This window comes from Odontesthes bonariensis, chromosome 12, assembly GCF_027942865.1.
Source record: "Odontesthes bonariensis isolate fOdoBon6 chromosome 12, fOdoBon6.hap1, whole genome shotgun sequence".
Taxonomy (NCBI): domain Eukaryota; kingdom Metazoa; phylum Chordata; class Actinopteri; order Atheriniformes; family Atherinopsidae; genus Odontesthes; species Odontesthes bonariensis.
In genome coordinates, this window is record NC_134517.1 from 20,332,502 (window position 1) to 20,461,865 (window position 129,364).

The 129,364-nt window shown below is 38.7% G+C and overlaps 2 protein-coding genes across 3 annotated transcripts; one reads left to right on the forward strand and one right to left on the reverse strand.

Moving 5' to 3' along the window:
* The first annotated feature begins 27,522 nt into the window (after window positions 1-27,522).
* On the forward strand, window positions 27,523-108,793 carry LOC142396630 (glypican-6-like). 2 transcript variants are annotated; one of them, XM_075479571.1, is made up of 10 exons: window positions 27,523-28,061; window positions 48,793-48,951; window positions 60,086-60,477; window positions 65,602-65,767; window positions 82,716-82,846; window positions 83,499-83,642; window positions 84,479-84,508; window positions 103,726-103,862; window positions 104,858-105,033; window positions 106,336-108,793. In XM_075479571.1, the coding sequence occupies exons 1-10, from the start codon at window positions 27,911-27,913 to the stop codon at window positions 106,539-106,541; spliced, it is 1,692 nt and encodes a 563-aa protein (XP_075335686.1). In that variant the 5' UTR covers window positions 27,523-27,910; the 3' UTR covers window positions 106,542-108,793. The 2 variants fall into 2 exon arrangements, with proteins under 2 accessions (XP_075335686.1, XP_075335687.1); XM_075479572.1 differs by lacking the exon at window positions 84,479-84,508.
* A 270-nt stretch (window positions 108,794-109,063) lies between these two features.
* On the reverse strand, window positions 109,064-113,420 carry dct (dopachrome tautomerase). The gene is made up of 8 exons (XM_075479573.1): window positions 113,132-113,420; window positions 112,705-113,004; window positions 112,150-112,250; window positions 110,659-110,825; window positions 110,346-110,525; window positions 109,782-109,917; window positions 109,479-109,680; window positions 109,064-109,239 (listed from the first exon to the last, which is right to left on the reverse strand). The coding sequence occupies exons 1-8, from the start codon at window positions 113,418-113,420 to the stop codon at window positions 109,064-109,066; spliced, it is 1,551 nt and encodes a 516-aa protein (XP_075335688.1).
* Between the last annotated feature and the right edge of the window lie 15,944 nt (window positions 113,421-129,364).

Here is a 129,364-nt window from a genome sequence, read left to right on the forward strand (position 1 = left end):
TAGATTTTTTTGTTTGTTTGTTTCAGTTTTGATGCTAATATTCACAGAAATGTAATGATTTCTTCCAAAGTAACTTTACGATCGAACCAGCAGAATGCCTTCCTTTGTCCTCACACAATCAGGTGACCTTTCTTTGCTTATTCTGCCACTCGCAGTTCGGACAGGAGTAGTTGCATCTATTTGGTCGAATTAGCCGTCCCTAAATTTTGGAGGGAAACTACTGATCCCTGAGGTAAAGCACCAATACATGGTGTTAATGCTCTGTTCCTGTTGTGGAGTTGAGACACACAGCCCTACAAGTAGGTGGGACTATTTTGGATGGCAAAAATTGATGTAAACAGAGAGGCAATTTTGTTTGGTGTCTATTAACGAGCAGTAACATGAAAAAGAAGTAACATCCTCTTTCAGTTCTAATTTCTACATATCAGGAGATAAGGAAAAGTTATCTGGGCCTTATGTTTGCTGCATTTGTCATTGCCCAAGGATATTGTGGCATTAGCACAGCACCGAAACCATTATTCTGTCTCTTTAGGTGCACTGGGATCATTACAGTCTTTAGTTAAACGGTGGATGTTATTACTGAGAAAGCAACACCGCTGCATGTAGGAATAATATTGTATGAAGTCTATCAAGAGTACACCTTTACTTACAAAAACATGAGAAAGGGCTTTTAACATAACATCATACAGATGACGTCAAAGAGGAACCTCCTCACATACTCTTCCCTGCTTCCTGTTTTTGGAAATGTGCCACTTATAAGATGATATCCAGCCAGGCACACCAGACATCATAATGTCAGCTTTTGTGCATCCATGCCATTCACACGGTGAAGAATGACAGATTTAAGCTTTGCATTACATGGTCTAACTATTGGGGTAGGTGGAACCTGAGAATGACATATTTCACGGTGTCACAATTCTTTCACAAAAACTTACCCAAAATGTTGAGGCCTTTGTGTGGTCATCCAAGTACATCCTTTAACTTCTTCACAGCAATTTAGAGGGTGAGTAGCAGCCCGGCGCTGCTACCCAATAGCTCTTGATTGTTATCAGCAAGTGTGAGCACCTCTGCTGTCTGCTGGTCGGAAACTGTCAGGTGTGTGTTGACAAAATGGCGAGGAGGATAGACATTGATCTTAGAATAGCAGCTGCTGCTGCCCGTCAACCTGGAAAGGGTTATAAGGCCATTTCCAAACTATGGAGTCCATCAATCTATAGTGAGAAAGAATAATTACAAGTTCTTTTTACATCTTCATTACATCTTCTCAGGAGTGATCCCTGCAGGTTCACCTTAAAGGCAGCCTATGCGTGTCTAAAGAAACTGCAAAAACAAGCACGGCAACATGGCTGAGGTTTGCAAAACAGCATCTGAATAGACAAAGAAAACTTCTGAAATGTTGTCTTTTGGACAGACAAAAGTGGACATATTTATCCATTATTCACAGAGCAACATTTGCTGAAAACAAATTGCATATTGGTAGAAACGCCTCATTCAATGTGTCAAGCACAGAGGTGGAGGGCTTATGACGTGGGGTGGTTTCGCAGCCACACGACACAGCCACCTTCCAGTCATTCGGTCGATCGTGGACTCCTTTCTGTACGGGAATCATGTTTAAGTTAAATATGAGGCCATCTGTCCGAAAGCTAGAGCTTACTTGAGATTAGGTCATTTGATGGGACGGTGATCCCGAACACAGCAGTAAATCTATAACGGGGGGGGGGGGGGTGTAAAGATTTTACAAGTGTCTTGTCAAAGTCAATATTCAACCTAATAGAAATGGGACCTTTGAGAGAGCTGTACATAAATAGATGCCCTCTAACCAAAAAAAAAAAACAGCATTGTAAATGGAGAGGGTCGGCCAGAATTCCTCCACATTTGGCAGAAATCATACAGAAAACGATTTCTTCAAGTTATTGCTGCCAAAGAAGGTTCTACAACCTAAAATCTTCAATTGTAGTTTTTATATACACTTCCTGCTGCGCGTGCATCATGGTTTAATATGTCGTGCTAATGTGAAGCCTTCGCACTGAAACATTAATAACATGGTAGGACGCCAAATAGTTCTAGGCTTATTAAAAATGTACCATGCACGTTTTCTCCTGTTGCGTTCGCCCCTCAGGTGGCAAGGCCCAAGTGGTTGAGTGAAAATCACGTCCTAAGCTCGGTTAACCCAGGTCTTTACTGTCGAATCATCCTTCCGTGTTTTTAGTATTTTCCGGGTCAACATTAAGAGCTGTTTATCAGGACACTGCTTTGTTCTTTAGTGAAGGCAAGTTCTGTTGTTGCATTCGTACATCCATCCAATCACCACTTCGATTATCTAGGCCGATCGTGGGAAAACTCTAAATAATAAAATCTAAATATGTTAAAATGGTTCACTCTGGTGCAATATTGGCTATAAAAAGTATAAGTTTCCTGGAGTCCAAAACTATACCCACTTCGCACTCGCTGATAACTTTTTGATGTCCAGATTGTGCCACCTCTAGATGCGCTGCACGTTGTTTTGCATTGCGCGTAATAAATGATGATTTGTAATGTTAAGGAAACGATTTCGCCTCTGAATTTAAGGTGCTGACAAAGTTTTTTTTCTTTTTTTTTTTTCTTTTGCAGAGCCCCTGCATGCACCTCTGTCTCCTAGATGGCCCCCGTTGTGGATTTAAGGACAGCATTCAGTCTGTGAAAGAGAATGCCACATGAACAGTTTCAAGTCACTGTAGTGCCAAAGTGCTTACAGTGCAGGTAGTTTTCTGAAATCTACTGCAGTGAAGGCACTTTCAGCACTGTTCTGATAATGTAAGCTAAAGCAGCCGGCTTATTCTGAGGCAGGTGCTTCATGTCGGTCATGAATGGACTGAATGCAAGTGCATTTGTAAATGCACATCTGGCAGGACCTAGTCATCTTGCTGTGAGGCTTAGCCCCCTTCCTGTTCTGTTGCCAAGAATCTATGTATGAAGTAATCATGTTATTTTTGCGATATCTTATCCTTATGAACAACATTTTAGCTGTGTTTTAAAAGATGTATGTCTGTACAGTAAGTTTTATCTAATTTCTGCCACGAAACAGACTTCCGTTTAATGCGTATGGACTTTGCTGACCAGTTGTTAGGCACATGGTAAAACTTTTGCTTATGTGTTCTCCTCTAGTGCTTATGCTAAGGTGCATCTAGTGCAGATAGTGAAGTAGACTAGCACCTACTGCCCTAAGTGCTCCTTCTGGCATAAGGGGCTGGGACTCTCATCTGCCTTATAACTCTTTATTTTTGAATTTGCGCTCGTGTAATTGTCAGCTCTCTGTTAGTTTTGCATAGTTGCGCTGCAAGAAGAAGTAAGTTGTGCAAATCTATGCAAAACTGACGGTGGCCTGTGTTTTCATCTGAATCCCACCTGCAGGAATCTTCTCTTCCCACAAGATGGTCAGTTAGCTTTCCACTGCAGCTCTGTCAACAAGGTAAAAGCAGGTTTCAGTAGTATTAAAGTGCTTATAGTGCAGGTAGTTTTATGGATTTCTACTGCAGTATGAGCACTTCAAGTACTTCTAGACTTCATCTTCTTTGAAGACCGCAGGGATAACTTGTTCAAATGGGTCTCTGGTTAGTTTTGCTGATTTGCTTTCAGCTTTTCACTGTACTGCTGTGCAAATCCATGCAAAACTGATCATAGAACTGAAATGAGTCTATTGGAAGCGATCCCTTTCTGTGCAGGTTGGGAAAGGTGGCAATGCTCCGTGCTGGTATGGTATTGCACTTGTCCCGGCCTGTTGAGGACATGGGAGTTGTGCTGCATCTGTAAAGGATGCTTCCGTTGCGAAATGCATCATCCTGGTGGTACCGCTCCGACGTTGTGATCTGTGTTTCGGTGCTCTTCCCTTTTTTTCTTTTTTTCCTAGTGAATATGCTGTCGCAAGAATTTAAATTTGAAAATAAAATTATTTGAAGATTCACTTGGTTGCGTTTTCTCTGAAATGTCATTTATTATCTGGTTGGCATTATAGAAGAATATGCAGAAATATCTTAATACTTTCTATGGCACAGTTTTTTATTTTTTTTACATATATATATATATATATTTAAAATATATTGGCGGGGGCTAGGTGTAAAATTAGCTGTCCCTTGTAGTTTTCCCAACATTTGTGCGACTTGCGATACTCTTCAATATGTTGGTCGCCCAAATGGATATAATTGTATGCTGTATTCTCCAATCCGTTACATGAGAAATGAGTTCAAATGCATTCAAAGTTTCCGAGACTGAACTAAATGTGATCCATTAGAAACTACAGGCATTACAATAAACTACTAATAACCATTGAATGTCCTAATGTTTTATCTATTGAAGATTTAAAAAAAAAAAAAAAAAAACTGTTTAAACAGATTAACATGCTTTTACATTGCATTGAGTATTATGAAGGTTACATAAAGCCACTTGAAAATGCATGTATGTGTTTATAGAGGGGACAGTTTTTGTTTATAAATGTTATGCAGGTATTTGTATTTAAATTGCACTTACACCTTTGTCCAGAAGAGGGAGGTAGCTGCCAAGTATTACTTAGTCCATGTGGGCATTGCATGTGTAAAAGACTGTAAAAAGCATTTAAACTTAAGAGTGCACCAACCTGAGAACTGCTTTGATTAGAACCTGATATTCATCAAACAAGAAATTGGTCCAACTTATTCATAACATTTAATGCTACTTCTAGTTGTGACACTTAATAAAATCAAATCTATTCTATTTCTACTGTTTGGGAGTTATGTCCCAGTATATAACAGGAAGGAGACCTGATGGTTTTTTTAGCACCCTATTGTTTTAAATGATGTGTCACAGATATCATGTGGTTGAATGCTCCACCTCTCTGATACACAGACACTCGCATACACATCTAATATCCAGAAAAACCTGTGGTCAATGAGCAGAGTTTCCATTATTTGGTATTGTATGGTAGGCTGACGGAGGGAGCCATTCACTGGAGTGTTCACCTTTCATTACACGTCCTCTTTACTTGACAGACAAGATAAATGGGAAACATCCAGAGAGGACTTGAACTCAGAGATGCATTTCTGCTTGTCAGTCCATGCCTTAGTGCTCTAACAACCTCTATTTACGACGATGTCGTGGAAATCTCATGCCTTTATGAGACAAAGATTGCTGTAAGATTGCGGGCTGTCAGGCAGATGGCACCTGGTGACTTCAAGTTGTTGCGCTAATATGACCCGACTTTCTTGCAACATACACTGTTTCTCTTTTCAGTTGCAGACTATTTCAATGAAACGCATAAAGGAATTTTTAGGATTATTACATACTTAAAACCCCTTTTTTATGCCAATTTTAGTATTTTAGCCAACATCTGACCTGTTCCTTAGGTTAGAGCTGAAATATCTTCCCCTTCCTACCCTAGCAACGACTTGATGGATTGCCACATAATTTCAGGATTCGCATGGCCCAGAGGATGAATCCTAATGACTTTGTTGATCTACTGACTTTTCCTTTGGCGCTGTCGTGAGGTTAACATTTGTTAGATTGAGTGAAATATCTGAAATGAAATCCAAGATGTATTTCTATCACTTTGCTGATCCTCACTCCCTGACATCAAACACCATCGGACCAATTACTTACAAAACCATGTCATTGCCATGGCTGTCTGCTGTATTATCTCAAGTGCTTATCAGCAAATGTAAGTGTGATGGCAAATATGATGAACTTTATACACCGTGAACAACAGCAATGTTACTGTGATGACATGTTCACATTGTAGCTCAAAGCATCCACTAGATGAAGGAGTTCAAGCTTTAACATTATTTCTGGTGTAATCAAGAGCATCATTTTCAGACCAACTGAAAGCAGCCCTCCCATCATTAGTTTCCATGAGAACAGTCAGTCTAAATTTAATTGAGAAAAGTCTGACTTGATTGTCTTCTTTTTGGCAATATTACAATAGAGCATAAGTGATTACTCCATGAAGGGTGTCCCAGGACACAAAAAGATTAAGGCTCAAAGTTTTATGAACTTCTGTGAGACTGTGTTGTGAGCTTTGACCAGGGATGCTCAAACATTTGCCCGACACAGTATCTGTTCATGGGTTATCTCTTCACAGCCATGGGAAATGTGTCTGTGCTGCTCTAATTAAGATACAGTCCCCCCGATACAAAAGGGCTTCTAGTTGGGTGTGTTGGGTTTTCAGCCTTTCTTTGTGGCTCAGCTTCATCTTATGGACCTCCCTTATTCTGAGTTCAGACACTCGCTCTGTCTGTATCCCTCTATGAAAAAAGCAATGTTTAGCCTTAACCCTCAATTGGTAGCTGTTTTTTATTAGACCGAGGCTTGTGCAAAACTCACCTTTGACTGTGAACAGTCATTGCCCTCACTGTTCTATGGATTAGTGGAGATGATAGAGAACACAACAGCCAAATCAAAAAGACACTCCCTCATGCTTTATCTGGATGCAGTGTGCTTTCCTTTACAAAATGAAATCAGACACACACACAAAAATCAATATGCCATAATTCCCTGAGGATCAAACTGATGGAAGTCTGTTTGTTCTCACTTCAATCATTTGGGCTCCCTGGTGCCATTATTGTCGGGAATTTGTAAAGGATTACACGGAAAGGATGTATGAGCCTGATCATGAATCATCGTGGTGGTTTTGTTGTTTCATCAACATTTAATATCCCCGCGCTCACTAAAAACAATTTCAAACGTTTAATCAACAAACATCCTGAAAACAGAGTCTTACACTAAAAGTAGTCGCCAGCCACAACTGTATCTGCTGTGACACTCATGACAGTCACAGCTTAGCAGCTATTCATTTCTTTTCTTGCCCAAAATTGTGATCCAATAAGTCATCACTTGGAATGGGTATAGGTACGTACCTGGCTAAATTTAGAGAAACCTTGTTTTCCTTGTAGTGCTTGTACAGCTGATTGAATATTCAGAAGAGACCTTGTGTATGTTGATGTTATGTCTCTGGGGATTGTTTAATTCTGCTAACAAAAAAGCCTGTGTCAGCCACGCTGCTGAGGCTGCAGTTCACTGCTGGCATTCACTCTGATGGGGGTCGGTTCCTTCAGCTGACCTCTGTGAGTTAACAATGGCTCTGTCTCTCAGATCATGCCCGACCGCAGAATGAACTCCTGCTTAAAGTATGCACATGGCACAGCGCAGCTGTCAATTTATGCTAATGCATTTTGAATTAGCCATGAAAAACAATTAATTTTCTGAGCAGGTTGATGAGCAGTTTTTACAAGGAGCTTGACCAACTTTTTTTTGTGTTCGAACACTTGCTGACTGTGTGTCTTGTGAAGTGAGACATAGAGCGGATTGAAATAAAGTACATTCAGGATTTGGAGATGGTCCCTTGCCTGCTTGATATACAGCACACATTCTTGATCTTTTGCAATGCCAGTAATGGGCTTTTGTGAAATATTTGAGTTAGTATTGATTATACGATTAATTCTAACTTGTCAATTCTTGACAGTGACGCACATTTTCATCACTTGCGGAGTGACGGATCTTTTGGTATTTCCAGCAATTGGACCATAGATTACACAAACTGTACTGAAAAATCCAGACTTCAAATTGTCATCATCATGTTGAGGACATGTTATTTTATATGAACATAAGACAAAAATGAGAGAACCTCACATTTTCATATCATCTATGTTATTACAACACGATTACTCCTGCATGATCAGACATGAACATACACTTTGAGCAAAAAATAAATAAAAAGATCAATGAAATAGATGCATGATACTGTTCATTTGGATCTTAATTGCAGTGTGAATAAATTAACATAAAAATACTGACCAATTTGAGGACAGTGGAAAGCTCTACTATCAAGTTGAAGGCCCCAGAGGCACTGCTGCGGTTAAATACGGAGCTGCTAAATCACACATAATGTCTTTAACCACACCATTTCACCGCCACCAATCTGTGTCCTATTTTCACTCACCCTTGCTGTCACCTGTCTCTCATTTTTCTGTCCCTGGGGAGTCAAAGTTCCCTTTGGCTCCAAAACCTGTCCGATCTTTTTTCATGTGCCCAACTAATTTTCAGTAGGTCAGCCAGTTAGATGAACTGGCAGCGTTTTCAGCACTGCAGATGTTAAAGCACCAACTGCTCTGCAGTTTTCTGCTCCTGCAGTCCGAGAGACAAATTCAGGGTTGTTAGTGAAGGGATCGGAAGTATCTTGTTTTACATTTGTGATTGAGTGCTTTATAACGAGGAAACAATCACAAGTATATCAGATTATACTGTATATTGATGTGTTTATGATGATCACTTTGTTGCACCCATCAAATGATGCTGTTCTGGACAAACCTGTAATATAGAAGCTGTCTCCCGAGAGCGGTTTCCGTCCAAATTGTATTATGAAAGCACATCATGTCTTCTTCTCCCTTTTTTTTTTTTTTTATGGATTGTGAAAATCTGTAGAGCAATTAAACAGACTACATTTTTTTTTGGCTTTGAGTAAAAAAGGCATGACCGAACAAATGGTGGTGAAACATCTGTGTGTATTCCATCAGTATCATACGGGTGTGAATGATCCAAAATGTACCATCTGCACCACCTTTCTGATGTGCCCTGATCCTCATTCACACAAAACATCAATTTTATTTTTACATTATCCTGTCAGGCCTTCCCTTTTTTCTTCTTTTGCAAAAGTTATTTAATAGCAGTTTGCTAATTCATGGGCAGCCGGGAACTGTAGGGTGCAGTAGGTTTATAGCACTGATAGCAGCTGCTTGCCTCTGCTGGAAACAGGCTGATGAGAGCAGTGGGACTAAAGCAAAAGAGTCAAGTTGTGGACTGTAAAATCCAAACAATGAGCTAAAGAAACATTCTTTAAGGTTTAGTTGTGCCATCTCTTTCACCCACAACTTTAACTGTTTACTGGCTAAATGTAGTCGAACCTGGTAGATTTGGCATTCAAATGACAACATTCTAAAAGATAGAAGAAGTTTTTTCTGTTATGTTAGTTCACCTTAATAGTGAGTATGAGCAACAAATAAATGCTTCTTATTTTAGGGGTGCAGCCCTTACACATTACAGCCAAACCAGTGAAAATCTGCTACTCCTCTTACACAATGTAGTTTTGCGCATCAGTCTCTAAAATGAACAGTATTCTTTCAATCAGATTGGGTTTAGGGTCCAGTTGTTTCTGCTGGCTTACAATTTGTGCTAATTTACACCTATGCTATTGGTCAAAAACAGCATTGTGTGTTAATTAATGTCAGAACACACAGTGCTACTCGGACAGCTTTGTGCATTCTTTTTTTAGAAATGGGTTTTTGTTTTCAAATGAGATAGAAGATCGCAGCATACTGTTTTTAGCCCATTCTTATACTTGATTATGGATTTATTTGGTCTTATTTTAGGAACTTGAAATGGCACCATATCTCACCAGGCATACCCCATCTGTAATATCAATCTGAGCAAGAATGAATTTTTTGGGGCTTTTTATGCCTTTAATTTTAGGACAGTTCGAGAGAGACAGGAAGCAGGGGGCAGAGAGAGGGGAAAGATATGCAGCACAGGGCCGCTTGGTGTGGGAGTCGAACTGGGGCCAGTTGCAGTGAGGACTGTAGCCTCTGTACATGGGGCGGCTGCTTAACCCACTACACCACCGACCGCCCCTTTTGAGAATTTTTACAGTGCCTGTATGAGATGATTTATACAGTGGTTTGCTGGAAATAAAACCTTGTTATTCAAGAGTTTTATTGACAGATACAATTTTATTGGCAGCTCAAATGACACAATGATTTTTTTTTTCCTGAGAAATCCAGCTGACAGGAGGAAGACAAGAGCCTTTTCACAGAGTCTCAATAATCGATACTTTTTCTCAGAGTGGAACACAGTTTATTTGAGGCACTGAATTAGGCCTGAAAAATGTTTGAACACAATTTGTGTCATTTTCAGCTGTGGACTGCTTGTATGTGCTCGTATGGGTGTGTGAGAAGACCTGAATGCTCAACTTACTTTTAAAATAACTCTTTTTGTCAGCTACAACTAAGCAATGGTTTAAAAATTTGACAGGACAATGTTAATACTATCTTTGGCCTCCAGAGAAGTGATTGCATGAGTGAAATTACTTAGTAAATCTCCACATCCTACACTGCAAGTTCTATCTCCAAGTATATTCTTGCTTCTTGCACGAGATATTCAACAACTTTTCATTTGACTGTAACCAGCAAGCATCACTGATGTTTTAAGCTCCACATGTAAACGCATATTGCTGAAGACAGGTTTCAGCACATGTAATAATCCTCCCACTTGCACAGAAAAGATGCCTTTACAGTCCCACTGTGGCCAATGAATCATATATTTTGTCATCACAGAGTGAATCCCCTCTGAGCTACGATTAGATTACGATGTCTCCTAATTACTCATTTTGAATTTGCATAATATTTCCACCCCATCCTTTGAAAGTTTACAGGGTAAAGCTGCTAGCAATTATCTGTCACCGTCTTCATTCAGGAGAATTGCCTGTTTGACCCTGCTTGTCTGAAAATCACTCTTGACACCCATACTCCTGCTGGCAATGTCAAATGAGACAGCTGGAGCTAACTCTGGGTGACACACATCACTGACTCCTGCTAAAGATGTTCCATTTGTCAAAAATAAACTAATATTTCCTTTCAGCAATTGCGCTCTGTTCCACTACATTTAATTTTTGCTGCAAGGCAGCTCCGAGTGTATGCACGGTATGAAGTATCTCTTATGGCACACACACAATAAGGCACTAGCGAGCCCTTCGTCCCTGATGTAAGATCCAGTCTATCTGCATTGTGTTGGAGGGTGGTTCAGATATACTGGTTGCAGACTCTTTTGACAAGAAATTGGCAATGTTGCCAGACTGGGTTCAGAAAGACCTTAAGTGGTTTCCCCACCAGAGAGATAGCCATCACAGTGCATTGGGCCAGACCTTGTTAAGACTTCAGAAAAGTTTCATTGCCTGCCTCATTGGCACACTGCTGTGCTCCTTTCGCAAACAACAAAATGTGGTATATTGCAATCTTCTTCTACAGTGGACTTCACCCTTCACTGTGGAAATTTGATTTGCTTTTTTTTGTGTGCATGTCATTATAAAAGAACAGAGGACTTCAAAGGAGAAATGTGTGGGATTACATAAAGAAGGCTTGCAGAGCTTATTGATGGAATAGTGGGTGGATTGTAGGCATATCTAAACGTGCGAGTATAATGTGTTTTTCATAACAAAACAAATAGATTTTCATTACGTTTAAAGAGATTTTTACCACTTATAATTGTTTCCAATAATAACATTTTAGTGTACAATTACTCCTTAGAATTGTGCATGACAAAAGAATGTGCCATAGGGGTTTAGTATCTCAAAGAAAAAGACTGCAATCGATGGCTCTCCAAATGAAGAGCCGCTGTCTAAACCTCCACCATCCCCGCACAAGTTGTACAGTCTTTGAATTAATGAGCTGTAACCTCTATGGCAGTGTCATCTCAGCAATGGGATGCAGGTTCACATTTTCTCGCAGTAGCCAAGAAAAAAAAGAACTCAGGTGAGTTTCTATAGAAATACAGATATGTGGATTTTATCTAAAGATTTTTTGGCACATTGAGCAACACAGTGCTTCAATTCCCAATGTTAAAGTAATCAAAGTGGATACATGTAATACTGAAAACTATAGTGTTTACGTGTTACTGCTGTCAAAAAAGATTTCAATTAGTGGTGTTTGAGGTTCCCATTTGACCTGTGATTGAATCAATAGACATGACAGAATAGGCAATAGAAAAAGTAAAAAACAAAGAAAATCACCACATATCCTTTTATCTGCCAGTTAACTTGTTATTTACTGACATTTATAATATCTATATAATATGTCTCCTTTGATATTTTACTTACCCTGGGACACATTTATCTTACAAATAAAGTAGTTTGTAAAAAACAAAGAAAAATGGTCAATGAGTGAATAATGAGGAATTGATCTGTATTAGATTCTACTCATAATTTCTTGTAAACGATTTCTTGCAAACTATTTGTGAATGGTAGAAAAAAGACAAAAAAAGACAAATGTGTTTTTGATCATAAAATGAAGTACCATCTATCCATCCATCTACTTTGGAAAATCACGAGTTATCAAGAGTTCAATTCAATTCAGTACTGGCACTATCGAATGTTCTGAAAAGTGGGGAGAAGGTAACACAATTTACACAATTCAATGTAAATTTAATGCTTGAAAAGGTCATATGCATATTTTTGGTTCTCTCTGAAACTTGCAGCCTTAAATAACACTGATCAGCCAAGGGCACAAACAGAATGTCATTTAAGAACACAACAGCACATGATGGCAGCATTAATTCTGAGCTCAGTCTCAGCCTGATACTTTTATAAGCTACTGCTTTTTCTTAAAAGCATAAAAAAGTTGGTGTCCATCAAACAAACCATCATTTGATTTAGATTTTAGGTCAAGATCACAATGTTGAGGCTGATAGTGCTTCAGACTTGTCAAGTGTATCATAGATTCCTTTAGGTGCTCCCACACACTTCCAACTTTCAGTCACTGAGAGACTTTTTCATTTTTGTTGCAAGCAGTGGGTTGTTTAAAATTGAAAGTATTCTCGATGAGGGAAGCTGGGAATTGGCTGCTTGTCAGATCTTCACTATTATCTGCCTTTTAGGTTTGAGGCAAATTAGACTTGGGGTCCCCAAGGTGCTTGGACCCTTGCATTCTGGCAGTGTAGGATTCTCAGAGTGTGTCACTTCCTTGATGGAAATTCACTTTAATCAGAAGAAGATTTGCAGCCCCTCTGGACCTGTTCGCAGCTTTTTGATTTGTTCTCTGGGTGTGTCAAATAGCACATTTTCACCTGAAAACTGAAAAACTTAACACTCGTTATTAATCTGGTGCAGGCGCATAAGCCGTTTTTATTCAACTAGCAACATGTGTCAGACACAAGGGTGAAGCAGAACTACTTTGATGTAGAAACATGCATGGACGTTACCTTAGAAATTGGTTCTTGTTAAAAATAAATGTGGGATATATAATTTAGTGAAAAACTGAAGGAACATGTCCAATAAAAATGTGTTTGATGACAATAAAGGTGGTTCAAAAAGTGTAGAGGCTGGGCATTGAAAATGTTTTGTGTAAATTGTGTTCATCTTGAGAGAAAAGGCCAAACCAGTTTCGGATGATGCCTGAGGAGGAGCAAAATTCTCTCGCTGGTGCTTCTGTGAAATATACAATCAAGTTTTGCTGGCCTTTGTCGAGACACAGAGAGGCAGACAATGTTTTTCTTTGCTGTCCTTTTTTTTTTTCCTGACATGTCTGGCAAAGGAAAAGAAGACACTGTCATCTCAAACAATGCAGACAGAATATTCCTGGTGAGAAGGGCCTGACAATGTAAATGTATTTTAGGAACTGAATTTCATTCTGATACCAAAGTATAAAATAAAATGAAAAAATGAAAATAGAATAAGAAATAAAATGTCTACAATGCTGAACTTGGCATAGCTGCAGTCTTGAGCTAAATGCAGTGAACTCAGCATACTACCTATATCCATGTTTACACTGACAATAATAAAATGACAATGTTAAGCTGATGTTATTTTTTACCACGGCTAAATCCATTAGTTGTTGAAATATTTCTCTCATAACCAGTGCCAGTCAAAGCCCATGTGGCTCCACGGGCAAACAGCAACACTGCTGAGCCCCTAAAATCCCAAATTAATATCAATATATAGTAATAAAGAGCACAATATAGGAAGAGCAAACTGATGCCATACACTATATGATATATTAAGTGATCTTTAAAAAGGGGTTGAAGGTGAAGAATATGAGTATGCAGAGAGAAGAATGTTTGTTTCGTGTTTCATGCTTATACAACCTGCTGATCATAGTTGTAGCATCAAAAATAACAAATGTAAACATTCACAGGGTGTTTACTTGTGGTCACGATGGTGGCTGCCTGAGACAGGGGAGGTGGCGGGGTTAATCATCTCATTTCTAATTTATATAGAAATGTATTGTCTTATTTTCTTCTGCTTTGTTTTCGCTTGTTTATTTGGCACTCTTACTTATCCCGCCACCACGTTTCTTTTTCCTTGGCTGACACACACACACACGCACACACACACACACACACACACAAACACTCAGTCATATAAACATTTACAGAGACCACAAATAAATATATAACAAAGGAAGGTCTTTTCCTGTATTTTCTTGTCAACAATCAACAACGTACAACAGAGTCGCATTTAATTACGTACAGAAGTTAAACTAACATCAAATGATTTACAGTAAGGTTTTAAATTAGTATATTAATTACAGTATATCACATTTCTCTTGAGCAGTACTTACAGAAATAAATCCCTACAGATTAACTGGATTTATGTTATTAACACTGGTGTACAGACTACAATGAAATAACAGAATGAATATGATGGTCATTAAAATCATCACGCAGAAAATTTATGAACTTGTTTTTAAAAATGTATCTCTTTCTGTAGACTGCAAAGTATCTCGCGTGGGATGTGGACAGCTTTACAAACTCTATACAAAAATTGAAAGAAAATTCACATAATCAAAAAAGCAAACAGGCTAACGGCTTATATCAATATCTTATTTAGGTCCTGTATGTGCCTCCACTGACAGTACATAACAGAACGGGTGAGTACTTTGACTTGATTTTTTTCTCTCTTCTCCATCTGTTAGCTGCCTTCAATAACAGCTAACTGCTTTTACCTCTTCATTTCAATGCCGATAATGTTACCTCAGAGACATGAGCATGTTGCCACGGGGGTTCAACCAATGCATGCTGCCAGACACCACCGCTTACATCACCAATAGGTAAGACCGAAACCGCTCACCACAAACAATAATCTCAAAGTGATGATCAGAGAATCCCACACAGTATGCACCAATGCATGTGAGTTCCGCTTGTGCAGTCCATCGTGTACAAACCTCAAGACCTTCTTTGGCAAATCAAAATAAAAAAATTTCTACAATGACATAGATAAAACTGGGGTCAACCTTGCTCCGGTACTCCAGGGAAAAAAAGAGATCTATGAAATGAATGAAATGCTTTGAGTTTTGTTGTCGTAACACGGTTTGTTTAAGATTTTGTTTAAGGTTTTCCAAGCTTCCATATTTCATTCTTGTAACATTGCCATAGGAGCCATCCTGTTTCCATGCTGTTAGGTGTATTTGCACCGAAGCAGTAAGGACACTGATCATAAATTCATTTTGTACAACATCTCCATTAAGAAACATCCTGAAAGCTTAATGTTGGTAGGTCAGAGACAGTTTATCTCCATATTAATGAAATTTTCCATGAAACATTAAATGTGCTGAATTTACATCTTCTTACATCATATAAGCCATGTTTCTTCTGCCGGTGCAATGTCTCTTTGGAGAAATAAGTACTAAATAAGTAATAAGTTAATTTCATTTTCCAGTTTTTGTTTAAAAATGGAGTTTTGTGCCATGTTAATGATGCTGGTGAACAGTGTTCGAGTTATTGAAAAGAGGGGGAAAAATGCCGTTAAATTTTATGACAATAAATCACCTCATTTTCAGCCAGCAACGAATGCTGAAATCCTGCAGTCACTGGGTTGAGATTATCTTAACCGTGTCTTTCTAAAAATGTGAAAAACTCCCACGGGACATTTTGCTTGAAAGTTTAAAATGTATGACTTTCAAGTGCAGTGAAGTGAGTCCGTTCTCTAAGTTGTTCTCTTGGAACCTGGTGACAAAACTAAACACCAGCCTCAGAAATAAGGACTCTCATGTTGCAAGACGCGCACAAGCTGCTTTCCACTTTTTTTGTCACAGCAACAGAAAGAAAAAAAAGACAGCACCTGCTTTCAAATCTGCCAACTTGGACATTTTAATAACAGCCGTTTGTAGTCCTCGGCCCTTCTTCTTTGCTTTCATCCGTGTTGTCTTATCTGTGTTTATAAGCCATCAGGTGTGTTGTGGCATACTGATTCCCACTGGTAATTTGACTCTTGATGCATTTTCAGAGCGTCTTCCAACTGCCCAGAGTAATCCAAATCATTATGGTTTATGGCAGATACAGAGTTAGCAACGGATTAAAGCTGAGTGAGGCCAAATAGTGTCAGGATTTGGTTTGTTTTACCCAGCAACATCGTTTACAACCACCTGTGCTATAGTCTACTCAGACAACGCAGCAAACCACAGACAGCAGAGAGGTATTGGACTCCAGGAGGGGTTTTTTTTGCTTTTTTTTAAGTCTATCTCTTCTCAAACTAATTTGCAGGCTCTGCGTCTCTGCCTTTGGAGAGTGATTGACCACTATCCTTAGATGGGAATTGATTGCATGAGGACTTTAACAATAACAGGACATTGGTATTCAAGTAGTGCTGGTGGATGAGTGTCAAGGCACGGAATGATGCTGTCACTAGAACAACAGGGTTCTATATGAATGCATTGTCTAGTAGTCAGATTTCCCAAGATCATAGTAAGCCTTTGATCTGAGAGATACTGAGTTTCTAATTGGGTTGTATTGATCTGTCCAGCTCCTGTTCATGATGGCACAGTCATGATGAATGTCAGTCTCCTGTGCAGAATGAAAAAATGGAGCAACCAGCCAAACCAGCCTCAAGACATCATTATCGGCCCGCATAATTTTGAATCACACTTGTTGCAAGATTCATGGTACAGTTAAGTAATAGTACCTTGATATCAATAAACAATACGATCTTTGTAATCCTTTTTTTTTTTATCTCGATGATTTTATTTAAAGCCATCCATATACTTCTTTTAAGGAAACTATTTGGCAAATGTAGATACATTTTTGCACATCTTTTTTCTTGATCAGCCATGTAATAATGTTTCAAAAATAACTTTCAAACATTAGGCAGGCGTGTTGAGGATTTTGGGGTTTGTATTTTTGGAGTTTTAGTAATTGGAAAAACCTTAAAAATGCTTTATTAGAGTTCTAAACGGTTCTGTCTGTAAACCATTAAAAAAAAAAAAAATTGAAGTCTGTTTCTCTTAAAAGAGACACAATGCATTTTTTTTTTTTACCTGCTATTAACAATGTAAAGAACAAACTGTACTACGTGGGTGCAGTTTGATCACATCAAAACTGGCTTGATTGAGAGAAACGGAGCTTGGTCATTTTATGATCTGCTTGTTATTCTGACACGTCTGCAGAGATAGAGATGCACATTTATTCAACTTGCTCTGCAATTAACATTGAATAATAAGTCAGCTCAAACACATGTCTTTGAAATTCCTCTGGCATTTAAAGCCAAACAACCCCTTCACACATGCATGACAGGTTTTGTATTATTTATGAAATTTTTTGAAGGATCCATACCATTGACGTTGACTCAGGCTTCATCTAATAGTGTCTGCCACTGATTCATTATGCTGCATTAGGTGCCCCAGGAGGAGGGAAGGGGCAAAGCTTGAAGTATTGCGCAGCATATTAAATCTGTCTTGCTGAACATCAGTAGAATGAAGAAATCCCACAAAGTTCCAAATACATATATGAAATAACAAATCTCTGGTGGAAGAATAAATGACTTTTAACCCAAATGCAAACCTGGGGGATGCAGGGAAGAATAAACTGCAGGCAGCAATACAAAAGCTAAACAAACAGATTGGTTTAATGTCACTTGTAATGTGAATGTGTAATTTTAGTGATGGATGTTTGTTACTTAGTCGTCAGCAAACCCCTTCCTTTGTCCTTCTGCTTTCTGCAGACGAAATGAGTCATTGTCTTGTAAAGATAATCAAGACATTGACACATCATTACATGTGCTTATGAACAAACATTTGATAATGTCTTGATATTTGTTTAATCTAAAGCAAAATAATGAAAAGTTTCCCTGTATGGATAGCTATCCTAATTTTTTTTGCCTAATTAATATAAATGAAAACCTCGCTTTTATACACTGCTTTTGTACAAGAGCTCAAAGTTGGGCAGGGCAGTGAAGCCAGTCAGGATGATGATGAGTCATTAAAACAAAAAGACATATTGCTTATTTCTACAGTTGTGCTGTAGCACTCAGTTGTATTGCTATTTGAAATGCAGTAAATGTTTGTTTTTTCTTTAAAGATTGTTGAATTAAATATTCTTTATTTTCAATTTAGAAGCTTTGCTTTGAATGGTTGTGCTCCAGTCAGCAAGTGGCAGCACACACAAGACTTACCATGAATAATTTGTTGTGTAGTCTGCAGTATTTTCATTCTTTAAGTGTTGATTGATTTCTCATAGTCAGCCCAAGACATGGCCCAGAGACATGTTTGTTTCCAATGCATAGAACATTTGCTGAGGCGATGAAGAATGAGTAATGAAACAGTGTTTGGAGACTTTCATTGCCTCAGGCTTGTTGGGATTGTGTGAGACCTTATGGCCATATATTAGAGAGCCTTCACCGCATCAGGAGAGGATTCTTAAAGTTTGGCTTGTCTCTATAAGGTTTTGTAGGTTAAAGAATGACATTTATTAAGAGTCAAACGGTGTCTAAGATTGACTCAGTGGGAATAAATCGATGCCCTTACAGTGAATCATTCTTGTACCAGGTAGAGCACGTCTTTTTATAATGAATAGCTAAACGCACTTGAGGGCTATCATATTCTGGGTAGAAAATAAAGAAAGTAAACCTCCATTCCACCTATAAATACAAGAAATGTAAAGAGAGATGGATAAATTATAGACTTGATTGAAATATGTGCTTTGTTTATTTGTCGGAGCTGTCTCTGAAGATCCTTTTATTCGGCTCTTCTGAGCCGTGAATGAGGGAGGTATAACCCCTGACATCTTTCTCCCATGATGGCATCATATGACTGCTTTTTATTTCTTAAAGCACAATGTGTACTCAGTGCGGAACTAAAAGCCGCCGAGCACAAGATCATCCTCTTCTACAGCAGTTGCTGTATGTGTTGGGCTGTTAGGTTTAGTGCAATCTCTAGTCTTGACAAGACTAGAGATTGCTGTTTCTACAGACCACATCTAACAAGAAATACGCACGGACCGTTCCCCTGTCAGTGGATTTGTTGATAATTTCCCGTTTCTTATTTTGTGCCTTAAAGGATGATTTTCATGCCCGCTCCTCCTTCTGTCAGGAAGGAACAGTCTAAAATTAGCAGCAGTGCTCCACTTTAGATTTACAACATTTGATTGAGATTTTCGTTTATTTCTTTCCTTTAATCAGCAGCTGTAAAAAATTTAGGAATTTCTCTATCTCATCTTTTTGCAAATTACATTATAAGCACGAGGCTGGTACACAACTAAAGCACAAGATCATTCTCACTTGAATCTGCACCGTATCCAATATGGATACCCCTCAGTTAATTTGTGTAATGATGATTTAATTAGAATCACTTGAATGATTTTCAAGTGAAGGAAATTGTCTTTGCTTCTGGGTTAAAGTGTCATTAGGTGTACAGTTTTTTCTTAATCGCATCATCTTCACAGAAATATAAACTGGTGTTGCTGGAGGACAATGTTCAGTGGAAATCAATGTTTTTACTAAATGTTGTGTGACACATGAAAAGATTCACCTGCTTTGGTGATTAAAGTTCAAATTGAAATGCATATACTTATCTGACATTTTCACTGTTTTCTCATCTGACCTGTCATCAGGGTTTTATTCTCCTTTTATCACTAACATGAAATTTTAAATTTCAACGGCTTTCATCTCTTAGCCTTCAAACGACAACATAAATACTTCATGAGGTGCTTACAGCGATTAGCATTTCATCTTCATTCTGTGCTTACACAGAAACCTTTTTTTTCACACATCCTTTTTAACCGCTGTTATGACTGGACCCGTAGAAATGCATCACTTTTAGATTACCTTAACTGCTTAGCAGCCAGTGAAAGTAAATCATTCACAGAAATCATAGCCCACCAGGGTTCTGCTAAGTTTGTTATCGGTCATCCTCTAAAAGAAAGATAATTTTCCTTTATCTGTTTAATCATGAGCAAACAGGATCCTATATGACTTGATAGGAATAAGAATAAAGGAGTGGATTGAGCTGACTTTATTTATGTGGAATATTGGACCTGAATGTGTATGTGCCTCAGTGATATCTTAGTAATCATGAGCCTCATGCTCTTATACAAATCTCAAGAATGAAGTGGTCTCAGATGGAGGTCCAAGCAAAAGCAATTTAGCAAGAGCTCTACTAGTGAATTGATAAACTGACTTGACCTCAGCTTTGGGGGGGGGGGGGGGGTGCCCACATCCAATTCAGAATTGGCAATGTTGCACTCGGGGGTCTGGCGACTACAGAAGAACTGTCTAATTACCTTAATTGCTAATTTTGCATTGGAGAAGCCGGTGTTTGTTTATTCTTCTCTCAGCGGGTTTCCTGCCTCCCTGCTCTGCTGATACACAGCCGCTTGTTTCACCGGGAGCGGATTAAAAGCCTCCATCCTCTGAGCATCTGTTTGGTGCAGCAGGAGATGTCCTGGCTCCCCACAGCTCCTGACAACTCGTGCAAAAGCCTGTATTCACATCTCAGGGAGATCTGAATGGGGACACAGTTGCTGAAAACTTACAGTGGTACAGAATGTTCATCCAAGGAAAAATTTCAAAATGAACTGCAAAAAAAAAAATACATCTCAAAAGCAGAACGGAGAATTTTTGGGGGCAGACAGGCAGACTAAAAGTGCACAAACACTGGTTGCTTTTTTTTTTTAATTTTTTTTTTTACCAGTTTATGAAGGTGAAGTGTGGAGTTTGTTTAGCAGGTTGAGAAGTTCATTTGATAAAATAGATTCTCAAGAGGTTGAAGTGTTGGTTTGTGGGGAGTTTCTTTCATTTGAGTTGCTTTTAAGTGCAAGTGAAAAGAAAGGAAAAAAACTTTTAAATTGGCTGTTGCACACATCCCAGAGGAAGGGTTTAGAAGTTCATGGTAATATATATTGAGTTGTTTATTTCTATGCATATTGAGTGTTTTCTGCATTTTTTTTTATGTCACACAAGAACGTCATCCTAGATTTTCCCTTAATCTCAATATGAAAGAGACAAAAGTTTCTGCTTTCTTTCTTTTTTTTTTTTTTTAGCTTTTTTTAAAAGATACCATTGCATTGCATTGTTTGCAACACTTCATTTTTCTGAACAAGTCCCAGTATGCCGCTGGCCTTGCATGGAGACTGAAGCTGAAAGTCAAGACTGCTCAGTCATAAAAAAGGGCTCAAACCTGAACTGCAAGCAATGAGTTTAAACATCATGGTTACGTTGGGTGAAAAGGCAGCAAAGGAGGCTAAAACAAGACATTTTAAAGTGTCCATTTTTTGCTTCTAAAATCACTCGGAAACACAGTTATTTACACAGGCAGCTACTGAGCAAATTGACCAAACAGAGGCGTCATGCTGTAGTCTTCGTTGTGGTTCTTCGTCCCGTTCAGTTTGACGTCAGGGATCTGATTCTGGCTTGAACATGTACGGCAGGTTCTCATGTGTTTTCATGCATGAACACATGTTTCATGAGAAGTTTTCTTGTTTATGTATATTTGTAGCTTCCTAGTCAGCAGCTGAAGTAGTATCCTTTCACAGGTCACCATCGTTCCTTTACCCACCCCCCTGGCAAACCTCCAGGAATTAAACCAGAAGACTCTTTAGCCAGGTCCTCTTATTCTCAGGAGATATCTCCATGAGAAGGCTCTACTTTGTTCTGAACTATCTATAAACTATTTGGAGTAATGACGTGTGAAAAGCTTATCTAGAGGAGCCCACGATGAAGAATTAAAGGACTGAAAATGATCACGTCATGTCCACTTTGATCTCAAAAACCCATTCCGGATTTTAAGATATCCACCTGAAAGACATTGTTAAATGAATCAAATAGCACCTCCGCAACTGTAAGTCCAAGAGTAAGTCAAGAATTTCTATTTACAGAAAATCTATTCATTCTTATCATAAAGCCAGACAAAAATCTGAAAAATGTCCGCTGAGATAGGCATTTTCCCTCTATACCTGGCTGTAAAACGTTTCTTGTCAGTGATGGAGAGTGGACGGGAACCGTTGCCAAGAGGTTTGAATATAACTGTAACTTACAATCATATTGAGATGCAACAGGATAGTGTTGTCATTTTACCAACAATTTACTGCAATTTCTTTTGGAATAGAGAAAAAGAAATAAATGATAGTAAATCGTTCCCCTGCATTCAAAATGTGATGTTTTGCGAGTTATACTGTGTTCAGAACAGCTCTGCGGGCGATGCTGCTATTGTGGTATAATATCCGGCAGAAACAGGTGAAGTATATAAGAAGATTGCTAAGACAGTTTTCAAAGATTATAGTATGAATGAATCATTCTCCCTGAGAGGTCAGTCAGGCCAATATGTTTGAATCAGAGCAATGAGTATATGATCACACCTATAAGATTTGGTTTTTGTCCTTTAAACAAAAGAAAATGCTAAATGGAATAGAATACATCAAAAAGTAGACATTACACTGAAATCATCCATGAGTTTTGCACTTGATTGCAGTATTCTTATCTTTCTCCCAGCAGAGCCACTTTATCCAATCAGGTCCTCAATAATTTTGTCTCACAGACATTCTGTCACAAGATGATTCTGCCATGGGAGGCTACGATTACACTTTACCGAACCCCGAGCAAAATGCAACCCACATAAAAGTGATTTTGACTTTGTTCTCACAAGTGTCCACAATTTTATTTGATATACCTAAATCACAAGTGGAACTGAGTATAATTTCCCAAACTGGGTCTTTGCCACCAGGGCTTGTTTCCTTTCAATGAACCTATGACAAAGTTACACAGATATCGAGATCTCAAATAAGTGATCAAAATTTCTTGCAATAAAGATTTATCATTTAATGAAACGGAAACAAGAAATACTACACCGAGTGTTTGAGCTGACTACACTGCCTCAGTGTTTGCACATTTCTGCCATTATTTGAATTTATTTATTTATTTGAATACAGATAATCCAGTAAATCCTCCAACTGGAACAATCATAATCTGTTCAACCGTTAATTATGACCCATATTAGCGCGCTGTAAAGTATCACCCATAGAAGTGACAGGAGGGAAATACGGCACAGAGTTTCCAAATCGAGGCAGACATATTGGTTATTTTGGCATGCAAGAGCATATGACCCATGGGCTCATATATTTGGGAGGAAGGCAATCTTGATAATCCCTGTGCATCCATACATAGACCAACCTCACCATCCCATTGGACAATGGACAATCATCACAAGAATAGTAATCACAGTGAAGGCAGCTGATACAGCTGGGGGGGATGGGAATGCAAAGATGTGTTTGGTCTTTTGTCTAATTCGAGAAAACACCATGTTAAAACTGTCCAAACTGAACATGTTACGATGCCACCGCAGGCTTTTTGTCAGTTGGATACAAGCTGATAAGCTGAAAACATGCGGAAGAGGAGGCTGTAAAAAGAGGTCTAAAATTTTTGAAGGTCCAATGATGAGGGCCCTCACAAGAAAATCAGGAGCTCTGATTCGGTTTTAGCTTTAACCACATTTTGTTTATGTTTCCTCAGCAAGAAGAACTATGTCTTTACAATGCAAATAAATCCCCCCCAACTGGATAACACTATGCACCGTGTCTAAGTTTTCATGAGTTTCTCCAAAAAGATACATTTTACTTTGAAGTGATACCAGATTGGAGCACAACTCATTTTCATCTGAGTTCATCTATCAAGGATAATACAGAGATTGGAGGGATATGGCTGCCTTTTGTCATGGATTGAGGATTTAATCATGACATTTATAATGCTTATATGTGGTGGCTGCCAGTTCCATACATTGAGAGGTCTGCTTTTTACTGATGACATCATCAGTCCAGTTTCATCAGGTCATCAAATCAGCTCTATGAACCCCAAAACCTCTAATTGTGATACTGGGATTTCTGCCTGGAGTATACAATGATTTTGTTATTGGTGTGAGGAGCAAGAACAGAGGAGAAAAAACTCATTAAAAATTCCATTAAGATGCAGGTCAGGTAGAACAATTTGACTCATGTGCAAATACTCAATAATTTTCTCCTTTCTGTTGCTGTGACTCCAAGATAGGATCGGAAGGATTTTAATCAGGATTTACAGAATTGATCAATTTCAGTTTTTCATCCAAAAGCACAAATCCACCCGAGTGCCATATGAGGAAGAGTTACTTTTTTCACTTCTAGATTTTTATTATACAGTCAATACCTTTGTGCTCCGCCCTTATCTTAGCTGACCACCTTTCTTAACTTAATCATGATTTGTTTAGCTCCTGTTGGCTCAGCCAAGAAGCTCTACCCATAAACTACCCATCACTAACAGCAATGTATGACTCATTGATGAAGTTACACCAATGGCTGGCTGAGGTTTTCCAGCAGTTTTTGCTCTTTCAAAATGTTTTGGAGCCGCTCTCTCTGTCTCTGATCCTGCATTCAGACAGAGTGCAGACAAATGCAGACAAATGTTGTCCCCAGGACTTTTTTTTTTTTTTTTTTTTTTGTGGTTGTCTGTGATTCCACCACTGTCTGAAGTCCCACAAGGATTTGGCAAATTCTTCTGCTGATGTGTGAAAAAGAGAATATGAGTTACTGAGTTGTCTCTCCTCTCGACTGCATTCACACAAAGTCTGGCCATGAGGCACCTTCCTGCGGGGGTTTGCGGGGATTTGTTTGTGCTTCACAGTATTACTGCTGTAAATTTATGATTCACTTCATGGTTAGTACAATCATACCTGGCCTTCCCATTCACTCTCAAGCTTTTTTTCCGTCCACTGCTGCTCTCCCTGTTTCTCTCCTGTTCAGCAATAGATTGTATTGCTGTAGTTTCAGTCTAACACAACCTGAACATTGGTAATGGCCAGTACTGCCTATTCCTCAACATCGAGGGCAATTGACATTTATTTTCTCACCCTCAAGCTAAATGCTAATTCATTTTTGCAGCAAAGAACACAAAAGAAAAAAGAAGCCAAAACTTTGCGGCACAAACAGAAAATATGCAGAAATGATGCTTAAAATATCCACTATGTATGATATTGTTATTTATTTCCCTGCTGCAGAAAGTGCAGCCCCAGCTGGAGAGTAAATTTAGAAAGAGGAGGCAGCAACTAAGACGACGGATGAATGGGTGAAATAAAACGTTTGTTTGTTTTCTGATTGTTTAGCAGCATTTACATACTTATGCACAAATAGAAGCAGCCACAACTGAGCAAAGCCCTGCAGGAAGGTACTACAGGTTTAGTGCTATGCCTCTGTGTGATTTTAGATTGCATACAGGCATACATGCAATAAATAAGACATGGATTCGACATGACAGATACTGATTATCCACAACACAAATTGTCTTGTGCACAATAACCATAGATGATCCAGCCATACATGCTTTCATCATATCTTGTTATGTAAACCGCTGCATATCTGCAGTTATGTAAACAAAAGTGATTATAAAACTATATCATAATGAACATACACTATTATACATCTGGTGAACTACAGTTTATGCTGTCTCTTATTTGTCCTCTAAAAGGAGGAACTTCAGTATTTGTGTTGTTGTTAGATGATGAGTAGAGGAACAATAATCCAAAACACAATACTGCAAATGAAATAACAGTAATATGTGACTCTTATCTTATCACTACTTAAAATCTCAGGATATGCCTGATGAGCAAAACTGTTGGGAGTCATGGGGATTCTGTGGTGAGTTCAGTAATAATGCTTTTCACCAGATGACATGGTTTAGTTGTATAAAGCTGCAGCACTCTCCAAGACGCTGCTCAGGTAGTCGTGAGCTGCAAAGGAACACACGTTTGTGCCAGGTGAAACAGTTGCTCGCCAGACAATGTTTAGCCCGCACACTTCACTCATTTACAACGTTTTTTGTCATTTTACCTGATAGATGAAATGGGCAGTAGTTAGTGCGCATACACCTGATGATTTTGTAATTGTAAGCAAAGTCCATTTCACATGCTTTTTAATTTTTGAAGATTTCATTAAGTAAAGCTTCTTGCTTTCCGCACAGTCACTGTGACGTTATATTTGACTAACTTTGATGGTACTGTTTTGGCAAGTTGTCTGTGACTTTATCAAGATAAAAAACTTAAAATGTGAGTGCATCGTCAGTCTGCATTTAATCTGCCGTGTTACACCTTTGTTTTAGGAGGGGCAATTGGTTTAATCAGCTGAAAGTAAACTGCAAGATATACTCAAAACACAAAGAAGGAAAAAACAGAATGGCTGGTCTGGAAATGCCAGGAAATTAAAAGGAAAAAAAAAAAAGAAAGCTTGGGGTAAATTGCTGGAAAAGGCATGTTCTGGGGTTGTGTTTTACTCCATAATAAGGAGACTTGAAAGCTATCACCTATAATAGCAGGACATTTCACAGTAAATTCATTTTTCATTGTATTAAAAAATCCTTCGGATGAACTATCCCGTGGGTTTCAAAGTCGGATACATTAATTAAATGTGACATGTTAAGGTCAGAAAGTCAAACTGTAAGTCTTGAGTGGAAAATTCATGAGGGAAGTTGTAGAACGGTTAAAAGACGAACAGCTGCCATTATATAAAACTACTTTTCCCATCACAGATTATGGTAACAATAGTGGTTGTACAAACAGTACAACTAAACTAGTCAAACATGTCAAAGAAAATCAGAGTTTCTCTCTATAAAGACCTGCCGGTGAGGGAGACTCAAATGCCTTCCTGACCTCTCACGGGATGTGACTGACAAGTACAAATAATGATTTTCACTTATGAAGACAGTACAATGAGAGCACTTAAACAGGGAGAACAGGCACTTTTATCACACAAAGAAAATCAAATCTCTATTGCCCCTAAACCTGCACCTGCGGATTTGACTATTTGATCCAAAACCTCCCTGGTGTTCCCCTCTGAGACAAGCCAATGTCACTTGAGAATGCTTTCAAAATGTGGCACCCCATACCAATTGGAATCCTTTGCACATTGATGGAAGCCATGTTAATCCACTGTTGATCTGCCCAGGGATCAAGCTGTTCCAGAATCAATAAAGCCATGAAAGCTTGCCTTTTGGTCTTCATCATATCCTTTTACATCTGTGAGCTATCCGGTTTGAGAGGTTTCTGCCATGCTTTTTTGTCAGGTAAATGTAGTTAAAATGAAAAAAAAAAAAAAACATTTTACTTAGTTCAGCAAAATCACCCTCTGCAGAACAGAAACACAGTATGATCACACAGTGGATGAATAGATTAGACCATTTCACAATATCTAAATCATTATGTGAAACCATCATAGACAAACTGTAAGGATTTCCTAACACTACCTCCATCAATAATCTATCTTCTCGGATATTCCCAGAAGAGATAAGATTTATTGTAGCAATTTGGGTGCTTGTGTAAGCAATATCTTACTATGTTCTGTAAGAATTCTCTGTAAGCAGATACATTTTCACAAAAAGCCCCATCCAAACAGACACTTGTATTTCAAAAGTCGATCTCGTAGCAGCCTCTTTTTTCAGATATGCAGTAGCTATTTCCATTTTTCACTGAGCTACATTACGCTGTGCCAACAGCCTGCGCTTAACAGGATGAGCCTGGATTCCACTCCACATTTTGTGTCCGGCTGTACCAAGCCGGTGCATCTGATCTGAACACAGAGCGCTCCCCTTCACAGAGCATTCCCACTTCAGCACAGCGTCCAGGGGGCTTCGTGTGCTGAGCGAAGTTGAGTCAACACGCCGGGGAAGCGCACCGCCCGGATTCATGTGGCACCTCCACACTCGCAGTTCTCTTCTCTGCAGCGCCGGGGGACTTTCATCCATTCTCGGTTGCGATACAAAGATCTTTTGCTTTGGGATATATGTTGGTAGATATTAATAGTTAAGTTCTAGCCCTTTCACGACCCGTCATTAAGTAGCCTACCTGCGGATCTGCTGCAGGGGAGTTTTGCATGCCAGCACGCGGCTGCAGAGAACCTTGAACAATAAGGATCTTTACAGAAGTGAACAATGTTCAGACTAGAGACCATCATTTGCACTTTTTCTGTGCTGTCAGTTGCGGCAAGAGCAGATCTTAAAGCACGGAACTGCAGCGAGGTGAGGGAGGCTTGCATCGAGAATGGCTTCAGCTTCTCACATGTTCCTCACCAGGAGATCCCAGGTAAGGTTGGACTGAGTCACACCAATGATAATACACAGGAATATACAAGGATTAATTTATAATAAGGGAATACAAACGTTTTTTTTTTAAAGAAAAGAAAAGAAAGAAAAAATACACGTCTGGGTTTGTTGTTTATTTGTGTGGATAAGTTAAAAAATCCCAAGCCCTCTTATTGCAATTTATTTCTGATGCTAAATCATCCATATTACTGTGGCCAGTTTGAAAGCGAGTTCAATGTTGCAGACTGCAGGTGAATGTCACCAATGGTCTGTACCCCAACCACCTGTCACTCACGAAGTTGCTGCTGTGAGTCGACCGAGGTATACACCCCACACAAGGGAGCTCCTCCACAGCCAAACCAGTCTTAACTGAACTGAACAGTGATCGATAACTGCATCCCTCAGCTTCCACCAATAAGATGTCAGGCCTGCCGTTATCTTGAATTAACTCATCTAACTCAACTGAACACTGATAGTTTAAGTGTGATGGCTTGCTGCTTTCATATCCATACTGTGATAACCATATCTAACCAGATATCATAGCCTGCTCAAAAAAGAATGCGAAAAGATCTCTCCCCATGCGTCCAGTAGAGGTCTCTAATTGTGTTAACCAAGCAGGGATAATTGGGGGTCAATTCTGTAGTCAACTCCTGTCCTGTGAAAATGAGGTGAGAAGATAAAGTGCAGCCGGTGAGTCTCTCATTTAACACGGTTTCAGCTCATCTACTGAGCAGTTATCTCACCTTGTAGGTTATAATAAGGAAGGGCCATTTGCACCCTGACAAGCATGCAAATTACAGATTTAATGATGTTCACTTCAGCCTTTAATTGGATGTCCAGACTTGAAACTTAATTGCTTTTTAATTTCAAGGTGCTTTTTTTTAAAATACACATCACATGTATGTGTATTTAAAAAAAAAAAACATCTTGAAATTGGGCCCAGGGAAATATGGAACGTTTAACATTCAGATTAAGCAGTTCAAGTGATGATAAAAAGCCTCAAAGTTGAATTGTTTTACTGCAACAACATGAATAAATACATATAAATAGTTTCTGTTGCATCTGTAAAGGTGGGTGTTTTTTTTTTAATGTCATCCCAGCTGAGTTGTCATCATTTTTATGCTTCGGGGCCAATGATTCTTTCTATAAAGCAGGAAATCTGGCATGTGTACAAGGCTGCATATTTGATAACAGGCACACCTGTTCAGAGTTGGGCTGAATAACTATCTCATAACTATCCTTCAGATCCGTGTCTCTGACATCACAGGTAATCTCCCAAATGAGTGAAAAAGTCCATCTCTCATCTCTCAGTGAAATCATCCTGAATAAGTGCCTTTTGATCTGGTCTTTGAATGAGTCATAACCTGAGATATCTTCAGGAAAGACAACAAGACAACTCAGCAAATTTCATCCAGCAACGGAGATGCCCTCCAGGCTTGTACCTCATTGCCTCTCACTCAGTATAACAGTGTACAAGCTAAGCTAAATGAGAACATGGGGTGGAAATAACCTCTGAATTAAAGTTATTCTCACACCTTGACTCAAAGATATATCCTCTATATCTGCTGGAAATCAAAACAAGCTCATTATATCCTTTTTAATGTTCACCTTAAAAGAAAGTTGGTTTTTTTTAGATTATTTTTCTCACTAAATGTCTTGAAGGCACAGCAGTTGCTGATGTTTAGTAATCTTTTTTTTTTTTTTTAATTAAATAAGACTTTTTCTCACTGAGTTATTGAGTTTGACAGTGTAATGGATATATTTTAAGTAGAATTACTATGTAGTTTAGGGGTAAACATGGCATGTTAATGGGTTTTCTGAACGTTTGCCAAAACATCAACACTGCAAACACAGGTTTTGAATTTTTTATTAACTTATTTTATATAAGTATTGGCAGCAGTCCATCAAGTCTTTGGTCATTGTTGTACAAAACAATCACTGTTGATTTTCATTTTATGCCACAGTTATAGAAGCCAAAGAAATGTTGAACAATACACTTACATTTTAAGAAGGAGAAGTGGGTGTTGTGGTGGATACTTAGAAGTTTATTTATATATATCTATATATATAGATATATATATAGATAAAAGTGGTATTTGCACCTTAAATTGCAAACTCTCTTCTCCAAATCCATAAAATCACACCTTCCTAGTTATAGGTCGGCCCTTTTTTTGTTTGGCTTCCAAACCACGTTTTCCAACAACAATTCTGTGTTGGTTGGCTTTGCAGCCAAATCCCTAATGACCACAGTAGAAAGGCGCGGGTACACTGAGGTGACATAAGTGAAAAAAACAGAAGTCAAACATCAAACAGCTGGAAAACGACATGGAAATACTGAAGGAAGTACAAAATGTCAGCACAATTAAATCAATCATGCAAAATGATTGCTGCTGACTTAGACAATTGCAATTAGTTGATTATGCAATAATTGTGGCAGACAGAGTAGGAGGCCGGTAATATGTTTAGGAGCTGTTTAGGAGGTGGCGCAGAAGCATTCGTGTGGCAGGCAGGGATCAGCTTAAGTGACAACATTAAAATGGAGTTCATATTGCAGCACTTGTAGATTAGTTGGCCCTCAGGGGACTCAATGAAGACTGGCTCTGAGAGCTTCCTGTATAGCTTAGTGTTTCTGTCAGCCTTACAGCTGACATCACACTCTATTAACTCGCCGATGATGCGGAAGAAATGTCAACGCTCATATTACTGGTCCACCTCTACAAATATGGCTTTCGCTGTTTCTACATACTGTGCGTGCTTGTAAAATGATGATTTTTTTGTGGTGCAAATCCTAGAAAATCTATTGTCATTACCTGACAGGAAGAGCTTTGAACATCAACTTACAGAGACGGGCAGAAATGCGTGGGATCTTCAGGCAATTAGAGACTTTGTACAAAATGAGATTTTTCAGGAAATATGTCTTTACATACATTAGGTTATTTGTAGCTTTTATATATCAACTTGTTGCCTTTCAAATGGGCAAATATTTGGCCAACAGAAGTAACTCACGGGAATCATTCCAAATTTATTTGAGGAAAATAAATAACATGGAAATAGTGGGGTGTTATTGTGAGAGTACTGTGCTCAGCACTGCTTGAAATGCACAAACTCAGCTACAAAATCTTTTTTTCATGGAGCTAAACATGGAAAAAAGCTTAGAATCCTAGATCTTTTTACTGTGGTGCTTGGTTAGAGGAAACAGGTCAGGTGGAATGACAGCACTGGAGACTGAGTTATTGACAGACATGTTGTTATGATCCAAAGCCTAAGGGCTCAGCAGGTAGTTCCACAAGGCTGAGGCGATACCTTTTTCCTGCTGACCAGGCTGTCAGCAGCTAGTTGGTGATGAACTTCTGCATTGCTCTGAGAGTCTTGAGCATTCGCACATCTAGAAATGCAAACCACCCATACGACATAATTTACTTTTACTTCACTTTTTAATTTGTCTCCTGACAATTATAGAGTAGAGTTATTCTGCTTCTTAAATCCACTCCTTCATTGCTCTTGTTAAAGATCAGACATGCGCTCAGTCTTGCCCTTGCTGTCTCAGTTTCCACTCAGCGGATTACCCAACGTCTGAGACAAGATATGGAAAGTGACTCACACACCAGACCGCTGGATTCAATGAAACTTCTCTGCATGTCATATTCTGCGCTATCATTTGACGTCCATCTCTGTTTACTGCCAGTCAGGAGATGGAAGTGGGACAGAAATAACGGTGCTGATATTTTATGTGATCTTCTGCATGCATAACGAGGCAAATGATCTCTGCCGAAGTGTGATGAGCACAGGTCTGCTCATGTCATGTAATGGGATGGAGAGGATTAAAATGGGCTAAATGGAGAAGACCTGCAGAGGAAATAGCCAAGCAATTTTTTTTTTTTTTTTTTTTTAGCCTCTCCAGCATGCTTCACTATTGCTGTGATGTATTGTGAAATTATTGTGACCTTCCTGTCAGTCACGCATGTGGAAATAGATCTGGGGGTCCTGAGAGGGATCGCAGCTTTTAGTGGGTTTATGGTGGGTTAATGTTTTCCTATTTCACTTAGCAATTATCACATTGTTTGGGATGAATTTGCAGATGATAGGACCTTTGGGAGTGGCGGGAATTTTTTTGTGTGGTATGCGGTAGCACTAATATTTGAGCCTACATTCTGCTCCATAATGTAATGTGAATCTGTCTGAGCGTCGGGGGTACTATCAGGGGCGGGGGGGGATCCAAGCAGTCATCAATTTTCTCGTGGCAGAGGGGATTTCTCAAGCACTGTCTCGATCCTTGTGTCATCAATCATGCTTATGAATGCCAAAATGGCCTCATGATGGGCTGCCTCTGCATGTGCTCCCTCTGAGAGCTGCAGGAAACATTGTGTCCCGCAGGTGTTTTACTGCACTGGAAGCAGAACATCACACTCAAAGCATGTTTAAGCACCAACGCCTCTGTTTCATTTGTTATTTTCTTTTTTAATTTCATTTTGTTCGTTGCTTATTTACATTGGGTATCATCACCTACATGCCGACCACTTGAATGATCACATTCAAAAAGCCAACACGTCATGACTGTATCTCTTTCTAACATTTCAAAACCGTTTTTTCTTATTTTCCCCCCATCCTGTCAGCCTGAAGTCTAGAGTTTAAAACGCACAGCTTTCAGATATATATATTTTTTTCCGGACAGAGTAAAACTCGCGTCCTCGGGGTTACTCTTTTTCAACACCTGAAAGTATTTCCTGGATAATATTTCTAATGCCTGATCCTTTTTGTGACTTAAGTTTTCAGTGTAGTTTGTGATAAGGCACTGCTCCCTCCCACACTTCTTTGTGGCCTTCAGCAGAGTTTAAGTTCAGCTCTCTTTTGCTGATAATGCTTATAGCTAAACTTTGAATGTCACTGACATGTGGTACAGCCAGAGGAAATTTCAGCCAACTGTGTGTTGCTCTTTTGCATTGCATATTCTGTTGCTGAGCATATGCGCATTCCTTCAGATTTTCACTAAAATTTCCTTTGTTTTATTACCTCACGGCATAAAAAAAAATCTTGCTTTTTCAATAGCGGGGATGTGTTTTTTCTGAGTGCATACACGAGAACAAATCAAAATAAAAAAAGATGGAAAAAAACAGTGAAGCGTAGACAAACTTGTGTGTTTTGTTCATTTTATCGTCAGACAGTTGTTAATGCTGCTGCCATGTCGAATTACCGGTAATGTTTGGCAGGTTCATTTTAGATGAATCATGTGCGAAAAATAAGGATTTGATTGAAGCGGTTCTTCTGATATTGGCATTGCAACAGTTTAACGGTTTAACTCCGGGCTCCTGTTGTCAATAGAAAATTGAATACATGTTTTTTTGCGCCATTACTTCCTGTCAGTAACTGCCCAATTAAATTCTAACCGGAGCCAATAAGAAAGGTCTTGTTCACTCCTTCTTTAAGAAGTCGGCATAAATACATTTCCAGTTGTCACTAATCCTGTTTTTATTACCACAATCGCCCACTCATACTGTGTTCTTCATGCCTGATGTGATTGAAATAGGAGCTTTTCAGTTCATTTCACTATTGCTCTCAGCCCAATTAAGCCAAATACATGTATACAGTTGCCTTAATCTCACGAAATTTAAGAGGAATATAGTTAGGATGACTTAGCTTGTCAACATGTTTTCATTGCCATCAAAGGAGGCAGAGTGTTGCTCTGTATATGTGTGAGCTCATTGCATGAGTAGTTATTGCTCAGACATTTTTGGCCTGCCTCACCCCTGATATGCGATTACCTTCAGTTTTCTTTCCGAGAAGCGTTTACTCAGTTTTGTGCAGTTTCCCTCTGTTCAAACAATCAACAAATCATCACTTTTCAAAAACAGCCCTTCGGTATATCAGTGCTTGGTTTTCATTGACAACAGGATCAGATTTTGGCTTTTGGCTATGACATATAGTTGGTGCCCCCCCCCCCGCATCTAGTCTGCTTGTCAAAATTTAGCCATCATAAAACAAAGCCCCCTCAAATGCCTCCTTGGATCTATCTTTAGCCACTCGTCTGCCAGTTCTGTCTCGTTGACAATGTCTGACGAGGCTTGATGTGCAACTGGAGAGGATGTTTGCCTTTACACTGCTCCCGAGGAAGGTTCTGGGTTGTGTTTTGTTTTTTCAGCAAGCTGTTGTCGGGATCTATGTATTGTTCTGCTGAGTTGTGTCCTCTCCCTCGCAGCTCGCAGCCTGCTGTCCAGAGGACATTTGCACTGTAATAAGATGTAATAGCCAGTGTTCATCTATACTAAACCATAAATTCTGAGTGAAAGGTAATGATCAGTGCAAGTCTCAGGGCTGTCCAGGCTTCTGAACTGCCACCAGCTGCTACCTGTAGTGCAATCGTTTGCCATGCTCCACTTAGCAAACTGATGCAGGCGAGAGTGGCCTGCCTGCTCACTTCTCATTTTCAGGAGGGAGGGAGGGGTGGTCTTCTAGGCGTGCTTCCTAGATCGAATAACCGCACTGGACTTAACATGCATTCACTTGGCTTTTTATGACATACTCCTCATCAAAGCCAGACATAGAGCTACGTATGCTGATTATGTTGCACTTGTCATTCCAAAATGTGCTGCACATGGTGTTAGGGAAATCCATACATTAATCTTAACTGTAATGATACTGCTGCACCTTCCACAAGGGTATATGGCACATAAATATTTTATAGCTATTACCCTCAAGGTCAAACATACTGTACATTTTGGTTGTTTATTAATCTTCTTGGCAATGATAAATTGAGTACTTTGCATGTTTTATGTGTACGGGATTCCATGTGTTTTATTAGTCTTTTCAACATTAGTCAAATGATCAGAAAACCAAACAAAAAAAATCATAAAACAATTTCCTATGGCCAAATGTCAAATTTAGGCTTTCTAGTATCATTTATATGCAAGAAAGGGAGTAAATCCACATGTCTGACGAGCTGCAAATGCAAGTCCAACAGTTTGCTTTTCGAGTAAATAACTTGGTAATAGCTAAATTCTTAATCTTAAAAAAAATGATCTGCTCAAAAGAGGGATATTCCCTGTTCCCTACCCTGAGATTTCATAGTCTTTACTCTCTACTAGATTTTCATCTTTGATTCCTAAGGAATAGACATCAGGTACAGCCTCAAAGAAATGCTAAAATATCCACATTATAGCCAGGGTTTGGGAACAATCAGCAAGCAAGCTAAATATATTGTCTAGATTTCTCAGCTGCGTTTTCAAAGTCTAAAAATGCTTCTTTAACACTGACACCGGGATGTGTTTTGGATTTATATTTCCTCCTTCACGCTGAATTATTGTAGAGCACATTTAAAAATATTTCACTATGAAACACCATATCGTTGAGTCAACTCTTGGCTGTTTTCATCCACACAGCCTTACATATGGCATGGAATATTGTGACATATTCAGGCAAAAAAAATGACACATTTGCCAGGCGCACGAACAACTTTATTCCTGTCCTTTTTCCCTTCACACCGATTCTCCTGAGGATGAAGAATACCATCATACCATTGTGCTGTGCTGCTTTTAAAGTAGAATGTTTTATGTCAGTAAAATTTCATTCCTTCTTCAACCTGTTCTCATTCACCCAAGGACATATAACCTCCTATTTATTCATCCTTGCTGCCCCCCCACTTATTTAAATGAAGAGTATGCCTTTCACTGTGGCTTCTGCCATGACCCAAAGTATGACAGAAATAAGTTCAATCAATCTTGATTAATGCAAGTTCCAGCTTGAGCAAAAACCTAGTCATTCTGTACTCAAAAACCCTCGTGAGATGTTATTAAAAATGACTGTGTTGAAATACATAGATTTAAAAGTCAATGCTGATGGTTGTATACTTTGACAACCCTGCCTCATGGCAATTTTGGGAAATGCTTGTGTAATTCAAATTTTTTTATGTGTGTACATGTGTGGATCTGAACAAGCATTATGCACCAAAAACAAACAAAAAAAAAGTTGCACCAGCTTGAAATGTCAAATTTTATATTTTTTCATTAGATTTTCTTGGCCCTTAGTGAACTTAAAAAACATTACTTTCAAATGATAAGCCAGCACCTTTGAGCATTTTGTATTTCGTGTCATTGTAAGGTGACCACACAATAAGCACGTACCCCTTAATAATGCATTATGTTGTATTACATGTGTTGTAATTACACCATGGTATCGCAGAGACAAACAACAGAAAGATTTCTCTTGTTCCCTGCCTCCATTGAGGACATATGAAGCTGGATTTTCATGAGATTTTCGAAATTACGATCACAAGATAATCCATTTTGCCAGACTTCAAGCTATCTATTCTTGGCCAAAACAAAAATATTTGGACCAATCTCCATTCTACACTGGTAGGTTATGGATGGGTTTTAAAGGGAACTGACAGTCAACAGTGTCGGCTCCTTGTCACTGACTTTAATTGTGTTTTTTTGCTTGGTTCATCTGAGTGGGTAAGTTTCCTTGTGACTATAATGGACATATACTTAATCAAATTACTCTTTGATCTAATAACCCCCACATAGTGTTTTGTCCTCATGAAATCATCATGATGTTAGAAAATTAGATATTTCTTATTCATTTATTCATACACAATCCACCACTTGCAATCAAATAATTCACAAAATGTTCTTTTTTGGGATATTTTCTACAAACCTCGCAGTTCGCCTGTTGATCCAAAACTCTTGAGACACCACAGGGTAGCATTCATTTGCTTGTAACAGCATTTTTCCCCCTTTCTTTTCTTTTTTAAATGCATTTATTTATGTATTTGTTTGTTTATGTTAATACTGCAGGTTTAAGTGTCCTCGTCTCTGATTTTGTACACAGAAATTTTATCAGGAAAATATTTCACATTGAAGTGTTTAACCCCTCATGCCGATGCTATAAAGAAGTTTAGCAGGAGGCAACAATTCTGTATTTTATGTACAGCTCTGATTTAGTGAAGTTAGGTCCAACTGGCCATCTTTCATGCAGTCAGCATTAGACCCATTTCATTAGACCCCTTGTAGGTTAACCTATTTTAAGATTCTTTTTATTTTCTTTAGCTTTAGCCATGATTGACAAATATGAAGATAAAATGCCTTGAGTCATATAAATGGTTTTCCTATGTGAAGAAGGCAGTGAAGTAATAAAATGTAAAACAGAAAACCAAATTTTTAAATGGTTAGTTCTTTTATAACCTGGCTCACCAGCGAATCTATCTATCTATCTATCTATCTATCTCTTAACCCTTCCTAGGGTTGATATTGGGTTGGTGCTGATCACAAGCGCACAAAAAAGGCTTTTCTATTGGTATGTCTAGGCAATCCCCAAAATTCTTTATGACTTTTAAAGCCTGAGGACACAACACGGGAGCTCCTACTGGCTCATGTGAGGTGTCAATGAAAAGTTAATGTCACTGGCTCTATTCTGAAATCACTTTATCAAGAATTTTCACATGCATGCCTTATAAGAGAGAATAGATAAAAGATGAAGAAGTACAGCCTCTGGCTATATGATGATCCATCAGCAATCTCTGGTTACATACTGAAGAAACTATTTTTTGGGACTAAAAATTATACTGAATTGCCAGGACCATAGTCAATGAAAAAACATGGAAAGTGTTGATCAGTGGTTTACCAGGAGATGTTTTGAAAGAGGCACCTCCATTTTGTGATCTCTGTTTTCCTTGATTCTGGTACCGATTGCCCTCACAGAGGTCTCATTATTGTAAGATGCTTTGATTCAGTTGAACTGCAATAATCTCAGTTACCCAATGGCATGTCACTTGTATTTCTACACAGCATGCAAAATCATATGATGCAAAAATTGTGTAGCAAACAGCTGAAGGCCTGACGGTGAGCCTTTGGTGCTTTAAAGGATTAAACAACGTATTGAATGAATTGGTCATGGTCAAAGAAAATACCACGAGCAAATGTTATCCTACAAAACTTTACTGTAAGTGAAAGAGTCCTTTTCTTCTAACCTCAGTAGAATAAATGTCATTACATTGTACACATTGGACCTTAAATCTAATAGGGAAAAAAAAAATCTGTATATTTGTATAACATCTGAATTTATGGGTGAGGGATAAGATTTCCTGTATCAGGGGCTTTCTAGTGTCTAGCGTTCTAGTTCACTTTAGTCTACGCAGCATTGAGAAATCACCATGCACACACATGAACAGTAATGTGAAGAGCAAAAGACCCAGAAAACATTTGCAGATCTCTACAATCTTGAATCTATTGGCTGTTATCTGATTGAAATTTAGCTTCTTATGCACCATTTGAAATTCCTTTGCCCTAAAAAAAGCGAAGTTCACAGTAATCTTAATGGCTTAAATGTCGGCTGGATTTCCTTTTGTGGTTCTTGAACCGAGAATTAAGATTGTGGTTTGGATAAAAATTGACACCGTCCCATTTTAAATATCTGGAGAGAATATCAGCCGATATTCAGGATTCATGGACTGAAAACATTGGAGAAAGGTGCTTATACCCACAGTTCTGTCAGAACCACTCTCGTCAAAACGAGACAAGAACAGAGATGAATTTCAGAAGCTTACTCTGAATGTATACAATTATGTTTGGCGGTATGGCTCTGTTCGGAGCAAGTTCCAGACTTTCCCATGAGCTCCATGGAAGCCAAGACAGGGAACAGCAGCATCCTCAGGTGGAGTGCCTTCCATTTGCTGTAAAGGCAACAAACCCCCTAGAACAGAGCAAGCAACAATGAACAACAGTATGACATTGTTTGGCAATGAGAAGTCGGAGGAGCAGGGGAGGTGGTGGGTGCAAGCAGAGAGCAAAAAAAAGCAGTGACAGCAAACCTAGTTTAAATGAAGTGCCCCAAATGCCAGCATCCAATTGCGAGCAGCAGCTGATTACCCATTGAGCGCAGCTGGCCATAAGGGTTGGGTCGGCGTCAGCCAATAGGCAAAGGGCGCGTTGACTACGTGGTCTGCCAGAACTAACGCGATGCTCCATTTATGTGAAAAAGAAAGAACATTTTTCAGCTGTCAGGTTTTGCATATCAGGACAAAACTAAAAACTAAATCATCTGGTCACTTCAAGGCCATAAAATTAGGTAAATGTAACCGCAGCTGAATGACATCATGACATATTACTTTGGGCCATTTTTTATTTAACAAAAGCCAAGACTTTTGGAATAATCTGCTTTGACCATACAAGTGAGGGAAAGGGTTTACTTTCTTCTTCACAAGACTAAATATGAAATTAGCTTTATGTTGGGCTTTTTTGGTAAATTGATCCGACAGAGGGATGAAACTGGACTGACACCAGTAATGTTGATCTCATTAGGACCCAAGTGTGGCTGCGACTGTGAATCCATAAAAGATTTGTCAGGGGGAACAGTGGGGCACAGCAGATGGCAGAGCACATGCTGTGAGTCTCTTTGGACAGGTACACTGAGGAATACTTCTGAGAGGTGGCCTACCTTTGTTGGGGAAGGCACACTTCGAAACAACCCGTCACTAGTTTGTGCAAAACACACTTGCCATGATGTGTCTGAATAAACCCTTTTTGCAGCACAAACATTTGCCAAATCAAATGTTTAGTCTGACCAAAATCATACTTGCATGCATGCATGTAAACATATTAGTTTGACCTCAATTGTAAGAAATTGGGCTTCTCAAACTGAGATTATACAGTTGGAGTTCAAATCTTAGGTGCTCTGCACTTGCTTCAAAGTTCAAATTTTTTGCATCTTTTTGTAACAACAGTAAATTGTGACTATGTACAGCCGAATTACCAAAAAAAGCTGCTGTCATTCACATATTTTTCTCTCTTTTGTCAGATGGCTAAACACGGCATAAATGATTTAAAAAAAATAAAATAAAAATCAGCCCATTGAGGCTATGTGTCAACTTGCTGTTGCTGAAAGCATTCCCAGACTGTCGCTCTACTCTCGTAAAGATTTTATAACCACAGTGTCATCTGACAAAATCCCCATTAAAGTAACTTAAATACATCCTTGCTTTGAATTTGGCTATACTTACATGTATGACAATCTCTCACATAAAAAGTCAAAAGCGGTGAAACGTTTCAGACTTTTTATCACGTAGTCTTCAGCGTCATGTCAGACATGCTTGAGTCAATAACTCCATTCTGCTTCTGTGCATGTAAAGAGTTCAAAGGATCGTCCAGTTAAATTTCCCTTTCAAATTCTAACCGTAGCTCGACTCAACTATGTTATTGTGGAAATGAAACAACATTGATGTTTAAGGCATGTGCAATTTTTATATTATGTCACAGAATCATAAAAGAGGACGTGGTTCCGTTTGACATCAGGGATGCTAAACTTTAGACACTTCGAATCTTTGGGTCACAATTTGGTTTCAAAGTTGATTCTCGATTCAAAAGGATTTTCAAATCAAAAAGGATTTTAAAGCACACAGCACGAGGGTTCAAGGGAGAAAATGTTCAATTCATTGATGTACACTGTGTGCAAAGAGAGCAGAAGGGAAAAATGAAAGCAGGAATATTGTTTGGGGGCTTTCAAGTCTCAGAAAACAGAAAATTCACATGTTTTTGTGCACTCTCATGCCATATGTCCATTTTCTTATGCAAGATTTTGCTGCTTTTTAAACCGTCTCATTGACTTTTTTTAAAAGCAGCGACTTGTGGCATAACAAGCAACTTTTAGGGAATCCTTACCAAGCACAGCCTTAAAAGAGTGAGGTCTCTAGTGCTGCAGGAACACGCTGCCCTGCCTCTGTGCCTGTGAGGTGCTTGCATATGAGCTTTATATCCAGAATCACTGCACAGATGTCTTTGGAATTATTTGGATACGGGTTGTATCAGATGCTGTTATAAAATCAGGATTTTATTAGTCTATAGAAGCAATGCTTTAATAGTTATTGTGGGTTGACACATAGTCTTGGTGGCTTGCTTTTCAGTGACAATTTCTGACTTAGTTTGTTGTCTTACAAAGCAAATAGAAAAAAAAATCATGTGAAAGGAAATTAGGCTGCATCAATATAATGTAGACAAGCACACACATTTTCAGGGAAAAAAGCAGCGCCAACTGAAAACAAAACTGGTTTTATTTCCAGCCTAATTTTTTTCTGCTTTGTATTAGAACTACTGGCTCCGATAGCTAACTTTAACTGCAATTGACTCACATGGTGCAACTTCAATGTTGATTCCTAATTTAGTACAGAAGCACAGAGGTAAACAAAACGTTCTTGCTTAGCCTCAAACAAAAGAATATCGTGAAGTCCTACCTAATAAAACTGCTTTACACTGGTGAAGAATAGAAGAGCTACCTTAAACATTTGCATTTCAATGAGTTAATGACAAAATCCAGCTGTTAAATGGCATTTAAGCATTATTAAATGTGAGCCCATCGCAGCAGTGAGAAGGTAAAATTCAAATATCTTTGTAGAGTTTCATTAGCGCTGATTATATGCCAGCTGATTTGACTGACACTCCATTTGATCACAAACATGGCAGTGACATGAGGTAATTGAAGCTCTTCATGACAGGTTGGGTAGGTTTTAATAAATGTCTGAGTGCATGAATAAGCCCTCTCATTAAAACTAAGCATTACATTTTCCACAGAGTTGGTGCATTGTGTTGGTGAACTGATTTAACATTAGTATGTACTGAATCTGCTGCTGTTTTGTTATTAATATGTTAATGTGAGCAGGATCTGCTTCTCTGCGTGCATGTTAAGCATAGTGTGGTCCCATGGCTCGATGCAAAGTGAAGTATTGCATCCTCCTGTAAGCCCTGGACAAATAGATGATGAAGGTTAGCGCACTGAAGTTAGACAGGAACTAGACCTTTTCTTTCACCCTTACTGTCCTCTTAATACTGAAAGACTTTCCAGAGGCCAGCTTTCAGATGGGGCTATTAGTGGAAAATAATCCCTCCCCCCAGCTGCTGAAGTATGGCTTGCTCAGGATCACAGACAGCTTTATTTTAAAGTCATACTTGCTACCATACCAGGCAAAAGTAAACAAAAAGTGCATCTACATAAGATGTGGCTTGTGAGGATCCGATGAGTTAAAAACCAAGGGAGACTATCCTGTAGCTGTGCCAACACATTTGCTGGAGGAACATTTTTGTTTTGACAACTGCTTCCCAAAAACCCCTTGCAACTCCCGGGAGTCGCAGTAACATTGTTGTGTTTTTCTCTTTGAAAGAAAGAACATGAGGTGATAGAAGAGCTGATAACAGCTTAAAATTAGGAAAAGTTCATCATAGGAATCATGATAACGTCTTACACAGCCGTGTTAAAAAATATCTAAAGTTCCATCCATACATTTTCTATACCCGCTTAATCAGTCAGTCGGGTCACGGTGGGGCTGGAGCCTATCCCAGCGGTCATCGGGCGAGAGGCGGGGTACACCCTGGACAGGTCGCCAGTCCATCACAGGGCCCCACAGAGACAAACAACCACACACACACACACTCACACTCACTCCTAAGGACAATATTTAGAGACACCAATTCACCTAACATGCATGTTTTTGGACAGTGACAGGAAGCCGGAGTACCCGGAGAGAACCCATGCATACACGGGGAGAACATACAAACTCCACACAAAGGCCCCGGCCTGGAGTTGAACCTGGAACCTTCTTGCTATGAGGCAAAGGTGCTAACCACCATATCACCGTGCAGCCCATATCTAAAGTTATTTATTACTTTATGTTGCTATTTAAAACATGTTTCTGGCAACCTGTGACATGTTTCAAAAACTTGGGATACGGAAATTGTTACCTCAGTGAATGTGACATGTTTTCTTATTTTTTGTTCATATAACATTTCAGCTGCTCAACTGTTTGGCAGGTCTGGACTGCTGGCAGGTTAGTTAAGCTGCAGTATAAAGCCACGTTGATGTAATACGTGCCGGAAGTAGTTTAGCATGGTCTTGCTAAAATAAGCAAAGATCCTTCCAAGAAAACAACTTAAACCTGTTCACATTGTACCACAGAAAGAATTTCTACTTCGCCTCAGTCCATTTAAATTAGCTCAGGACCCAGAGAGGGCGGCTGCTTTTCTGTCTTTTTTTTTTTTTTTTTTGTTATTTATTTATTTATTCATTTATTTATTTATTTATTTTCATTATTTATACACAAGTGTATTGTGGAGTTGTAAATTGCCTTTTTGGATGCAGTGACAAAATGTGACAAGATCAGTGCCTCCAAATAACTATAGTTCAGCTGTTAATGTTTGTCTTGAAGACAGTGCAGATCCATGGTGAAAAATCAGGCTTTTGCTATTGTGGGTCGAATTAATTAATGGCCAAAGTGTGTTTCATGTTACATTTAATATTTTGTCAAAATAACCTTATGAAATATGATATAGGACAGTATATTATAGTAATGTAATAATATAAGTGAAGTTAAATTAAAGGTTAAGCTGTATATGACCTTAGTGACCAAGTGTTTTCATGATGTAAAAGAGCTGTCTGGGCCACTCTGTTCTGTCTGTTGCTAATGTGTGGTCTGTGCTCCAGTAGACAGATTATTTTTGAGACTACAGTGCTGTTTTAACCTTGGCTAGGAAGGTCATGGCACTTTCTGAGTGGTGAAGTCCCTTGAAAGCTCCTTCCCATATGTTGATGTATGACAGGCTTATTTTTAAGGGATGTTTTTCTCCATTGAGACTGTAAGAGCACACTGTAGTGTTGCTGTCTGAAGAAGGATTTTTCCCCCTTCTTTTGACATAACTGATGAAAGGCTCCACTCAAACGTTGGTACTTGCTGCTGGTGTTTTTTTGGACTTTTTGTGTTGGCAGTGACTTCAGAAACCCAAATATATGCTCTCAAGTGATTTTTTTTTTTTAGTCAGATGAGGAATAGGGACAGATCATTATTCTATCATCTGTCTTTGAGGTCTTTGTTGATCATCCAAGCAATGGAGTGCTTGGCTCATGCGATGAGGCAGTGTGCTGCATAAAAATCACAGCCTTCGTGAATGCTTTAGACTTTATCCTGTACCACTGCTTCAGGAAAGTAACTTCCAGAAAGCAGCAGCAATTGTTGGAAGTGATTTTCAGTAAACCTTCAAGCGGAAAAAGCTCATCCTTACGAACAGTAGTCCACACCAGGACTCCTCTTTCACCTCGCTGACTTGAAAGTGCTCTGTATTCATTACAGGTCCATCCAGAGTCACTCTCATTTCATCTGTCTGCAGGTATTTCTTGGCCCATCTCGACGCTTCAACCTATGAGTCGTATTCAGTTGTGGTTTATTTATTTATTTTCCATTGCCTATGTCTCTGAGCACTTGACGCCTTTTACTTTTGGACACTCCAGACAGGTTGCAGTTCTGACACATGTTTGCAGTTCTTCCATCTTTAGAATTGATGCCTTTTGGCCTATTTTATCCGAAGTGAAGGAGCTGTGTAGCAATAACACAGAGAACATGTAGGAGAATTTTATAGTTATGTGTTTGCTGGAAATGATGAAATCCTGTTTGCATGATCATTTGGTTATTTAACGGTATGATACATAAGGCATGCATCATTTGGGTAAAGATGTGTTTTTACTATCCATTATTATTTGGAAGGCTTTGTGCCAATACTTACATTGAAGTGCTGTTGCATGCAGTAAACTTGTATATTGTAATGTAAAAACTACGATTTATGTTTAGATTGCTTTACATAGTTTTTGTTTTTCAAAAATCCACGTTTCCAGCAATCAAAGCTCTTTTTCTTGTCTTGGCCGAGTGTGCAACACACTTGGGCACACACACAAATATCCCTTAAACATCGCATTACTCGCTAAACAGCATGTAAATGAAACCATTTGCGTTGTTCACTTGTTCTATTATATTTTGTCCGCTAATATTAAGCTCAATAAAGGACAGACTTCAGTGTGTTTTAAATACACGAGGCAATGTTTTGCTAAAGAATGAAACAAAAGTTGGGACTTTTTTAGACAACATTCGCCGCATCTGTACTTGTACAATGTGGCAAGAAGAGAATAGATTGATACGTACAATGTTGTTGTCTTAAGCATGGAGGTGCATTCTTGACCTTGAGATCAGTATGTGTCATAAAGTGTAGAGCTTTCAACAACATCCTAAACTTCATCTTTTAACCGACTCTTACAATAACTCATGTAACAGCAAGCCGTCTTTTGTGTAATTGCATTAGTTCTACCACTGTGATGATGGCTGTGAGAGGAAGTTGAAATCTCCCAAAAGTGATCTTTCAGTTGATCTTATTGTGCCTTTGTCACCAGGCTACATGTGTCTCAACCTCTTTGATCTGTAAGCACCAGGCAGCACATGCCGTTTGTATCGAGCCAAGAGTTCAGCAGACTGTAGTTGTGAAAGGAATTCTGTGACAGACTGAGTCTGCCTGAACCATGTCTGTTTTAAAATATCTGGTTGGAAAATTGAATGATACGGGTCATAAACTTTTCATTAACCTGAGGCTTTCCTTAGCGTCATCAATTATGTAATGTAAGAGAATCTTTTAATAGAATGTATCATCTGTTTCCCCATTGATTCGCATATGGTAATGCCCAGTCCCCTTGTTGTCAGACCAATCGAGAAACGCTACTACAAACACAATTTTTAAATCTTCCAAACATTATTTTTACTGTCCGTTTCTGTCCAAAAAAAGCTCATTATCTGTTCAGAGGAAATTAGAGTGAAAAAGGACACTTTAAATACCATTATGTCAGTGAGAGAGCCAGGTAACAATGCATTTTGGGTAGTGCTCTCCTACTTTAACCCCCTTTGTTTTGTACACTTTTGTGTCGAACCGCTTAAAATGTCTCTAACAAACCAGAATATTTTTTTTCTTACTTCATGGCTAAGTCTTTTTGTGTCATGTCTCTGAATTTGCAAATGGTTTTGACGTTACAGTTTTTAAAAAAATGAATATGGGGCGTAACAAAACCAAACAAAACATCCATTTGTTCAAAGATGAGCAGTAACTTTTGGTGTGTTGTGCTACGTAGCTGGCAGCAGAAATATAAAGTATGGTATTCCAAGGTCAAGGGCTTACATAATGATAATAATAATGGTGATAATAATAATGATTTGGTTACCTTGTAACCTTCTAAACTTACCCCTCCCCTCCCCACCCCCTCCATGTACCGGATAAACAGAGTGGTTTTGAGGCCCCTTCAAGTTTTCCACATTTTAAGTGTTGGGCGCAGTTTAAAATAGATTCAGTTATTTTCATTTTTCTGCCCTCAATCTAAAAACAAATCTCCATTATGGCAGAATTTAGATTGACATTTTTAAAATGGAAAGACCCAAATATATCCTTTATAGGTTTCAGAAGTGTACAAGTCCGGACATGGCCGTGTTCACCACTGTGCAGCATCCCCTTTTCTTTTACCAATAGTCTGTAAATGTCTGTGAACTGAGGAGACCACTTGCTGGACATTTGGGAGAGGGATGTTGTCCCATTGTTGTCTGATATGGGATTCCAGCTGCCATCTCTAACCATACTTCTGAGAGACTCTGACTCCCTAAGGTGCTAATATTTGACTTAAACATGTTACTGGCCTATCGCTAATGAACTTCATTAATTATTTTTAGTTCCACTTACTTTTTCACAATTTTTTTCAAGACTTAGCGCTGCCATTAAAGGGGAACTCAAAACATTACAACAATATTACTGGGCATGTATTGTTGTAATGTTTTAAATACTTGAACACAGTTTTTCTAGAGAAGATAATTGCTTTGTATATGGGAGTATCGTCCATTGACTCTTTTGGGCTTTCACATGCGCGAGCATACCAACAACCGGTAAGTGACATGCTGTTTATAAAGTTGTTTTGTAACGTCCCCATGCCAGTAATGTGAGAACCATGCATATGGTTTTGATGGTAAGGCTTGTGACTTTATTGTCGGATGGTTTATAAAGTGGTGTGACGTTTCTGCAGTGTGCAAGTTGTTGTTTTACGTGGAAGGGTTAGCACTTGCCCCTTAGCCACCACGTATTAGCCTCGCATGACAGGCTGTGCGAACAGCGCGATCTCCACACAGGGATCGCAGATTTGCACCAGTCTGTGTCCTACTGTCAGTATTTGACAACCTCTAGCAATGGGATTGCGCTTCAAATGCCCCGGAGTTCCCCTTTAAATTCAAGATGGGTTCAGATCAGTCATATTTAAAAAAAAAAAAATAGTAGAATATCTGGATGAATGGATGGATGGATGGCAGAGCTTCACACATCTATCAGAGATTACAGAGATTCCCTTTAGGAATGGATGGATTTCTGTCTCTTATTCACATACAAATATGTATGTGGAGACAAGGCCTTAGGGTCCAGATTCTGACTGGTTTACTCAAGGACTTTCACAGTTTTCTGAAGTTTTTGTGCTTTTTTTAATTAATTTTGGCAGCATGTTTAGTTTGTTGTCAGGATTGTTCTATGTTTTTTTTGCGCCCAACTTTCTCTGTGTCCTGACCCGTTTCCTGACTTGTGTCAGAGAAATTTTTTCCCACAGAGTGATGCTTCTATCACCATGTTTTCATAGTAGGGGTGGTGTTGCTGAGGTGGTGCACAGTCTGGTTTCCTCAGTGCACACTCGTGGAAACTGAGGCCATATAGTTCAGTCTTCATTTAATCAGATAATGGATTCTGCCTCTCATCTGATAGGCTTTCAGGTGCCTTTGGCAAATTGCTTTAGCAAAGAAGGCAAGTGTGAGCTAATTAGTAATGCTTGTGTCTGAACACTGTACCATAAAAGCTTGATAATTGGAGTGCTACACCTGTACTTGTCCTTCTGTAAGTTTGTCCCATCTCCACAAAGAAGCTCTGGATTTCATTCAGAGTGACAATTGTCTTGTTGGTTACCTGGTCGACCATCCATCTTTCATCACTGACTACTCAGATTTGCTTTGCAGCCAGATCTCGGAGGTCTGTTGGTGAATGAAGGAGCCTATTGTTCTTTTGTGCATTTTAGGTGCTGCAGAATGTTTTTAGTGCCCTTGTTGAGATCGGTGCCTTGACACAGTCCCGTCACAGGTCTATGAAAAATTCTCTCAACTTAATGACATGAACGTTCACTGCGGAAAACTGTAAAAAAAAAAAAAAAAGAGGTTTTGAGTGAGAAATAAGTACGTATGATCTTCAGAAAGGAACAAAATAAAAATATCAACTGTGGGACTTTATTTAGATAGTGTTCCTTCTGTATAATGTCCAGTGAACTAAATAAGATGTAATTAACTTGACTCGAGTAGAAGCATCTCAAAGACCATTATTAGACAAATGATGCAGATAAGCTGATAAAAGGGTCTGAATACTGATGCATATTAGTAAATGAAATATGTTGTCTTTTCATTTTATTCAACACCTGTTTTTTCTTTGTTATATTTCTAAGTTATAGTTTCTTAGTAATATTGAATTTATACTGATACATTTTTTTATTTTAAGGTTGCTTTAGAAAAAGTAAAACCATACATGACTGTGAATATATTGTAAGCTCTTGAAAAGAACAATATGTTGGTGTTGGAAATATTTCAAGGCATTGACCACTGTGATTTACAAATAATGATCTGAATGCTTCACCTATATTGACTGGATTGGCTATACATTTATTACTATACTACAATGATTACAACATCTCTTTAACTTACTACGAAATAATTGAACCGCATCTTAAATGTTATTTTGACACCCTGTTTTACTCAGTCCAAACATAAACTCATCTACACCAAATTCTGATGTTATGTCTGATTTGAGGAATATATTAATGTTGCATTTAGTAAGTCTGTCAGCTTTTGTGACCCAGCGTTTTTTTGTTTTGATTTTTCTACTTGGCAGGGGAACATCTGCGCGTATGTCCTCAGGGAAATACTTGCTGCACCCAGGAAATGGAGGACAGATTTGGCCAACAGAGTAAACAGGACTTTGAGAATCTGCTTGATGAAACAAGTCATGAATTGAGGAGCACCTTAGTCTCCAGACATAAAAGATTTGATGGTATGTATTTATTTCTTAATGCTTCGTACTTATATTTTTTATTTGCTGTCTTTTTTTAATTAGTCTCAACGGTCTTAAAGCAATAAGCTGCTAAAAGGAAAATGCAAGAACTGCGACTTTATGTCTTGATTTAAAAGGGTTTTTTTTGCAGTCCTCCCTCAAGAGGAGACAAGATGTGAAAATCTCATTAATATGCCTTGGTGCAGAGAAGCCTCTTGTTGGATTAGACAAACATGGCTTCTTGCACAGGGAATTGACCGGTTGAACAGCAACACTGAGTAAAACTCCACATTATTAGGGCTGTTTAGGGTCTTGTGCTGTGAGTGATCTTGTCTTAACCCCATTGGGACTGTCTTGACTCTAATCACAGAACATAACGTCACTGTAGCTCTCCAACTGTCCCTCTTGGTATCCCTCTCTGTGGAGTTGGCTTTTTAAAGCTACAGTATAATGAGATATAATAATCCCCCTTGCACCCATTAGAGTGTATGGGAAGCAGCATCTTATCACCGTGGACAATGGTGAGGGGTGGTGGAGGTGAAACGTATCAGCCCCGAGCAACTTGTAGTTGTTGTAATTTCTTATTATTTGCAGCGTAATACCTTTTGTCACACTCAAAAAACCTTTCAAAAACTTACTGATTCGTATCTCATCTCCAAGGGAAAGAGTTTGATCAAATTGAATTACAATTGTCTGTATATCTTTTTGATTTCATTACTTTAAACCAAAAAGAAAAAAAAAAACTGACCTTGTCGTTGTTGACTTTAACACAACGAGCATGCAAGCTGACAAAAGCAGCATTAGGGGTTATTAACAACAGCTACCTGCTCCTACTGATGAGGTTTTCTGCATTGGTGATCATTTCTGTCTGACAAGACATAGGATAAACTCAAGATAGGCAGATGTGTGAAAGTTATGTAAAACAGCTATACACACAAGAAATTATTCAATGATATGGTGAAAATATTATATAAAAAATAAAACAGTTGAAAAACACATATAAATATGTGTTTTGGCAAGAAGATCCGACTTTTGCTAAAATAAAAAGTGTGAACAGCAGTTATAAAGCACAGAACCCCGCCTGTGGACGGCACTGACTTTGTGAATGCTCATGTGTCGACGTGTGGAAAACCACAGGTTGTCAGTCAGCTGTAGGTGCAGACTGATCCTTTTCCTGTGTTGGAAATGATTAGGCTACACATGAAATATTGATGAGGTTAATTTGCTATGAGACATGTGTAAAAATGCGCATCCATCTTACTTTGGGCTCTCTTTGCTGTATATAATTTGAACATGATTTTTAATACCTTACCCTCTTTTCAGATGAAAATATCTCACGTCAAATATAAATGTAGGAAACTTAGAGATCCCTAACCATGTAGCTTCGTCTATTCAGATTTATTCTTACATGAATTCATGGTGCATTAACTATTGATCAATTATTTGATCTATTAACGTTATCCAGCTTGTCTACATAATGCATGCTTTCATGTACTTTTACATTATACAGCAGTTTTGCCTCTTTCTTTCATTGCCATATGTTGGTCCAAATTAATGTTAATTTCTGTGCCATCTCTGTGCATTTCCATACGGAAAAAAAGAAAATGAGCAATTTATAGAAAACAAAATAAAGAAGATTTTTGTTGTGTGTGTCCCCCCCGTTTTTTTTTTTCAATGAGTAGAAAAATGGAAAAGCCAACTCAGTTTTATCTGTCTTTTTGTCTTTTCATATTCACAAAGTGATCAAAGTTCCAGTGAACATCAAACTTTGGCAAGCTTTGAACTAATCGGTAATTCGTCAAATCAAGGGCTAGTGTAATGAAGAGCTACTCGCTGCCATGCTTAGGGTCACACTTAGGTGATGGCAGTATTAATGCAGAAAAGTAAATTGAGATCTAACCGCAACATTTGCTGCTTACACTGCAAAGATTTTCTGTCCATCGTTAACCTCCAAATACAAGGGGAAAGCAGAGTCTTGACAGTAAAATCCCAGAAATTTCAGCCAATTATATTATACACTGAAGTTGCTTTGCCTTATGTGCCAGTGCTGTTATTATATGCCCCCCAAAATACAAAACAGTAATCATTAAGAGCTTGTTACCTAATCTGTGAGTATCCATTGAATATACTTATATTGAATATGATACACACAGGACCTCCACAACATGAAAACCACTGACAGACAAAGTGAACAATATCGATCATCTTGTTAATTTGCAATGTTATCCTTGGAAGAGGTGATGCTGCAACAGTAGCAGCGGCCTCCCACAGCAGGATAACCCTTACTAACCGCACAACAAAACAAATCTTCCACGTATTTCAATCTTATCATACCAAAGGATCCCCCCAGGGGTCCCGCGTCCATGCCTCAGCAAGTTAGTGAGCGGTAGGAGGTGTTCTTAGAGAATGTTTAGGTATTAATGTGCGAAGTCAAATTTTTCTGAAAAAAATTGTCAGCACAAACATATTCTTGATTTTCAAGCGTCAGATGTGAAAGCATAGACCTACATATATCCACTGTCGACCACTGAAAATGGTTTAGTGATTTGCAGTGCAATTTAATATTCAGAAGTCGATGTCTCCTCTTTCTATCCTCATTCTTTTCAGATCAACATATTAAATGCAACAGATGCTATTGGATTACAGACTGCAGCTCTCAGATGATTTCATATTGCCAAGAAACTCAATGTCACAATGCCTGGGTGATGTCTGTTTGTTGTTTTTTTTTCCTGGAATATACACTTCTCCAACCCACATGTGATTCCTGGAACTATGCATAAATAAATTAGTGTTATTTTGATCATCCCCTGTCAAGGTAGTAAATATGGGAGGCCTCCAGTAAGGAGGGAAATGGAGTTTGTCCAGCAGCACTTAGATGCATGACTCCAGGCATCCTTTTTTCTCTTGGGGTTTGCTGCCACTCTCCATAATTTCATCAGAGTGAAAGAAAATGCCATCTGCAGGTTTTATGCAAGAGACTGTGTGTTACACATTGTCGGTTTAGGATATCTGACGTGTTGTTTGCTAGATTCAAATATATTCCTTTTATTTATGTTAATGATTTAGAACGTGTCTATGACATTTTATGGTTATATTTTTTGAGAGGAAGAATGTCAGCAAAGATAACTATGTTTCAGAGATAAGTTTTTATGCACTCCTGTATTTCTCTTTGACTGTATTGATTTCCATGATAAAGCAGTGTTACCAAAATAATTACACCGATCTATTGCACCTAAAGATCTAAACAATACAAAGCTCTTAGCCGACTTTGATGCCCTTTACCATGTATTTAGCACCTGGCGCTGGAGTCCCACCTACACACAGTCTATATACTGCATGTGTATATTTTTCTCTCCTTAAGCAGACTTTGATGAGTGTTACAGTCGCTTATAGTGGTTGGGCAGCCCACACATATTCCTGACACCACAATCTCTGTGCCAAAGTGAGAGAGCATTGGTTTTGGCTTTGCCAAAGCCATCCACACAGGAATATCCACATCATCTCGGAGGCATCAAAAGATGTGTTTAAACACTTCACTTGTCCACTCGTTCATCCAGGGCTAGAGTCTACTTCAATGTAATGAAGCTAAATTACTATGCATCCGCTGTTCATGATTGCCTTTGACATTTAAACAAATGGCAGAAATTTGACATCGTGTTTGAGGCCACCAACATTTCAATTTGTATACATATGGTGACAAACAGATCTCTCCATAACACTGAGGTGGACGTTTAGAAAACAAATTTGGGCTCATGTGACGTTACTTTCAGCATTACAAGTGTTGCATCCACTTATACAGGCAGGATAGAAACTCCAGCTGGATGTATTCTTTTATATAGAACCATATTTTCTATCTTCCCTGCCCATCCATCTACATTTTACAGCATCTTTATCTTGTTTATGGTTGCAAGGGGCTTGTACTTATCCTAGCTGCCAGTGGCCAAGAGGCAGGCTACACCCTTAACAAGTCGGCAATTCATCACAGATGTAATACACAAAGACAGACTATCATGCCCACTGTTACTGTTACCTGCAGATACTTTAGAATAAGCTCAAATGCATGCACCTTGGCACTTGATGGATCACAGCTAATTAGCTAATAGACACCAGGTCCTAAAGATGATGGGATGGGGGGAAAAAAAGCATGACAAAAAGGAGATTTCTTAGTTTCTCACAAAAAAAAACCTACAAAAAAAATCAAACCCAGCATTCTTTTTTTAAGATTTTGGCTCTACTGGCCAAAAACACCGTGATGCTGGGTTTCCAGGCAGAATACCAATGCAGTCCGTTCTCCACAATTCTATTTAATTAAGTTATTGTTATTGCCGACAGCCACTGTTGCCAACAATACCGATGTTGTTGTGTTGTTAGAAGGTTGTTAAAGGTTGTTAAATTTTTATACTTTTCACCATGCGTTGTGCTGGAAGGGATTGCTCAGCAAAATCTTTCTTTAGTGTATAAATCCAACTGGGCCATCCAGTCAGAGACCTGGATAGTGCATTGAATTTAAATTAAAAGTGCCACAGTATTGCGGCACACAAGGTTTCTACATGTCTAAAAAGTCAAATATAAAGTTACAGTATATATTTCTTGACTCACTAGTAAATGGTTGTTTTTCTAGGCCACTATCCGGGATTGTATATTGAATGCCTGTGCTTGTGAGTGCCACTTTGTGATTCACCATAGGCTGGCCACAGGAATTAACACAAGGAAATGGAGACATGAAAGGTCAGCCTGTCATGTTCTCCACGGTAGCACAGCTCTCAGAGCAGCTCTCTGTAGACGGGCACTGCTTGACAGACCAATCAATGACTGAGCTTATGATTGACACGTGGAATTCGAAGTGCTGCAGAATAGCTGGTTTCATGTATAGCCACGAAACCTTAAGAAGGCTGGATACCAAGCTGTGTGTGTTATCTTATGCTCTTTTAGTTGTCACATAGGAGGAGAAGGGTTTCTTCTTTTGCTAGCTGAAGTCCTGCAGAGAACACTGTGTGCTCTGCAGGTGATAACAGCTGTTTACTTTACCCAGGGTGGCATTGCAGATAACTTTTCTGACAATGTGATGCTCGCATGAATGAAGGAGACATCTGATCAGACATAAACAGTGTACTTAATGCGTTTGGCGTATTTAGTGCCATGTTACTGGCCTTGAAATTTGATGTAATTCCATACCCGCTACTCTTTTTTTTTTTTTTTTTTTTTGGATCAAGGATGAATGCATTTATAAAATCACTACCAGTTGTATGTCATTTTGAGCAATCTCTGCTTTTCTCTGGAAAAGTGTAGTTTTTCCAATTGGTTGTTGATTTACTTTAAGAAAATGATCAAACTCTGATCCCATCATGTACGTGTAAAGCCAGTCCAAAGAAAAATCCATCCCTGACATCAACAAGCCTACCATCCTTTTAAAGTTGTTTTCCGAGCCGCAACCTTCTCCCGGGGTGTGTTTTACCTCTAAATGATTACCATTCTCAGCACCACAGCAGCTTCATAAAGATTATAGCACAAAGAAATTTCTGTTGGAGTTAATTGGTGAAACTTTCACAAACAGATGTTCCCTGCCTGGCCACAAATAAAGTCGCTCACTGCGATAACATTGTGATTACAGGGCGAGGGAGAGATAATGCCGTGGTGTGTTTTGTCGGAAATTCATTGTTTTCATTACTAACCAGTTAGTGCAGCTAAGGGAGTCAGAACACTGAGCAAAGTCTTCTGCGGCACATTCCAAAGATCAATGGGGTTAATGTCTGGACTCTGCGGTGGCCAATCAATGTATGAAAATTATGTCTCATGCTCCCTGAGCCACTTTATAACAATTTGAGTCTTGTAATATGCACTTGCCATCAGGTAAAAATAAAATCTATTGATGGAAAAACCTGGTCACCCAGTGTACTCTGGTTGTCAGCTAACCTAATTTCTTAGCCACATAACATTGTTGAACGTAGACATGACCAAGTGAAGAAACCACAGTTCATATCACTGCCCCCTCAGGCTTGCACAGCAGACATTAGTCATGATAGGTGCAGTACCTCCCCAGTTGCTCTTCTTATCCTGGGGTGCCCATCACTCTGGAACAGGGTAAATATGGCTTCATCAGACCACTTGACCTTTTTTTTCATTGCTCCAGAGTCCAATCTTTATGCTCCTCGGCAAGTTGAAGCCTTTTTTTATTAGCCTCAGAGAGAAGTGTTTTTTTTTTTTGCGTCTACACAGCTTGAGTTTTCTCCACATTGTGCTTGTGGAAATGGTTTTATTTGATTTCACCAAACGTTTAATGGATGTCTGACCATGACCGTTCAAGATTTCCTACTCGAAGATGATGGCTCACCACAATCCTTTCAGGGTTTTATTAGTCTCCTCGACCATTTTGTTTGCTTGATGAAGACCAATAATTTGACCCTTTTGCCACACAAAACACAATTCTTTGCCACAGTTACAGGATGTATCTTCTAACATTGTTGTTGAAGAAATGAGGGGCAGCTCACTGCATCATCTAGGGTTAAATAGCTTTGCCTGCTGAAACATGTTAGTCACATAGATGTGATAAGCCAGGAGCTGACATCTTTTTAATCGTTTATTTTGTTGGTGTTGTTTTTTGGCCAGGCAGACTATTATTGATATACTAAAGTAGTGACCTGGAATTCTATCAGATTTTAAATTCCACTTTAACTGCAAGTCATATTGAATGATCTTTTTTTCCTCAATATAATTTAAAGTGAAACTTGGAAAAATTTACCACAGATGTTGCAATCAGTTTTTCCAATATACATTAGTTATTAGTACAAAGTCTTTGACATGGTGTAAGACTGCAAAGGTAAGTCAAACCTTCCAGGCTTAAAAATGTCCACGGTGGTCCAAAGAATGCACACCAAAAAGAGAAAAAACAAACATGATCCAAAAGTTTGCAGAGCTCTGATTCTTTTATATATTTCTCTTCATAGGGAACAAAACAGGTCTTACTTTACATAGCCACAGGATGCCATTTTCTTATTCCTCAACCCCCAAGAGACAGCAAAAACAAAAAAAAATCCCCAACATTCTGAATTACACCCCTTTTAAATTATCAGCCTATACCACCTCTAATTCCAAAGGGGTGAAAAACCCTCAACACTAAACACACAATCTAAAATCTAAACAACATTCCTAAATATCTCCCCTCCCTCTCAACCAGTGTGGATTCCCCCAATGAGGCTGATTGAGAACACCAGGTCCTAATCAGCACTGCTCATGGGCGCGCTTCCATGGCAACACAGGACCAGGTGACCTCAAAAAGAAGGAGAAAAGAATCAACACAAATCTTAAACATTAAGTTAACACATCACCAAGTTTAAACCGTGTGGAAACAGAAAAACCCACATTAAATCAGAATATAAAAAAATACAAACATACACATGTTAGTGAGGGGAAAATACATCCCTCACACATGGCAATACATTTTTAGGTATTGTTTGATACTGTTAGATTTTGTGCACAAAAATGTAAGGATTTGATTTATTTTCCATCATTATACTTTGCAATTAGTTAAAGGACAACAGCCGAACTGAGGTGGAAAACTACCCTTATTAACCTTTTTAGTTGGCTGGTCACAGTTCAAGAGCCTTTGTAGTAATTAATTCTGCGGGCCACTTCCCATGAGAGTCCTCAGAGTAGAAGTCCTCCCTTCCACAGCTCCATTCGTTGGTTGTGTTAAGTGGGTTGACTTCGTAGGTTCTGTTGTTTCCAAAAGCCGTGGCGTGCGTACGAATTAAATTCATGAAACTTGCCCTCCCCGTCATCTAGCTCAAAGCAGGAATCCTATGTCTCAAGATTGTTGAAATAGACAGCTGACATCCTAAAAGCTGATCACAGAAGACCTGGATCAGTAGATTTCTGTAGAAGCACAGAAACTTAGATTTTCTTTTTATCACAGAGAGAATAACTCAATGATACTTCTGCAGAGCTCTGTTTACACAGAGTCTTAGCCAAACTGAGCTTCATCTGTGAAATGTTAAGTGTTTAAACCACTGCTGTCCAGTGTTTCAGTATCATCTGTTTGCAGTTATTGCAACACTTATGTGCACAAACAACTTAATTACTAAAGTGCTCTAATGTTGGTTTATAATATTTCTTGTCTTCGACATTTTGCACGATATTTATTGTGAAATATGAAACTCCTCCTGAATGTTCTCCGGTTATGATGTCTCCTTCACTCATTCCTTCGGTTTCAGTCAGCCAATTTATAATGCGCAGTAATCATGCATCCTAATCACCCCAAAACAGCTTAGAATTAGATCAAAATATGCTATCCGTGTTAAAGATAAATTATACTTAAAAAACATTACATATATGCAGACATTATTAAATCTTAAACACTCAGAATCCGTCATTAAGCAGCGTACATATCATTCAGCACCACTGACTCTTCTTGTTACAATAAACAAGCCTTTTGGGTACAAATCATGTTTAAAGTTTTGCATATTTACTAGTAACTGCTCGTTTGAGTCATTTACTATTTATTCTCAAAAATACTGAAAAATACTTTGGCCTACATTGTCCTGTATTTAGAAGGAACAAATCAGATCTTCTTATGATGAGCACAGAAGTGTGTGTGAAGGTAAGCTAATTTTATCAGCTCCCCAGAGGAACCATTCCAGCTATAACACTCGCTGGTGCTTGGCAAGATGTGTAAACGAACGGTAATTAATTGTGATTAAAAAAGCATGTCGCTTTTGAAACATGTGTGACAAATCAGGCAGTTTTTTTCTGAAGAGGTTTATGCCGTATTGGAATCTATACCTTCCAAGCTAATAGAAAGTGAGTTATACCTGCTGCGTCCAGCTAAAAATACACCTGTCTCAATCATGAAAACACATTAATATATATGTGTATATATATTTAAAAAAATGCAGTGTAAGTGTTGTGCAACCTTGACAATAAGGCATTTTTCTTACCTCCTGCTGATGTGGGCAGCTCTTGATAGAACTACTCAGATGTGACTTTGTGTGGTATCACAGAGAATGTCCATCCATTTCTTTTTTCTAACCGCTGTTGTAATCTGTAATTTCACCTGCACTGCTCGGCACTAATGACCACTTCAAATCCATTACACTTTTGTGTGGGCCATTATGATAATTGGCTGTAATGTGGTGTTGAGATGTAACCAAGCTGCGATGAACTGTGTGAGAAAATGTTCCCCCCTCCGAAAAAGGCGGCAGCTGCTGCAGATTCAGTAGTCTATTGTGCATTGTCTCGGGAGTCCACAACTGTGACTGAGATAAAACCTTGGCCGTGACAAATTTCATAGAATCAATGGGTCACGTATTGTACAGGGACAGCATATGCAGCCATTCTGTCTATGTATTTAATGTTTGTTTGTTTGCTAATGTATTTATTTAAACTATTCCCATAATAGTGTTTTGATACTGGCTCTGTCCACACTGTCTTTTATCCTTTCACGCTTCTATGAAACTAGAGACTTTAAAAGAACACTAATCAATATATTTATATAAACAGTGACTTAAATGTGTAATGATAGAGGGGTCGCTTGAAGAATAATCTAATTTTGTAGTTCAGAACAAGTTAAAATATATAATATATGATATAAGATATTTTTATTTTCTGTTTATATTTCATCTTGTTTTGATTCCCTCGTTACCAGATGCAGCAGGCAGGCTATTTTGATAGATTAATCCACCCATAAAGTTTGTGGTCAAAATATAGTGCGACACATTACTATAATAAAAAAAGAAAGAAATTAGAACTATTTTATTTCCATCAGTAGATAGCAGAGACAAAAGCAGAACTACATGGAGAGTTAATGTCGGACATAGATATGAACAATGATCAGCCACAACAACAAAACCACTGACATGTACCACCTACTTAAACACTGTTGCAGACCAAGCACACCTCCACATGGCAACAGCGTCCCTCGACAGCAACAGCCTCCCCCAGTAATACAGCACTTCAAAAGCCGCTCAGGTACAGCTTCAGGTACAGCTTCAGGAACATGACGTGACAAAGCCTCCAAACCCCTCTGACTTGTATTAATTGCGTATCCAAGGTTTGCTACCCTGATACACGGAGCCGCACAGGACTAAGAGGATGGATTATCAGTATCCCTGTTACAGACAAACTCAGTGTGCTCCAACATGTCACAGATTGCGCAACAACAGAAGAGGGGCTTGAGGATTTGGCTTTGAGCATAATTTTGCAAGAAAATTGTGAGGTGATTTGCATTCGCCAGATGCATTGTTACCTTAAAGTAAGCATTACACAGAAAAAAATCTGCTAATTTATCTAGAATTTAATGAGTTTGGAAGCTTGATTAAATCAAATAACGGTGTTTGAATGCTAGTATCATCATCATGGGTAGCAGATGGTCAGAAATTTTATTCTTATTTCTGATGCGTCGAAGAGGTCAGAGTGGAAACAAGTGCAAGAGGAGAATGCAAAAGGGCTGTAAACCCCACAGACTGGGTTTTGTAATCATAATAATTTTTTTAGACTTACTCAGTAGGACATGTAGGACATCATTGAGCAATACATGTTCTTTGTATTGAGGTGTAGAGAGGTATTTGGGTAGGTAGCTATATAAGTGAAGTATAGACAACTGAAACACAGAACATATTTGCTTCTAAAATACACATGTAATTGTAGAAGAGAACACTGTTTAAACATGATGAAACATTGATTGATAAGAAAATACAATACTAGTGACTCTATAAGGGCGTTGTTTTTATTGGGAAGAAACTTCACATATCCCATAGCCAACAACAATAAATCTGTGAAGTTTCTTCCCAATGAAAGCAATGCCCTTATAGAGTCACTAGTATTGTATTTTCTTATCAATCAATGTTTCATCATGTTTAAAGAGTGTTCTCTTCTACAATTACATGTGTATTTTAGAAGCAAATATGTTCTGTATTTTCTTATCAATCAATGTGACTGACTTCATGTTTAAACAGTGTTCTATTCTGCACTTACACAGATTCTCTTTTTTTGTTTCTAATTGAACCATAAATGTAGGAAATCATGTCGTCATATCAAAGCATATCTATATATGAATACAATAAACTCTGTCAGGGTAACCCTCTGTGTGAGATGACTGGACAAAAACTAATGCTTTTTTTTCTTTCATTTCTTAACCCAGAATTCTTTCTGGAGCTGCTGGAGAACACAGAGAGGTCTCTGAATGAGATGTTTGTGAGGACTTACGGCAAGCCTTACATGCAGAACTCAGAGGTCTTTGAGAACCTGTTTGCTGAGCTGAAGCGCTATTACACAGGAGGGAATGTTAACCTGGAAGAAATGCTCAATGACTTCTGGTCACGGCTGCTGGAGCGTATGTTCACGTTGCTCAACTCCCAGTATGTCATTACTGAGGACTATCTGGAGTGTATCAGCAAGTACACCGACCAGCTCAAGCCTTTTGGAGACGTGCCCAGGAAGCTCAAGGCTCAGATTACCCGTGCATTCATCGCTGCACGGACATTTGTCCAAGGGCTCTCCGTTGGCCGGGAAGTGGCCCAGAGAGTCTCTAAGGTAAAAATCCTAACCATTTTAATAGCATTTTGAAATAATAATAATAATAATAAATGGTCAATGAGCAACAACCCACCCAAGCCCCACAGGCACAGATTCTATACTGAAGCTGATTTTATTTGCTGATTCTTAATGGAAATTTTTTTAACATTTGACTTCAGGTAAATACAACCCGAAACTAATTATAACAAGCCAGAAGACGTATTTGGTTTGTGTTTCAGTTGTAAACTTTCTATCTTTCTATTTTCCCCAAGACACTGTTTCTGACAAATAAAGGCACTCTTGATACATGTATGTATCAGGGCTCTCTTGATACATACATCAGGAAATGTGGGGCTCAGAGCAGCTCGATCAGTCACTGTCAAGAAAACAGTGTCGAGAGGTGTGCGGATTGAACAGGAGAGATGTCCAGACACTGAAAGAGGAGAGAAAAGACATTTCTGCTAACAGTGTTTATTGCTCTCTCGCCTAATATTTGTTCACGGAGTGCACACTAGCCATTAATCATGCTGCCGCTGTCGTTTTCCGTTTGAAGCAATGTAAAGTTAATGCAGCTTCTGCAGTATAGCACATAGCCTGGGGAGTGCGTGTTGCTCTGATCATGTACAAAGTTAGATTAAAGGAGAAGCAAAAGGCTAAGGCTTGGATTTAGTCACACTCAACAACAACAAAGCTGCTTCTGCATGCTGTCATAGGGCTTGAGAGAAGCACCGATTCAGTCCACTGCAAGCCACAGTGGTTTTTTTTCCTTTCCTGTAATCAGTTTGATTCAATTATCAACCCTATGATAAATATTTATAGATCCCCTGTACAGTATAACCAGAAGCCAGTGAAAATATAGTAACCCTCAATCATCAGAGAACCAGAGAAAAGGGAGAAGCAAAAGACGCTGCAATTCTCAACTAAATCCAGCATTAATTTTTCTGCCTGTCCTCTCCACAGTGCACTCAATGAACTTTAAACTTGTTTCCATCTCTTCGGCCCCGCCCCTTCCCAGTAATAGTGGTTAGGCTCATTTAGAAGTCACAGAGGATGTCTTATTAGTACGTGTTTATTGGGTTACACCGCGTGTTTCTCACAAGCCAACATGTCCCGGCTTCACCTCTTGACATTTCAGTGGGACCTGCGATGAGGTCATGTGTCTGAGACTGCAGCCCTTTGATCCCCAGGGTATAAACTCATCATGACAGATTGAGTGTAAGCATAATGAAATGAGACACCCAGCTAGAGGTGTCTGTTTCAGAGCGCCTCTAAGATGTAGCATCCTTGCAATATATTTCATTGAAGTAGTTGATGTAGAACTTTGTTTCCTTTTTTGCAGGGGAAGAGATTAAACACACACCCCAGCGGAGCTTGGAAGAAACTCTAGGACAGTTCAAACATATTCCAAACGAATAGTTTTGTTCGTTTGAAGTAGATTAAGTTTAATCGTATATAAATACGAATTATATAAATAGATAGAATCATATAAGGTCACAGTCGAAAAGAATATTTCTGTTTTCTGAATATGTTAACTGCAGTCAGACGTAGACAATATGAAAACAACATCCTTTGTTTGTCCTCTTGTTTCTTTGAGAGCCCTAGTAACCACTAATTGGACACATCCATTTTGTTAAATGAGAAGATTGCAATACTTTACTGTAAGAAGTCAAAGCGTTTAATTAGATTAGCCATGTAACTGCATTTCTATTCTTAAATAATTGGAAAGTGCTTGCAAAAAAAAAAAAAAAAAGATAAAAATTTTATACATCATAATATCTTTGAGCAAGTGCACTGGATCGTAATGATAAAAATAAGAACCCTGGAAGAGTGAATGGAGAGGGGCTTAAACCTGAGAGCAGGGCATAGTTTTGAGATAAAGCAGAGCATATTTACATGCACGCAGGAACTTTTGGAGTGTTAGGGCAGAGTTTTTAGGGTAATCAGTGCAGTATTTGAGCTTTTGAACAAGGAATACTAATCTCAAATTGAAAAAAAAGTGCTCCTGGTAAAAGATAGTAATATGCCTCCATAGATATCCATCAAGTATTAGTTCTCTTGCTCAGTGGCAAGTTGTGAGGATCTGTGAAGCTTCAAGCCCACAGGTTTCATCTGGAAAGAATGAATTCTAATATATATTCAAGTAGTTAGTTAACTTTCACCTTAAAATAGATCCTTTTTATGTAAGTAAAAAATTTGGAAATATGGAAGGCAAAAATATAAATTTTGAGGTAAACACCTCAGCTGAATAGAAGAAAATGCTTGACTATCAAAATTAAACTTCCCCAGTTTGTTCTAATAATTGTGATACAGTTATTAGTTGTATGGCACCCCTAATTTCACCTCTTAATAGATGTAAAATCTTAAAAATGTAGCAAAAGGGTGCCATAGTGTACGTGTTGCCCTCAAGCAGGCAAAGTCACGTAATCTTTTTCTCAAAAAGCACAGAGTAAGGCAATAAAAGGCTCTTTATCACAATCAGCACATTCATTTAGCACTGGCTTTTGTCCAAAGCAAATTGCAATAAGTGCATTCACGCTGAACACAACAAGAGCCAAATGTCGTCCAAACTTATTTGTCCATCTCTTCCAAAGAAACAACAAAAAATCATAATAAATGTTGTTTTTTTGTTTTTTTTAAATCAAACTAACAAGACTATAGCAAGTATCAAAGCGGGATCATCTTAAAAGACAAGTTTTCAAAGAGAAAGCTGCTGAATAAAGCTCCTATTGTTGCTTCATGAAAAAAAGCCCATTAGCTATAACCCCAGAGCTTTCATGTCGAACATCTCAACAAGACCTCTGAGTGCACGCATTTGGGTGTTGAGAGCAATAAAAGTGAGACTGTTGAGTGCTGTCCTCTTCTCAGATCTGGTATAACAAAATCCATTTTTGTATTTTAGTATATTGTTGCTTGACAAGTTTACAGACTGCAAAGTGGAGGTGAGATTTTGCGTTGCATACCTCCACATCCTTCTAGTTTGGCTTGGCTTTAACCATCTGATTATGTAGAACTTTTTTAGAACTGCCTCCACCCAAATAAAGTCCCAAGACTCAGTTGCTCACGCAAGCCAAAATGACCTTTAATTGCATTTGAAGATTTTGACACCTCTTGTCGTCATGAGAGCAGTTGTGTGTAAAAATGGCATCCATTAAGGTGACCGTAATGTTACAAAAACAATGTATTATAGCCATTACCGTGATTATTTCTAATTCAAAACAAGTGATTCTAATGCCTTAAACCCAACTATGAAGTAACTAATGTGTTTCAGTAAGTGATACTTTAAACCGAATGTTTTTAAAGTGGAAAAAAAAAAGCATCCCTATGTTGGTCTTGAAGACGCAAATAATTGGAATATCTGCTCGTAACCTACCTATCCAACTACATCCAATTTCGGCTCGTAACCTCTCTGTCCAAGTACCCCTCCTACCTCCGTACAAAGATTTTGTGGCTGGTTAAAGTAAAAACTTGAGAATGATGCTTGCTCTGATGGTGAAGGACTCATATGACTCATATGACTCATTCCCTTCCCTCCTGCTGCTTGTAGGGGTGTCATTTCACAGGATGCCATTCATATTTGTGATTTTTCTCATGATTAGTCTGTTCCCTAAAAAGACTAAATATATTCAAATCTAGATATTGTTGTTGTTACGATTATAATTTCGTATTAGAAATTTGACAAGCATCATAATCTGCAAATTGTGTTATGGGGAGCTTTGCATTTGAATTTTTCTGTTTCCGATTCAAACAGTTTCAAAATAGAATATGACTCACCACGAAAGTTTCGACAGTTCTTAGTAAAACATTTCTTCGAAAATAATGTTTTTTCCCAACTGAGATTCTTTCAGTTCTTGTTTAGGGGATTTTCATCAATTCCATCTGCAAATGAATAAATGAAGGAGTGAATAAATGAATAAATAAAAGATACTTCACTGAGCCCTGAGGGGAAATTATATTGTTGCAATAATATCATATAAACAAACGATAGTCAATCAGTTGTTCTTATAAGCAGTCATTGTGTAGGGATGTTGCTGTGGGCAGGAACGACCACCTGTGCTCTTCTTTGCTTAAAGACGCTGAAGAAGCCTCTGACTGAACACACTCAGTTGTTTGCGGCTACTAAATACTAAATACGGCAACGATCGATGCTTGCTGTCAGAACAGCGCTCGTGCACCTTCGTGCTCGTGGCGCGTTCATGTACTCTAGAGGCGTGGCTTCGGGGGGAAAGTGAAGAAAAGGGTTGGGACTTTTGACCTGTGTATTTTCAAAATGCAGCTTCGCTGGACTCAAAATCCAGGATCTCCTACCCTACCTTTAAACATCTCAATAATACTTAATCACCAAATGGAAATCAAATAGTTGCAGCAGAAATCTTTAAATAGATAATAATAAGGAGAAAAGAATAAGTGTCATTCTAAGTCATTATGTAAAGCTGTTATTATTAACAGGAATTACCTCCTGTACTGGCTCTTTTTGCATTCAACCTGAAGAAGCCTCTGATTACCAAAAAAGCCCTGCTTTTTGCTTTCTTCTTTCAGCTCTCCTGCTTTGTGGTCACCAGTTTTTATTTTTCAAAGTTTAGAGTGCTAAGCAAGTGCTTAGCAGCCCCCTGGCTGCGGATCATTATGATTTAAAGGGTCAGACTTTTATTGAGCTGGGATTATGCATCTACAGGCATATAGGCAGCAATGAGGGATCATCATTTTATCCTCCTCTTACATTTACATTAAGTATACATTAAACATTTACACACAGGATTTTTTATAGCACCTTTGTTCTAATAAAACTGGTTTGACATGAACAATTTAGCGATGTCTGAGCTCATCTCATTGTTTCTAAGTTTGGGTGTGTATTTTGCAATGTCTGTTTGAAACCCGATGAGACTTTTCCCTCTTTATGTGATAAGTCGTTTCAATGCGCATCTTGTCTGAATGCTCATAGCAGAAATGAAAGGATTTCTTAAGGTCACGTGTGAAGTTACAGTGAATGTAGTCGAGAAAGTACAAAATTGTCAAATGACACTCTTACAAGTCAAAAATGGATAAATAAAATTAGTAAAAGACAGACCACGATTACAATTGCCACAGACCTTTGTGGGGCTCTCCAGACACTGATGACTGTTGTAACACTCTGTGTCCTTGCAGGTAAGCAGCACTCCAGCTTGTATACGAGCGCTGACAAAGATGCTGTACTGCCCTTTTTGTCAGGGCATGCCAGCAGTAAAACCATGTAAGAATTACTGCCTTAATGTGATGAAGGGGTGCCTGGCCAATCAAGCTGATCTGGATCCAGAATGGAACCAATACATAGGTAAGTCTCCTCAAGCAGAATTTAAGCAATTTTCTTTTAACTTGGCTCTGCTGTTATGTCATTCTCCTTTGTACCAATTAGATGCGTTACAGTATTAATGCCTGGGTGAATGGCTCTGTAGTGTGATCAAACTGAATTAATGGATGTGGTGGATATGGAAATAAAATCGCAGAGAGCACGTTACATAATCAGAGCACTCACAAAAGTGAGACTTGTAGATTCAATTTTCATTTCGACACTACCTGTGTATACTGCCTCACGCAGTGTCACCATTAATTCCAAAACAGAAAATGACATATTTTGCTTTGAAACCGTACCAATAATAGTACGAGTTGAATAATCTTTTAAGCTGTCTGGTCTGTACCAGCAAACTACGACAGTGAGCTGGAAGGCGCACACTTTGGTGTTGATTGGGTGACTTTACCGAAATCTGCAAAGCTTTAAGTAACACAGATATAGCTTGACATTGTTGACACTTTTATGTGCTGCTCATGAATAAGTGAGCACCTAAGTGTTGAAATCCAGGGGCTTTGGGATTAATGCTTTATGGAGGCAAAGAATGAACATGGCAGTAACTGAATATTTAAATACCACTTGATTGAACAAATTAAATATTTAAACATGCAAATTCCTTTATGTGTTTAACACTATAGTAAAATCAATTTCACATGAATCTTTTACTAATCTTGTTTTCATCAATGAAATTAGAAAAAATGTCTCAAAATGGCAAAAGATTTTATTTTAAACTATTCTTAGAGATGTTACATCTTGTGTTGTGTTGTTAACATAATTTGACAACATCTCCGTCATTGACTTACATTTGGCCCTTGGATAGGAAGATGCTGTATTTGTCATTCTTCTATCAACATTTCCTGCTTGAAAAGATTTTATTCATAGGATTCTGCTCTCCTGCTGGGCTAAATGGTGACTGGTAATAGGAGAGAACTGCATTGCAGGGAGTGTCAAGTTTTCTGAGAAGTTCACCGCAAAACTTACCTTACACACAAACAATACAAATATAAATGCAATATTTACTGAATATCTGATAGAATGCCACATGACTCCTGCTGTCAGTTAGATAGGCTCATTATGTTGGACTGAACTAAAGGTGCAATACTGAAAACACGACTTGGCTGTTGTGATCAGAAAGAAGGTTGTTCGATATGGCAAAAAATAGAAAAGCAAGATTTATATTGCCCTCTCCTGCTCAGACATTACTACCACAAAGTCAAGAACAGTCATCTTCTTAACAGGGAAGACCCAGGACTAAATGGACTGATTTCAGCCTAATGGAATAACATTTAAAAGGTAAATGATTTCCCAAACATGTGACCCAAAAAAATGATTCTGCAAAATATGTTTAAAAAATGAAGAATGAAGGTGACATTCAGATTTCAAAGAGGAAAAGTAAAATGATTGTAGCTCCCAATGGAAATGTGTTAATTATATTACCTGGTGGGAAATTGGATGGATGTGTCATATTATATTTTCACAACACCAAAATACAAAAACACGCTTTCCAGGAAGGTAAACAAAGGAAATCCGAATCTCTTATTTATTGAGGCTGCCTGGTGATGATTGTGGAAAGAAATATGTTAAACACTGCAGGATATAATAAGCACAAAGATACAGTTTCACTTTTGTACCAAAACATACATATTCAGTATCCTGATTACAAGTAAAATATAATTACCTGACACTATATTCTCCCCAAATCACCTATAAGAGGGAAGTGGATTGACTTGGTTAATATGGTGTATGTAACCTTCTCACATTGATTACTGATGTATAGAATTATAGCGTTACGGCCTAATTGGGTCTCTTTAATAAAGAGCCCCTGCTTTAAGGAATTGAATTGTAGGGGACAGCAAGTCCTTCTTTACAAGGCATTGTAATTGTATAGTAAATGCAGTGCATGATAAGAAGTGACTCACTCTCTTGCAGAGTCATCCAAAAATGATGTAATCAACTCCTTCATAAAATGCAACAAAAAAAAAAACAGCATTTTGAACAAGGACAGTGGGGAGGTTCATGTCTCGGTGAAAGACCCTCTTTTTTTCTTTTTTTCTTGCGAAAATAAACATTAAAAGGCTCTCATTTTTTTTCATGCGTGCCAGAGACTGAATAAAACATTTTTTATGCATTTACATATTTGAATGACTTATTCAGCACAGATTCAGCACTAACCCGTATCCAAACAAATGTGAAACGGGCAGACTCTCGCATCATGTGAAATCATCACTTGTTGGTTTACAGTGGCAGCGATCCGAATGATAACACGGATCAGAAGTGTGTGTTTACAGTAAATGTTGCTGGTAACTTCAAATTCGTCTTTTCACTTGTGTGTTGACTAAATCTCTCACTCATACTCTGTGTCCTGATCTAGCACCACTGCTGAGGATTCTCCAGAGACTGCTGCTTAGAGCGTCAGCACAGTTTTGAGATTGAGAGATTTGGTCAACTAAAGCCTTGAGCTTGTTTCAATCGGAAATACACAACGTTATCAAGATTTAATCTCCGAAAAGAAAGATGGAAATGTGTTACAAAAAATTTCGATGAATAGTTTATGTTTGTCTGTAACACCTTAAGACCTGCGCTCAGAAAAACCTTGGTACATTTTTGCACCCTTTTACTGAGAAGGTCGAATGTTACAAGCAGCTCTGAGAACTTTTCAGCTTTCTGTGGGTTTAATCAGTCTTGCTTGCTTCTCTCTCTTCCTGTAATCTCTCACTGACTCGACAATGTAGACATCAGACCTCTGTGGGGATGGACCATCTGTTGCAGAACTCATTGTTCCTCTTGTGACTGAAAATAGTTAATGGCTCTGGCTGTATGTTTGAGGCTATTGCCTTGTTATAGAATAGATTTGGGACAAAACAGATTCTGCTACTGCTTCATGGAGAGTTAAAGAGCATCCCAGTCGGTTTTTTTAGCTCTCACACAGTTTTGCGCATCACACACAAAAAAAAAAACTCGACGAGAGCTCTCATATTTCAGCTTTTTGTTTAGCTCATTAATTGCGAGGTAGCAAATTAACACACTAAACAGAGTCAGCTCAGTTTTGGCGACATAGTGCAATTGTATATAGGTCCAATTGATGAAGGTTTTGGTGCTCTTCCTCTTGAGAAATGTTTGGTTTTTTTTTGGCCTGCCTGTGTCCTGTCCCGATAAATCTGGCACTCAGTAATTTAACACTGTAAATGTTGTGCAAATTAACTTGTGTAAGTTCAGGTTCTGTGTGAGTCTTTGCATCCTGTCAGTGGTAGCGAAGGTAATGCTTACAATTTATACTTAAATGGAACTTACGACATCATTGTAATTACACAGGCACTGCTTTTTCCAAATCTTTGACACCTTTTGATTGATTTTTTTCTAAACTATTTTTTTTTTCCTATAAAAGGCAACTTCAAATTAATCACGCAGAGACATAGAATTTGAGAACTGCTGTTATTACACAAAGTCCTCAGTAGAGATGTAGAGTTGGTTCCTAATGAAAAATATATATATTTTCTGTTTTAAAATGTCATCGAGGTTATGGGGAATTTATCAAAGTTTTTGTCTTCGGCTTAATGATTTGAAGATCATTTTAAAGTAGATCGGGGACAATTGTACTTGGTTTCCCAACCGACGGAAAACAACTCATTGCGACTTTTTCTGACTATGCATCGAAGTGGCCTCATGCATTCATTCGAATGAATTTGGAACCGATCTGTTTCGTACTTGATCCAGAGACACAAGCGTCTCTGCGTTTAACAAGCGCATGGTGAGCAGCTGCAGTGTAGCAGCAGACAGGATGAGACTGACAGATGTCAGCTTGAGTTAGCCTTCCTTAAAAATAAGGGTGTAGTGGGATACACACACATTGATGATATTTGCCAAATTGTCCTTTTAGATGCAGCTTACAATATGCTCACTTTGTGTGTCAAAATCTGGAAACATCGCCCTGAGCTGAATAGAAAAAGCCTTATTTGGGGTGATTTGATGCAAAACATCTGAGCTAGTTTTCTTAAACCGTGATTTTTCCAAAGGGCACGTTTGACATTTATGTTGTGTTTGTAGGAACCCTACAACAGGAAAAGATGAAAATGATAAATGATTGTGATCCAGTTGCTTATGTGAATGCCTTGTACCATGCCCAGCCCTTGTGAGCTTAACAAGACATTAAATACCAAGAAGTTGCATTTAGCTGCTTTTAACAATGGAAAAAAAAAAAAGGAAGATGAAAAATCTAACTCAGGGGTGTCAAACTCATATACACAGTGGGCCAAGATTAAAAACATGGACAAAGTCACGGGCCAGCCTACATATTTAATGAAAAAAGGGAGGTTTTTCCTTCTCTTCAGATATAACTATGAACCTTTTCATATGGAAACAAACCAAACATTGAATCTAGAACAAGCAAAGCTATGAACACATGTGGAATCAAATGTCAAATAAAAGACACATCTGTGGCGTTCATTTCTTAAATAACATTTTTTTTAAACTCTTACGCCTCTTTCTCTATTTTTAGCCTTCTCAGTTAAATTTCGATGGAAACCTTTTTCCACAGGCTATTATTTTGTAAACAGATAATCTGCTTCCCGTCAGTCTAGAAAGCTTCTGTTTCCCACCTTTCATTTGGCCATTTGTGAGAGGGGTGATGCGAGTGGTAGCATGAGGTCACTAATGAATGTCAACAGAGGAGAGGGCGCTTGTGGGTCCTGATTGACGTGCCAATGAATCAGCAGAGCATTCTGGGATTTTTAGTATTAGCGGTGCATGCGCTGTCTACCGGCGGGCCAGCTCAAGTAGACATTTGATATTATCTTGCGGGTCAAATATAGGCCTGAGTTTGACATCTATGCTCAAACTGATTCTGTTCATGGAAATCTACAATTTGATTCCAGTGAAATCCTGATCATTTTTTTTATATTTTCAAGACTTAAACATGTAATACAATTTATATTTTATTCAGTTGTTGCTATTTTACTGTTAGTGTTATGTTTAGATTCATCATTTCTTGTATATATTTTTCTAAATTGGTCCATGTAAATAAGTGAAATAGTCATTTTAGCTGTACCTTTATTCCATGTAGCCATGGTATTTCACATTAGTCATCTCCCAGACTTGTAGTATGTTAACACAAGAGCACGTGACCTTTTATGGTGGTGGTGGTGGTGTTGCTGAAACGTATTATAGGTTTGGTGAAAGTCTGCTTGCTACAATGGATTTCCCCCGACTAGATTTAAATCATAGTGGTGGTTATACTTGAACCAAAGAGTTCAATCATATACATGCATGAAATCTCACTTGATTAGTCTATTCACAAACTTCAATGTGTGATTTTTTTTAATCCAAATGCGTCTCACCTTGTGCATTCACTATATATATTTGTTACCATGAATTAAATGCATCACAGACTCAAACAGGGTGTCCATTGGAAATGTTCATTTTGAAACGCACTTTTATTTCAGCGATTGGCTTGTGGATCAATCAAAATTAAATCATGGAATACGTCACTGAAATATTGACATCCTCTCTCACTTAATTAAGAAGCACCATTTAACTTAATTGGGTTTCTCGAGGATATCCGTGCAGAAACAGGGAGAATATGCAGACTCTAACATTACGTCGTATTGCTAGTAATATAGGTTGAGAGTCAATTCTGAATATTGCTGCTCTCTTGCAAAAAACATAGCAGGCCTCCTCTCTCTCTGTCCAACGAGAAATGTTTATATTTACTCGAGCAAAAAGTACTTCAGAGACAGCTTCAATTTGATAAGTGTGCATTGGTGCCAATAATCCTGGAGCAACGTTCTTTCTGTCTTTATCAGAGCTCTTGTCAATTGGATTATTGTTCCCTGGTGCAGATTAAATGCCAGTTCTATATCTTTTGGCTCTGACATTTCATGCTCATTATAGGCTGAAAGATTTTCAATTTGCTCGAAGTCTAATCACAAAAAAAGGCATTGACTCGGTTGTGGGTGTTGAATTGCCAGCCTCTTTCATATTTTTGCAAATACAGACGGATTAGTCTGTATGAAATGCTATATAGGTGAGTTGTATGCTAATATTAATCCTTCAGTATAAGTGCATTTCCATAAGTAAAAAATAAGAGGCTCTGGCTGAAAAGAAACTTGGGGGAAACACCTGAGAGTTGTTCATATCTGTAACAGAGCAATATATTTATTATTATTCTTGTCACATCCATTCAGACCATCATCATATATCGACTCCACTGACCAGAGAAGATATGAGAGGTGAAAACTGATCCAACCAAAGAAAGGGAAAATCCTTTAAACCTGGAGGCTGTGCCCCTGGGAGTAGCAATTTCCCCCATAACACTGCAAGAAATAACAGCGCTCTCATTAAATAAATTCAAATGTGTGAGAGAACTTGAAAAAAGGAACAAAAACAAAGTCAATTCACATTAAAGCATGGCCTTACCATTCCTTATCTGCAGTACTAGTGTGACACAAAAAGAAGGGGCTGTTATGGCATAGTGAGGGGCAAATAAGATATGTGTATGGGGTGATGGGAGAGATATGAAACATTTAGAAATGTCTCAAAATGTCTTAATATTTTCTGCTTTTGTACCAGACTGGGAACCAAAGAAAAAAAAAAAAAAAAAAAAAGGTTCAAGCTTCTCATTTTTGGATGTTTCGGTTTAATGTTTTGTTGTTAAGGCCAGCTTCGAAAAAGATGATGGAAAACATTGCAAAGACGAATAATTGTTCCCCTTTTATCTGTATTATGTGAGAGAAAGCGTACTGTCTAAATAATGACACCTTTCTCTGAAGTGTCTACCTTATTTTTCTTGCATAATCACATCCTTGTTCAAAAGCTTGTTGTGTTTCCCCTAAAACCTGAGATTATTTAGACAATTCATAACATTAGCTTATTATAACCTCCAAAGGTCCAGTGTCAAATTTAGATTTATAGATGCCGCCACTCACGTTGTCATTTCAAATTAATGTAAAAAGACGTTGCTCTTAAATATAGCTTAAATTCCAGTTTATCATCTCATCAACAATAATATGCAATGATGCTGGATAATATTGATCATGTATTATAGTTTTTATCTAAATAAATCCTACAGTAGAATACATTAACCTTGCTGAGTAGCTGGTAACTAATTCATTCACACCCACAGGAGGTCATAATGTCACGTTTCGATGGTGGAGGCGAAGAAGGAGGACTCAGGTGGAGACACGGAACGAGAGCCAGGAGGCAAAAATTAATCGAAAACTATTTATTTTAAAACGAAGCACGGCAAAGCCGGAAAAAATACAAAAATCAAACATGAAAAAACTAAATCAAAACGCTGAATCACAGGAACTAACAGAGACGAGGAACTGGGAGTAGCACGAGGGAGAATAACGGTGAGGATCTGGCAAATGCTGTGACAAAACAACAGGAGACTAAATACTGTGGGGAGAGTGATTGGTGAATGGCTGCAGCTGAGGATAAATTGAACACAGGTGAAGGGAGTGGAGCTGATGGCTCGACTGGAGAGAGACAGAAGAAGTGAGTGAGGAAATGACAGAACCCAAACAAGAAACAGAATGAAAACAAGCATTAAAAAAACAAAACATCACAGCAACACAGAACATGACACATAATCCCTGCTGACTTTTACCTTGGACTTGGCTTTGTGCATTAACTATGAAAAAAGATGCAAACTACAATATGTAGCGTTCAGCTGTATCCAAAGGCATTGCTAATGCTTTGCAGTAGGAATAGATTTGTGATTAAGTTTGCGTTCTGTACACTGCTTCCTTTTGAGAAGCAAGGCATATGCACTATGATGAGATACAAAATCAGATTAGTTTCTAATTACATTAATTAGCTGAAGCATGAAGCGACTGATACACAGCTGACAGTGTGTTTGCAGCACCCGAGATTTTCACTTAACGTAGCCAGAATCCAAGTGCAGAGTTCTCCGGGATAACAAGATCATATACTGTCTAGATATCTGCTTTAGGATGATCATTTTAACAGTGTAATTGTCTTTCTCTGTTTTTTTTTTTTTTCTTTCTTGAAACTCATCAAGTTCTGTCTTCTTTTTGTTGAATAAAGTTGTCAAGCAGCCTGTATTTAACAACTTTAGATGCTATTATGAGATCAGACTGTCACTCCAGTAGATGTCATGGGAAACTAGGGATGTTTAAACATCAGTGACAAACGGTCGTGATAAATATTGTGCTCTGCAGTTTAGTCTTGTTCACAAAACTTTTACAGGCCTAAAGTCATTCTGAAGTGAACTGGTTGACTCTGCCAGCTTTCCTTATATGCTTGTTGTTTATTAGTTTTATTGCAATCTCGTTGAATTCGTGTTTACAGGCTTTTAGTATTCCCTGTGGAGAGGCACGTCGCCGCACTGGAAGCGATCTGCATTGATTCTATCTGCTCATATCTTCTTAATTAGGTGATTTGTTTCACTTGGTAACAGGAGGCGGCCACAACCTCTTTATATAAATTCAAGACAGCAAATCTTTTTCTTTGTGGAAAAAATTCCATAAATAACACATGCCTAGCATTTTGTGAGAGATCATTCTGTGGCTTAAAGAAGGACCACACAAATAATTCCTACTTATATTGATGCTGGAGGGTTTTGCCTCATAAGCATGTATTTCACAGCCCATGTCCTTTACTAAAATGAACCCGTGACCTTCCTCCAGACCAGAGTTGAATGCGGCATACTCACCTTTAGTGTACAGGTGTTTCCATTACTCATTTGAGTTTTTTTGGGGAGTTTTTGCAATCTCATCTAAGTAAGCCGGGAGCATAAAGGGGGCAGAATAGTGGGTGAATGAAAGACAGAAACTGCACTTATCTCCAGCACTGAAATGTGTGTGTGAAGGTAAAGTTTCAGATTTTAATGATGCACTTTACTTCTATAATAATATGCTTTAGTTGGAGGAAACGTATGCCACACTGTAAAACATCTTCAAATGAAAATGTACAACACATCCAAACACAACAAAAATGATTATGATAAGTCTGCTTCCCAGCAACTCTAAAATATTCACATGTGATTATTTGTTGCCCTATGTCTTCGACAAGACTGGTTGCCAGGAAACTCCCGATTCCAACAGTCTCTCGTCCTTCGTCGTCCTTTGAAGGACTTCATCCTTTGCTCTGTGAGATTTTAAGGATGCCTGTGTGTTACCTCTATGTTCCTTTAATCACTTTGCCCAAGCTGAAGACATGGCATATGGAAGATAAATGAAGAACGGTGTAATATACACTTATTTTCTTTGTTAGATTTTTGGGTTAGTATTGTAATGGGGTAAATCAAAGTATAAATTGCCAGTATATGTGGTTTGGCAGTTAGCTAACAGCTACCAGCTATAAGAGCCAGATCAATGTTTTAGCTGTTGAGTGTGTGTAATGTGTAATTAATGGTGGGACTGTTGCCATGACCTGTGTCGAGTTTTTCCAAGGACTGTTTCATTATGTGTTTTTGAAATTTGAGGAAGAAAACTTTTCTCAGAAGACAGATGCGACATGGAACATCCCGGCCTACTAAGGAAGCATCCTTGACTTTGAGAAACATCTTGTGGCTCTTTTCCAAATGTTCACTCCGTTACTTGGAAGATGAGACTGTCCTCTACTCAAATAAGTCCCCGTGGGGCATTTGTTCATGCAGGTCGAAATGGTCTATAATTACACTTGTGGAAAACGTGTTCTCAAGCGGTCATGAAAACCACTGCATGTGAACTGCAAAAATTACATTTGGAATTATAAAAAGAATGTGTTTCAGTCCTAACCAAGTAGTTTTGATTTCTAACCCTAATCAAAACTCAACCAGGAAGTAAGGAAGTTTTGTCGTAACATATTGTGGTTGTGACCAGTGCAATCAGTAAAATGGCACCATTTAGGTCACAGTTGGTTGTTCAAAGGATGAATATTAGCCCTAACATGTTTCTGTTTATGTTACTGCCTAAACCCAACAAGGACGTGACAGAGGTATTGATGTGTTATTAGCTTAGCTCAGAAAGGAAAAAGCCATTATCATATGTTGGTCATGAACTTGTGCAATTATTGAATGAATGATTGAAAGTTTTCCTTATTTCCCCACAGTCCAAATCTCTCCTCCCACCTCCTCATGAGCATTTTCTGGCTTTTTAAAGGAAATGCTTATTCATGTACTTGTTTGTTTGTTTTTGCCTCAGGTCCCTTTCCATACGTCACTGTGTGTTTATCCCTATCTTTATCTAATTCGGAATTTTTAACAGCATTCTGCTTTAGTGAGTTTTTAATCAGCTGATGGCTGATTTTCAGAGGCACCTTTCCTCTGGATTAAAATTCAGACCACACATGGGGAGGGCAGGCATTAACCGAACATATTCTTCTATTTGTCTTACACTTTATGCTAATTTTTTTTTTACATCACGTCATACATTGCACCTCACACAAAGAAAGGGAATAATAACCTGCTGTATGAGCAGTGCACATATTCATTTAAAATCCACTCCCTCTTCTGGGCGTTTCAGCCTCTGAAATGCCAACTAAATATACAGGCCCTTGGCTGAATCTGACTGCCTGAGTTATTAGACTCTGACTTCCATTCCACTACAGCTCTGATTCCACAATCAGTGGTGCCATCAGATTCATAGTGAGTTTCCCTGATTCTTTGAGGTCATCAGTTAGATCCATAATAGTAAAGAAGCTATGTTTAGCAAAGTGGCTCATTAAAAAAAATCTGAAGATAATCATAGAAATCAGTGACCTCAAGCTTGAAAATATTTATTTCAAGCAACAAGAGGGACTGCTCTTTTTTTCAATCATCAGATTTGAATAACGCTGTTACTTTGTAATCTTCAGCTAAATACTTAACAAATTGCCCTAGTACATAAAAATGAGTGAAACTATCCATTAGCCCTTTGTTTCTCCACTTCAGGAAAGCTACTTGTCATATTTACCCAACATAGTTGAATTGGAAAGGATTAAATCTCTATTACAAATTTGTATATCTAATGAAAACGTCTAAATATTATTCTATATAACTAATATAAAACTAATTTGACTGATGAAATATGTCAACATTAATTAATGTACTTCTGTTTATGTGTGTTATGTACATAGTGACTATAGATAATGTTCCCACCTGTTGGAGAACTAATCTTTAAAACTGTAAGCTGAGAAGATTACATTACATTATACCCTCCACACTCTGGAGTTATTTCTGACTGACAGTTAGGACAAACTGTATCATTCTGAAGTTTATCTCTAATGGCATCCATCGCAATGGCATCGATTTTGTTTTACAGTTACCTGCTTGCCTAAGCATTCGGTTACATGAAGATTTGGTTCAATTGATTTGATTTTAGATTTTTCTTTTCCCACCTGCGCAATTATGAATCTGCTGCAAAAAAAGGGGGAAGTTATATCATTATTTATTCAAAGAAGAAGGAGTAAACATTCACTTTCATGTGTCTATGAGCATGGAAGAGCTGCGCAGTTGTTGAGCACGTGTAAGCTTTGCGGTAAAGGATTCAAGATCTTCAACATTTTTTATGAGCGACATAATTGAAACAGACTGCTCAGAAATCTTTGGCTGAAACTGGGACATCTTTCAAGTAATCAGTAACATAATCTTATCTTGAACAGCTGATTGTTCGACCACAGCTGCTGCATGTGATTAGAGGAGCAGTCCACTGCAGATGCTGCTTCACTATATGGCTTTAACATTAGAAGTCTTGCTTATTGTTTGGAGTGCCGTAATCATTTAATTGCAAAGTAATAGGCTAATAGTAGAAATAGAACGACGATGAAAGTCTTTATTTCTAAGAGTCGACCATGTTTCTTAGGCGTAGGCACTTTTCTGGTGGGGATTTCTGCGAAATGCTAAGATTGTCCTGCTGCACATTCACAGTGCCAAGATGCAATGCTGATGCTTAGGAGGCCATATTTAGTCTGTTCACTGCTATACTTCAATGGCCTGTTGACACTCAAACATTTACCTATCATCACAAATAAATGAGATAATGCTGAAGCTGTCGGGGATAACATTATTTTGCTGATCTGTGATTCAAAGTCAATGACAAATTGACATTTTTGCCGTGCGATTGTACAAGGTGAGAATCCAGGGGGTCATAAAAGTTTTGTGGATATCCTCTCAGTTGTCGTTGAGAAATTTGATTCCAAAACACAACAGAAACAGTGCTACATACAAGTCACATCATAAGCTGCTTAGAGGTTCACAATACAATATTTAAAACCTAAAAAAGTTGTAAATAACTGTTTGCTCTGTGAGGATCTAGCAGTGTATTCACATTTGTACCAGGAGTGCAGCCTTCTCCCTCTGTTTGCAGAGCCCCTGCTGTGCAGAAGAGGACGAGTGGACTTCAGATAGTTCCTCACAAAATAAACCACGTTCTTTAGCTAAAAAGCCTCCTGCTAGGTTTTTCAGAAAAATAAGAAAGCTTTATGTGCTGTTTCAAGTTTCACTGTCTGTCTTGGCTTGGCTTGTGATGGGCTTCTGTAGTGTTATATCCAGTAGTTTTCTAAGGCTGTGCATAGGCCCTTTAAACTGAAAATTCTATAACTCATATTGGCACTGAAGGAAAGTCCAGATAACGCCAAAACTCATTAGGATTGAATAACTTTGGACCTTGAGTGTCTGTAGCCAAAGTCAAAGCAATGTTTTATAAGGTATCAATATCTGTATTGTATCTTAACCAAAAATGTCAGCCACACAGAGGGGCGATAGGAAAAGTGCTTCGAGAATATTCAACATCCTTACGATTCATGCTGGATGGGAGTTGACAAAAATGCATTTTTCCATTTTCTACTTTTTTTAAATACAGACAAACACTGCCATGTAAAAAATCTTCTCTTTATTTATTACCTACTGTAAAGCACTTTGGTACATCGTAATGATTGTTTGTAAAGGGCTGTATAAATAAAATACATTTACATTTACATATCTTTTTTCTTTGCCAAAGTTAGCCACTGATCCGGCCAAGATATGCAAAAAAAAGTAAAGTGTCTGTGAGTGTTTGTGCACAAATATGTATGTTTGAGGACATTATCTATTTGATCAGGACAAATTGTGACCAAGAAACAACAGGCTTTTTTTTCTTCTTCATCCTTTCCTTCTTTTTTCTTCTTTGCTGTGTCATAGCACTATTAGTTGGTCGACTGGGCCAGAGATGAGCTATGCTTTACAGAATCAAAATTACACTGGAGCCATTTTTCATCCCAGGGAACTCTTCAAAGGCAAAGAGCCATAGATGGGCCTGTTCACTTTCCTTATTTGTCCTTGTCTGCTGGAGGTTGCCGCTGGCTGACATAGCCTGATTTTAAGTGGACATCAATCTCGATAAAAAGGCAGAGCCCAGAGTAATATTACCCCGTCCATTTTTTTTTTCAGCGGTTTAGCGAGACACGGCAAATAAGGAAGTTTCGTATAAAAAAAAAAGGAAATATTAAGCCTTTACACCGAAAGAAAAATATTTGGACCATACTGTTACTTTACGTCATGGTGACTTTAAGTTTTCCACGTCTCTGTCAAAGAGGTCCGATTTGTTTTTAAAAACACACTTCAGAATGGAATATGATGCATCAAATTAAATGGCTGTGTTGTGCTGATAAGATTTCCTCTGACTGGCCAGCAGCCTATCTCAGCACTGCAAAAAAATGATGCAGGGAAAATTTGGCTCAGTGTGGCAGCAGTGCCACAGCGGACTGGACTTCACATACTCCTCATAAATGAGAATCATTAATTCTCTATGTGGGTAGTTTTTCACATGCAATGCAGGAGTTTCCCTTCCTCGGGGACAAAGCCATACCAACCCTGTCGGCCTTAATCCTTATTCTCCAGCTCTTCTCCTTTCTCTGTCTTTTTCTTGTCTCTCTTGTCTCTGTCTGCTTTCCCTCAGTGTAAAGACAAAGTTCCAGCTATCTCTTTGTTGAGCCCATCTGATAAGTTAGGAATAATTCAAAGCTGTCGGGAAAGATCATTGTTGCCTCTAATGCTTCGGGCTTTTTCCTATCTTTTTCTGCACAAAATCAGTTGTTCTCAGTTGGCTTTGTTGACCTAAATTTTCAGTATTTTCACAGTTTTTAAGCTTATGCTCGAATCAAGGTATTCTTTTCCATGGGTTTGAGCAGATAAACCTGAGGCTGCTGAATTAAATGACATGATAATCACATTAAATCACAAAATGCAAGTCATTTCCACAAGATAAAGTATTTAAACTCAAGAGCAGTGAATGAAGACTGAGCAACATCACATCTGACAGGCATGTTGTAAAAATCCTAATCAATTTTGTCTGACCATTGTGGTGACTGTGGTGATATATCTTACAGACCAAGTGGTTGCACAGTGATGCAAATGAGGAGCTACTCATTCACTAGCTAACATTTGGTACTAAAGCAATCTGTACATTAAGATCTCAGCAAGCGTCACAGGCCATTTACAATTCACGCTGTAAACAAACAAAAGAGCTCTTCAAAGGCTGAGACTTCAACATAATTGTAAAGGAAATGGAGCCAGGGCTGAGCCAATGTTTTCTTCTCTTTTTTTTTCCTCTGCCATTAGTGATCCCAAAAGAATAAAAGTCTGGACAAGTCTGCTATTGGAAGAACAAAAGTCAAATTTAGACTTTTCTTCTTTCCGTTTGTTCGCTTGATTATCCCTGTGTTCCCTGTATGGCGTTGGTCTGTTTTTCTTTAGCCTTCTTTTTCCAGTTAAGATTATATTAGGCTGGATTAGGTTAGATCTTATCTGTTCTGTTAGCTTTGGAATAAATGAGGGTGGGGCGGTTGCTTCTTGCTTCTTGCTGAATTTCTGTTCGGAATAAATAAACATTTTAAGAACATCAGAACTACTTTAGAAATAATTGTTTCTATAGTGTCCAAATGACAGGATGATCTTATTCAGTTACGAGGTAATTGCAGAGTCCTTATGACGGCCCGCTGGTGAGGTCCTGTCTTGGGAGGTCTGTGGAAAGAGAAACCTGTCCTGACAGACTCACTGTCTCCAGATGAGTAAGTGGTTTGGTGATGTCCAGTTCTCTGTGGCCATTAAGCTCAGACCTGCCATTACTGAGAATGATTCATTTTAATATAAAAACCATTGGGTTGTGAGCACTTTACAGGTTCACATCAATATCAATATATTCTCTTAACCCCTTCTATAATTGAGCTACTGTGAATTCTGCACTATTGACATTTGTCCAAGTTAAATGTTTTGACCGCAACTTCTTTTTTTAAACAGGCCAGGGGCGGTAATTGAAAGTGATGAAAACAAATGGAGACAATAATGGCATGTGTCTCATGTTCAACAAGGCCCTCTGGCTTGTGTCCTCGCAATTTAATAAACCATTGACCTTCCCACAGCTGATATGCTGGGCTTTCAATTTTTTTTTTGATTAAATCAGCGACTCATCAGCAGTATTTGCTGTTTGTTGACTTGATTGAAATGCTCTGCATAAAAATTGAATTTGCTGCAAGAAACATTTATACTCCCCAAGTCGGTTTGAGGATTGTGATGAAAGGACCGCAAACGACAAAACTGTAGCACTGCTGTTTATTGAAAGGCAGATACAATAGTTTGGTTAGTTAAATGTTTGTAAAAAAGTTAACATTTATCTTAACATTTATGCTTGACTCTTTGTTGAGTAATGAATAGGGCTGAGCAATGATTAAAATTTTTAATCTAATTAATCACATGATTTCCCTGATTAATCATGATTAATCGCATTTGTACGCAAAGTCCAAAAATTTATTCAAAAGTAGTGCATAGCTTTTAGCATTTATTTTTATTTTAAATGTACTGCCACATGAATGAAAGTGCCATAACATTTGTTTACAGATGACTTTGGTTATGTCGATTCCGCCATCTGGAAAAACTTTAAAATGTAAATGGCCGAGTAAAAGTTCCGTACCCTTCTCCATGTTTGGTGGATCCGCCAATTACTTTCTTTTCCGGTTCTGCAGCAGAGAGCAACAGACTTTTACAAAATAGATGCCTGTGAGCAACAGACTTTTACAATAATAAAATTAATTAAAAAAATAAATAAATAAATTTTAAAAAATGCGTTAATGCGTGATAAAATATTTATCAGCGTTAAATAATTAACGAGTTAATAATAGCGATAATAACGAGTTAACTTGCCCAGCCCTAGTAATGAATTATTTGGTATTTTAAATTCCAGGATGACATCCTAATCCTAATGTGTACATTATATATATATATATATATTTGGTGTTTTCCTTAATTAGTTAATAAATAGGCAGGCACAGCATTGGAGTATTAAAAGAATTTTAAGTAGAAGTAAGGATTAAGGAGATTAGTATACTATTCTCTGTGGACTCTTTTTTTCTGCCTGAATAAGCTGGCAGAGCCTTGACTACAGGGCACTACAACTTGAGATGACAGAAGTAAATGGAAAAAAAGGCATTAACCAGTTTCATAACCTATGTACTGCAGTTTGAAATCCACATCAAGAACAAACATGCAAGTAATTATGTCATTAAACACTAGCAAATGTACACTATATAAAGAAACTGCATATGCACTCAATTTATTGAGCTGCAACTCTTTGGAAATGTTTCCATGGACGTAAGTGGAACCTTTTGATTGTTCTTGATGATACTGCTCAATATTTTTTTTTCTAAATTTGCTTTTGTCAGTGTACCATGTGCTCTCGTGCTACTACAATATGGACTGTGACACATTCCTTACCAAGGATTTGAAGAGCGACACATGATAAAGCTGTTCAAACATTTACCTTTCGTCCCTGCATCCAAGTCCACTGAAGTAATTCAATGAGTCGATGAGCATCCATGTATAGACTTTAATAAATTGCTGTATTTAGGACCACCATTGTATGTACATTGTTTGATCACCCAGATAGCGGTGAAGTGTTTCTTCAATTGAATGCGAGTCTGATCACACCTCTCCTCTCATCTATCTAACAACACACTTTTTTTTCCTTTTTTTCTTCTGGCACAGATGCCATGCTGCTGGTGGCACAGAGGCTGGAAGGGCCTTTCAACATTGAGTCTGTCATGGATCCCATTGATGTCAAGATTTCCGAGGCCATTATGAATATGCAAGATAACAGTGCCCAGGTCTCCTACAGGGTAAGTCAATTTCCCAAAGAGGAAAAGCAACACAGTAGACAAGCTGTTAAAGTCCACCTTTATGAGAAACTGAGGAGGGAGCTTGCTGGAAGTCTATGCTGGAATGTCTAAGGTGTGTAATACAACATGTTCTAATTATGTCCAAGTTTAGGCCTTGTATTTGAATTATATGTTTCATTTTGGTTCAGATAATCTTAGTTCAACTAACAGTAGTTAATGTGTTTCCTGTGTTTTACTGCATTTTTTCTTTGCCCACAAAATTGTAGTCAGAAAGAAAAAAAAATGTAGGTGGTTGTGAGGAATATTTTTCTGCCTACACTGATTTGGATGCCAGTTCCCTTTCAAAGCTAAATACTCTGTTGGCTTTCCCATGCAACAGATGCAGTTTTTGTTTATGGGTTAACTATATGCTGTGTTTTCCCAAAAGCCTGTAAAAACTAAGCTCTCCGACCTTAAATAGCATCGGTCACAGCTCCTAGCTGACTCACCTATCGGTGCGGTTGCCTCAACTTGACATAGAGCACTGTCACACCGGTTGTGTGGGGAGAAGGCTTCACAAGACCTTAACAAAACAGCATGTTTTCCCCTATTTTCTGCATCCCAAGTAATTCAAACCGCTGACAGCTGGGTGCCCATGTTTTTGTAATTGCAGGTTTTTCAAGGTTGTGGTCAGCCAAAACCCGCAGGAATCACGAGGTCTACTCGTGGTGTTTCGGATGTGTTCAACGCCCGTTTCAATCCCTTCAGCCCAGAGGAGCGGCCTACCACCGCAGCTGGCACAAGCTTAGACAGACTGGTAAGGACACAAAGCCAATGCTGCTGTTTTCAGGCAAGATACTGCTTCAGTGTAAGCATCATTTGTCTTTCTGTCTTGACACCGTTGATTAAAGCTGGTGATTTGCCATCGTAAGCCCCTTCAGCCGGAAATTAATTCTTTGTACTTGTCCTCCATTCAGACCCCTCTATCGATTTATGTTTGCTAACGAATCAACAGCTTTACGCCAAGAGGGCAGCGGAAGAAGGGTTGCGATCAGTGCCCTTCTTGTGTCTGTGTGCTTGGCAAACAGAGAAGAAAAGGATGAAAGTAGATGGAAAGAGTTGGTGGGGCTGACCATAACAATTCTTGCTCCAAAGCACACTTTTATTTTCTGTTTGTGTGTTCAAGAGGATTTTGAAACGTGGATTTTCATCTTGAACAACCTTGAAACTTAAAATGCTGCATCAATTCAGCTCGGAGACATCGTAGTTTGACTTTGTAGTCATCCTCATACGATTTTTCAAGGAAATCACAGTGAAGTGTACCTCAGTTACGATGATATTTATGATATTAACAGTGTTTAAAGGATGTTAAATCTAATGCTTTGTGTCCAAAATAATTATCTAGTTAGGATGGCTAATTAGGACAGCAGTCTTCTTCTGTCATTTTTCTAGCTTTTGAATCATGCAAAAATTGAAATAGATATGTGTTTGATGCTTTGTTAGTTATTTCACAGTCTAGTTCATTCTCAATTCATCTTTGATGCTTCTAGTAAAGCCGTTGCCATTTTTACCTTCATGTGTACATCATTGTTTTTCTTCCACCTACACTAAATTAACAAATGTCTGTTTTCCTGCCTTTATGCTGCAAACCAGCGGATTGTTTGGAAAACGATGCAGCACAGTGTAAGATTCAACATTTTATACTTGTGTTGTTTTTATTACCCTTAGTGCTGTTGTTTGGTGTTCATTTATGCTTTAAGACCGTAAGAAAGTATATCTTTCCTTGCTGTGTGAGTGTTTGGAATTGCTGCATTTCCGGAATTTAGTTTCCTATTATCAGTTTGGACTTGTCACACTGCGAAATACATTAAAGCACTTAACAGATTTTTTTGTTTTGTTTTTTACTTAAAGAAACCAAAACATGCTATAAAGGCAACATTTATTTTCCCATTGGTGAACTTGTCAGACTTATCTCCACAGCACGATGTCATAGTTGGTCAGTGGTCAGACTGCATTTTGCAATTGTCATTACAGGAACAACTAAAGAAATATGTATATATTTTTTGTATTCCTTAAAACTAAACACAATGGTCTTGGCAGCACTAAGCCCAGAACACAACAATGGTGCTACCTGCAAAATAGCGTTTGAAAGGGGCTTGTTTTGGTGGAACCTATGGGCCTACACCATCCCGGGTGGGAAGCAAATGTTGCAAACATACTCTTTTGTTGGTCTTTCAAAACATTCACAGAAATCACAGCATGATTCAAAGCTTCATCAAAGTTTGTTATTTTCAGTGAGTTACTTGCAAGCAAGGAATGCTGTTTACTATAACAGTTTTTTTTCCCCAGTATTAACTTTAAAAAAAGCCAACAATTATTATCTGGTCAGCCATACCAGACGCAGAGAGTAGATGCCACGATACTTTTTTCTTTGCTTATTCTGGTCAATTTGATGAATACTCACTCTGTTTTTGGCTTTATTTGTTGCCCCAATAATTCTTAAAGGAAAGGAGCTTCTGTTCCGAAATGCATTCTTCACTCTTATCTTTAACTACATTTCATATTTAAAATATCAACTTGCAAAAGCATTACAGTGCCCATTCATCCATTCATTCTCAAAACTATAGCAACAGAGAAGATCAGGCCTCTCAGTTTCCAGCAACATCTTACAGCTCAGGGGGATCTCGAGGGGATCTCGAGGTACTCCCAAGTCAACAATGAGACATTTACCCTTGGGTGAGTCGTGGTTCAACCCTGCAGCATCCATTTAACTGCTTTGCCAGGTAGACCTCTAAAATAAGGTGCTAAAGGAGGCATCTTTATCAGATATTCAAACCACCTCAGCTTTCCCCATTGTGGAGGAGCTACGGCTCTTTTCTTAGCTCCTCAGATTTCAGACCTTGTTCTATCTTGGAGAACAAGCTCAGCAACTGATAACTCATTTCATTTCAGCTGCTTGTATTTGCTTTCTTGTTCTCTTGGTCATTACCCAAGGTGAGGACGGAGATGTTGACGGCCTGGTAAAACAGGAGCCTCATCTTTTGGCTCAGCTCACATGCTGCAGTGCATCAAGGATAATTGTCGTCCTCCCCTGCCTTGCATTTTGGAGCTATGAGTCATCTTTCCATTTAGAATTTGAGCGTACAACCTTGGAGTTGTCGTTCCACCTATTAATGTTGTCTGCCCAACACCTGAGTTTGCAAAACTCATTTTATGATACTCTATTGCAATTATACATTGTGAGGTAAATCGAGTGAGTAGAAAAAGGGCTTTTTCTTAGAGTAAATGCTGGAAAACCTCCGGCAGTTATAAGTTCCCTTTGAAACTCATCTGGTCATACTACTGTGTTATATTATGATGCTGCTTTCCTCATTTGGTTACGATTCTCAATTCTCTACTTCTTTCATCTTTCATCTTTCATTAACAGTGCTTCGTGCCTTAATTAGTGTGTGATGGTGTTCGTGTGTTTATGCTGCAGCAGGCCCTCCAGAGCTCGAACATGCTGAGGTCTCGAGCAAGAGCGCATCTTTGTTGTCCCACTCACTTTCCTTGTGTACATTCTGGCATAGGATAATTACCTGTGACAGTGACAGTGCTCAGTCTTGCGGAAGTTGACGATAGTTTAGTGTCCTTTGATAAGACCTTCTTGTCTGGATTTACTGTGAAGTTTGTGAGTCAAAGAATGAGCAAGGGATGGCAGGGAGTGCCTGCGCTCATTTCTTCTGTTGCTTATACAGGAGCCTGGAGGAATAGGCCCACCCCCAGCTCAATGAGCCATGACTGTTTAATTGCCTGACATTCTGTCAGAGCACACACCCTCAAAACTTTGAGAGAAATGGAGATTTTAGAGTCCAAAGAGGGGATAAAGGCACAACACACTGTCAGGCTCAGAGGCGAATTAAAGATAAGACACAGAGCTTTTAATTTGACATTTGTAAAAAGTTTTATGCAGTTCAATTTAGAGTTGTTTTATTGGTCCCTTTTGTCTCCCTTGTATAATACAGTACATGGCTTACATTTTATATATATTTAGCACTATGGTGCAATAATGATAACACGTTACAAAGAGAACTAGACAATTGTAGAGCCTGCTTGGAACAATATTTGTCAAAAATTAGACCTTTGATGCATTACAAGGAGGTTACGGTTCAGATCTCTGCTGGGGCTTTTCTGTGTCTGGTTTGCATGTTCTTCTCATGCTCGCATGGTGTCTCTCCTAACACTTTGTCTTTCTCTCACGCTCCAAAAATATGCCGGTTAGGTTAATTGCCAATCCTAAATTGTCTGTAGCGGTGAGCGTGCACTGCTGCTTGCTTCTGTTCAGGGTGTACCCTGCTTCCTGGCCAGTGGTTGCCGGAATAGGCTCCAGGTCCCCTGCAACTCTGGATTGGACAAAAGCGCTTACGGTGAATGGTTGGATGGTTGATTTTGCATAGCTTTCAGTTCGCCATTTTTTAACCACATGTGTAAATGAGATGTATGTTTACCAGAAAAGCAGAACACTTCTCTTTTTTATTTAAGTTACAACTAAGTAATTAGCATGTACAAAATTTTGTATCATTAGGTACTAAAACCCTTTATATCTAATTGAAGTTCCCTTCACAAAAAAATACTACGCTCAGTCTGTAATCATTACGGTTTGTTTTTCCAAAAAGTATTAAATTCTCACAAATAGACAACGATCCACATCGTATTGAACAGGCTAGTCGTGCCGCTATCCATTTTCTAAAACACTTTTTGCAATTGACAGTCATTGTGAAATGGAACCTGTTCTATCTCCCATCAGATGAGAGGCCGGTCACCCGAGAGAGGTCGCAAGTCCATCTCAGGGCTGGTAGTCATGTTCTGGTTCTAGATATCAATTAAGTAATATAGTCGGAATTTCCATTACAAGCAGTCTAAATTTACTTTTTGGTTTTTTTTCTGCACACAAACACGATTGACGGCTGATGATTACTGACAGACAGTGCACATCAAATGGAAAAGCTGTAATTGTAAACAAACTGGAGCTCTGCTTTCATCCACCCAGTTATGACAAATTCTTGACTTCCGTCTACATCATTGTCTGTCTCACCCTTTTGCACAGCCAGATAGAACAAACATTTTGAAAGTCAACAATCAACAGTGGCTCTGTAGCATGCAGTCAGGCAAACTCCCTGAGATTGTTCTAAAGTTGCTGCGGCAACTGCTGACTGCTGTTCAAAAGAGGAACAGAAATATGCTTCTTATAAAACATTGTTGGAATATTTTCCTCAGGCTGGTCTTCTATGTGAGGGGTTTTTCAACCAGCAATTGTAAGATAATGCATTTGGGTTGTTAAGATGATAGGAAATATATACCTGTCAATGGTTTCAGAGAAACAAAACTACAGCATGCCATGATAACACTTCAGGCTATGTTAGTTTAGATCTTTTTGGAATTTGCGCTGCAATTTATTATTTTTTTTAATGTATGGATTTTCAATCGACCAATAAAGGGTGTTGAAAGCAAGTGTTGAAAAAGAAAAAAGGAAAACTGCCAGACAGGAAATAGATATGACTTTGTGGTGCTTGTAGTCACCAGTAAGGTTTCAAAGTCTCTGAGTAGCATTCAATTTAGAGTTGTGCATGTTCTACAACTAACCAGCATGCACAGGTGCAGAACAGAGTTGCAGCCCTTCTTAATACACCAAAACACGCTCCATTTATCAAAGCATTTGTTCATAGATTGCAGCTTATAATTTGATACTGCAAGACACAGAAGAATCTGGTTCAGATTTCTCTGTCATTTTTAAAAGGATTTACAGGATTTACTCAGATTCAAGAGGAGCTCTATCTCCAACTGAAGGAAAAAATAGCCACAAGTGACAAAATAACCCAAAGCCATCCTCCTCACTGCAACATAATAGATTATTCCTTATCTTGTTCATGTGCACTTCAGTTTGTGGGTGACCGTTTTTCAGTTTCTTCCAGGTTAGTGATTTTTTTTCCTCTCTTTAGGCAGTCCAGTTTCCTACCATGAGGTCAATAAATAGCTGAGACTGAGTGTCAATATTGGTTGGCTTTGTGACAGACCAGTGAATTTTCCAATGCTTTGCTTTGCTCTTTGACACATATTTGTGCTATAGCCTTCCATGATTCTGAATAGGCTTGTATGAAGGGTGTGAGTAAGTAAACGAAATGTGAAAAAAGGATAGTTTTCAGTTTGATTTTGAGGATTTTGCCAAGAACAGTTTGTCAACTTGAATACTTGAACACTTCTCATAAAGCTGTGATGTGAAACTGTGACTTCACCTCTATCCTCCACTTGCTTAAGATGTTAAGATCAATAATTCATTCAAGCAGCAAACGAATAACTTGATGTTGTGTGACAAGTAAAACTGAATGTTCTCTCCATTCTTTGCCATGTTTAAGTTAGAGAGAAACAAAAAAAGAGTGGTTTGTGAAGTCAGTTGTCAGGGACAAAAAAAGAAACAACAAAAAAAAAAGGGGGGGAAAGAAAACCCACAACCACTTCTTTCCAAAATCTTGACCCTGGCATTAAATTTCTGCAGTCCAGGAACATGTCAAGCCACTGAAACATTCTTGTTTTGGATACAGTGTAATGGAAGTAAAGTGGGCCTATCCACAGCTCCGTCCTCTGAGTTGCATGTACAGGCAAGGCGTGCAATTATGGAGATTCCACAGATTCTCGCATAACTGATACTTTTTGTATGACCACACAAAAATAAACAGTCTAGCAGTGTATATGTGGCAGAATACTTCAGGAAACCGTTATACTGTTACTGTGAATATAACAATTGCCTGGGTTGGAGCTGGCACTCAGGGTATGAACATTTTGACTGCGAAAACAGAAGCCACCCAAATTTCAAATACACATTTAGATGTGAAACACAACTTCTGCACCACGTGTAGATGGACAGATTATTTGTGTGAAACTCAAACCCTCTATCAGTTTATTAGCAGAAGAGCGTTGAAAACATTCATTAAAAAGACCCACTGGTGACTGCATCAGGTTCAATGAAAGGTTTCGTTGACCTTTTTTCCTTTTTTCAGTTTATTTATCTGTGCAATGCCAGCTCGCTCTCACAGCAAAACATGAAGTAGTCACAAATCAGAAAGGTTTGTAAGAGTGCACATGAACATTTTTCCCTGCCAACGAGTAACAAATGTCAGTATGATATATTTCAGCAGGATGTCAGTTCACGCGTCTAACACGTTTTGTGTGTTAAGCCAAACGACCAGGATTTGAAGGCCAGTAACCCAGGAATTTGATATTTTGATTTGATAGATCATTATAGTGTCTGATTTAATGCAGTCCGAAAGGTTTTCCTCAAAAGGTTTACGACAACGGAACAGCAACTGAATCCTTGATGACATTTCAAAGTAAATCCACTTTAAAACATCAGTGGTTGGGATGTGAGTAAAACTCATTTGTTCAGCCGGACAGTTATTAGGCCAGTTCCACCCCCTGAACTCCGTCAACTTCAATATGTGGACTTTGTCTTAAATTCCACCCAATCGTCGTTTTTTAGTATTATGCGAAATCTGGTAGCACTACGTTCCTTTGTAAAGTTATTTTCTTCTCTAGTATCACGATAAAACCATAACAATTGTGTATATGGGCACGAATCAATAGTTTTCTTGGCTATGCAACGTTTTGCTGTGAGACAGAGTTGGCACCTCACACGAGTCATGTTTTCATATCTGGGCAGAACACAGAAGAGTGAAATATAAAAGAACTCACCAAAGCAGCTGTGATGTCAAGGCGACACATTTTTTTATAGCAAAACAGCTGTGTTTACAGTTGCCGAGCTAAAAGAAACTTCTTTTTCTAAACAACATACCACGATGTGCTTTTCCAGTACGAAAACTGTGGCGCTGCACCACGTACAGATATTCAGCATTTTTCACATTTACATTTTTCCAAAGAAACTTAAACACAGCGGTACAAGTGCACCGTTGAGTGATACGTTCTTGTATACAAGCATTAACATCGCTGCCTCGAAACTTCCCACATGCAGAAGCATTATTTACTCACATGGTCTGACCACAGGTCTTTAAAATGACATTTTTAAGCTTGGTGTTGGGTCTGCTTGTTGTCAGACAGGAAACGGAGGATCTCGGGTGGAGCTGCTCTGGTGAAAGGTTGAATGCTGGGAGCTGAGAGCCACAGATTTCCCGTGATTTCTCAATAAACTCTAACCTTTTTTTTTTCTCTTTTTCCTCCCAGAAAATGTACCTGCTGAAACCCAAGACATTTGGCATGTCGGGCAGTTTTGGGCAGGCACCACAATTGTTTAATGTCAGTTTATTTATTTCACACAAATAAACAAAGTCGTGAAAACACGCTAAATATAAAGCTAAACGTGCAGTTGAGATTAGAAAAAAGCCCTTTAGGCTTTTAGATTACATCTCAACTTCACAAACATGTAATTGGATAAAAACGAGCCAACATACAACCCATCACATTAAAACTGAATTAGATAACATAATGTTTCATCAAACAAAACATCACCATACATGTGTGTACAAAGGTAGAACATGCTACAACAGGTACAAACAAGCCCTTATGAAAGGAAAAAAAGAAAAAAATTCTTCTTTTTCTACATTTTCAATGTAACTGTTTCATAGTTGCCCCTTCTTATATCATAATAGACAAATAACACAGCTTTGTCTGGAACAATGAAAGATCCAGCATCTCCACTTGTCTGTCGCTTTACACTTTGTACAAGATGAAAAAGGCAAAAGTATTATTTTGTAAGGGCTAGAAAATAGATCCTAAAATCAATATGATGGTTAATTGTCACTGATTGACAGACTGGATCAAAGTTTGGATAGTTTTCTTATGATTAAAGATGGGAATGTCGTAATGACCTTTCAGTGCCTGTTTTATGCATGCTGTTTGTCAGTAAAACGTAGTTTTTTGGCTTTTTCTTGACATGTCGATCTGTACATATTGGTAAGATTTTGTGTTGACTGTCATTTCTTCTAATCCAGATATGAATCTGAGGGGTGCTGGCTTATTGTGGCTCACAAGCTAGCAGATTGAGCTGATGCACCGAGTTATTCATTTAAAAAATAAACACTCGGTGTGCTCTTAGTTTGATTCAGCCACCGACAGTATCGATCCACATGGAAAAGGTAGAGCAATGGCATGCAGTTGATACCCTGTTAACTCAGTCAGTACCACTGTCTGTGCATTGTTTTGTGAAAGCGCAGCAGAGTGCTCCTTGAAAGGAGCGTTCAATCATATCGGGTCTATATTAGGGTTTAAGAAAAGGCCAGTTTGTGTGGGTGTGTAACCATGTAGATGACTCCTTGCACACTACAAAGTGTACTGTTTGCACACTTCATGTGACTAGCAATCAAAAATCACCACATCCACCAATATATGTAAGCTCCAGAGTAAGCACTCATAAAAGTGTTACTTGAAAAAAAAAAAAAAAGCAGGCACAGTTGTGGCTGTGAGTGTGGTTCTCTGATTGCATGAGTAAAAAAAGAAAACCTTTGGAAAGGGAGAGAGGAGCTGTTTATGTAAATGAAAAGGAAGTCGAGCCCTTTTCATCGCACAGCCATCTCACTTATAATTATACAATGTGTATGACTAACATACATAGAGACGTGTTCCACAGTGACACATCTCAATCCAGCTCTCATAGACGTGAGTTTTCAACCATGCAACCCTCCAAAGCTTTATGAGCTTAGGTTGGTAGTGATGAAAACGTGCTGCGTTTGGCCAAAAAGTGCAACAGCCTCTGAATGCTTGTAAGTGATGTCATTGTTACTGTTGTCATTGACAAGTCAAAGCTGCTGAAATTGCCAAAGCAATATTTAGAATGACTGCCGATTCCTTCTGCTGGCTGGGCTGAGCAGGATAGATATATTAAGAGAATCAAGTAGAAGTAATACAATTTCCCCTGACTGATTTATTCTCTGAGACAACCTCATAACAATGTTAACGTGGTCACGTTGTATAAAGCAAAGGGTAACACTCCCCAAACATTATAATTCTGGAAATGTCATTATTTTCGATGTAGAATCTAAGTCAGTGTGTACGTGGCTGAGTTTTAAGCCATCAAATGGATTAAATGGCAATGAAAAACAGGAAATTGCCCAACATTGATTCATATATATATATATATATATATATATAAGTACAAACTGGATAAATAGAATACAGCATTGTTCATTCAAGGTAAATCAGTGAAAATATGTCATAAGCAAACCAAGGGGACTACATATGTATCACAACTGCCAAGGTAGAAGCACCCTGTTGAACAACACAGAGTATGATCATTTTGTTTGTCATCCTTTGTCAGCAGTAGAGCATTCACAGCACGAGAACATTACATTCGACAAAAAAAAATGAACATCTTTTTTTTTTTCAAGAGAATCTGAGAGCAGTGTGTGTTCTCCAGTTTGACGAATGTGGACGCTGGTTCTGGATTACTGGTTCAGAAAGTCGCAGAGTCCTCAACTGCAGTCATTTCGGAGTACAAAGGCAAAGAAAAAAAATAAGACAATATTCCATAACCCATAAACACTATTCATTTAACAGATTAAGGCCCAAAGGACAATATAAATACACCTGTGCCCTTGTTTAGAGTACATGCACACGCAGACCAAACAATTAAAAATGGGGAACCAAGTGCTGGCTGAAACCTAAATAGCAAAACAAAAATTACACCAAGAGCAATGCACACTGCAGGGTTCCACAAATTGCTTCTTTTTTACATTAATGTCATGTTTCAAGCTCTTTATCATACAAAACTGGGAAGCTAGCAAACTCTCCTATCAGAGAAATGACCTTTAAGATAAAATGGCAAACTCCCCATCTGTGTACTTAGAGTGAGTTATTTGGGATACAAAGTAACGTGGGGGCAATTGTATATATTGTAATGAGTCATATATGTAAAGTTTTAGACCAAATATCCTTATTTTGATTATGAAATGCATGTGAAATTTTAGTAATGTACTTTGTAGCTGGTATTAAGGACATTCTAAGACTTAACATTTGGACTCAGATAGATTCCTTATGTCAGCAGAGCAAAATCTCCAAATCGTATAATTTAACCAATGACATTTTTGAAATTCAGTCATACACACACATATGCAACACAAATTTTGCATGTCACCTGAGATAGAAAATGTTGTCGATTTGTTTGTTTGCTTGCTTGTTTGACTGTTTCTTTCTTGAAGCAGGCTGTCATTATGACAATCCAGTCACTCATTCCCTCAGTTGTTAAATTCATACCTTTTTAAGGTGAAAATTAAAGGCCGATCACGCCTGCATCTATAGAGGCAACCGTACATCACCCAACCTCTCACATGGACTATTGGCGGTGCCATGAAGGCTCTGCTACTTTTCATATATGCCAATACATTAATGAGGCACATTGGCCCCATTACACTCAAGGCTGCTTGCCTCTCCAGGGAACCAGGGCAGCAGGGGAAGGCAAGCTTGCTGATGATTGCTCTGTTCTCCACAGAGCATAGCTTTCCTTTAATCATCTCGCTTTCTCAAACTTCCCCTGTCGTAGCCGTGGGCGAATCACACACACAAACTCACCAGCGTTTTCATCAATATTCTGTCATTTTTCTTCTCACTATGGGATAATTGTGTGATAAATTTTGCTCTTTATGATAAACCATATTGCCGAACTGTGCAGTTATCATGGGACGGAGCCTATGGTTTGAGGCTATGATATTCAAAATGGGCCACTGAATATGATGTACAGTACTGCTCATTGACAGCATCGTTAACATGCAACATGCGCAACAATATAAATTAGTCTGTCATAAATAAAGGAAATGTCTGCTCAACATTATGTCATATGAAGTTTATACAAAAAATCTGATGCAAGCAAGCCTATTTGGGGCTCTTACACAATGTCTATATAAGCATTACCTCTGATGTCCCTAAAATCACAAAGGATGACAACATCATTTTGTAAGATTAAGATGATTTTTTAAGATTAATTTGTTAACCTTTGTAAAATGATCAATTAAGTATTTTGTTTGTAATTATGCATCTCAAAATTGTAGCTATTTTTGGAAGGATTATTAAAAAAAAATTTTCATGTGTATTCTTTCTTCTTTTTCATGGTACACAAAGAAATCATTGTCGCGCTGAATTAAAGGCATGATGAATTGTTTTCCCTACAGTAGTTAAGAACACTGCTGAAAGGGAAGCTATGCCTTTGGGGATTCACAGAATTGAGTACTTAAATTCGGTTGTGCTTTCTCTACATGAAGGATGGAATCAAACCTAAATTTGACAGCACAGTATGGCACAGTAAATTCAGCATTTCAGTGGTGCAACTGCATCAACACACTGTATTCAATTTACAAGTTTTTTCAGCAGGCGTTCTTAAGTGCGTTTGGTCTGCCTAAACAATGTTATTTCCATAGATTTAGTCAGACACACCATTAAGATGGATTCTACTGCATTTCCCTTATAGTTTTAAGCCCAAGCTGGAAATCAGGAAAGATGGAAAATAATGTGTAGTTTCAGACAACAGTAGAGCTTTCTTTGTGTTACCAGAGAGCTGCATAATAACAGTGTGACAGTGCTGTCACCGGTTGATGTATAAGAGATGCTGCCTGGGTTGATGCATTGTTGAGATGTCCATATCAAATCACACTGTAAAATTGTGCTGTGGCATATTTATTCAAGGACATAATCAGTGGTAATCAAGGAAAACAATGAGGGAGCTGCATAAGGCCTGGTGGTCTGCAGAAAGATGCTAAAAATGAATTTCTCATGAACACAAGCTGTGTGCCCAGCAGCAGAGGACCAAATCCTGCACCGCACCATCACATCAAACTGCATTTTAGTCTGCCAGTGGTTGGACTGTTTTCTAACCACGACTTGCACTGCCTTACCATCGCCATCTAAACAACTGGTTGAGGTCTTTCAGGTCTCATATATTGTGAAGTCACAAAGGAGAAGGGCTGCTTTTCCACTCTGTTGATGGATATTGATTTGATGAAAAGCAGCCCAAGTCTTTATTTACCCCGATAGTTACCTGCTCTATGCAACACTGCCAGTCACTCATGAGGTGAATGTTTCCAGTCAATGACAAAGGGAGGGCATGACGAAGTAGAGACAACTACTTCTCAAAGCAACATCACGGAGGTCATTTACAGGGTATGCTTTGGGTTAGCAAATGGAACTTTCATTGAAGCAATTTTTTTCATTAATAAGTGCATCAAAACCAGATGGTAGGTCTTGGTTGAGAGTATTTGTGTGAATTGGTTAACCTGAACTGAGGACTTTATGAGATTTTAAACACCAGGTTTAATAGCCATATCCAGGAACGTACACCCATAGTGTCTCAATCTGCTGAATCTCAACATGTTGGCAACTTAAGCTTATCAGTTTCAAACATCACCTTTAAGGAGTGCATTAGTTGTGCATTGTTTTTCTAAGTTTGACTCAGCCAACAATAAAGCTCAATCAAGAATGTGATGAAAAGGCAGAGTTATTCTAACTGTGGCCTTCCTCCTGGTGAGAAACTATTCCGTCTCTCCTCAAAGTGGTCACTGGTCTTGGAGAGACTTGTGGCAAGGCCAAGGTCTTGGTATGAGCAGAACCGACTCCCTGACCTCTGTAATTGAGAAGCAGGAAGAATACATTCGTATCAAATGAAAAACTATTTTAACGCAGACAGGAGGAGCAGTTGCCAGGGAAAATAAGTTGATCGAGGAGTTGTCTGCCCCTTGTGGTTTAAGTGGTAGGACCTGCTGTCCAGGCTATGATTAGATTGAACTTGCTCTAAATTAGCCCAAACTTACAAAAGAAGGATATGCTCTGTGTCAAGTGGTGCTGACAACCTGCAGATATGTGCATGGGAAGGGACCGATTGTTAATTTAACCAGATAGAAAGGTTTTCTTAACATTTGTGAGAGGGAGGAAGGAACATTTGACAGCTGACAGAGCAGCCATGGGGGAGACCGATCACTGAAGGTCAGCTTTGGCAGCTCAATTAGGGCGATGCGTGTCTGTTTTTAGACAACAAAAAAAATTACATAATCAAACAACATATTTCTTTTTTTCTATTGAAAGGTGCATAGCATGTCCAGGGCTCATCCCACAAACCGATAAGAGCTTAGGCCCCTGACATTGTGCTGTTGCCAAGAGTGTGACTGCAGCTTCAAAGCAAGTCACACATCCGCTTTTGATTTCAGAATAAGCAAGGGCACCTGAAAACCAGTGGTCGAAATACAGTTTACTCACATTTTTTTTTGTTCTGAGCTGAGAGATGCTACACATCCATCACAATGCACAGGGATACACAATCTGCCTGTCCGCACGCTCTGCTGCATACACAGACAAACAGGATTGATGATGAGTATTATATTTTAAAAAAAAGAACAAACATCTGTGGTGTCTGTAAACACAAAGACTTTAAGCCTGCTCACACCATTATCTCATTGACTCATGCAGTTGTTTTTAGAAATAATTATTCTCTGTAAACAATTTCTCCTGTTTGACCATTTGGGTTAGCCAATTCCTTTTTTCCGAGAGTAAGCATTACAGTGTGTATACTGTATAACCTCATTGTTTGGGATGGATTTCACTGATGTAAAAAAAAACAAAAAACAAGAAGTTAAAGGTGAGACTCGATTAGGATCATAGCCCATTAAGGTGTGAGCATGAATACAGGCTACTTTTCTGTGCTGAATTTATCACATTTTGTCTGGGGATGTCTATCTGTTCCTTTGGCAGTAAGAGAAATAAACTGCACAGCAATTAAATGAAAATTATACTTGCTGTGTATTATACTGTCAGAAAAGAACAGCTGCACTCACACCTTCTAGCTCATTCCAATTGCTGCTCAGAATACCTAAAATAAAGGCGTGGAAAACTGTTTGGTGAGGACAGCTGTGAGAACTGTATAGAGAAGCCCGAGCACACACTGTGGATCACAATGGAGAGAAACCCACGGTTTTATTCACAAATCTCCCCTGAATTGGAGTTCTGCTCCAAGATCACGGGTCAGCTAGCCATGAAACCTTCACTTTCACTCAGGACTAAATAAACTGAGAGAAAGTGCAAACACAGAGGAGCCCCGTGCAGAGTCCTAGCAAGACGAAAGAGAAAAACAGAATGAAATAATTTATGGTTCATGGCAGGAGGCAAGAAAACGCCTCGTAAGAGCAAGAAAAATGGGGCTACGGTGGAAAGGATAGAATGAACAATAGCACACCTCAAGCTTTCATTTGAATCTTTCTCATAAATCTTTTTGTTTAAACTATAAGGATATTGACCTTTAAAGGTATTTTTATTGTTGTCATTAAATCATATGCAAACATGAAAGCCAAGACTTAACTGATCATCCCAGCATGCATTATTAATGAGGCCAAATCCTTTTGTGCCACAAACCTCTACTGTTTTCCAGCAATTATGAAAACAGCATCAAGAGTGTTTCCTGACGATAATAAACTAGAGCCAAGTTTAATGCAAATGTAAACATGCTGCACGCTTCTCTCAGAAATGCCCACTGCAGCACAATATGTGGATTTTAATCCAACAATTTAATTAGTAAACAGCAATAAACCCATGTGACTAAAGTGTTGGAGGTTACAGCAAATTCATGACGTAAGTAAAAAAATAAACCGTGTACTGTGTGCACCCATAATGAACATCTTTAGAATTGGAGGATGAAGTTTTACTGTACACTGCACATGCTTACACCTGCCTCCATCTTTGCATACCTTATCACAGTACTACACATCTCCATGTTCCATTGAATAAGTACAGTCTCTTACTCGACACTGTAGGATTTTATCTTGGTAGGCTAGACATTAACAGCTCCCAGACAGAAACACCGATTGTCTGTGAGCCAGACTGGGTAAAAAGATGGGTGTACGATCTACCTTGGCCATAATTTGTTTAAATATCTCATAAATAAACTTATAGATACACATCTCTATTTATAATTTAGACATATTTATATGCATGGGTAAATTTCATCACAACTGAAGCACTAAAGGAGGAATGTACATGTCTTTCTTGAGTGACAGTTGGGTTTAATGGATAGGACTTTTGATATGTGGATTTTTGGTTGGGCCTATTGGTGTGTTCATATTTTGTATGTCACAATTTGTATCTGTAGCTTATGATTTTATGCCAGTTTTTGCAAGATGTTTTATTCCTAAAAGATTATACATGTATTCATTTGAACAAAATTGCCTTCAAGCAGTAAAGAATGTATAAGATGTGATGCATAAAACAGAAGAAGAGCAGCATTAGATGTGATACTTTAAATTTTCTTGGCAGTAGAATTTCTTAATCTAACCTTATAGTCATGTGAAAGGGTAATGCACCCTCTGTCAGATCTATTGTTTTGCATACCAAGATATAATAGTCTTCATATAAAGAAATAATTAAAATAATAAGAATAATAATAACAAACAGACCCCGTGATTCAGTGTTTTGTAGAACTGCCTTTAGCAGCAGTAACTTGAAGTAATCGTTTTCTGTGTGATGTCATCAGTCTCTCACATCATTGTGGAGGAATTTCCTTACAACTTTGAACTTTAGTTCTTCAGGGTTTGGGGCCACCCTTTCATGTACTGCTCCCTTAAGGTCCCACCACAGCATTTCAATCAGATCAGGATCATTGCAGCATCTTGACTCTTTTCTTTTTCAGCCATTATTTTTACATAGATTTGCCTGTTGCGTAAACCAGTTTCAGCCAAGCTTTAGCTGCCAGACAAATAGCCTCACATTCGACTCTAGATTACTTTGGTATATCATAGAACTTTATGGTAATTTCAGTTACTATAAGGTATCCAGGTCCTGTGGCTGCAAAACAAACCCAAATCATCACCCCTTCACCACCGTGCTTGACAGCTGGTATGAAATGTTTATGCTGATATGCTGTGTTTGGTTTTCTTCAAACATAGTGCTGTGCATTATGACCGATCATCTCCACTTTGGTCTAATCTGCCCAAATGACATTGTCTGATGGAAAATTATTAATTCTCCTTTAGCATGTGCTGGCTGTTGTTTTTCTAGTTCAGAGAAAGGGTGTTTTATTCTGTGTTTTTCCGTTTATACATCTTTATCTATAGGAGGGGTTACTTGGTTAGTTGCAAACAACTGACGTGGCTTTAGAGGTTAGAAGTTAGAAGTTAGAAGTTTAGAAGTTAGCGACTGGAAAACTTATCTGTCCCATGCAGGTTGTTCACTTTTGGGTAACACCCTGTCTTTGTGTATATAAGTAAGTCATGAATTTGAGACTCCTGCAGAGCTGACACTCTCCCTCATGAAGTACAAATAAAATTTTAGAAATGTTGACACTGTGCTTTGTTGATAGAAATTTCCACCACACATTGTTCCAGGAGTCTTGTGCTTTGTTCATTTGCGCTTTGCAAACCTAAGCTGTGCTGCCATGTTCTTTTTTAGAAAGATTAGCTTTCTCCTGGCAGCGCGTCCAAATGCGTAATACTTGCTCTGTCTTTTTCTAGATTTACTGGGATGAACTTTAACATTTAACATGCTAACTGAGGCTTGTAGAGTCAGAGATGTAACTCTGGCTTTTTGCAGCTTTTCTAAGCACTGTCTGTCCTTGGGGTGAACTTGCCGCTCCTGGGATGATTCAAGACGGATGACGCTGTCTTGAATGTTTTCGACTTGTGAGAAATCTTTCTTGCTGTAGAATAATGAAATCCAAATAGTTTGGAAATGACCTTGTAAACCCATCTCAGACTGACAGGCAGCATCTGTTGCTTCTCTTATATCATTGCTAATGTCTTTCCTCCTTGGCATCGTGTTCAGACATACCTGAATGCATCGGAGCAGCAACCTGCTGAAACCTCTGCTTTTCTAGAGTTCATCACCCTGGCTGATTATCACTTAATCAAGTGTGTTTAATTAGTAGCACTTGGCTTCTATTTACCTTTTAAATTACTCTGAAAGCATTGAGGTTGCGCTGAGTCTTTCCAACGCAGCTTCTTTTTGTCGAGTAAATAAACACAGTGTAATTTATCATGTGTTGTTGTTTGTCTCAGGTTGTATTTACCTAATTTAGTCCTAATATTCTATGAACTGAAAGAGTGGGAACTTCCTTTTTTTTTATAAAACTGCATCAACTGCAAAAACCAAAACATCTCTAAATCATGTCATTCAGTCCCACTCTTTAGCCAGAAATGATTAAAGACTTATCAGTATTTGTCAATAATTAGAATTTCTCATAAGGGCACCGAGAAGTAGCTGCTTGCGTTGAAACAGCCTATCCCAGCTGCTGCTGGGTGAGAGGCATCGTACACCACAGATAGGTCACCAGTCTATCACAAGACCAACTCGGAGACAAACGAGACAAACAACCACGCTTAAATAATCCATAGTGTTTTTATTAGACATCAATGGGCACATTTATGTGTTAATCTAACATATTTGGCACATTTTCTGTGTCCGTCAAAGAACTGACACTGAAAAATATATGTGCTGTTGATGTCTGTGTTGAGTCTGTGTTCTGACCTGTAAAAGATCTGTAAAGATTCACATGTAAACCGTGTTTTAATATGATATTCAAGTAAATAATCATATCATCTGCCTCGTCAACCCTCATCGTAGGCTGGAAGTAACACAGCAAAGCCATCTATGGTGTCATCACGAATTAGAGAGACTATCACATATCATGACAACAGTCATTTGTTAGCATGTCAGAGATAACAAATAAAATATTATATCTTGATGTGAGGGGAGGGGGGGGGGGTTGTGATTTTAATGAGCATGTCACAGCTGTCAGTACTTTAATAGGTAGCTGATTATCGCAAGAATCTTCTCACTGCTTTTTCTCATACCAGGCTCGTTCTGTATACACTGGAAATATTTGGGTTCTTTTCCTGCCTTTTTCTTCCCCCCATTCCATAAGAGCATGAGGCATCTGTTTCACACACTTGGTCTATGGTAGACCACACGGAGTCAGATGTTCTCGAAACAACATCAGCAAACATTGTTAGTTTGTCGTGTATTTTCTCACTCTCTACTTTTTCCCTTTCTTTTTTTCCTCTGTAGATGCTTTCATCTCCCTATTTCTCAGAAACATAGTGCCATCTAGTGTGCATTGCAGTGAGCTGCATCGCAGCCACTGCTCTCGCAGTTGGATTGTTTATTCAATCTGCAATGGCATGAGAGGCAGACTTTTCCCTGGGGCATATTTACCATTCTGTGAAAAATCTTTGTGGAAAACCTTTCTTTTTTACTTTTTTTTAACTCCTCTTGTTTAAGCACCAGACATCTGCAGTAGTCTGAGTTAGTCAAGTATGTTTGTTTTATTCCCACTAGACGCTTTTGGAGCTTTCCTTCTCCATCTGTATTTATGTGAGATTGCTAAGACTTGTGCATTTATTGTGATTGGTTAAAGACAAAAACACTGTGAAGATCAAAGTCTATTGTCTTTGTATACACACTTATATATAAAATGAATTGCACATTTTTGTGTCAGTACCACACATGAAAGTCCTCTGAGCCTGCACGTGTAAATAACTGGAAGAAGTAAACTGTTAATCAGTTTTTCAGCTACATGAAACTTGGCTCTACTATGCTTGATTTAGGTGCTAATCAAATGTTCCCATTGCTCAAATGTTAGGCATTCCTGATTGAATTACACATTTCACCCACCTTGCTCTGCCAAGAGATCCTGAGAAAAAAAACGGTGAATTTCTTACTTGTTAAACTAAACTTAATGTATGAGGTTTAGTCAAACATTGCCAGTCAGTCTCTTATACTGAGTGCAGCCTTGACCCTCTGGGCAGTATCAGAGCCGCTGAAGTGTTTTGGCATCAGTGTGACAGGATTAACACATCAAAAGCAGTGTCAGGGCCTACAGCAGCGTCACACCGTCAGTACAGCACCTTTCATGTTCTGCTCAGGTTCACTACAATTTCACGTAAGCCAACAGCAAGTCAGACGGAAAAAGATAATGGGGCCAACCTGCTGCTATCACACTTTCCCTTAGCTTCAGTGAAATATATCAAATTCTGTGTGTTTGATGAAAGATTCAAGTTCAACAGGCTCAAGTCAGGAAACGATATCAGACTTTCAAGCTGAAATTATTGCTGCAAGCCTGAATGGTCTTACCCTACATGATGCAAACGTAGGATAATTAATAACGTAAAGAAAAATTAAACCCACGGAGTTGTAGAGTTAAGGTGTCTCGGGTTTAAATCCAGTGGTTATTAATCCTTTTGCTATGACTTGAAGGTGAGGTAGATTTACAATCAAGATGCATCCTGAGTCGTGTATGAAAGTTCAGTTTGCACATGATTAACTAAAATGCCAAAATTGACGTGTCATTTTTCATATTACTCTATGTCAAAAATGCCATGGATATGTTTCAGTGCCTACTTTCTCTTGGATGCTTTTACAAGCATATCTTATTAGTACTGTTTTTTTTAATGCTTTGAGGGCTATAAACAACGAGGTTTAGGTCACTCTGCGATTAACTTATTCTGTGGTTTCATCTAAGTTTGGCCTTTGTCAATATCAAAACATGTCAAGTGTGCATCCAGATAATGTTGCACTCTCAGTAGCTTTGTTTCTTGTGTTGTTATCAACTTTATACAACAGAGATTTTCAGGCTCTACGAGTGAAGTGAAGTATGGTTTAAGTGTACTGAAAATAAAATCAATATTTGGTGAGACCACTCTTTCTCCTCAGAAAATGTGCCTCTTTGGTGCCGTTGATATCAAGTCTTTGTAGAGGATACCATCTGAATTGTACGATTTTTCTTTATGTTTCTGGATGACATCTTTGATGAAGTAAATTGGGGGACCCATCAGATGGGGACCCATCAGATGGTAATAAAATATAGAATCAAAATATTCAAAATGCCTAAACTGTTTGCACATCACTGTCTATAAATTCTTTTTGTCCTTTTGTGTAACGACCTATCTTTTGTTTAGGTGGTGGACATAAAGAAGAAGCTGAAGATGTCCAAGAAATTTTGGTCCAACTTGCCTGATGCAATGTGCATAAAGGACAGAGTGACTGCAGGAAATGCCAGTGAGGAAGAGTGTTGGAACGGGCACACCAAGGGCAGGTAAAGCCACCAGAGCCCCCGTGGGCTGATGAGGGCTAACACAAAAGGTTACTTAGAAGTCCAAAGTCTGTTCAGTGTGGCTGATGTTAAGCAGTCTGATCCTAGCCTTTCGAATCACGTTGTTTAATCATTCACTCACTTAATCTCCATTGTGTAGGAGCTCGGCATACTTTCACTGTAAGTCATTCAACTTAAAGCAATTGTTGTGGTTTGCATTTGCCGTTTACTACATGATTTGCTTTTTTGTTGCTGTTTTTTTTTTTTTGTAAGAACCGTGCTTTTATTTTTCTTGGTGCATGGTGTTAACTCTGTTAGTCCGATTTAATTCCTAAAGAATAAATATCTTCAAATGCCAGCAGCCACTTCTGGGGTCACAGTAAATTAATATGTGCATTACTTTTACTCATAATGTCACCTGTATGATGAAAGGATTTTCAGAATATACATTGTAAATTCGTTGGATAACCTTCTACACTAATTATTCAAAAGAAAGTGTTGTTTTTTTTTAATGTAGCAGCTGCTGCATTCTTTTTTTCCCCCCGGTCAGTTAAATGAGTCAAGGACAAAAAAAATATTTCCTCATAATTTAGGGAGATTTGAACGGTACATGTTTTCTTGAGTGACCTGGGCTTATGGGAAACAAATGCTGTTGTGTCAAATGATTTGTGGAATGCCCTCACATGACGGCCTGCAGCCTATTTATCAAATGCGGGTACAGCCGGCTGACGTGTTTTCCCTGGAGAAATACCTCACAAGTGTGTCAGTATTTAACCAGACATGATAAGGTCAAATGTTCATTTTGAAAATATTATTGGAACATTAAAGAGCCATTTCCCAATGTTCTGTGAGAATTAGACCCATAACTCAAAACAAGAACATGTGTGTGGAATGCGTCCACTCTCCGCATGTCAGGGAAGCAGTTCTGTAACAAATGACCAATCGCCGGCCCGTTCTTTTAGCAAGTACAATTGAATTGTATTTGTTTTGCTATTAAGGTACGTTCCTGAAGTCCAAAAGGATGGCCTTACCAACCAGGTGAATAACCCAGAGGTGGGAGTCGACATCACACGTCCAGACACCATCATCCGTCAGCAGATCATGGCCCTTCGGGTGATGACCAACAAGTTGAAAAATGCCTACAACGGCAATGATATCTACTTTCAAGACTCGAGTAAGCTATTTGCCATTTTTGCTATTCACACACAATGTGTCACCGTGCTTCTTTTATTCCCCCTCTCGTAAGATAGGAAAGATAGGAAGATTAGTCTTGCCTTCAGCACGTGTCTGCCTGTTTGTGTTACTGATAGTTAACCTTGAGACAGAGGTAATCACATCAGTAAAAGCCATAAGAGAGACACTGAAGGTACAAAAAAATTATACTGGCGGTGTGTAATTAAGAAAAAAATGCCAAAAGTCTCTGTAGGAGACAGTATGAGGGATGTGACGGCATCACACTGGGTGTGCTGCAGTCATCAGCTTTGATTTAACATCTTCTAACCAAATCAACTGTTATCCATCTATTTATCCATTTTTTATACCTGCTGCATCCAGTTCAGGATCGTGGGGATGCTGGAGCGTATCACAGGGCCAACACAGAGACAAATGAGACAAACAACCATGCACCGTAACAATCAATTTAGAACCCCCTGACCTAACATGCACATTTTTGGACTGTGGGAGGAAGCCAGAGTGCCCGGAGAGAACCCATGCCTCCACGGAGAGAACATGCAAACTCCACACAGAAAGGATTCGAGTCAGGAATGCCGTTACTGTGAAATAACAGTGCTAACAACCACAACACCATTTACTGAATAACATGAACATACAGCCTTTTTGTTGCTTTTTTAAATCTCCAATGACTGATGTTTTATAGAGGCATAATGTAGCCATTCTGCCATCTTCTGACAACACGACGCAGTCTTATTTATTTCAAACCATTCAATGGAAGCCTGCCTGAATTGCATTTTCTCTGTAACAAAAACAAAAAAGGAGCAAATTTGCTTGATAGTTGTATCACCTTTTCACCTTTTTACAGACCCTTCACCTATTACATACATCATTGAAACATGTTGCACATTAGTATAGAACTTATAAACACTCAGCTTAATGATCCAGACTGTTTATCACGTGTTTGCTATTCAGATTTGGTCAGTGGATTTATTATCCCAAAACCTGTTGTTAAGACTGTGAATTTAAATTTCTCAAGAGCGCTAAGGAAAAATGAGGTTGGGAGAGAGTTTGTTTAATTTTTTCCCTTTTTGGGAATTAGTCATTACAAGTGACACATTTTGGATGAATATAGCGCTTTTGATCCAATCTAAATGAAAACAATCTTAATCATTAATATTCAAATGAAAGGAAATTCCTTAATCTAGATCAAAACAGTGGTTGAGAATTTTCTAATCGGTTGAGTTGTTGCTCTAGCACTACACTGATGTGCTCATTCTGCTTTGTGCTTGTTGTGTCATTGCAGGCGATGAAGGCAGTGGCTCAGGCAGTGGCAGCGGCTGCACAGAGGTTTGCCCCACAGATATGGACGCTACTACCACTGAAATCCCAGTGGTTAGAGCCGACCGGAGTGGGCCTGTGGAAGACTCGGCACAACTCTGTGCACCCTCTGTAGCCCTGCCAACCATGCTGGCCCTATCAGCCTTAGCTCTTCAGCGACAATGGAGATAATACTGGAGCATCAAGCTAAATATGGACCGCAGGGTTTCCTTTCCTCTCTTTTTCCGCAGTTTTGTATTCAGGCAGATTGGAGCTACAGTCAGACAGAAAGCATTTGGTCTGCCAGCCTTGATGCTAGAAGAGTCTGCTCTGAGAAGGAGAGTAGTCATGCATCATGATTTCCCACTTTTCCAAAGATCATGCAGTGCCATCGCTAGACTTGATATTTTATGGCATCATTTCACCATCTAGTAATGATGCTTACCCAACAAACTCTGCTTCAGAGATTTAAAAAAAAAAAAGAATAAATGTATGTATCTTCCACATTTGGCAGGTATCAATGTAGGTCTCTAAGTGGAAAAATAAAACACGCACTTTGATTGTTTTCATTTTTTCAAATGCAAAAAAATGTTTGTGTTCTACAAAATTGTTGAGAATATGTTAACTTGATGCACCAGAAGGAGGTACATTGAGTTTGATAAACGTTTAATATTATATTTTCAAACTAATAATTACACGAATGCCAGATAATTCGGGAACATGCGATTTTTGCCTCAAGTTTAAATGAATTATTTTACCACTGTCATTAAATTGAAGGCTAATTTTTGATTTATGCTGCATAGCAATCAAATCTTCATCAGAAGGTCATTTTTGTGTGTGTGTGTGTGTGTGTGTGTGTTTTAAGATCTAATGCAGCCACTGAATTGTGTTTCTTCATTGTATGTGTCACAATGATTTCAATAATGTTATACAAGATTGTAGGTGCACTATTATCATAGTTTGATCATGGATCTTCACAGCCTTTTAGCTATTCGCTGTATCTGTTCAACAGTGGCCTTGTGCTAAAACTCGCTCAAGAATTACAGTAAGGTTAACATTTTATATACTCATCTGCCTTGCAACAAATTCATTATATTTCAAATATTCTCATACCCATGCTGGATTTTAAGCTTTACTTTAGGATAATGCAACTTATGAAGAAGTTTGTCCACCTATTTTGCAGAGAAAGTGCCACCAATATGCAGTTATGCAACTGTATCAAAGTAATGCTGGCCCCTCAGTTATCCCCTCATCTGTCTAACAGTTTATTATATGTAAATGGTCATGCACATTGCACTATGAGACTACACCATTCAACACAGTCTTGTGCTGCTGTAATATCTATATTCATTTGCAGTTATTGGGACCTACAAAGTTAAGTGCTGCATCCACAGACTACTCTACATATATTTTGACACATTTTAAATGTGATTGAACAGCATATATAAGAACAAGAAAAAAATGTGTTTGTTACTCCTGAGTATATTGTGCGAATGCTACCACAATTTATTTTTTTTTGGGGGGGGGGGTGTGACCATTGTACCTACCAAATTAAAATACTGTCAGACAGTATTAAAATGTCAAGTTGAAATCACGGGATTAAAGGAAAAATAGGAAATACATATTACAATAGTTGTAAAAGATGTGCGAATTATTTAGAGGGGCAGCAGCAAACAGCACAAAGTGGTTCCTGGGAATGCCGAGAAAAGGTCCCTAAATTTATCTGGAAAGCTTGAATGGTTGTGTCTGCAGCACAGACAGGCTTGAAGTCGACCACAGTCACCTGTGAAATGAGAATCTGTGGAGACTTGACAGGCCTGAATGCTTCGGTGAAGCTCCTCAGTAGAGCGTACTTACAGAGGATGCGAGAGGCCTGGCACTGCTGAGAGGGGGGGGGCACAAAACCAGCGTGTATGCACATTCACTGTTCTCTGAGAGCCCGTCAGGTCCCTAACCACCAGGCCAGCTGAGCTTACATATCCACTGAATTAGCCTGTATTATGCCCTTCGCAATGTATCAACAAGTATCTGTTGAGCTTCTTTTTTTTTTCTCACTGCTTTCAAATATTCATTTGCATCAGAATTGCAGGAACAAAACATGGAGAGAAAATGTCATGTAATGTCATTGAAAATGATTCTTTATTATGACAATTGATCTCACAGGATGCCCTTTTTATGTTTTGTATCATTGAACTTTTAATATTTTTGCAATAAAATGCTGAAAACGGACGTCTGGTCGGACAAATTATCAGAAGCATTGAATGAGCAGGAGCATTGCTATATGACATCAAATCCTAAATAGGTTCGTTTCATTTGGAATTTGACTCTAATTTCGAAGGGGTGAAGAACTAGTTGAGCAAATATGCCTTATTGTTTTTCAGTGCAATTAAGATGATTGCATTTGTGTTTTGTTACTGTTCTTGAGAATAAATTGTTATTAAAAACATTCCAATAGATCTGTGCTCATGCTAACTTTGTGAAACACCAATAAGGACTGAAAATAGGGTCAGGGTCAATTTCAAATGTATAAGTTATGATTCAGACGACTGTCAGGTGATTTATTCTACAATATGATTAGATTGATCGAAAAAGTACAATATTATTCAGCTAAAAGATCAACATTTTCCTATTGCTTCACAGTGGGGCCAGTGTAGCCTGCATGCTACGGCGCTATGAGGTATGTATGAAGTGCCTGTCAGAACAACTGGTGAAAGCTAGGCTTCCTCTGTGTAGTTTCTATTTGTGAAATCCGCTTTTATCAGAGGTTCAAAGCCTCTGTTTCTCCGCTGGCGCAGGTAGAGCACAAAGATAAGGAGAAGCACCAGGAGACCGACGAAGACTCCCCCTAAAGTGGAGCCAAGCACAAAAACAGCTGGCCCTCCGTCTGCATCTGTGGAGATGAAGCACCGGTGAAGATATTTGTTGAAACACTTTCTTTTTTTTCTTTTTTTTTCACCAAAGCAACTGAATGTTGATTCATTTATGCTCTGACTTAAAAACATGGGATTTGACAAGCTTGGAAACAGCAATCACTGCTTACTTATTCTTAGCAAGATACTGATTTCATTTACCATATTTCCCCAAATGTGGACCTTTTCATTTCAACATATTATTTCAATATTTGCTCACCATCAAGGGAAATTGAGTAGGAATATCCCAACTGCTCAGATGCGATGTAGATCTCTTCATTAGTTATTGGAGGAAAGAAAGGGACCATGTTGAAATCCCTGTTGTGACCAATGGGGGCCATTTCATCCGGGAAGGTGGCATTGGACGGAATAACTCTCCTCATCCACTCGTCAAAAATGGCATCAGTAAAAGCGTGGAGCACCTGAAACGTATAATAACAGGAACACCATGGTTATTTTGAGAGAAGAAGGATATGCCTTCCACATGTGCTTTCAGAGGAAAACCATGAAATTAGATTCTGACCAGAAATATGGGGTCATTGGCAGCAGAGTGAGACAAAGAGCTGGTTCCGTTGAGGAAGGTGTGGACGAGGTTGTGGAGATTACTGACTGTATCATCCAGCTCTCCATCTGGCTTTTCGTACCCTTCAAGAGCATTTCTGTGAATTGGAAAGCACAATGATTGTTGAACTGTTAGAATAAGTTAGCTGTCCGTAAACAACTGATGTTCGTATCCATTTTGATTTGCCAAACACTTCCAATTGTGACTTTTCCTCTTCGGTAAGTTTCCTCTCAATAGCTTTCAAGAGTCAAACATATTCCAAATGGTGCAGATCTCACAAGGTCGTTGCTTGTCACAAAGGTTAGTTTATGTTATCCAGTTGTCTTCATAAAATGACTGTGTGTATCATAGCATCAAACATATATCTGTATTTCAAAGGCCCTTTATCTAATTTTAATATAATTTAAATTATTTTCAGGATATTCAAAACATTTATTTGTTGATTTTAACCACAAGAGCCAGTTAAAATAAAATCCATCCTGAGTTGATTAAATTTGTTATGAATGTGAAGCGATAGAGTTGTACCTAAAACTAAAGGAGGAGTTGGTGAAATAGGGGGGACTGTCAAAGTCCCTGATTCCAAGACAGCTTCTGACGTCATTCATGGTAGGCAGAGACTTGTTGGCCCTCTCCATGATCCCTCTCTGGATGAGACCCTCATTGGTGCCATTGCAAAGAGTCACAAGGCGGTTATAGTCATCCAAACTAGAAGGAAAGAAAAAAAATTGTTTTGCCTCAATACCGTCAATACAAATATGAACCGTTTCACAACCTTACGACACAAAACCGATAAATGTTGAAAATGATTTCCACCTTCCCGTGAATATTTTATGCTAACCTGTTACACACCACACCCCATCTGGAGAATCTGGACTGGTTGCTGATGAGGGAGGGGTTGTCTGGGTTTCGACCTCCCAACAGAGAGTCGGTACACACGTCACACTCACTCTGCCCCGTGGCGAAGTTCCAGTAAGGGATGGCAAAGTTCTCATTTCCTGTCAGCCTCTGCAGTGAAATAACAAGCGTCATTATTTTTCTAGCTCAAATTACTTTTGAAGATATTTTAGAAATTGACATATCAGGCTTCATTGCAACATCTAGTTTGAATCCAGTCATGGGATTTCTCCTTCCCCCCTTCCCCCCCATCAGTACTCTGCATTGTAAAAATCTTCTGCAGTCAGTCATTGATGACATTTAATTACCATGGTTCACTATCATTTTGTGATCATCAACAATATATGACACCAATACATTTTAAAAAAGCCAAAGGGGGATAAAAAAAAACTGAATCTTTCTCTTCTCTTCTCTTCTCTTCTCTTCTCTTCTCTTCTCTTCTCTTCTCTTCTCTTCTCTTCTCTTCTCTTCTCTTCTCTTCTCTTCTCCTCTCTGTCTGTCTTATACCTGTACCATCATATGATCACATGTAGATGCACATGCTCTAAAGGCACTAGACACAATATAAATCATCACGGGCAGGACAATAACCCAATTATAATGGGACAATGACCTACTCATTGTCGTGACTTTGTTGCTCTTTAAGCCGTATCATCTGATATGACGATAGAAGAACTAACACTTGCATAAATCAGCCAATAAGAGCTGCAGGTGCTAGTTTCTTCTCAAACCACCTAAGGAAACAATGTGTTAATTCTGTTCTTCTAGAATTTTTGACCAATTATGTCAGATAATTACTAAATTTCCAGCTTTAAGTCAGAGTGATTTATCAATCTTTAATTTATCAAAATGACACAGCTCGATGAATGTAACTGTGCAATAAAATCACATTTCATAGTGGTTATATTATGCCTTGGGGACATTGGGGGACCAAGCCCTAGCCCCTTACCATCAGTGTTTTGTTTGGGCACGTTTGGGCACAAAAATGTCTTCAGAGTTCCAAGCCGAAAATTCCCATCAAGAGGAGCTCCTTTATTTGATGACATCTGCATGAAACATAGTTGCATAATACCTGTGTGTGGCTAGTTTGAAGAAAGAATAAGCAGCTTTGACAAGAGAGCTAAAATTGAGTGTTTCAGACATAAGGTGACAAGAGGTATTACTGTAATCTTAAATTAAGTTTTTTCAACATTAAGGTATGTAAACCTCTTCAATCCCGAAAATAATAATGCTTTATTAACCTGAAAGTGAGCAGGATATGGGCTCTTTAAGAAAAGTCCCATGTGCATATTAAACAACAATTCACATGATTCAATCTGACTGCAAGGCATACATAGATTAAAATCTCAATTTAAAAAAATATATATATTTTCCTCCATGATAGCAGCCTATTCCCTATCACCAGTTTAAAAAAAAAAAGAACTCTTGACAATACCTGAAACTCTCTTTCCAGGCTCAGAAGGTGATACCTGTGCCAGGTGATGAATGCTGGTCCTTTGTGTGAGAAATCAATGCCTCTAAATGGGCGGCCAGGACCTGCAAGAAAACAACATGTTTCATCAGCCCCAATATTTGAAATCACAAAATAACTTGACCAATGACCAACAGCTACTGACAAAAAAAAAAAAAACCTTTTGAGTTATCGGGTTAGGGTTATCTAGAAATTTAAACATAGGATTTTCTTAAGCACCAAAAAGTTCAAATGCAACCTCTTATTCAATGCTATTGTTGTTTTGATGAGGACTTACATGAGACCAAAAGTTAATCCTGAATGGTAATGTCTTCTGATCCAGTTCAAGATTTATTTGTACACAGTGAAGCGGGTTGATATCCCTTATTTTAAAGTCAAAATTATGTGACTTTAATCTGAACCATTCCTATTTTGTTTTATTCCATATACATGTATTGCAAATGCACTCCTGTTAAACAGAATGTTAAACAGAAATTATAGAATTCTAAGGTTTTTATGAAAAGAATCATATTGATTTACCAAGAAGAGTGTCTCGAACTGAGTAGTAGTGCTGCCAGACAAAGAAGTCATAAATGGAGATGTTGGCAAACTGTGGCTCAGTTCCATTTGGTCCCAGCAGTCCAAGCCAGTGCTGAGTGGCAATAACATAATCTGGATGGGTGGTGATCTTAGCCAGATCCAGAGCATCCAGGAACTCTTGGAGTTCTTCAGGGGTCAAGGAGTGGATGTCCTTTCGCACCACAGGAGCTTTCCTCTGGTCACAGTTTGATCCGGTCCAGCCAAACTTACACTGGCCACAGTCATAACCTGCAAAGTTACCTAAAACACAGAGTAAAATAAGTACAGTGGAAAATGTAATGTTTGAGTTGATGATGGTCCAGGCTCAACTGAATCTCCCTCGACTGTTTATTGACTCAGTATGACAATAAATCTGAAAAGCGCTCACCGGTACATCTGCAAGTCTGATTGAAGAATTTGGTCGGCCACCTCTCTCTGTCATCAACATTTCTGAGTCTGTAGGGTCCTCCCCAGGGTTTACCATCGAACCGAACGGCAGTGCAGTTTCCTCTCCCTGACAGAGAGCCACATATGTTGGCAGGATTGGATCCCAGAGCAGGGCAGCACTGCTTGGACAGGATCCCCTCCACCGTGCAGCACACTCGAGGAAACTGAGCCTCTGCTGGCTCGGGACAGAGGAGCAAAGACAGAAGACCAAGACCCAGTGCAATCATCATATTCCACCTGTTTGTTTCCTCCATTCCGTGGTGACGAATCAGTTTGTAGATCAACTCTTAACTGAAATGCAGTCAATTATTTCCTCCCAAAAAGTGTGGAATATCACTCAGCTACGGTCCTTTGCTGTCTATCTTTAAATTAGATGCAGTGATAGCATTAACATATGTGGAAACAACACTTTAAAGCCTAATCATGTTGTGTTCCAGTTGGTTACATGCACATTAAGAAGGCCCCTAATGTCTGTTCTTGCATTTTACAGGGCTGGAGAGGATTAAGGCATTGGTCTTGTGATGATCACCTGACAGAGGAAGCTGTGAACTGCTGAGATCTGGAAGAATTCCAAGTAAATGCTTGAAGGGACTATTATACTATGTAGCCACTGTGTACTAAAAGGAAAAAAAATGGAATTCTGATTTGTTCTTTGCGATTGAGACATTTGTACTTATCTACCAAAAAAGTATATATGATTAAAATCAGTTTTCTGTGCAGTATCCCAACTACAGATCTGCTTCATCCGAAAGGTGGACTAATTACTTGAATCCAGCTTTAAAATTGTAGAGATTATTTTGGAGCTTGTTAGTGCTGTGCTGATCTGATCTCAGCGTTTTGCTTTTCACCTTTTCACAACAGGAAACAAACAGGAGTCTATTCCCTTTATACACCTAAGTAATGACCTTTTCTTGTGGCCACTGCTCAGATCTTGAAGAACTGATGCCGTGTGTGCCATTGATACCAAATTCAAGTAATCTTTAACCCACCTGTCTAAACCAGAGCGATGTAAAAAGATATTCTTTAAGGCATAGTTCTAAACTATTCAACTATTGCACTTCTTCAGTTTCTGGTTAATAAGAGTCACTGCTTTTTTATTTTGTGTTTCTGGTTGGAACAACACTCCTTATCCCCTTCTACCAGGTTAGGGGATACCAGCTAGGATAGCTTCTCTTAACAAAATTTCACCATTTGGACTTTGCAACATCACCAACACAAACAGGACTCCCTCTGTGCACAGTGCTGGTGGTCACCCAAGATAAATGCTACTGCTGCTGTAGTAATTTTAGCCCTGAAAGCTAGTGATGACTCTTTAGTAAAGTTTTTTATTTTGAAAGGGTGTTTTTGATTTTGTGTATCTGGTGTTTTGTTTTGTTTTTAAATTTACTTTGCTTGTATGCTGTGTTTTTCAACCGTAATTGTTGTCAACTGTGTATTGTAAGCCCCGAAGTGTGCATACCGTAGACGAGCTTTGAACGCTGCTTTGTTGTTTTAAAGTTCCTTAAAGGGACACTATGTAATTTCTTCCCCCATCTAGTGGTGCAATTTTATTTTGCAAAGTTGAATGAATTTGCTCTCTAGCGCCTCACGTTTTCAAATGTGCGCTGCAACTTCTTGAACTATGGCAAGCGGAATGTGTCAAGATTCAAGAAGCTATAGCTTCAGACTCAAGGTCCATACAAACAAAAATAAATCAAGACACACAGTACAAAGGATTATATAACACACATACAACAACACTATGAATACAGATGACAGATAACATAACATCTCCTTTGGTGTGCAAGCAATGCAATTAGTCATATTCCGGGAGTTACCGGAAGTGACGTCGACGCAGCGTTAGCATTAGCCTGCGTTAGCAATAGGAGCATTAGCAGCGGTAAATAAACTCCCGGTAAACTTACAAACTTTCTAATGCCTCGTTTTGTGAGTTAAGAGCCTATGTGTACTACGGCAGAAGTTTGGTAACAATCAATGCATTATTAGTGGGATAATTTACGAGATAAAATCTATTTAGCTTTTTTTTTTTTTTTTTTAAACTTTATTAGTAAATCAACAAAATAACAGTTTACAAATGTGAGCATAACGCCAAAAAGAAGATATCCAGGGGGAGCATAGGAATAATAATAAAAAGAAGAAGATGATGCACTTACAAAAAGAAAGCTAATGAACACAAAGACATATGTGCCAAGGAATAAAATCTATTTAGCATTAGCGGCTGTAATAAGCCATTTGGCGGAAATGACGTCACAATGACGTCATTTCTGCTTGTAGGCCTGGTGGGGAAATCGCGATTCGAAGTGCTTTATGTCCCTCTCGGCACTTCGTCATTTTTCATAGACCGGAAGGACATGGCAGCCTCCATAGAGCTTACCTGCTCTATGTAGATACAGACTAGTTATTCTTCACTCAGGAGGATAAGTGAGATTTTTGACAGAGATCATTTTACACCAATGAGGACTAACTTATGAATGAATATGTTGATTTGAGCTAATAAATGACTTAATTTATTACATAGTGTCCCTTTAACATTTTGAATCGCATCTTAGAGTGATAACATCATTGTTATTACAAAGGCACGTGTAGCAAGCAGTGTTCGAATTACGGGGGGTACCGGTCTGACCCCCCCGGTGGAGACTTGATACCTCCCAAATGGGACTAAATTACACTTTTGGGGGGTACTGGAAAAAATGATCTATTATTAAAATCAGGTGTTGAAAATGTCTTGTTACTTGTTAATGTGTACTATGAATAACCAAATAAAATGCGTTTTGGAACACCCCTTCAATGGACTGTACCACCAGCGGGCGTTTCGCATGTTCGCAGGCAGCTCGCGCAGAGTCCAAAACATCGGCAGCACTGAGATGCACTGAGATGCAGGGTTTTGATGCCCGTTAAAATGATGTTTGAGATGCGAGCGCGTGGAATTAAGCTGTCAAGGTGGAGGTTTCCCGTGATTTGTTAGATGAAACTAACAAATCAGACTAATATTATTTCAACTTTAAAGCACTGAACAAACATTCAAGACAGGTGACCGCCCTTCCCTTTCTCCCATGAGAAAAAAGTTAGCCTAGGACTACATCAGAGGAATTCCATCGAGTCAACATGCACAAGTAGTCTCAGTTCAAAGACAGAGGCGGACTGCTCTAATCCAGAATACACCAACCAGCATACTTGTCAGAAAATAAAGTACAAGGCTTATCATGTTTTTAAAGCACAATTGGAATAATATAATTTAACTAAGTTAGAAGAAGGCAAATGGATAGTGTGACTCCACCAAGCAAGAAGCAAGGATAGCTGTGTCGAGCAAGAAGGCAAAAAGGATAGCATGCCCACAAAGAGGTAGGAAAAATGGACTCCTTACCATATGTCCGCCGTGACAAATATAGGATTAATCATAATTTTGACTGTGTTTGAAGCCATTTCATGTAGCAGCTAGCAGTGTACCATGACTAGCACCACGGGGCTGTCTGATAGCACTTTTCAATCTCAAGAAAAGCGCACACTGTTTACAGTGGACATTACAAGCTATGTTGAATTTGGCAGTTGTAGTCTGATCATTTACAGCTTGATTCTGTATGCGTCATTGGGTTCACTTTGCTGATTGACATTTCTTGATTGCGTCTCATGGGCACTACATAATGTAGGCTAGTTGCTAGTTTGCTAGTGGGCTTTTGGTAAGCCATACAGCTGTTTGAAGTTGGGTCGTTGCTAGGTTTAATATTTATGTATTATTCTGCATGTGTTGGTTCTGCTGCTGTGCTTGTTGCTAACTGGAAAGTTAGCAACGTCCTGCTGCAGCAACGTGTGTGAGACAAACTTTGGCTAGGTGGTTGAACTTGACAGTGCTGCGTGCAGATTTGAGCTGAATTCACCTGCGCAGCGCGGATTTTGCAGGGTTGCCAGATGATTTCCAAACATGCTCAAACCCCGCCTGGAGGCACTAAATCTAAACTAAACCAGTCTAAACTGAATTCTATGTATTTCTATGGCCATAGAGCCATATACAGATACAGAAAAACTCGCCCAATACCCATTTTTACCCGCAGACGGTCATCCAAAACAGCCCAATCTGGCAACACGGAGTTTACGGAGATGCTTTGACGTGATCTTCCCGCGAACGTGGTCACTTGATTCATCTGAGGCTCTAGCAGGGAGTTTGCAAATGATAACGTATTGTTGTGTTTGCATATCATGATATTATCATGATATTTTTTTTTGGGGGGGGGGGTGACGTCATCAATTGATCCGCAAAAAGTCCGACCCCCCCCCCGAAGCCCGGTGGATAATTCGAACACTGGTAGCAAGTACCCTTTTCTTTTTTAGTTTGGAACTCAAGTGAAACACAGTGACTTATGGACAATGATATTCTACTAATCAGAACATAGCCAGGAGTGAAATGTCTATGATTAGCCTGTGGTTCTCAAGGATTTTCCTTGAGTTTGAGTTTTACTTCCTGTCTCTGATTCATTGTGTTGATGTGTTCCAGGTATCTAGCAAATAGTTCTTGTAGCCTTTTGTCTCGTGTGAGGCCTATTCTCTTTAGGTATTGGTTATATCTGCGTGTTGTTCTTAAAGTTGTGTTTTTATTGTGTTCCAGGCCTCTCTTAAATAGCCCTTTGCCATCTGATCCAGCAATAAAGAGCTGACTGAGTGGGACACTTGGCTGCCATTTTCTGTGTTTTAGGTCTGTTGCTGTGAGAGGATTCAGCCAATGCTTTTTTGTCTTTATTCTAGAGATCTGATCTCATTGTGACTGTGCCTGAATTCTGACCTTTTGTCTGTTTTGCAGGACCAGTCAGGGTGGCCTTGAAGATTTGGAAGAAGATGTTGGTGGAGTTGATCACATTTCTTATCTTTCACCCACCATTCCCCTTTTTTTTTGCAGTTATATTATTATAATCTTTTCATCACATATTGCATGTTTTTTTGTTTTTCTTTGGTTGAGTATGTGTGGGAAATGGGCAGATGCATCGATTACTCCACCCTAGTCGGTGGCCATCCTTAACCATTTCTTGTCTTGACGTCTTGTGAGGTTTTGTTTAATCTATTGGCATAAATGTTACTGCAGTAAATTATTTGAACACATTGTTGATAATTCTTTTTGAGGGATCATCTTCCTGCCCTAGAGACAGAAATGTGAGTCATTCAGATTTTTCTTAGAACAACCTTTCAACAAATGCAGAACACCACTCACTCCGACTTTGCTTGAGGATGTGAGACCTCTGATCCTTAAACCAGTCTGACCCATACTCCTGACACATTCCAGGAAGAGGCCTGTCATGTGATGTAGTGTGTTTAACCCCCACACTGAAAAATCTTTTTTTTCTTACTGGTAACTACCCTGACATATGAGAATGACTCTTCAGTGAGGTAGAAATGAACAGGGTATTGAGTCCTTCTTGCTATGTATCTTATTCAGTTTTTTCACGCTTTGTTTATGTGGTCCAAAGGGACAATAGTTTCTAAATGCGGTTCAAAAAAAACAATGTCAACAAAACTTTTTCAAAGCATCTGATAGTCAAAAGGCAAAGAGTCAGACATGAATGTGGCTCTATTAGAAAACTAATGAGTGGCTACACGGCCATTTACACATTGGGCCACAATGTCGGGTTCACTGCACCTGACAGGATTAGTGAGTGGAATTCCAGCAAGTCCATCAAATTTCTCCATTTAGTTTTTTTCACGCTAACTCCATCCTAACGCAAACTCCACACGCTAACTCCATTGAATAAGTGTAAACCTGCGTTGATGAATTTGCCAATGTTGCTCAAAGTCATGGCTTTCCATGTAAAGGAAATGAAAAAAAGAAAAATCTCACACACCAATATACAAATGTAAATTAGAGACGAGGTAAGATAAATGAAGTAAGAACATGTGCTAGAGATTTAGCAAACACTCCCATAGAAAAAGAGAAAAAACAAATGTGTGCATGTAAGTAAACTAGTATGTACTTTTTCATCCGAGAAGTGGTTCCTACAGAGAAATTGCATGGATTTGTTTGACTTAATGAAGACAAAAAAAGCCGAAGAAATACAGGGTGCTCTTTGTGTTTTAATTCAAATGACCTCATGTTTATAGAAGAATAGTTATCCTGTGGTGGTGGCAAAGAGCAGTGGAGATTTAGCAAGGTGCTGAGCAGAAGGATATTGTTGATGGATAGATCTTCACAGTTGGATACTTCAAATGATCATTTTGTGTTATTAATGGCATAATGTACGTAATTATAAAAAAAGATTATTGAAAAAACACAAGCTAATCTTAAAACTCAAAAACCCAACACTGAAACTCACACTAAAAAATAGATTGCAGCCACAAAATTTTGAATTATCCCTTTCAATACATCAGAGACAATATAAATGACAGTCTATAAAAAGCAATCATTCAGGGGTTTCATGCTAAAATGTTAACCAATAACTAGAAAATGTATCTTCTTTCCACACTCACTGCTTCAGGGATGTGTAAACAAACACAATTCATTATTCCAACTGGAACACAGGATGGTGCCAGAGAGTCGTGGTGAACTAAGTCAGTACACATAAAGGCATGCAAGAAGTGACAGCGAGGGTGAAACATATTGCTAATAAAATTATGGAGTGTAGAAATAAGCGGGGGGGGGGGATTACACTCAGGGGAGGACTTCTGCCAATATTCTCCCATGGTAAGAAGATCTTAAGGAAACAGCATGGAAAGCAATTTGCATATCTCTTAATAGTTTTAAATCTTATTTAATCTATCGTTCATTTGTCTCTTCAGAAGGAGTTTTCACCCCTCTCAGGTTCCACACAGTGTTGTGCATAATGGTGGATAATGCATCTTCATCTTAATGAAACCATTCTGCAAAGCGTCTTTCAAAGAGAATCAAAGATGGAGGGGAAATGAACCAATTGTTAATATGTGGATGGAGAAATGCATCAATTTTCTTGACAGCTGTGTGAATATTGCACTTAACACCTAAACCACTCTGCATAATCATTATAGCAACATGTGTTAGCTAAATAATAGGGATCTTTCACATTTTTAATTGAGGCCACTTCAGTTACATTTACAGAGACCAGAGCTCGGCATCCTAGGACCTGGTGAAAAGCAACTCATTTAAATGTTTTTGCTTCTATGCTATTAATGATATGTAACACTAGAGGGCATTCAGCAAGCCCTGCTGGGCTTTTGGGGTTCCTTCTACATATTCATCATAGTCTTTTCAGATTTGCTCATAAGAAATTTTACCCCGCACAAAATACAAGGTGAAAAAAAGAGAGTGAACCTTAAGGTTCAGCCAGTTCTTGCATTGAAATACAGAAATAAACCAACAGATAAAATGCGATAAGAATCAAGCTTATTAAATTTCATAATAAAATCTCAACACAGATGATTATCCTCAAGCCTATTCACAAGATCACCTGAAAATAATATGTCCTATAATACCTTCATGACTACCGATAGAAACATAATGAATCCCATTCTCAGTCTCATTCATATTTTTGTGTTTTCCTGATACTGCATTAAAAAAATGTTTCTGGTTGTGATCATTTAAAAGCATTACATGTGGCTATTGATAAAACAAGAAATGATCAAATGCCCTTCTCATAAAAGATTAAAGCAGTAGTTTTTGTATTTGTTGTGGTATCTCCTTCACTATGGAACAACATCTAACTCTGAGGTAGATGAGGCCGATGCAGTGTCTGTGGACAATAGCAGGGGGGCAGTGTTGCTGTTTCTGTTTGCCTCTGGTTCCCTGCAATGACTGGCCCTCACAGTTTGTATTTCCTTCACCAAATATGCCATGAAATAGTCTAGGATTGGACATCTTTGTACTTTAACTGTCACCATTTCAAATCTCAAGCATGCCAAGGAGTGACTGACAGCATATACAGTGGGGCTGGGTGCTATGCTCTCATGTGAAATGGGTAGCCTGTATAGAGTTTTAATCCTCTTTAAGACTCCTATCCATCTACGAATTAATATCTGTGGGCCACATATCCCTCTCCACTGGTTTGTTGTCATATAACCCACTTCTCTAGCAAACTGATCAAATTATTCACTGGAACACAAGATTAATAGTTATGCTGCGAAACATGCTTCAGGTCAATTATTTGGGAGATTTTGACGATATTCTTATTACACTGTAAAGCCAATTCAAGGACAAGCAGCATGAAGAAGTGTCTTGTAGATTAATTGCCATTAAAGGTCAACATGCGTTCAAATTGACAATGATGATATGCATCTTTTTTTATCTGTATGAAGCGCACTGTATATGGGAAACCTATAATGCTCATTACATGCATTTAAATGGGACTGTCCTAATTACTAATCAGTCTCTTGTACTATTAGAGATGGAAATTAGAAATACAAAATAGACCCCTGGGCATCATTCACTTAGAATATATTAGTTTCCTTTTATACTCTCGTTAGCATTTTGAAAATTAAAACTCTGGAAACTTTGGTAAATGCAATATGTTGAAGGCAAAGTCTCACTTTTTTGTAATTTAAATGAAACACTCAGATTCTGCGTGACATTAAAGAAGAACTGTTTGTGACTGAGACAGAGTGGTGTGATATATATTTTTGTTCAGAGGGCTTCTAAAACACAAAACTCTACTGTTTATTCTGCTATGCCCCAATCAGAATATTGGCTAGACCCTTCAGAGATTCTTTCTTCAGTGATTCCCGCCCACCTCTCTGGCAGCTTACCGATTTACATTTGAGCATAATGCAAGCATTAGAGGAGGCACAAGGCAGCCCTGATAAGTTACAAAGTGCTCCAGGGGTAAACCTCGTAAGAGAGGGTTTGGAGTTATTTACAGCATTCAAATCCTTCAAAAATTCATGTCTGGAGGATGAGATTGGTTTTGCAGCTGATGCTTTGCACACAAAGCAAACACAATGCATTTGGAGGGCGTTTAGCCGTAAATGACCAGATGACATTAATTCTAATTGACTGATCTCATCCCATGCTTAGGACCAGTGTGTATGATACTGCTCAGGACACAAGGGTCCTATCAAGGCACAATGTTTCACACAAAGTAACAAAAACAGCAACAATAAGGCTGGCTTAAACACCGAGGAACACAGTGGACTAAAAATGATTTTTAAATGCAATTTAATTTTCAATGAAGCACTACTTACTTTGTTGTATGGCATTTTCTATTCAAAGATATGTTTTGATTGTGCAGTTCTCATAATAAGAGTGCTAGGAAATTGCAAAGCCATTACAAAGGAGGTTAAAGGCAATGGAATTCCTTCTTATCAGAAATGCTTTCTGTGCAGTTGTTCCATTTGAAATGCATTTAATTGCAAATAGAAAAGAAGAGAGAGAAGGCCAACAATGCGAGAGGCTGAAGCATTTCTCCCGTCTTCTTTGAGTGCGTGTATTCAAATCTAAGCAGGCAGACAATGAAGGAAAGGAATCGTGCTCTGAATAGTTCCCCCTCTCTCTCTCTCTCCTTTTCATTCCCAGGCCAATCCACAGTTTTCTTCTTCTCTGCTGTTAGGGGCGGGCTTTTCACTCACAGCTGAAACTTCTTTGCCACTGTAGAACACATCCACTTGATGGCACAACAGTGGCACACATGTAGTTACTATTCATCATGTCAGTTTGAGAGACCTTTATGGGAGTTTTGATGTAGGCTGTGATCATCTTAATAACTCATGAGGAATCTATGTTGCTGCTCACCCACTTGTTCGACAGGGATTGAGCTCATCACGTGCATCAGGCTTCGACAGGCCCTTCCTCAAAGGCACTGGCAAAGTCTTGACCCAGGATCTTTCTCCCCACTCGTTCCACTGAGGGGAGGAGTATCTGTGGATCGTGGGGCACAAAGTGCTTGAAGCCTGTGCCTTTGTTGGGGCAAGCTGGTAGAGAGCACCTTCAGCAGATATGCTGACAGTCCCATAGGGGCAGGAGTAGAAGTTGAAGCAAGAAAGTGCACCCTTCAAACTTTCCAGTGCAGCGCAAGGAATTCTATTTTTTCTCAACAAAGATTTATACATATTTATACAAGCCCAAATACTGATAGGAGGGTGGTAGAAGAAAATCTTGGAATTGCAGAGGTAAACTATATGTAAATGCCATAAAGTAATAGACTTGTAGTGCAAATCACACCATTTTATCTTTAATTTTGCTTTCGTACCCTCCCCAGTCCCCCCCATCCTCTTTCCTCTGGCTTAAAGGTGCATCAGAGATATGCATTTAAGCATATTCAGAACACGGGGCGTGAAATTAAATGTGTGGCAGAGTGAGAAAAATATACAGACGCTGGAGATGCCTTAAAAATAGTCATTTATGCAGATGGAGAGGAGTGAAATCATTTGCAATGGGATGACCCTCTCTCCGAGCATTTCTCCCCTCACTGTTCTTCCTTAATCTTGCACTGTATCTTCATTTTTCATTGAACTCGCCAGTTTGCTGCTAAGCAGCCTTGTAGATAAGGCAAAGTGCTAAAAGGAGACGACAGAAGGAGCTCAGTGGGCCCGTTTCTATTGCACTTTCACCCAAGGCAATGGGCAGAATTTAACGGATTCCTTCCAACATATGTTTTTGCCAGATAAGTAAACAGTGTGTGTCGGAAATGAAAAAAAAGCATTTGCAATTTAATGACATTACAGCTCCCAGCTTAGCCCGCCGTGGTGCGAGGCGAGGAGCAGAGAAAGGGGAGAGCGGAAGAATGGAACCGGGTGTCATCAATGTTTTTTTTTCTTTCTCCTTGCAAGAAGCAGCACTGAATTCTTCTTATTCTTTTCAAACCCCATCCCTTCTCCATCCCTTCCTGCTATTTTGTTCCCTTGCCCATAGTTTCCTTGCCATTGTCGAAATGAAATTATCTATTATTTTATTCAGAAAACTTGCCATCCCCTACCATTTCACCCTCTTCAGCATCTGATTCTCTCAGATTTTGTCAGCTAAAACACATCTGCCCTGGCCAGGGTGCTCTCTCCTCACGCACCCCCAAACCCCTCATCCTCCTTTGTCTGGCTTCATCAAAGTCGCAATAGATGTTTCACACAATAAAGAAGAGCAAGTCTCCATGTTGTCATGATGTTCAGACCTAATGTGAGGGCCAGTGATGACTTGGAAGAAGAATCACCTCGGAGGCTAGATTTCAGTGGCAGTAAACGGTCCATCCATCCATATGCAAAACTCAGTGATTTTCCTCTTTTCTCCCCACCGGCTCTCAGACAGCTGTCTTATTATAGAAGGCTAATTGTGCAAGAAAGCAGATTATGAGAGTGGTGGGATGTACTCCTTGACCATGTGCTAATGTGATGACAAGTTTGGGGGCCCTCTAAGCAAAAGGCGTCGCACGCCAGGGCACTTTTGGCACTGGCTTTAATCTGCCTTTGGTATTAACTCAGCAAACCGGCTTGTTTGAGTATGGATCAATCGCTCGCTCATTATTTTTACAAGAAAGCTTTATATTCAAGGCGCTTTCTTGGTGTTGATCTCTCATTAACCATGCTATGTAAATGCACTGGCAATCCCTGTGTAAGGGATACATCACCCCAGGGCCCAATCTTGCAGAAGCATGTTAAGAAGAAGTAGGGGCAGGAAATTTGGGTCAGTTGCCTTCGCCAAAACTCGAATTTCAGGTTTTGCTTAAAGCCCCCTGCTCAGCTTTTCTCCTCTAATGTGTTTTTGTTTGGTGATGTTATGTTTTAAATGTCAGCCCTGGAGCTGCCCGGCAATTTAGAACACACAAAAAGCCCTGCTTCAGTACTGCTTTCAAGTCTTCATGTTACCTCTGTAATCGTTGCTGGCTGTAACATTACGCACACTCCATTCACTCAGTCTTTTATCACCAAGGAGTGTATTGACTCTACAGGAAAAGGTTAGACAGGGTCAGAAAGAGGTGATAATGGTGCAGGTCGAATAAAAAAACAACTGATTCATTGTGAGTTTTGATATGGGAGTTATTATCAATATGCTTCCAAACCAACTTATCTATGTGAGCAGAAAGGACCTGACATATGACACTTGATCTTTAACTGACTTAGCTGTCAGATTGAAATGCGCATCAAATTAAGAGGGGCAATATTTCAACGTGTTTACTCATTTCTTACATAAAAAACATCCAACAATCCACGGTGTTCAGACATCTGTTTGCCTGACAGGAGATCACGCAGCACGTGGTATAAGAAATGGATGCTTCTGCCATATTTGGCTTCACCGTGCACTGGCATGGTGAATGACGCAACAGGAAAACTAACCTGACAGCACCAGGCATCAGCTCGACGTCTCTTTTGCGCCCTACATACATAAATCTCTTATTATTACTGCGTGTTAGCTACTGTGTATTTTTACACCTGTCTGTGCAAACATCAAAGAGTTGAGGTTAGCTTATAGACATTCAACTTCGTTTGTGTCTCCTGTACGAGTTCACATGTGGAAGAGAAAAAATGCGGTGCAATGCCAAGGCTTCATTCCGTTTTGAAAAGGACTGTCAAAAAGCACTGTTCCACTTGACCCATTTTTATTTTTCATCCAAACAACTTCCGTGTGCTTGAATGAACGTGCCGAAAGTTCCTCACTTTTTCCTAGGCATGTCACATGTCGCAGTAGACAGTTATTCATCTTTTCTATTCCATACTTTTAATTGCTCTTGGTACCTCTACTTGCAAAATGAGGAGGCTGAATTAAACTTTGTATCCAACATGTGGAATAACAGTGAAAAGCATTGAGTGAGAAGGACCACTCTGTGGCTCAGAAGAGAGGAGGCGAGGGACAGAGGTGTCTCTCTGTCTGCAGGTACTTCAGCAGCTTCTAGCCTTGCATCATCTTTGTTAGCGGCACGGAGAGAGTGAAAGCCAGACGTTTGATTGCTTTCCCTGTTTCGCATCCTTTCATAGATCTTTTCTTCCCACAGACACACAAACAAAGCAAGTATAAATAATATGTTCAGCAGCCATCACCCTCACAGTCATCCTTTTTGTGGTGACAAAGAACATGGGAAAATTTCCACAACACAGTTTGACTAAACACGGTGTGGTGGTGTGGCTAAAGAGTATGGGATGTCAGAAGTGCCCCTGCATGTGATGTCTGCTTGTACCATAAATAATAGATTTGTTATGAGGACCTTCACATTACTTCCCAATTAAGGTATGAAGTCATGCTCCTTCATCAGTAGAACTAATGGCACACGTTTCAGGAGCTAGCCATGTTTTGAGATTAAAGGCGTGTTTTCTGCCGAACGTGATAAGGTGCCCACACAAATGATTGCTTTGCCGTCATCGGGGTGTATACACTTCTATTCTTTATGTTCTCATTAGTAAGTCATCTATATGGTTGTTTCAGAGCATCACACCTTGGCTGCAAAGCTGTGTGTGGGAGAAAAAAAACAACCCTGACAGCTGCAGATCAATGCCGACTATATTGAAAAAAGCTCCACTCCTGGCAATATAAAATTCACAAGAATAAACGGTGAGAAAAATCACCTTTTACCATCTGGACCGGAGTTTTCGGAGAAAAGTAAGAAAAATAAGCAGAATGACCAAATTAAAGTTGCCATCCAAAACAGTAGAGGCATTCTTCAGGATCCAAACATTTCAGCGTGCAAAGATTAGTTCTGGAGCAACGTATCATTTGGCAATGATCTATTTTGCCTCTATTAATTACAAGAAGTCTGCACAATTTGACTGCTTAACCATGATATCACAATACAGGGTGTGAATCCCAAATCAAGCTTTGCACACCATAATCCTGTTAAAATGTAATAAATAATCCCTGTGCATTAATGTTGGCAATATTTCATTTTAATAAGTTCTTGTAAAATTGAGAGAGAGGGAAAATTGATGGCATTATAGCTCACTTACTTCAAGTGCGGCTATGAGTGTGCAGAAGGAAATCATTCCTTCTCATTAAAGGTGCAATCTTCGAGCCCTGCAGATCTTTGTTGTAATAACTGGGAAAAATAATCTCTTTTATTGATAGGCACATGTAGCTGAGAGTATGCCAGCTGACAGGTACTTATCTTTTCGCCTGTGTCCTGTGTTAAAGGAAGATATAATTCTTTGCGACTGCTCCTCGGGGCATCAGCTCTTCAACTTCATTATTTCTACTTACGATAGATATATTTTTTTCCTCGAAAAACCTGAGAATTAATACGAGAGCCAGCAATCTCAGCCAGCGGTCATTTGGAAATGGAACAAAAAATGTCACGTCAGTTTGTAGAACGTTTGTTAAGGCTGCTCGCTGACATTATTCAAATTCATTGATGGATACATGGTATAATCCTATGCCTCATGTCTTGAGTTATTAACTTAATGATTTCAGTGACTATCCAGCAGCTATGGGATCTTTTTTTCTTTTTTTTTTGGATATCTAATCTTGTCAAAAAATGCGATTGTGTCACCTCAAAACATGAACAATTCTTTTTTTTTTTTTTTTTTTTGAGGTTTGTATGTTTGCGCTCTGATAGTATTGTCAACCTGAACATTTCCAGAGCAACATTTGTGATGTCTGATATATGACTTATAAAATTGTGTTCGTTCTTATAACACCCAATATTTTTTGCATAAAGTCATTTGTGCAATGAGTTGCTTTAAACAGCAGTGGGAGCTTTAGAGTCAGACAGCGTGCAAAGACAAGACTGTTTCTCACTTTGAGCATTTCTCTGTGTTCAGATCCAAAAAAACAAACATTTATGCTGTTCGTCGTATAGTACACCCAACAATTAGTTTTATCTTATATGTCCAGAAATACTGTAGACTAATTGCAGATGAAGGTGGGTATGGGCCTCAGATATTACTCAGACTTTTTTGGAGGGGATTTGTATCTGTCATGCATTTATTTCATTTGACAATCCGTGATTTAATGAGAAATGTCAATTGATAAATTCTTCGTGACTTGATAAGTGTTTGGAGTTCTTCAGGTTCAAATGCAGTGGCTTTTTGTTCAAATCAATATAAAAATCAATAATCTTTTTCCTTCACATACTTTTTTGCTTTTGGCATTACCGAACGCCAATACTGAATGCAGAGGTGAAGTTGATTTGTCACAAACAAAAGCAGCAAAGCATCGGACTGTATTACAGCTGCTGCACAAAACAAGAAAACATGTCCTGTTTTCGTATTTTTGGAAGGCTATGGGGAAAAAAAAGAAAAAAAACGCATGTTACTTTCTTGAATTCCGAACGATTTGACATCATATGTTCATAATATTCATGGTTCGGCTTGTAACTGCAGATCAAATTAATGTTGTACAGTGAGGGTGCACTTACTGCCTTCACTTATTCTAATAGTTTAAATTTGTGTCCGACCAAAGCAAAAGTAACGGAAATCTAAATGAACTGCTGGTTTCTCCGCGTTTTTTTGGTTCCACGCTTGTTTGTGACATGAGAGGAGTAGTGGGAAGCATGTAAAATCTTCTTTATTGAACTATTAAAACCCAGTCTACGATGAACGTGTTTTCTGTAAAGTGCTTTTCAAAAGTTTAATTTTTAAATAATTAAAAAAAAGAAAGAAAATGTGCATAAAGATGATACAATAATGTTGTGTGTTCGTGAGTCTTTGGACCCCACAAACAGGATAAATCTGCAGTATGCGCAGAGGGGTGTATTTTCCCATCACGATTGAGGCTGACGTGTTTCCACACAGAGAAGCATCGAAACAGGATTTATTCGGGTTCAGAATATATGGAAACGTGCCGAGTTAAAGAAAAGTGAGGGTGGAATATTGTTGCCATTGAGATGCTTTTCAAAACAATAATGCTAGACATTCTGGTAGACACCAGAGTGTGCCAGTTCAGTCGTCTCACCTGCAAAACCCACCTCAGTTACCCCCCTACACCTCCCCTACCCCATCCACCCACTTGCCCCTAACCTAATTCAAGCGTTCCCTCTCTGAACTCCAACAGGGGTCCATCGACTTATTGCATTATGTACTATTAAACAAACTTGGACTTCTTTAAAGCGGAGTCAGACTTCAGAGGCGGTATGGCATGTTTATAGGGATGAACTGTACAGTACACAGAGATTTCTCATTTCTTTCGGTGACCTTGGGCACAGCGACATGTACGGTTTTGAGGCTTTGATTTGCCATGTTGAGGTGTTGCGGAAAAAGGTGCAATGCAAGATAATTTTGGTATTTTTTTTCCCTCCTGGGTGCATAGAGTAGTAAGAAATACAGCAGTTCATACTCTGGAGATTACAGGTAATATGACACACAGCCTCCATAAACATTC

What these genes read in the sequence shown, in the direction of transcription:
- dct (XM_075479573.1), bottom strand. Translation starts at nt 113,420, where the DNA reads ATGATGATTGCACTGGGTCTTGGTCTTCTGTCTTTGCTCCTCTGTCCC. An exon ending in TGGGGTGTGGTGTGTAACAG is followed by an intron (nt 110,526 to 110,658) that starts GTTAGCATAAAA and finishes CTTTCCTTCTAG; the next exon opens with TTTGGATGACTATAACCGCC. An exon ending in CCAATGACCCCATATTTCTG is followed by an intron (nt 109,681 to 109,781) that starts GTCAGAATCTAA and finishes TATACGTTTCAG; the next exon opens with GTGCTCCACGCTTTTACTGA.
- LOC142396630 (XM_075479571.1), top strand. Translation starts at nt 27,911, where the DNA reads ATGTTCAGACTAGAGACCATCATTTGCACTTTTTCTGTGCTGTCAGTT. An exon ending in GCACAAGCTTAGACAGACTG is followed by an intron (nt 83,643 to 84,478) that starts GTAAGGACACAA and finishes GCTGCAAACCAG; the next exon opens with CGGATTGTTTGGAAAACGAT. An exon ending in TATCTACTTTCAAGACTCGA is followed by an intron (nt 105,034 to 106,335) that starts GTAAGCTATTTG and finishes GTGTCATTGCAG; the next exon opens with GCGATGAAGGCAGTGGCTCA.